Source organism: Dama dama, chromosome 19, assembly GCF_033118175.1.
Source record: "Dama dama isolate Ldn47 chromosome 19, ASM3311817v1, whole genome shotgun sequence".
NCBI classification, from domain to species: domain Eukaryota; kingdom Metazoa; phylum Chordata; class Mammalia; order Artiodactyla; family Cervidae; genus Dama; species Dama dama.
This window is the reverse complement of record NC_083699.1, coordinates 19,075,069-19,219,247: the sequence shown is the minus strand read 5'-3', so window position 1 is coordinate 19,219,247 and position 144,179 is coordinate 19,075,069. Positions and strand designations below refer to the sequence as shown.

Genomic DNA, 144,179 nt, shown 5'->3' with positions numbered 1-144,179 from the left:
TCCAGTATTCTTGCCTGGAGAATCCCATGGGCAGAGGAGCTTTGTGGGCTACAGTCCATAGGTTTGCAAAGAGTTGGACAGGAGTGAAGTGAAAGCATGCCACAGCACACCTATGAAATATCTCAATATAATAAAGGTGTTCACTCCATATTTTACTTCATATTGTGATAACATATTATAAGATTGTAAGATGAGGAGGCAAGTACTTTTCAAATATTTGATAAGTTTTTGCAAAGAAATAAATCACTAATTCTCTGTTTCTAAATAAATAATGATTTTATTTTTTTCCTTTCTCTCTATACTTATAACCAACAAGTAAGTTTTTAGCATTATGCCAAATATTTTAAAGGGCAAGAAACAATGTTATTTTTCCATTAAATATTAAGTATACTTTGTTGTTTCAGCTTGCACAGTCATTTTTATGATCCTACTACATATATGTATGTATATATGCATATATATGGGAGAAAGGAATGGCAACCCACTCCAGTATTCTTGCTTGGAGAATCCTGTGGACAGAGGAGCCTGGAGGGCTGCTGTCCATAGGGTCGCACAGAGTCGGACACCACTGAAACAACTTAGCATGCATGCATTCATTGGAGAAGGAAATGGCAACCCACTCCAGCATTCTTGCCTGGACAATTCCGGGGACAGAGAAGGCTGGTGGGCTGCCATCTATGGGGTCGCACAGAGTTGGACATGACCAAAGCGACTTAGCAGTAGCAGCTTGCATATATACATGTAACTGTGACACGCTAACCTAGCTTGCAAGTAGGGTAAAATCTGAGACCATGAACATTTCTTGACAGTTTTAGTCAAGATTGGGTGTTAGATAAATGATTTTCTGGAAGAGAAACATGAAGGTCTCATAAGCCAATTGGCATTATTTGAGCGGAGGCAATCTAATCAGCAATGAAAATAATGACCAAACTGTACGGTCTTCTGAACAACACATTTTCCTTATTTCTTGCTAATGAGGAGGTGCTTGTAGGTTGAGTCCTAGGATAGGTTCGAAAATAGTCTACTTGGTTTGTGTTCACTCTTTCTGGGCAGCAGAACTTCCTTGTCAATCCAGCAGTCAACCTTAGTTTGCTCCATTATATTAATCAGTCCTCAGATTTGTCCTCAGTTGACAGAGAATTCTATCTTTTTCGGATAAGAGATGTATTTCTACACTGCATGTAAAAGAAGGATGAGTGACAAATGCTATAGGCAGAAATCAGAAGAATGGTTAGATAATGTTTGATTCAATTGAGAGATAAGGTGGCAAAATGCTCAAGGCTCCCTAAGAAAGACTTCAATAGCTGGACAGTCTCACAGCACAGTCATTCCAGAGTCTATTGTTCCAACGTTAGATTCCTTTGGCCACAACAATGAAGTATCTCCTTGTTTTTTAGGTTTTTGCAATGATTCCTGGCTATTATGAAGGGGCTGTCTATGGGAAAACAAAAGAAGACAAAAAAAAAGAAGCAAACAAAAACTCCTGTGGTAAACCAAGCATAAAGCATTGACTTGAATTTGCGTTCTTATTTCCCAGATTGCTTCCTTTTTTTTTTTTTCTTTTTCTTTTTCTTTATGTTGATGCAGACAGCCTATTGGAGAAACTGACTCAAAAAGATCTGTATAATTTTTCGGTCAGCCTTGCCACCCTTGGAAAATTCCCTTAGCACTTATAGTAAGCCAGGCCAAAAAGCAGCAAATGCCCCCAGATTAAAATGGATTGTACAAGGCATTTTCCTGCTGTACAAGTCAGCCTGACTCAGACGGAGGGCTCAAACCCCACAGTCCCACCCAGAAAAGAAAGCAACTAAGGCTGCTGAGCCAAGGGCTGAAATAAAAGATAACATCAGAGGCGAAATGGAGTATCGGACTGGCTGAAAGTATTCAGTTCAGTTCAGTCGCTCAGTCGTGTCCGACTCTTTGCGACCCCATGAACTGCAGCACGCCAGACCTCCCAGTCCATCACCAGCTCCCAGAGTCCACCCAAACCCATGTCCATCAAGTCTATGATGCCATCCAACCATCTCATCTTCTGTCATCCCCTTCTCCTCCTGCCCCCAATCCCTCCCAGCATCAGGGTCTTTTCCATTGAGTCAGCTCTTCACATCAGGTGGCCAAAGTACTGGAGTTTCAGCTTCAACATCAGTCCTTCCAATGAATACCCAGGACTGATATCCTTTAGGATGGACTGGTTGGATCTCCTTGCAGTCCAAGGGACTCTCAAGAGTCTTTTCCAACACCACAGTTCAAAAGCATCAATTCTTCTGTGCTCAGCTTTCTTTATAGTCCAACTCTCACATCCATACATGACCACCGGAAAAACTGTAGCCTTGACTAGATGGACCTTTGTTGGCAAAGTAATGTCTCTGCTTTTTAATGTGCTATTTAGGTTGGTCATAACTTTCCTTCCAAGGAGTAAGCACCTTTTAATTTCATGGCTGCAATCACCATCAGCAGTGATTTTGGAGTCCAGAAAAATAAAGTCAGCCACTGTTTCCCCATCTATCTGCAATGAAGTGATGGGACCTGAAAGTATTAGAAGTTCGTTTGGTTGAGTCATCAGGCATCACAATGGAACCTGCAGCAGAAAATAAAAGTGAAGCTTTTCTTTAATGGCTTGGAGCTCCTTTCTTCATCCATGCCCCAGGCCCTGCCCTATAGCTCTCTTCCCTAATCACAATTACTTTGAGGAGAAGGAAAATTGGAGGTGGAGCCAAGGTATTCCACCCCCAAGGGAAACTGAAGGCCATACTTACCTCTGAAAATGTCCAGAAACTTAGGGGAAAGAGACTTGAAACTTATTGTTCTGTTCAAAAAGCTGTCTGAGTTATTATCCTACATAATAGGATAATTATTACCCTCCTGTGGAAGGAAAGGTGTTGGTTTCAGTTAACACAGTCAGGCAGTATTTGCATTTATGGAGGAAATGGGTGGCTAATCTGGTGTTGTAGGTGGGAACCTTTGCATTAAATAGATATACTGATTTTTTTCTACATCTGAATTAATGGTATTTACTTTTCCCTTCTACAAGTGCCAGAGAAGAGACTCTCCCAATTAGGAACAATTGAATATCGAATAGAGTTACTGGGACACAAAAATCTCTACCTAAAATTTATCACACGATCCCTGGGTTGAGAAGCTCCCCTAGAGAAGGGAACATTACCCATTCTAGTATTCTGGCTTGAAGAATTCTGTGGACAGAGGTCCCTGGCGGGCTATAGTCCATGGGATCACAAAGAGTTGACACCACTGAGTGACATTCACTTTCACAATGACACTTTTTGAGTTTTAAATTTCTATGGCTGATGATTAATTCAAAGTCTCAGGGTTTTGAAACTTACCTTTCCTCCTACCTGGAATATTTTTCTTCAAGATTTTCATACAGGTTCTTGTTAAGTTGATCTTAGCTCAAATATCACTCTTTCAAATCCTGGCCAGGATCTCCAACAAATAGTAGCTCTCCATTTCCCCCGTCTGTGATGCCAGCCATTTTCTATTAAAGCTTGGGGAATTATTTTTATGGAATACTATTGACTCATAAACAATGAAATCCCATTATGTGCAACAATATGGATGGACCTAGGGAGTATTATGCTTCGTGAAATAAGTCAGACAGAGAAGGACAATGCTCTATTTTATCATTTATACTTGGAATCTAAAAAAAAAAAAAAGAAAGAAAAAGAAACAAAACAAAACTAATGCATAGAACAAAATAGAAACAAGCTCACAGGTACAGAAAACAAGCTAGTGGTGACCAGTGAGGAAAGGGAAATGGAGGGGGAGCAAGAAAGGGGTATGGGATTAAGGGACACAAACTACTATGTGTAAAGTAAATAAGCAACTAAGATATATTGTACAGCACAGAATATAGCCATTAAATTGTAATAACTTTAGATAGAGTGTAATCTATAAAAGCATGTTTAAAGATAGCTAGCAAAAAGGTATTGGTATAATAGTTTATAGGTTTTTCTATAAAGTCTAGTCATTCAATTACTGAATAATAGTGTTTAAATTTTGATGACTTATTTTTCCACTGCCTTTAATTGCTATCCTTTTTGTTTTCTTTGGGGAATAAAGTAAAATAATAAAACGTATATTCCAAGAGGAAGGTTTGGAGATACAGAAGTCTTCAGAGTCCTTTTGCTTATTGGCTTTATTTAAACCAAACTCATGAGATTTAATTTTGTGTCTATCATAAATATTTACCTATTTCTTTTTTTTTTTTTTTTTTAATTTTTATTATTATTATTTTTTTTTTTTTTTTTCCAGTGGGTTTTGTCATACATTGCTATGAATCAGCCATGGGATTCCCAGGTGGTTCAGTGGTAAAGGATCTGCCTGCCAATGTGAGAGATGAAAGAGATGTGGGTTTAATCTCTGAGTTGGGGAGATACCCTGGAGTAAGAAATGGCAACCCATTCCAATATTCTTGCCTGGAAAATTTCATGGAGAGAGGAGCCTGGCATGCTACAGTCTATGGGGATCACAAAAGAGCCAGTCACAACTGAGCACCCATGCATTTCATATATGAGTGCAAAACCCCTCTAAAACATAGGAAGAATTATGGATCTCCACAGAAAAGTATTTTGAATATTGTCAAAGAAAAATTGCACTGGGTGAAATTAAATAGTGGAGGAGGAATTTGTCTAGGACTATTGCTGCAGATGGTGACTGCAGCCACGAAATTAAAAGGCGCTTACTCCTTGGAAGGAAAGTTATGACCAACCTAGATAGCATATTAAAAAGTAGAGACATTACTTTGCCAACAAAGTTTTGTCTGGTCAAGGCTATGGTTTTCCCAGGGTCATGTATGGATGTGAGAGTTGGACTGTGAAGAAAGCTGAGTGCCGAAAAATTGATGCTTTTGAACTGTGGTGTTGGAGAAGACTCTTGAGAGTCCCTTGGACTGCAAGGAGATCCAACCAGTCCATCCTGTAAGGAGATAAGTCCTGGGTGTTCATTGGAAGGACTGATGCTGAGGCTGAAAATTCAATACTTTGGCCACCTCATGCAAAGAGTTGACTCATTGGAAAAGACCCTGATGCTTGGAGGGATTGAGGGCAGGAGGAGAAGGGGACGACAGAGGATGAGATGGCTGGATGGCATCACCGAGTTGATGGGCATGAGTTTGAGTAAACTCCAGGAGTTTGTGATGGACAGGGAGGCCTGGCATGCTGCGATTCATGGGGTTGCAAAGAATCAGACACGACTGAGCGACTGAACTGAATTACGGTAGAGAAGGCTTCCCTGGTAGCTCAGCTGGTGAAGAATCTGTCTACAATGCAGGAGACTCTGGTTCAATCCTGGATCAGGAAGATGACCTGGAGAAGTGATAGGCTACCCACTATTCTTGGGCTTCCCTGAGGGCTCAGACAGTAAAGAATCCACCTGCAATGCGGGAGACCTGGATTTGATCCCTGGATTGGGAAGATCCCCTGGAGGAGGGCATGGAAACCCACTCTAGTATTCCTGCCTGGAGAATCCCCACTGATAGAGGATCCTGGAGGGCTACAATCCATGGGGTCGCAAAGAGTTGGACACGACTGAGCGACTAGGCACATACCGCACATTGCCGTAGAGAACACTACTCTTCAACTCCAGGCAAACAAAGGTCTGGGGAGTCTTAGCAGCTGAGATGGAAGAAAGGAAAGTTTAGGCCACCGTGTGTTTGCTGATTGGCCTTACACAACTGAAAATTAAACTTTCTCATATCCTCAGGACAGGAAGTACAAGTTGTACCCAGCAAAATTAGGTTTCTACCTTCCACAGAGATCAAGAGGTAAGAGTACTACCTTCCTGATTATATTTCAAAAAAGATGGCTCTCAGGTCCTTGAGAAAGACATTCCCTGGGTCATAAAACTGTCAAGAGAATTTTAAGAGGATTTATGTACATTTCAAAAGGTGCAGAGAGAGAATTTGTAGTTACAAGTTTTCTAAAGTAAATGCATTAAGAAAAGGGAGGTGGTGGTACTACAGACAAGAATAAATCTATCTAAAGTTTAGTCAAACTGAGGGGACTAGTAAGGCCACTCTGACAGTGATATACTGATTTTATAATTTTTGTAACAGAAAACTAAATTATCTCTTGTTGTCTTTCATAAATTAAATATCTGTGTGCCTGTGCCCTATTTGCGTGAAATGCCAAAATTATAAGCAGGGGACTTCACCGACTTAAAGAGTTTGCAGCTATAACCAGGCTTGATTTTAATTAAGGACCATCTGTATTTGGAATACAAGTCCATTGGAAACTTAACTGCTGTGACAATGGTACATATACTCTGAAAGTTTTGAATCCTTTAAGAGCAATAAAAACTCATTTTTGTTGGTCAGTGAGCTGATGGATTATAATACAGAAATTTTAAAGTCCTTTTATGTAGTTGAAAGTACATTTAATGCCAACTCATAATGACTATGGCTTTCCTTTTGGATTTTTTTTTTTTTTTTTGGCTTTAAAAAGACAATTCTTAATGCCAGTGAGTTCTCCAGAACCTCGACTGCTCCGTTCTGTGCACTCATAATTCTGAATAAAATGTTCCTTTTTAATGGCTAATTAGGTCTATTATCTATTGAATCCAGGGGAGGGCAAGGGACAAGTCAGTACTTTAATCCCTACTAAACCTGCTGCTGCTGCTGCTAAGGCGCTTCAGTCGTGTCCGACTCTGTGCGACCCCATAGACGGCAGCCCACCAGGCTCCCCCGTCCCTGGGATTCTCCAGGCAAGAACACTGGAGTGGGTTGCCATTTCCTTCCCCAGTGCACGATTGTGAAAAGTGAAAGTGAAGTCGCTCAAGCAAGTCCATGGACTGCAGCCTACCAGGCTCCTCCGTCCGTGGGATTTTCCAGGCAAGAGTACTGGAGTGGGTTGCCATTGCCTTCTCCAACTAAACCTTTTACTAGATCTGTAAACAAAATTTCTTTAATTAATTGAGTTCTTTTTTATCTCTTGCTGATAAAAGTGTTAAAGGACAGAAACTTGGGTGAAAAAGTGAGTAGAGGTATACGACAGAATAAATGCAGAAAGAAAAATTATTTTAAAATACCTATATTTCAATCTAAATTTTGTAAAGAGTTGTCAGTAAGTAAGAGCTTCAGTTTTCTTTCAATGTACTGGGATTTGATTTCTCAGAATAACTGTTAAAACATAAAATTACTTATATTTTCATTTCCGTCTACTTCCTTTTTAATACCCTCCAAACCATCCAGTCTGCATTTGAAATATTTTTATTTATCTTTGATATCACCTAAAATTGAACAATCTTTTTAAAGGAAGTGTTCAAATAATTTTTCCATTGATTTTCCTTTCCTCTCTTGAGCAAATTTGTATACTCACCCTATATAATGTTACAGCTTTGCAGTCTGTAAAGTGTTCTTTGTAATATGAATATATCAAAAGATATATTTAGAAAGGTATTCTTGTATTATGATTAAGAACAAAAAACTGAAGAGGAAAAAGCCAGTAGTTGTCACTTCAAAACTTACTCTTTGTGTCACCTTTGTATATTCATTGACCTCCCTGAGAAAGTCAGTTTCCTTATCTGCTAAAATGGTAAAAACTCTAGAACCTTTTCCTATGGAGCCATTGTGAAGATTATGGTTGATAATTCAAACCATTTGTTTCAGAGTCTAACTCATACTATATGTGTATAGTAAATGATTAGCTATTATAACTGAAAAAACTCAGTATTTAAAATAGCAGATAAATTTCAGCTTATTTTAAAATTAGTGTATTAAACTATATCTGTCTTTTTGTCAAACTACTTTCCCTATTTGTTTTTTTTATAGCATTTTCTTTTAGAAATTAGGTTTTATAAAAGTAAATATATATTTCAAGATATTCTAAATAAATTTTTCCCTACCAATGATAAATTCTTGTTCCTGTGTTCTTATCATACATTATTTAGTATATAACTGGCACAACTGCAGTCTGAAAGTAATGTAATAGTATAAGATCAGTAAAAGTAAAATAAAAGAAATATACCCTCCTTAAAAATCATCCTAAAATATATAGTTTGTGTAAATATAATCATAATATTATATAATTTTGTATTTTCAACCAATAGTATTATCAGAATCCCTCTCCATATTGTTTTTATAAAACTGAATTTTTAGTAAAATCTTTTAGCATAAAACGAATTATGGGTTTAGCAATTTAATATGATGCATGCATAAAAATGTGGAATACCTAAAATTTGGTTTCATAAATTCTTTACATTTTCTAATAATAAATAATCACAAGGGCCAACTTAAGATAATAGTCATTTATTTTTCTTTTACTTTTTTGTAATCACTCATGTGTTTTGTTCTTCTATGCTATTTTTTTTTGTTCAACAAAGTAATACAATGCAAACGTTCCATGAGTCAAAAATGGTACAAAATGGAATCATCACCCATTTCATTGCTCCTCTCTTCTGATACCACCAAAGGAATTACTCTTTCCTTGTTCCAATTTTAGTTCTTCTGATGATTACATTGCAATAGACTGAATTATTGACTCCAAAACTGTGTCTTCATCTTTAACAGATACGTTTCCATTTCTTACCATGTTGGCTTGACCATTAGGCTTATTCTGGCCAATGAGATGTGTATTAGTGTTTTTGCGCTATTTTCAAATCTGGACCTAAGAGTTTTTGTGTGTTTTCCCCATGTCCTCTGTTTTTACCTTCACCACAAAAAGAATTTGTCCCAGTGAGTGTGCTGGTCCAAGGATGAGGAGAGACTTAGGAGCAGACATAGTCAAACCCACAGCAAGAGCCCAGCCCAAGCAAATGAGCAGCCTGAAACAGCTGTCCAGAGCATCTTAGGGTAGATCAGATGACCTGCAGACACATGAGTGAAAAATATATGATTGCTTTAAGTCACTGAAGTTTGAAAAGGTTTATTTCACAGCAACAGCTGACTGACACTCTTCCACATAGATTTCACTGCCTCCTTTCAAACAGTTCCTATGATATTAATACTTTTTAAAATTTCCTATAGCTTGTATCTGTAACTTTTAAAATATAACGTTATAACTTTTAGGCTTAGTCTATCCCTTCAATGGGCTTCCCTAGTGGCTCAGCTGGTAAAGAATCTGTCTGCAATGCAGGAGACCTGGGTTTGATCCTTGGGTTGGGAAGATCCCCTGGAGAAAGGAAAGGCTCCCCACTCCAGTATTCTGTCCTAGAGAATTCCATGGACTGTAAAGGTCATGAGATCGCAAAGAGTCGGACACGACTGAGCGACTTAACTTCACATCACTTCAATAATATTGCGTTTATACTTTGCAAGATGAATATAGTAATAGTATTGCTGTTTTCCATTTTTCTCTCTGCACCGAAGATTTTTTCCTATCTTAGTCTTTTTTCCTATCTTAATCATTCCCAGGTTTGCTATATTTTTGACAAGTAAGTTTTATAAAGCTAAAAGCAAAACAAATAGGACTGGAAATAAAAATAAAATTAAACAATAACAGAAAACAATAACAGTAAGGAATGCCAAGTAGTATTTCTTAGTAGTAGTTAAGGTTGCATTTCCCTTGTATCCATGCAATGCTAGGATGTTTAGGTCACTCTAAATACAACTGTGTTATAAATGCATATATCAATAGTGTGTAGAACATTAGTATCAGTACTAATAATTGGCTAATAGTAGTTCATCTTAAAATACTTCCTTTAAAAAGAAGAGTGGTAGAAATGTGCATCCCCCCCTGTTTTTAAATTCTCTATCATATAAAAGTGTTGTTAAATTTGGAAATCCACTTCTGTGTGGATCTTGACGGAAGCCTAAGATCTGATTAGGACTATATATATATAGAGAGAGGTTTCACGAGGTTTCATTCTCCTAGAGCCCTGGAAGCAAATGGACCAACTTCAATCATTCAGGAAGGCCTTAAGAATTTAAGCTTGGAAGAAGATGTAACACAAGGAAAAAGAGCAGTTGAGGTCAACTTCTGTGCATCTCATGAATTCAATGTTCATTACAGTTAGCACCAGCAAAATATTCAACTAGATTTCTCATGAGATGGGCTGATTTACTGTTTACTTATCTTTTGATAAGTCCAATTTCTATTACATTAAAGAGAACTGGTTTCTTATTCTGGCAACTAAATTCCTTGACCAGTATATTATTCTTCAAATATTTTATTTCTAAAATCATGGTTGTTCAGTCTCTCATAGGAAATAAATATGATCATGCAATCTCTGTATGTTAATTCCTTCCTTAAGCATGGTTTAAAGTATTCAACTAGAATAATTCTGATTATTATTACTTTTCAATAAGAAAATTGTTGGCTCATTTTAGCATTTAGATAAATACATTCAATTTTGATACAATTAGAAGCATATTTATTTATTTATTGGGCTGCAACAGGTCTTAGTTAAGGTACACAAGACCTTCAGGATCTTCATTCATCATAAGCATTACTTCTTTGCAGTGCACAGGCTCTGTAGTTGTGGAGCGCAAGCTCAGTAGTTAACTGTGTGTGTTCAATTGCCCACAGCATATGGGATCTTAGTTTCCTGCCCAGGATTCAAATATCTGTCCTCTGCATTACAAGGCAGATTCTTAGCCACTGGACCACCAAGGAAGTCCCAAAACATAAATATTATTTTTGTTTTTATTATTGTATCATACATTTATTATTATTTATTAATTTAAAATTTTAAGGGACAATTAAATGATGCAACACTTAAATGTGACTGTACTCACATTTATATTGCCTTCCAATGCTCTGTCAACAATTTTCAATTTTATTCTCTTTAGTTTGCAAAGATATATTGTAACCTCCCAGTAAATACACTCAGATTTTATGGAAGCATACAAATAATGGCTTTAGAAGTTTCAAATAAATTAGCAAGGTAGCTTAAATATCAAATCTGAAAGACTCACAGACATGGAAAAATAAGTTATGGTTACCAAAGAGGAAGCAGGAGGAGAGACAAATTAGGAATGTGGAATTAAGAGATACACACTATATATAAAATAAACAGCAAAGATTTACTATATAGCACAAGAACTACATTCAATACCTTATCATTTATAATGGAAAGAATTTTTTAAAATTATGTATATGCACATAAGAATGTCTATATATATGTGTATGTGTGTGTGTATTAGTTTCTCAGTCATTTCCAACTCTTTGTGACCCCATGGACTGTAGCTCACCAGGTCCTCTGTCCATAGAATTCTCCACACAAGAGTACTGGAGTGGGTTGCCATTTCCTTCTCCAGGGAATCTTCCCGACCCAGGGATTGAACCCAGGTCTTCTGCATTGTAGGCAGATTCTTTATCATCTGAGCTACCAACGAAACCCACATATTCATATACAAATCACTGTGCTGTACAGCTGAATCTAACACAACGTTGTAAATCAGCTAGACTTCAACACCACCAAAGTATCAACAGGGGAAAGTTTGTTTTAGACAGACCTATTAGAACTTTATGTGTTACATTTATGAGAGAATAAAGTCATTTCAATATTTTGCTATTTTTCTGAAAACCATTGTAATTTTCTTGGGATTTAGTTCAAGGTCTGTTTTGTGAGCTGACCATGAAATTTAGTCTTATTTATTCAGTTATAGTGCTTTTCTTTGATTTTAAACAGAATCTTCCAACTTAATCACTCTCTTATTCAACAAATTTGGCTCCAAATTGGTAGCGTGATTTCCAAAAAAAGAAACCACCTTTTTTTTTTTTTCAAGAAACCACCTTTAAATGATAAACAGTTTCCTTGACAGAGAATGTATGAAGGAATGTGCTGTAGCCTCTAAGAACCATCCCAAGAGAAGATCCCAAAATAGTATGAGCATCAGCATATTTCAGAAAAATGTATGGCCTTGCATTATCACTATTCTCTATTCTCTCTACTAGGTGTGTCTGATTATTTTAAGAATAAATTTTATAGTACATCCTTCACAATTACTACCTAGAAAGGCAAATAATTTAGGCATATATTATACTATATATTAATCTTTAAAGAAATTTTGGTGGCTTTTAATAAAATTGCTAAGAAAGGTGAAGACACTGTGAGAGACAAAAATAATTTGTTTTGCTTTGAACCTGTTAGGTTTTTAGCAATTAATATCTTAACATATAGACAGATATGCATATCAGTATCAATATGGATACAGATATTGATATATATTTTATGTGGGTACCAGTGTGTGCACAGTTTGTATAGATGTATAGATACAAAGACACATGTATATGCATACATCCCAATGAATAACAGAATCTAAAAATATTTATTTGAAAAAAAATTCAATAGTAAAATCACAATATTCTAGCATATATCACTTACCTTGATGAAACTATAAAATCAATTACAACTTAGCATACAGATAATTGAATAATTTTATTTGATGCTGTATACTTTCCATATGGAGATCTTAACAATTCCCCATTCAACTCTTCATTATGTGTTTCGTTCCAATTCATATCTTGCATGGCATCTTTTTGAGACAAATAAGGAAAAAAAATCAATAGCGCATTCCTCTATAACAAGTCCATATAGGTCTCTTACAGGTAAGTAAAACTTTAAATGTCTCCCTAAAATATATATTAATACTTATTTTTTCTTCAAATTTCAACTCTGTCCATGAAAAACAGAAGGAATTTATTTAATTTTTTAAATATGAAGGAATAAAGAACCCAATAAATATTTTAAGATTAATTTTCATTGAATTTCTAAACTGATATCATTGCTATCATCTTATAAAAAATTGCATTCAATCCAACAATTCCTCTACTAGGAATATGTATTTATACAAAGGGAATGAAAGCATACATCCACAGAAAAATTTGTACATAAGTATTCACAGCAGTATTATTCATATATCAAAAAAATGAAAATAACTAGTGTCCATTAATAGATAAATGGATGAGCAAAACTTGATATAGCCAGAGTATTATTCAGCCAAAAAAGTAATACTAAAGCAGTGAGAACAGTCCATTCACATGATAAACTTTCTGGAACCAAGATAGACTGAGCAAAACTGCATCAGACATTCACCAGACAAACTGAAACACCAACTTGACATTTTTCTGTTATCCTCCTCATCCCCTTTCCTCTGCATGTACATTTATGTCTTTCATAACACAGATGTCACATGTTTTAAAACAGCATTTGATGAGAGAAAGCAGGAAATTCTAAAATAGAAAATATGACTCCAGAGCCAGTGTTTTAGCAATTACTCTATTCTCTCTTCTTTGTTTCTAGCACTTATATTTCACTCTCTAGTCAAAATTTGTTGTTGAAATGTCAAGAGTCATGTTAAATAATATGGAGTCAGAGTGTTACAGCCCTGTTCTTGTTGTGAATGTCTTCAGTGCTTCTTCATTGTGGATGATGTTGGCTGCTAACTTGAATTGATAGAGATATACAATGATTGGTATATAGATATTGGGCTTCCCCAGCTCTATGGTAAAGAATCTGCCTGCAATGCAGGAGACCCAGGTTTTACCCTTGGGTCAGGAAGATCCCTCAGAGAGGGCAATGGCAACCCTCTTTGTTATTCTTGCCTGGGGAATCCCATGGATAGAGGAACCTGGAGGGCTTCAATCCTTAGGGACACAAAAAGTCGAACATGATTAAAGTGACTGAGCCTGCATGCACTCACACATATAGATATTATCATAGAAACAAATATTGATTGTTTTCTTAGACATTTAGAGAAGGTTTATAAAAATTCAGCATTTATATTTATCTGTCATTTAATCTTTTATTATATAGATTGTAAGCTTGCTCTCCCATGGATCTATTGCATATAGTAATTTTCTAAATGTACTGTGAGATATCCTTGAATTTCCAGTGTAAAGCTTACTTGGTAATGGTGAAAAGTGAAGTCGCTCAGTCGTGTCCAACTTTTTGCGACCCCATGAACTGTAGACTACCAGGCTCCTCTGTCCATAGGATTTTCCAGGCAAGAATACTGGAGTGGGTTGCCATTTCCTTCTCCAGGAGATCGTCCCAACCCAGGGACTGAACCTGGGTCTCCCGCATTGTAGGCAGACGCTTTACTGTCTGAGCTACCAGGGAAGTCGGGTAATGGTACATTGCAAGTCAAATTTAATAATACTTTATAATTTGTGCACTAATAATAAATGAGTTTGTTCATTTATGTTTGTTCATTTATGATGTTCATTCATCATCTTTTTTGTCATGGTTTTGCTTGCTTTGTTCATTTTGCTCTTTCCTTTCCCTATGTAGTAGAACATTTTGAATAGCACATATGTTTATTATTCTTTCCATCTAAAATAAGCTCATTTTACCTAGACATTATTGGGTTCTTCAGGTTTCCTAAACCTTCTAAAGTTCATTTTGGAAGTTTACATTTTCCTAGAAAACTAGCATTTCATCTAAACATACAAATTTATTTTATAATATTGTATAAAATTATACCTGAGTTCTTTTATTTCCTTTTCATGCATTTGAATTTTAATCCTTTAATAACTTGCCTGAGATATAATTCATATAGCATACAGTTCTTCCATTTAAAGCATAATTGAATGCTTTCTAGAATTTTCACGAAGTTGTACAAGTACCACAATCTAATTTTGCAACATTTTTATCACCCCAAAAGAAAACCCAATACAAATTAGCAGTCACTCTTTATTTTTCCCCCACTAGGCTTCAGGCTATGCAGTAAGTCCTTATGTATAGTAGTGTGTATAAGTTAGTCTTAACCTCTTAATTTATTTCTCCCACACCATTTCCCTTGGAAACTATATTTTTCTTTAAATATCAGAAATGGTGGGGAGGATGTGGAGGCTATAGTCCCTAATGCATCAAATATCAAATTAGAATTCCTGAGATTCTCTTCCTATTAACTCTTTTTCTTTTCTTTCTTTTATAAGAAAACCTCCCTCTCAGGTACATTTTGTAATATAAAATTATAAGTGATATGAAACCTTTGGGCATATTTTGCTAATATAAGCTATGCCAAAGCAAAATTTTATAAGGGTTATGTTAAAATAATCAAAGAGAACCATCTAATTGATAGAGGCAAATTTTATTTTACATTTCCTGAAGCAGACAGTCTCCACCTTCAAAAGTGCAGAAAACTGCAAAGCAAATAACTGGGCTGTGAGCTTTTATAGAAGAAGACAACTGGGGGATACAAAAAGTGTGTTTAATTTAAGTTGATTGACTGGGGTTGCATATCCAATCCTATTTAGAACAAGGAAATCATTACAGTTTCTTGGCCTTTGGGGACTGGGTATACAATGTTTCCAGTCAAGCAGAACATTTATAGGAACAAGAAAGTTATCTTAGTTTCAACTTGCTGAGGTGGTACCCCAGAGAGGAGCTGCTCCATCTTGGGCCTAAAAGTTTATTTCAACAGCCATTTGAATTTTCCTAACACTCTTCATTTGACATTTATATCAAAGGCAACTGGTATTTCCAATGCAGGAGGTGAGGATGGCAGGTGTGCTAAGCTGCTTCAGTTGTGTCCAACTCTGCAATCCTATGGACGGTAGCCTGCCAGGCTGCTTTGTTCATGAAATTTCCCAGGCAAAAATATTGGAGTGGGTTGCCATGCAGCCCATTGGGAACATCTCCAAGAGATCTTCCTGACTTAGGGATTGAACCCATGTTTTCTGTTGCTCCTGTATTGCAGGCAGATTCTTTACAGCTGAACCACCAGGAAAGACTGAGGTGGCACCAGTGGGGAACAAATATCATAGTCCATTAAATGTGTCCAGTAGGGAAAACTCACTTTACGCCATAATATGTAGGGTACAAAATGCAGTACGCAATTTATCCACAGATGCTTCTGTTCCAGAAGGCTATATTACTTTCAGTCATATGTAACAACTGAAAAAAGTAGAAAAATTCCATATGAGTAGACTTTATAAGTTCAAATATACTTCTTCAGAGTTATCTTTGATAGTGTTGTGTTAATGAAAAGGGATACTTATCAAGTTCAATTATTCAGTCTTTTATGTTGAACTGTATATGAGAAAAATATCATCTGCTAGTGTTAATGATACACAATAGGATCACAGCTTTACCTAAAGCACGTATATGCAGTTAAGAGGTGCAGCCACATGTTGCAGATGAAGTCATATGTTCAGTTTAAGAGAAGATAAATTGCCAAATGAAGCAACTGAAGGAAGGGTAGATAGTGGATGCTCAGAGCAAAGCAACAAATATAACATAATGCCAAAAGAATAGCTATAAAAATCCCTTTACTGCCTTTTGTCATTGAAACGGTCTTTTCAATTAATGTTCAATCTCTCTTGAAAAAAAATGCTACATCTCTCAAGTAGCCTTTGTTGTTTTCCTCCTAAGATGATATCCGATGGTGCTGTTTCAGGTTGTGCCGAGTTGCTTCATCATGTCTGACTCTTTGCAAACCAATGTGCTATAGCGCACCAGGCTCCTCTGTCCATGGGATTTTCCAGGCAAGCATACTGGAGCGGGTTGCCATTTCCTTACAGAAGCTGGCAGGAAGAGCTGGAAACGTTAGGTACTTTGTCTATTAGGTGCTCTGGTATCTATCAGCTTACAACTCACCTCCAAGGTTTGTTTCTACACCCAATCCTTTTTATCATCCCCTAATATCATCCACGCTTCCCCCACAGTGAAGCAAACCTTGTCTCAAGAACTGGGAATAAGAAGCATCTTCACTATTATACCACAGAGAGAAACCTATGTTGTGACTCCTTTAATAATAATAATAACACTCATAAAGCACTATGTGTCAAACATAGTTATAACCACTTTATGATTCTTAACTAGGGTAATTACGTTAATCACCCTACTCAATCATGATCTCACCTTCCTTTCATTCTATAAGGAATGCTAGGCTACACCCTGGTTGATGTGTTCTTCAGGCCAACTAGGATAAAGATCTTGCAACCAAAAAATAACTTTAAAAATTCCCTCAAAGTTTTTCCTTTATTACTTTATATGTGTCTCTGCTGTAGAAATATAATCACATGGTCATTTTAGTTACAGAATATTCACATGAGCCTTAATAATGCATGTTGTAGAATATAGCAATATCAACTCTGCTTTGGCTGAACTTCTTCTTAGGATCTAGGAACATGATCTCAGAGCAGAGAAAATTAAAAAAAAAAAAAAAAATAGTGAGAGAGAGAAGCCTGAAAAGGCTGGCAGACAAAATTAGAGTCAGAAATAATGCAACAATAACAATATACCTAAATCCATCATTTTCAAACAGAACTGTGGATTTATTTTGATCTACATCCTTTTCCTCACCATGATCACACAAATTTGCAACGTAAACCCAACTGTTCTCTTGTTCTAGAGCAAGAGGAGAAGCAAGGATTTTGAAGGGAAGGGGGCAGAAATGGGGAAGAGATGGACTATTGGCCTATGTATGGTAAATGAGAAGGAACCTAGTGTAAATGGTGTTTGTTGGATCACTGTGTGATATACAGGAGGCTCAAAGGACCGTGTGTATCCAATTTAATTGGTTTGAAGCTGCCTGTAATGGGAAGCTGTACTGCATTATGAAAAGATCAAGAAAAAGTAACTGAAAGGCTTGACTTCTGATTCCAGCTGTCACTAGCTTTTGATCCTTGAGTGTGTCACATTTCTTTGAGCTTTATTTTCTTCTTTATGGTTTTGAGACCTAAATATTAATCATAATCACACAACATCCTTCAAAATATGATTACTTCTATGCCTCACTTCAGATCTGTAAAATAAGAATGTCTAGAAAATCTATTTACACAGGAAGCTCTTCATTACAATAATTAGCCAGTTGGGAAACCACTGTGCCAAAATATATCTTAATTCTATTCCAATTTAAATGTTCTGATTTTAATTATTTTTTTCAAAAAATCTAATCCACCTAGCATAAAACTCACTATATTAAAGTGTGCAATTTAGTGGATATTAGTATACTTACGTTATACACTCATTACAACTATTTAATCCAGAATGTTTTCATCATCCCAGAAAAATTCTTTACCTATTGTCAGTTACCACTCCTTTTTCTCACAGAGATAAAATATTCAAAATATGAGAAATGTATCCCACTTCTGGAACAATTAAATTAAAAGAGACATAATAGAGGCATCATATACCACCCCTGTAGCTGAAATGGTAAAGAATTTGCCTGCAGTGCAGGAGACCAGGGTTCTCTCCCTGGGTTGGGAAGTTCTTCTGGAGAAGGGAATGGCAATCCACTCCAGTGTTCTTGCCTGGAGAACTCCATGGACAGGGAAGCCTGGTGGGTTACAGTCCATGGGGTCACAAAGAGTCGGACACGACTGAGCAACTAACACACACACAGAGGCATCAGTCTAATGAAATTTATAAAACTCTTAGGAATCTGATTATTCAAACAACCACACAAAAGAAAACTAAGTTACATTTTCAATCTCTTTGAAGATACACCCATTTCAGTATTACAGGAAAACACTTTATGTCTAGTATTTACTTTAGAATAATCTACTGGGGGCGGGGGGGGGGGCAGGCTTCCCCTATGCCTCAGCTGTAAAGAACTCAGCTGCAATGCAGAGATGCAGAAGAAAACTTGGGTTCAATCTCAGGGTTGGGAAGATCCCCTGGAGGAGGAAATGGTAGCCCATTTCAGTATTGTGCTGAGATAACCCCGAGGACAGAGAAGCCTGGCCAGCTGCAGTCCATGGTGCTGCTAAGAATCAGACACGACTGAGCAACTAAACACACACACACACACACACACACACACACACACATATGATCTATTATGGAGATGAGTCAAAAAGATATGGAGGGAATAAGATTGGACATATATCAATAATTTTTAAATCTGTTTGATGGATGCATGGTAATTTGCTGTTTATCCAAACTCTTAAATTTGCTTGATAATTTCTACCCTACAAAATGAAAACATCTTCTTTTCATGATGCCATCTACCAAAGAAGTATCAAAGCTTCTTTAATTATTTTATATACATCTTGGTAATATTGAGAGATATGACATTTTCCCTTTATAGGATTAAACTAGTAATGTTTACTTGAGTCTCTAGTTCCCAATTTAGAGTTACATTCCTACTGACATCAGAAAAAAATGTTATTTTTAAGCTAAGACTCTTTGAAAATTTTGAAGGCTGTCTACAATTTCCACATAGTGGAAAAATTGTCATATGAAGCACTGAACAGAATAAAAATAGATGGCTCTAAACACTGATGAAACTCTTGAAAGGTTTAGTTTGTCTGATTTTAAAACAAGTAGTTTGTCTGATTTTAAAGCACTGTGTACTAATAGTATTCTTTTCTCTATAGCATCCATTAGCATTAAAACTTATTTCAACACACTGTGGGTTATATCAATGAAAACATTTTCCCAGTTGTCCCTGTAATTCTGTTGGTGCAATATCCTATTCATATTGCTATTCTGGAAGCTTCTAAGTTATTGACCTTAAACATTTGACATACTGCGTTGTATAGAATTAATCTGAAGGAGGCTGCACTAGTGAGTCTTTGGAAACTGAGATTCTAGATAAATTGTTTCTCTGTAGAAGTTGTAATATTTAAAATCTTAGAGATATCAACATTTATGTTTCCTGGAACATAGAAAAATAAAATTAAGGGGAAAGAGCATGACTAATATACTGAGAAAGCAGATACTAGAACTAGACAGTGGGATTTCACTGGCGGTCCTGTGGCTAAGACGTCATGTTCCCAGTGCAAGGAGCCCAGGTTCAATTCCTGGTCAGGGAGCTCTGCCCCACATGTCGAAACTAAAGATGCTGTATGCTGCAACTAGGACCCAGCTCAGTCAAATAAACAAATAAAAATTTAAAAAAAAAAAAAAAAAAAGAAAGAACTGAAGAGTCCTTGTGGGTTTTTTAATTCTTATTGTTAGTAGTGACTGAGATTTCTGTCCAGCTACATTTCCGTCCTTGCAATTTGATTATTTAAATTATCTTTGGATTCGATAACCTCCAAATTCCATTCTACTGGTTTTCATTTTATTTTGGTTATTTGGAGACAAACAAGTGTAGTTGACTCATGCTATGAATAGTATCAATTTCATTGGAGCAAGAGCTTTAGATTAGCACTTTGATGAAGAAATAGGGAGAGAATATGAAATTTAGTGCACCAAGAATACTGAATGAAGGCTTTTCTATGGTGAGAACTCAAGTGTTTGATTCAGATATTGGTAGAAGTTTCGCTGTTATCATAGATAGAAAAAAACCACTCTCAGAACTGTTGAACAAGAAAGAGCTCAATAAAACTTGGAAAATATTTTTTTTTGTATTACAGAAAAGTGAATCTTCAGCATTTTCCAGTCACCAAAATGAAAGTAAAAGTGAAAGTCTCTCAATTAAGTCTGACTCTTTGAAACTCCATGGACGGTAGCCTGCCAGGCTTCTCCGTCCGTGGAATTCTCCAGACAAGAATACTGGAGTGGGTTGCCATTCCTTTCTTCAGGGGATAATCTTAACCCAGGGATCAAACCTGGGTCTCCCACATGGTAGGCAGATTCTTTATCATCTGAGTCACCAGGGAAAAGAGGTTGCTTAAAAATTTCATTTTTCCTTAGACCAGAACCTTGAAATGATACCAGAACCATAGATCACAGGCATGCAGCTATGAAAAACTTTTTGGTACTGAATGAATAGATTTTCCAGGTTGGAATAAAAAAATCACAAACCTTGTTTTCTTTAACGGAAACCAAAACTTACATACTTAGGTACTTTTTTGAACCATACTTTTGTTAAACTGGCCTTAAAATTGAAATCAGGTTCATTTTTACCAGAACGTAATCCATAATTCAGCCTAAGCCAGGTGTTATTTCATTAACTTGGGAAAAAAAGAGATCAATATGCATTCAAACACAAAAATCCTTTTAGAATCTTTAGTGACTCTTACAACCAGAAGGCTATGGATATCTGGAAAAATGAATGGTAGGAATTCACACTGATTCTGGTACTGTGAGTAACTGACTTCAAGATCGTGTTCCCATACCAATGCTATTATTTTCTATGTATCCTATGCCAAGAAGAAGATTGAGATACACTACCTTTGAGCATCCTGCCAAAGTGATAACATCCTTTGAGGAAAACAAAAAAGGCATTTAAAAAATTTTGTTAGCCATACTTACTTATATCTTCTCTAAATTCTGTGCTGAAAACCAGAATTTTCCTCATAAACACCCCAGGGAATTCTAAATTCAGAAAACATTCTGACAATTTAATAATGAGTCTATTCAGGCTACCATACTATCTACAACCATACTTTTTTTTTTTTTTTTTTTTGCATTTTAAGATGCATTTCTATGGTTAGAAGGCACAGAGCGGTGGAATTTAGGAAATACACAGTGTATCAGCATGTCTTCTGTGTTCTCACAAATTATTGATTTCAAAAAGCACAGTTTTCCCCTAAAGGGTTAAACACCTCGCAGCCTTATTTTATGCCCCGAGCACAAACTGAGACACAATAAAGCCTTCTGCAACCTCTCTCTTCAGGGTATATTGGAAATAAAATTTCTCTGAATTGGGGACTTTGGGGATTGTTCATTTGGTAGAAACCTGGGTGAAGAGTGGAGATAGTGTCATTTTTCTTGTTGCATTTTAACTTTCTGGCACGTTCTATCCATAGAATGTAGATGAAAATGACCTCAGTGATTCAGTATCTGTGAGCTGCCTGAAGTCCTTGGACATTAGGTCTTAAAAGGTGGAGCATGTTCTCATCATGTGTAGCATTCTCTGCATGAGCCCTTTTTCTGGACATAATAACAGCAGGAACTGACTCCTCAGATCCAACAGGGAACTGAGGTGAGGATACAGTTCACAGTTCGAGTGTCGTAAGAATGATCCAGTCAACTTCTAACTTGGAGAATATTAGCCATAAAATAATTTGAACATAAGGCCACCTGCCACCCACTCCTCATCATCACCATATTCCCTGGTGCCTTTGTGTGTATCACTTCTATCATTTTGACCTCCTCAACTCTAGGATATTAGGATCTCTGGTGTAAATTTAGAAGATGTTTACCCAGGTGAGACCCAGGAGCAAAGCATGAGTCAGGACCTCTCAGGACCTCTCTGAGTCATTTGTAACTCTCCTTTAAGACAGGCTCCAACACCCAAATATCTTCGATTATCTGCATTTATGCCTGTAAATAATGACTAGCATTGCCATTAAATGATGCAAGCATTATTTATAATGTAGCCAAATGTCAAAATAAAACACTCCCAAGGGGTTATAGAATAGTGCCACTGCTTCCTTCCTGATTGCTTAAACTCAGCTTTCAACTGTAATTATAGGTGCCTTTTCTATGATGACTGCTGATATCTTGGAAGGAGTAGCTCTTGTGGCTCATACAGTCTCCAAAGTGACTACTACTCTTTCCTCTGCTTTCTTTCATACAAACTTCAGAATGAGGCACAAACTAAAAAAAAAAAAAAAAAACAAAAAAAAACCCTGTATTTAATAAATAAACACTTCAAATGAACCCATGGCTAAAAGGAAAATCCATTCCTCAGTATGGTTGAAAAAGAAATAAAAAAAGAGGAAACATAGGTATGATCTCTCGGAAGGCATTTCTCTCTGTACACTTCTTAACACTTTTTTCCTAGATGACACCTAGAAACCAGAACTGCCTCTTGTGCTCCTTTTTCATCCAAGAAACAAATTGTCAAATCCTTACCTTTCTGTCTTTATGGCTCACTGATCTATTGATCCAAGGAGACCACTCATTCTGGTGCTTAGTCCTGAAAGTTTATTAGGGTGGAAAAAAAGCCGTTGAACCAGTGTTTGTTAAGGTGAAGACTATAAGCAAGCATACACTTTTAAGCTCAGAATGTCTATTCTACAGAATGGTTGTGGGGTGAAAACATAAGTCAGTATAGAGAACAAAACATTGATCACTACTACAAGATGTGGCCAATGACGCTGCATGGCATATTCAATGTGTTATCTCTTATCAATGCATAATACAACACACAGTGTAAAAGTGCTGCAAACACAGTGCATTAACACTAATTCCCCTCAGTCCCTGGGTTCCCTCAGATGATTTGTGTCTCTGATTTTCATTTTTAATAATTGTATATTTTTAGTACACCACTGGAGGAATTTGATCTGTAAATAACAAAACACAAATGATAGCTATATATGCAGGCTTTGTGTGTGTATGTGTGTGAGTGTGTGTGTTTAGTTGCTCAGTCATGTCTGACCCCATGGAATATAGCTTGCCAGCCTCCTCTGTCCATGAGATTTTCCAGCCAAGAACAAGCAAGAATCCTGGAGTGTGTTGCCATTCCCTTCTCCAGGGGATCTTCCCAGTCCAAGGATTGAACTTTTGTCTCCTGCATTAGCAAGCAGATTCTTAACCATTGAACCAGCAGGGAAGCCATTAGGCTTTATGACTAGCTGTATAATTAATTCTATAAAGCTTGAATTGATTAAAACTTATCCTAAGCACTGAAATGCAGCTAGAATAGGTTAGAGAGGGTGACTGTCTTCATGGAGCAGATTATCTAGACAGAATAAATGTATGTGTGGTGTACATAGAGGAACATTGTGATATAAGAGCATATATTGGGGGGAATTTAACCTAGTTTATGAATTTAGGGAAGATTTTCTGATAAAGTGACATTATGCTCATGTTATAAGAAAAAGTAGATTACTGAAGTTAAACTACAGAACTGAAAGGGCCAGCTCAATCTAAACAGAGAATACGGTATATGAAAAACCCTGGACTTAGAATGTGGCATATTTGAAGCACTGTTAAAAAAAAAGTCCATTATACCTGGATGCAGAGTATGATAAAATGTGTCTGGGAAGTTAAGACTACATGTGGAGATACTTATAAATTCTGTTAAATGTTTCAGGTTCTATGACAAGAGCAATAGTAATTCATTAAAAAATTTTAAGCAGAACTGACACAGTTGGATTTTTATTTGAAAATAAAGATTTAGCAGGACAAGAGAAAGCATGGAAACCAACAGAATTTTGCAGTAGTAAGGACCAAGATGCAGTGAACCATGCTAGTGGCAGGATGCTGAGATATTAGTATATGCTTTAATTCTATCTTGAAGAGGTAGAATCAATCAACTGGATTTATTGATTGACAAATGTAGTGGGGACCAAAAGGAAAAATCAAAGACATTTTCAAGGTTGAGTAATTGTAGGTTACTTAATAAGATAGGTAAACCTGGAGAAGAGAAAAAAATTGTGAGATAAAATTGATACATCCTCATTCTGAACTTGAGGTTTATGAGATGTCCATTAGGCATATGGACAGGATAGGATTAGGAAATTACCTGTTTACAGATGGTAATTGAGACTTTGGATTGGCTTCATGCTTGGATTCAATGTTTTATTGCTTATTTTATACTTTAAAATGAAAGCAGTTTAAGCATGCTTAAATGTGACTAGGATAGAACCAATGTGGGGGGAAACTTTAGTTCAGGTCTGAAAAGGAATTATTTTGTAGCTGAACAATCTTTTGGATGTCCTTCTAAGGAGGGGGTTTTGGTAAGTGGAGGGTCTTTTTGAGTACAAGTTGTTATGGTCAATAGAATGGTTTTTCAGATAGGTGAGTAGAGTTTTAAGAGATGAAGCAAGTATGCATTTAAGAGAAATCTGACAGCTCAATTTACCCACATGAAATAAAAGGGGGAGATATAAATTGACACCCAATATGAAATATATGGAAGTGTGAAATGTAGGACTGAGCTCTATTTGTGAAAATGAAGGAAGAAGAACACAATGCTAGCAACAACCTGAAGAGACCAAGGAACAAACAATAAACACTTTAAATTGGGTCTTTGAGTGAAATTCTACCCAAAATTTGACGTAGAGCTATTCTTCAATTCCCATAAAAATCCACAATAAAATCATCATTTCTTACATAGTGAAAGTTTATTTCTTATATTAAATGTAAAGAACCATGTCAGATACTACTTAGCAACTAAACAACAACAACGAAGAACCACTTGTCCTCTGTCAAAGACATCCTTGGGCCAGCCAACACGTACGTCAGCCTTTGTTACACAAGGTCTTTTATGTGACGATAGAGAAGATGGGAGTTTATATACAGAGGTAAGAATAGGTGAACCACACCTTTCCACTATAACAGGAGGAAAATACAAAAAAAGGATAGGTGAGTACAAGGAAGTCAATCTCATAGCAAAGTCCATTGCTGAAAAGGATGGGTCAGATGCAGTTACTGCCAGTTTAAGAATAATTCTGAATTTCTCAAAAAGCTAAAAACAGAACTACCATATGACCCAACAAAATTCCACTCCTGAATATATATCCAAAAACAAAATAAAAACAATAATTAGAAAAGATACATGCATACCAGTGTTCATAGCAGCATTATTTACAATTGCCAAGATATGGAAAACTGTTCATCAACAGAGGAGTGAATAAAGAAGATGTGGTTAAATATATTCAATAGAATACTAATCATTCATAAAAAAGAACACAATTTTTTGTCACTTGCAGCAACATAATGGACTTGGAGGGCATTACGCTAAGTGAAATAAGTCAGAGAAAGACAAATACTGTATGATATCACTGATATATGAAATCTGAAAATTAAAACAAACTAGTGAATACATTAAAAAAAAAAAAAAACAGACTCACAAAGAGAACAAACTAGTGGTTACCAGTTTGGGGGCAATATAGGGTTGGGGGAGTGGGACTATTGGGCATAAGATATGCTCAAGAATATATTGTATATCATGAGGAATGTAGACAATATTTTGTAATGACTACAAATGGAAATTAACTTTTAAAAATGGGCTTCCCTGGTAGCTCAGCTGGTAAAGAATCTGCCTGCAATGCAGGAGACCCCAGTTCAAAACCTGAGTTGGGAAGATCCATTGGAGAAGGGACAGGCTACTCACTCTAGTATTCTCGGGCTTCCCTGGAGGCTCAGCTGGTAAAGAATCTGCCTGCAGTGCAGGAAACCTAAGTTCGATCCCGGTTGGGAAGATCCCACAGAGAAGGGAATGGCTAACCACTCCAGTATTCTGGCCTGGAATTCTTCATGGAATTCTTTGTGACCATGGGGTCACAAAGAGGTGGACACGAGTGGGCAACTTTCACTCACAACCTTGTAATTGTATAAAAATATTAAGAAAACATTTTAAAAACTCACAAATAAAGAATAATGGGGAAACATTGAACTACTTGTAAAGGTTGAGCATGTGAGCTTACAATGAGATATCAAATGTAAAATTGACAAAAAGCACTGAGAATACCAATGAGTCCTAGTCTGCTCACTTCTGAGACAGGAGCTATAAAAGAAGGCACAGTTGTGAATCAGGAGGTTGGTTGAATCCCACCTAAAAACTGCTATTTTTCCATGATGGTGTGATGAAAGGGCAAGGAAATAAGAGCACTCACCTACTGATTTGACAGTTTTTATTTCTAAGGGTACATCCCCCAGAAGATGAAATTTTTTAAGCTGTTTCATCTCAGGTATGCTTTAAAGTACTGTTTTCATTATGCAGAAAAGCAAATTTAAAAAACACTAGCTTTCTAATTCCTATTTTATGTGGCATCAAAACCGAACACGTATAGATGGATCCCTATGAACATCACATATAACTCACGAAATGTACTCTTATTTACCCAGCATAACTAGCAAAAACATTAGCTTTCCAGATTCATTTATTTGAAACAAAACAAAGCAAAACATTTTCTTGCTTTATTTTCTGATGCAATAGATGGTAGTCCTAAACTTGGGACAACAATTTGTTTGATCATATATTACCCATCTAAGTGTGCTATCTACAAAAGCTAGTGAATTTCAAATACAATTTGGAAACAATGGCCTGTGGAAGGAACCATATACAGGTTGCAATGTCTTAAGTGTTTGTAGGTTTTTACAAAGGTCTGTTAGCAGTATAATGTTAACATTTAAATTACAATTCAAAAACCCAAGTGAACACTCTTTAGAAGGAACCTGTCCAAGAACACTCATGTCCTTTTGGGCTTTCCCTTTGTCTATTTATTTAACAGGATAAGTAATAACATTTTGAGAAGCCTAGAAGGAGCACATAAAATTATAAAGCCATCTTAGAAAATGCAATCCAAACATGACACTTCCATAGTTATAAATCATGATAACAAAGGCCTATTTCCCTCAGGCCTCTCACCTATTAACAAATAGGCTAGCCAGATACAATGTAATCAGTGTTGCCCATTTGGAAAGTTGTGATCTGGAAAGATTGCAAATCTACTGGCACTAAGAACAAAGCAAAATTTAAAAATAGATACTTGTGGAATGAAAACACATATTATTTAAGTGACAGTTCTGTCTATAGCCTCCACAAAAAATATTCATGCTTATGTTGTTATTGTATGACTCCAGAGCTTTCTTCTGGATTAAGTAAGAAATTCTCATGTTCTAAAATGCCTAACATGGCTACTGTCCAATGAAGAATTCATTCCTAACTTAATAATGTACTGTACCAGCAATAAATATTGTGGCCAGGCAGGGAGAAGCATTATTTTCTCACTTTTAATATGGTTCTTATTAAAATAAAATTTAATAAATAAATTTTTTATTACATATGCAAAGATGTGCAATTATATATGTATATAAATGACGGGATGTTCTATAATTTTAATGTTTCACGTTGACCAAATATGTGTATTCTCATTGACTTCCTTGTTAAAATATCTAACCAGTTAATGCTTCACTAAGAATTTTAGTTTTAAAGTGTCCATGTTATGTAAAGATATGCACTTTATGAGCTTTTCTTGTAGAAGATAAGAATCTATCCCTAATTAAGTTTACATTTTGTCTTATTGTCATATTTCTTTTAGACTAATCCAACATGTGAAACACTGTAGAAAGCTACATGATAACATTGATATAAATATGACATTTTTATCCTATGTTCTTAATTCACTTTCTATGAAGTCCATTATCTATTACTTTCAATTTCACTAGCAAATAACTGAGAAGATTTGCCTAGACAAAGAATATAGCATTCAATTCTAGTTTAATTTATATGTTTAAATATGTTTTATTAATAAAAGAGAAGCAGACTCCAGGATAAATTAAGATTTATTCTTTGCCATGGTAAATTTTATGGAACACGCTGGAGAAAACTAGCCTGCTTTACAATAGACATGCTTTATATTTATGTATAACAAAATGTAGATTTTTGTCTACCAAATCACATTTCTTTCCCCAGAAAAGTAGCATTATTTCACATAAAGCACTCAAATTATGACTGTCTTATTATGGAAGTGTTTAGTAGTTATGTTTTTCTATTATTGTTTAATCAAGAATGTGACTTTCCTCTTGTAGAACTCAAATGCCAGTATTGAAAGCTGCATTTTATAATATTATCCATACCATTCACTTCTTTCTTGGCAGGAAATTCTTCCCAAAAGGGATTTAGTTACCTTGTTATGAATATTTCATTTTTTTCAGTATTATGCTGTCATTTCATAAATAATTAATTAGAATATATTAGATGACTCTTTTTTTTAATGCATAGAGACTGGAAATATTTCATCAGCTTTAAAGTGAACTGGATGAGGCACTAATTTCCATAATATATCTTCAAGTAGGGGGTAAGCAGGGCAGGAAGTGAAATCAATAGTGCTCTCACTACTGCACATGAAACACTATTTTTTTTTTTAATGTGATTGGTCCCATCATGAACTTCCTTCTAGCTATCATTTAAGCAATAAGAATAAATAGGCCATGCAAAAGCAAAGCTAGAGAGCAAAAAGCATTCTGAAAATAAGATATGGTGAGTCATTCTGGAGCAAATTTTTCTCCAAGTTCCTTTGTTCCTTTTTTTCAGGTACCAGATACATGGATAAGGACTCAAAGTGAGAAACTGATAATAAGTAATAAAGATGGACCATAGACTTGGAACATCCTCTTGATTACTCCCTTCAGCTTCAGTGTTGACGCCCATGCTCACTGGTCACTCATCCCATAAACATATAGGCATCATGCACTGAGTCTCTGTGCTTACAGCTTACTGGGCACTTTTCCTTAAGGAGTGATTATTTTAGTAAATTAGCAAAATGTTCAACCACCTAAAGTCTAAATCTTGAGTTTCAATAAAATTGCTTGTGTACTTTGTCAAGATTAATCCAGTATTCTTGCCTGGAGAATCCCAAGGACAGAGAAGCCTGGGGGTCTATAGTCCATGGGGTCATAAATAGTTGGATACCACTGAGTGACTGAGCACGCATGCACAAACTTGACTCTAGAAGATAATTTTGTATTCAACATCCAGATTTATGTTAACAGCCATACCAGTCATTTGGAAAGGAGATACCTAATGCAAGATGATTCTATCATTTAAATTTTAAAGAGATGTTTTTCAATGTGACTAAAAGCTTGAATACATTTTTTTCACTCTAGCTTTTTTGGGGTATATTGCTGTAACTCATGGTGAATAAATACGTCTACAATAAAAATACTTTAAAATAGTCCAAAACATGACTCAACCTTTATTGGGAAAATTGCCTAATTCACCACTTGAGTCACAGTGACTTTTCCCTAATGTAACCCTGCTGATTAATCCAAGATTAAGAGAATTAGGAGGTTTTGTTTAGTTCATTCTAAGGCTCTATATCTGGATAAAGAGAAAGTTAAATTCAATTTCTTTTTATAGGTGGCTATTTTATTTCTGAATTCTTTGAAAATTGAGGATCTTTTCAGATAATGACAATATTCAAGGCATGAGAATATTTTCTCTCTCACACTTGTCCTCACACTTGCCAACTATTGGGAATTCATTTGATTAGTGTTAACAATGGAGAAGGCAATGGCACCCCACTCCAGTACTCTTGCCTGGAAAATCCCATGGACAGAGGAGCCTGGTAGGTTGCAGTCCATGAGGTCACTAAGAGTCGGACACGACTGAGCGACTTCACTTTCACTTTTCACTTTCATGCGCTGGAGAAGGAAATGGCAACCCACTCCAGTGTTCTTGCCTGGAGAATCCCAGGGACGGGGGAGCCTGGTGGGCTGCCGTTTACGGGGTCGAGCAGAGTCGGACACGACTGAAGTGACTTAGCAGCAGCAGCAGCAGCAGTGTTAACAATTATATAGTCTCTGTGAGCCAAAAATAAGTTATGTAGGAAATATGAGGGAATAAGACAGATCTTCAAGTCTGACTTTTATATGCTATATTGATGATTATATTTAGGTACTAATATTGACAGGAAAAGGGGGCATATGAGGATCACAGTATCACAGTAAAAGGCAGAAAGTATTAAAGTGTTGACTGCACTAAATGGGAAGGAAAAATAAGATGAATCATAGTTAAGATGTATGAGAAACTTTAACTATGATTATTTTATTTAGCAATTCCATAGTAGGACTCTCTTGTACTCAGAAAGAACATATGTATATGCTAACTGATGGAGAAAACTACAGTATAAATGAGGTGAATGCTCACTTAAGAATCAGCATTAGAAAAATCCTCTAAATTTTTCTCTTAATAAAAGAAATAATCCATGCTTTTCTCTCTGGAAACATTATCTTAAAATAGAATTTTTCTTTGTTATTTCATTGAACATATTTCTAAATTATATCAAACTCTATTTACATCTTTGTACCCAAAAGTTAATAAAATTTATTTTAACATTATAATTTATGTTATATAAGTATCTTAGGGTCACATTTTTGAACAGCTGTTAAGGGTCACACTCTGTTATGTTTGACAGTGAAAATGTTAGTCCCTCAGTCATGTTCAGCTTTTTACCACCCCATGAATGATAGCTGCCAGGCTGGAGTCCATGGAATTCTCCAGGCAAAAATATTGGATTGTGTAGCCATTCCCTTCTCCAGAGGATCTTCCTGATCCAGGGATCAAATCCAGGTCTCTTGCATTTAAGTCAAATTATTTATCATCTGAGCCACCAGGATAGAGTGGTTAAATGCAAAAATATTCTGTAAATTGGAATTAAAAATTAGTTAGTTTCCTTGACAGCTTCTTTTGAGTGAAAAAAAAGAAAAGAAAAATTCCATATGACTAAATGATCTAGCTGTTGGGGTTTAATAAATCAAAATATTAATGCCAACACAAATGTAAGATATAATTTAATTCACAATTTTTAATTAATATAAGAAGATATTATTTGTGTTATCAATTATTTTCATAGAGGTATAATTTGCAATCACTAATATATAAAGTCAGTTTTATTTGGGTTTGATAAGTGAACTAACAAAGTTTAATACCATTTGAAGATTTGTAGTTAATTTTGGTGATTTACTGAGTCCATCTTTGTAGTCTATATTTTTTGTCTCTGACCTAGATTTAGGGATTTGAATCCTCCCCAGATTTCCTGACTTTGGCTTCGTAACCTGATTCCAGACACGGAGAAGCAGGGTCAGGTGCAATATCAGAAACTTTACTACATGAACTTCCTTTCACTTCCCATTCCACATAACCTCAACATCAACATTAGTACTGTATCATAAAACCTCCGCTATGAGATTCCTAATTTTAAAAAATCCCATTCAGTCTTTCTTTGAAAATGTTCTAGAAAGAGAGCTGACTTCACAGCAAAACGCATGACCCACAATCTTATGTTAACAATACACTTTCACACGATGTATTTAGAACTCTGTGTTATAGCAGAAGTCTAGCACTGCCCTGAGCGTACACAGAATGAGGTCTAATATTCCTGGACTCCACCTCTTCCTCCTTCTACTCTAAATTGCAATGCTTCCTTCCTACTTGGTAACCTAAGACTGAATCCTGTTTGCTGTAGTTCTGGAATGTTTACTCAGCAAGGCTTGTGGAGATCTGATGGGGACTTATATTTCCTTCTCAAGTTTCTTCTCCTTCTCTTAATTAATAATTATGTTAAATTATTGTGACAATGTATTGGAAAGAAGAAATTTGGAAAATCTTATTGCAGTTATATCCACACGGAAAAATGCTTTAAAATATCTTTCTGTCATTGAGATGACTGTTTATGACAACTATAATAGCCTAGTTCTGTGACAAAGGCTTATAGAAACCACAGGGCCTCGCCCTCCCATGGTTTATATCAAGGAAATGGAATACCTGTTTTGATAACCTCTTTACTTAGGTTTTCATGGGAAGACCAGACACAGGAAAGCACAATTTTTTTTACTCAAATCTATCGTTGTCAAGTCTCCATGCTACAAGTGGGGACACAAAGAAGAACACCATGACTCTACCTTCAAAGAGCTTATAGTTCAGTAGGATTGATAAAAGATGCTTGCAGAGAGCTGCAATACAGACAAAATTTCAAGAGGCAATAAACTGTATAAAAATTACAAAGGAAATGATGGTTTCTGACACTCTATTGTGACAATTTTGCACTCCCGTGGATATGTAGAGCTATGATTATAGAGACATGTGTACAGTGTATCCATTTGCAATAAATTCTCTTTTGCAAATTCAAAACATGTTTGAAATTTGGTAAGAAGAAATAGTTTTTTTCTTCTATATCACTATTTTCTTTAGATAAAAAAGAACAGTCATTATATCAATGATGTATTGATGAACACATAAAGCTCAACTTCCTAAGTAATGGCTCAGTCTTCCTTCATAATTATGTTTCTTTAACATGTGGATCATTACTGATTTCATCTTGATAAGATAATTTCCTATACACTTTGTAGTAACATTTGGCATTGTGATTTTATTCAGAATGAATAGCTCAAATAGCTGACATTCTAATTTGGGGACATCTGTCAGTCTAAACTAGATCTGATCATTGATTTTTTAGCATCAAAATATTTAGAACTTAGAGCAATGAAATGTAAAGTAGTCTCAGAAATAATTGAATCATTTTCTGAAAACTAAAGAGCCAGACATGACTGAGCGACTAAGCACAGCACATATCAAAAAGAACATTGTGTGTCAACATGGGCAATATACTATAAATCCCTTTTGCTCATAAATATCAACTATAAAATAAAATGTATTAATCAAAATGTTGTGTGGAAAGAATATGTGTCTCCCCCTCATTGAATAGCAATTTTTAATTCCCCCTTTAATAAAACAAGATTAAAAGAACCCTCCTTTGGCTAGTTTCTGAAAGTTTTGTGGTTCAGTTACTATAATATTAATATGTGATATTTGATCTACAAATATTTTGTGAATATTGCCAGTATTTTATTCCATGATTTTTTTACCAAGATTCAAAATAGCACATTATTGAGATTTGCTGTAGAAGTGGTTTACAAAAATGGCATCAAGAATTCTGAAATAAACTAGAGGTTATAGCTTCCAGTCATAAAATTAAGTATGTAACATACAGCATAAGATTATAATCAACAGTATTGTAAGAATTTTGTATGAGACAGCTGCCAGACTTATTATGGTGCTTATTTCCTAATGTGTGTAAATGTTGAGCCACTAAATTGTCCACCTAAAACCAATATTGTATGTCAACTATATTTGACAGAAAGTAAAAAAATAAAATAATAGGAGCTATAACAGAATGATCTGGAGAAATCATACTCCCCTACCAAAAGTGTTTTGCTTTGTTTTTTCACACACACTCTATTCATTCTTCCTTTTCAAACACTTTAGCCCCCACTCTTAGTGACAAGAGCACATTTGACTACTTAGGTATATGAAGGGACAGCCAAATATTTGAGAACCATTTGCATATAATACATTAAAAGTATTTCCTGTTTAGCAAAAAAGAAAAAAATCATCCTTTTTGATGTTGTGATATTTAGGCAATTTTCATAGACAAAAAAAGTAGACAAAAACAGTTTCTACCTCATTCCAAGACTTGATTTTATAGATAAAGTGTATTTATCTTGTATTTATTTATTAAAGTGTATTCTTGTATTTATCCTTTGTCTTTGCAGATATACTGACTGTTAGAAGACATGCACTGAAATTGTTTTAAGAATTACTGTGAGCTTGGTCAGTTTTAATTATTATCATTAGACATAAACTTAGGAGCATTTGTGTGAAGTCAAAGACCTGGAATTTTCCACTGACACTGATGTAAATGTTTCGTAGCTCATACTTGGAGAAACATTGCCACGGGAGTTGAGTTCAAGGTTTTCAGAGTCAGACCATTTAATTTTGACCCTTGGATTTGCCACTTTTCAGTTAGGCCACCTCAGACATTGCTGATTTAATGCAGCTAAGTCTCCATTTACTTGCCTGCAAATGAGGGATAATAGTGATGTCTGTTTCTTGGAACTGTGGTGAAGATGTAAGGCGACATGATAGCTCAGAGGCTGACACTAGGAGAGAGCAATTAAGCTCTGTAATCACCTTCATCATCATCATCTCACAGACACAGTGTAGCACTCTGTATTAAAAACTTAGAGGAAGTTTCCTTTACTATTTCCTTTGATAATATATAATTTAAATGCCATTTTATTTACTTTCTTGTCATTTAACTTTTATTTTGGTTTGATTGGTTTGCAAAGTCACAAGATATTTAGAGATGTTTTGCTAAAGTAATTTGTATCTTTTAAAATCTTTCTTATTTTTTTTTTCCCAAAAATGAAGTTGCTAAGCCATTTCAGGTGGGCAAAAATTAAAATACGAAATTAAACCTAGCTGGAAAAATCCAGCTGATGTCTAAGAGTAATTTGTTAATTTTAAGGAGTAAATTTTTATTTAGTTTCTTATGATAAAAGCAAGCATTTCAACATTAGATTAAATGACAAATCAGGAAAAGACAAATACTATGTGATATCACTTATATATGGTGTCTAAGGAAACACTAAGGATTAGATCTGATAGAGTGCCTGAAGAATTAGGGATGGAAGTTTGTAACATTGTAGAGAAGGCAGTGATCAAGACCATCCCCAAGAAAAACAAATGCAAAAAGGCAAAATGGTTGTCTGATGAGACTTTACAAATAACTGTGAAAAGAAGAGAAGAGAAATGCGAAGGAGAAAAGGAAAGATATACCCATTTGAAAGTGGACTCCCAAAGAACAGCAAGGAGAGATAAGAAAGCCTTCCTCAGTGATCAATGCAAAGAAATAGAGGAAAACAACAGAATAGGAAAGACTAGAGATCTCTTCCTGAAAAGTAGAGATACCAAGGGAATATTTCATGCAAAGAAGGGCACAATAAAGGATAGAAATGGTATGGACCTAACAGAAGCAGAAAATATTAAGAAGAGGTGGCAAGAATACACAGAAGAACTACACAGAAAAGATCTTCATGACCCAGATAATCACGACGGAGTGACCACTCACTTAGAGTCAGACATCCTGGAATGCAAAGTCAAGTGGGCCTTAGGAACCATCACTATGAACAAGCTAGTGGAGGTGATGGAATTCCAGTTGAGCTATTTCAAATCCTGAAAGATGATGCCATGAAAGTGCTGCACTCGATAAGTCAGCAAATTTGGAAAACTCAACAGTGGCCACAGAACTGGAAAAGGTCAGTTTTCATTCCAATCCCAAAGAAAGGCAATGCCAAAGAATGCTCAAACTACCACACAATCACACTCATCTCACATGCTAGGAAAAGGATGCTCAAAATTCTCCAAGCCAACCAAAGTCCATCTAGTCAAAGTTGTGGTTTTTCCGGTAGTCATGTATGGATGTGAGAGCTAGACTATAAAGAAAGCTGAGGGTCGAAGAATTGATGCTTTTGAACTGTGGTGTTGGAGAAGACTCTTGAGAGTTCCTTGGACTGCAAGGAGATCCAAACAATCCATCCTAAAGGAACTTGGTCCTGAATATTCATTGGAAGTTCTGATGCTGAAGCTGAAGCTCCGATACTTTGGTCACCTGTTATGAAGAACTGACTAATTGGAAAAGACTCTGCTGTGGGAAAGATTGAAGGTGGGAGCAGAAGGGGATGACAGAGGATGAGATGGTTGGATGGCATCACTGACTAAATGGACATGAGTTTGAGTAAGCTCCGGGTATTGGTGATAGACAGGGAATCCTGGCATACTACAGTCCATGGGGTCACAAAGAGTCAGATACGACTGAGTGGCTGAGGTGAACTAAATTGAGGGAAACAAACTCTCTTTCTATGAGAGTAAAATAATAGTTGCCAGGGGTTAGGGATGAAAAAAATGGGGTGATGCTGGTCAAAAACTATAAATTTCTAGTTCTAAGATGAATAAATTCCAGGATTTAAGGTACACTATGGTGACTATAATTAACCATACTGTATGATATACTTGAAAGTTGCTAAGAAAATAGAACTTAGCTGTTCTCACCACACATACATAGGGCTTCCCAGTGGTAAAGAATCCGGCTACCAATGCAAGAAATGCAGGAGACTCCAGTCCAATCTCTGGGTCAGGAAGATCCCCTGGAGAAGGATATGGCAACCTACTCCATTACTCTTGCCTGGGAAATCCCATGGACGGGGACACCTGGAGGCTACAGTCCACTGTGTCGTGAAAGAGTCAGATACAACTTAGCGACTAAACAGTAACACACACATAAACATGGTGATTATGTGAGATGATGGAATGTGTTAACTAATTTTGTGGTAATCATTTCACAGTATATACTTGTATCAAATAATCAAGTTGTATGTCTTTAACTTACGTAATGTATCTCAGTTATTAGAAAAAAGCAAACATCCCATGCATTCCAAAGGTAGTGGAGGCTCTTCCACAGAGAGGACCCACATAGATGGGTTTTTACTCACTTATGATACCACACCTGAGAGACAGCTGGTAATATGAGGAGACACCTTGATCACCTGGCTAAACTGTATCTGCCACCAGTTTGGTTAAGAGTAAGGCTAAAGGTCCCGAGGAAGCTGTCTACCTTCTAGTCAAGAATAGGTGAAGCTGTGTTTAAGATTAATGCTTCAACAAAGGGATATTGATTGAGAAACATTTGAAGTCTTCCAAGGGCTTATTTCCTGAAGCATTCCAGTCTTTTCACCCTTTTTTTTTCTTTTTTTTCTTCACCCTGAAAGCTTTCGCTTGTACAACACTCTTGTAAGTAACACTTTTTGGGCAGAGATAGACACACACTTCCACCCCCTGCCTTGGAATTTGTGGAAAATGATGCTTTTTGAACCATGTTTATCCCTGGATATTCTGTTATTTCTAAATTGGATCTTTTCCCACTTTTGCCTCCACCCACTCCATTCTCTTAAGAATCATACTCTGTGAAAGTGATCTGAAACTTCCTAAAGTGATGAAAGTGTCCTCTGTCTCAATTAAGGTGTTGCCTTACGTGGACATATGCATTGGACACAATTAATTACATATATGATATCTATGCATAAGCTCCCTACACATAAATTTTCCTCAGTAAAAAATAGAATGATCTATGTTCAGTATTTTGCTTGTAGTATGAGATAGATAATTTTACATTGGTCTTATTTTGTTGTTTTTAAAAAAGAGACAAAAATTATATACCAATTCTTCTAGCTCAGTCAAATGGAACTAAGCCTTTAAGACTGGAATGTGTGGCAATTTTGTTCACCAAGTAGCAACCCATTACCATTGAAAGAATGAGATTTACAAGTAAAATTACAATACAAAGTTGAAAACAAATGTGCTGAGTTTGATATCAATGTAGAATTTTATGTATGAAGAATATCTAGGATTTGAAATACCTCTCACCACTCTCAACATCCCTAACAAATTGAGGAAAAGATAAAGTAGGCCAAAATGTCGGCCTTCCATGACTACCTTGGTGGACACAGCTTAAATAAGAGTCAAATGGAGTGACTTCCAGCCAAGCCTGCAAAAGCACAACTGGGGAAGGGTTTAAGTCTGTAGAGCAAAAACTCATTTGTTTTCGGTCTTACACTAGATTGAAATGGAAATGAAGGAAGAGACAAAATCCCATTGTTTAGATCTTTTGGTAGATTAGCTCAGTTAGATGGGAAAAAATGCATAACAATGGCTTTTACTCAGCAACCAAATAATTGGCTACCCTTGTGAGAGTAAAAGCAAGGGGTGAAGGAAGAGGAAAGAAGTGTTTAGGGAATATTAAAATCCGAAGTGTGAAGGAGGGTCATTACCTATTTAACAGAGTCTGAAGACATATACAGAACACATGAGAAATCAGAACATGAACTGTAGGCATTATAGGCCTCAGTCCTGGATCCAATGTAACACAGACCACTCATCGGAATTTGGTGGTTCATAAATTCATCAAAAGAATTCTTTGCAGATGTAGACAGATTTTTTAATGTTATTACAATACCAAAACATCAACATGAAAAATAAAATTATAAAGCACATCCATCAGGTACTGTTTTATTGAAAGGGTATTTGTCAACCCCTATATATTATTTCCCAAACCACGTTAAAATAACATAAGTGGCTACCTCTGGCTGAAAGTAAGGGCAAATACAAGATCTGGAGACTTTGGTAAGTCTGAGAGGATTATTAGTACTTGGAGATACAGAAAAGTAGAGATAAAAATCAGCCACAGGTGAGGACAGGAAAGCCTCCTTGCAGGTATAACATGGGGCTAATGAAACCTCAGGGTTTTCTGGAGTCTGTCAATACTTGCCAATGGCTTCTCATTTCACTCAGGGTAAAACTCAGACCCTGTTAAAGTCCTATACAGTTCTATGTGAGTCGCTCAGTTGTGTTTGACTCTTTGCAACCCCATGAACCGCAGCACACCAGACTTCCCTGTCCATCACCAACTGCTGGAGTTTACCCAAACCCATGTCCATTGAGTTGGTGATGGCATCCAACCATCTCAACTTCTGTCGTCCCCTTCTCCTCTTGCCCTCAATCTTTCCCAGCATCAGGGTCTTTGCCAATGAGTCAAATCTTTGCATCAGGTGGCCAAAGGATTGGAGTTTCAGCTTCAGCATCAGGCCTTCCAATGAACACCCAGAACTGATCTCCTTTAGGATGGACTGGTTGGATCTTCTTCCAGTCCAAGGGACTCTCAAGAGTCTTCTCCAATGCCACAGTTCAAAAGCATCAGTTCTTCAGAGCTCAGCTTTCTTCACCACCCAACTCTCACATCCATACATGACTAATGGAGAAACCATAGTTTTGACTAGATGGACCTTTGTTGACAAAGTAATGTCTCTGCTTTTTAATATGCTGTCTAGGTTGGTCATAACTTTCCTTCCAACGAGTAAGAGTCTTTTAATTTCATGGCTTCAATCACCATCTGCACTGATTTTGGAGCCCCAAAATATAAAGTCTGACACTGTTTCCACTGTTTCCCTATCTACTTGCCATGAAGTGGTGGGACTGGCTGTCATGATCTTAGTTTTCTGAATGTTGAGCTTTAAGCCAACTTTTTCCACTCTTCTCTTTCACTTTCATCAAGAGGCTCTTTAGTTCCTCTTCACTTTCTGCCATAAGGGTGGTGTCATCTGCATATCTGAGATTATTGATATTTCTCCCAGCAATCTTGATTCCAGCTTGTACTTCATCCAGCCCAGTGTTTCTCATGATATACTCTGCATATAAGTTAAATAAGCAGGGTGACAATAGACAGCCTTGACGTACTCCTTTTTCTATTTGGAACCAGTCTGTTTTTCCATGTCCAGTTCTAACTGTTGCTTACCGACCTGCATTCAGGTTTCTCTAGAGGCAGGTCAGGTGGTCTGGTATTCCCATCTCCTTCAGAATTCTCCACAGTTTATTGTGATTCACACAGACAAAGGCTTTGGCATAGTCAATAAAGCAGAATCAGACCATTTAGCTTATACTTTTACCTCCTTCAAGAGCTTTTAAAATGTTACCTTGTCTCAGTTATGACTATTCAATAATTAACTCTTCTGGACCCCTTGCTTGCTTTTCATTTTCCAAAGTCCTTTTCACTTGTCACTGTATAATATGAATGTTTATTATGTTAGAGTTTGATTCCCCTGACTGGAATATAAAGTGTATGAGAGAGGGTATTTTTGTGTCTGTTAGCCTCTGCTGTAGATGATGAATGAATGAATAGCCTTACAGAAGATGACTAAAGCAAAGAACATTCAAGATTTTCTGATGTTGCAAGATATATACCTCTTTCTGTCACAGTCTGCTATCCTCCTGACACAGGCATCCAGCTAGATGAGCAGCAAGGAATTATCCTTAAGTGCAACCTAGTTGTTAGGTGTTTTCCCAGAATAACATTCCAAAGGTCTTCCTGCTTAGCTGTCTCTCTGATCCTGTCTCTCTGGTCCCTGTCTTTATACCTCAAGCCTCTACCTCAGATTCTGGTCCCTTCATGTTGATGAGTGCTTTGGGCTTTGTTGAACTTCTTGCCTTTCCATCCAAGTCTCTGTATTACATTCTTGCTAACTCTCCATTCAGGGTCAGTTCTGTCATCCTGCCCAAAAGAGAGGAAATAGCTGCCTGCTTCACTTTTACATTATTAAAATATGCAGCACTCAGGATAGTAATTTGTCACCTACAATTTTTATGTATAGCTATGTCTGCAATTTAAAAAATTCCAGATATAACATGCAAAGTGGAAGAAAGAGAGGGTGTTTTTATTTTTTTTTTTCATTTTTCTTCATTTCAATCAAATTATTTCCTTTGTTCTTCAGTCCATTTTTCCTCTAGTCTTTATTGAGTTATTTTATTTTCTGCTTGCCTTGGGGTGTCTCTTTCTTGACTACATGTTAGGGCCCTATTTCTCCTGCCTGGCCTCTGTGCATGTTAAATTTCAGAAGAGAGTGTGAAGTTAGGCATCTAAAACACATCATCTTCCAACAAGGGCCATGGTGAATACTGAGGGGAGGCACAGAGAAAAAAGAAAAGAAAAGAAAAAAGATATAAACATTTCATCATATTGAGGTTTTAATTCTGAGAATAAGAAGGATTTATTTTTAAGTCTTAGCATCATCATTTTGCTAGTGGTGACCTGAGAGAAAGTTTTGTTTCTGCAGTTTTCATCTGGGACTGATAAAACCTGTCTAGGGGTTGTTTTTCTGGGCTCCAAAATCACTGCAGATGGTGATTGCAGCCATGAAATTAAAAGATGCTTACTCCTTGGAAGGAAAGTTTTGACCAACCTAGACAGCATATTAAAAAGCAGAGACATTACTTTGCCAGCAAAGGTCCGTCTGGTCAAGGCTATGGTTTTTCCAGTGGTCATGTATGGTTGTGAGAGTTGGACTGTGAAGAAAGCTGAATGCCGAAGAATTGATGCTTTTGAACTGTGATGTTGGAGAAGACTCTTAAGAGTCCCTTGGACAGCAAGGAGATCCAACCAGTCCATCTTAAAGGAGATCAGTCCTGGGTGTTCATTGGAAGGACTGATGCTGAAGCTGAAACTCCAATCCTTTGGCCACCTGATATGAAGAGCTGACCCATTTGAAAAGACTCTGATGCTGGGAAAGATTGAGGGCTGGAGGAGAAGGGAACAACAGAAGATGAGATGGTTGGATGCCATCACCGACTCAATGGACATGGGTTTGAGTGGACTCCAGGAGTTGGTGATGTCCAGGGAAGTCTGGCATGCTGTGGTTCTTGGGGTCACAAAGAGTCGGACATGACTGAGCGACTGAACTGAACTGAACTGAACTGAATAGGGCTGATAGACTCTAAGGTTCCTCTGCTGCTGTGCAGTGATCCCAGAAAATGGAGGTTAACACTTTTGTGTAGGACCCTCCTACGTTTGTGGATAGGACCAGTGACTGGCTTCTAATCAATAGAATTTGGCAAAGGTGATGAATGTCACTCCTGTGGTTCTGTTACATTGAATAAATCTCCATCTTGCTGGCAGACTTGCTCTAGAGATGCTTTGCAGGCTTTGTCATAATGAAGTATAGAGACATGTTGGGACAGCTAACCCCTACTATGAGGTACAACAGCCTCCAGGAACTTAGGCAGCCTCTAAGAGCTGAGAATAACCCTGGATTTCAAGTCAATCAGAATCTGGGGCACTTGATCCTCCAGCTACAAAGAAACAAACTCTGCCAAAAGTCCAAGCAGACTTGAAAGCAAATTGTTTCTCAATCAAGCTACCACATAAGAGCCCCAACTCACTTTTACTGTAGCTTTCAGTTCAGTTAAGTTGCTCAGTCAAGTTCGACTGTTTGTGACCCCATGGACTGTAGCACACCAGGCTTCCCTGTCCATCACAAACTCCCAGAGCTTACTCAAGTTCTTGTCCATTGAGTCAGTGATATCATCCAACCATCTCATCCTCTGTCATCCCCTTCTCCTCCCACCTTTAATCTTTTCCAGCATCAGGGTCTTTTCCAATGAGTCAGTTCTTCGCATCAGGTGGCCAAAGTATTGGAGTTTCAGCTTCAGCATCAGTCCTTCCAATGAATATTCAGGACTAATTTCCTTTAAGATGGACTGGTTGGATCTCCTTGCAGTCCAAGGGACTCTCAGGAGTCTTCTCCAACACCACAGTTCAAAAGCATCAATTCATCTGCACTCAGCTTTCTTTATAGTCCAACTCACATCCATACCTGACTACTGGGAAAGCCATAGCTTTGACTAGACGGACCTTTGTTGGCAAAGTAATATCTCTGCTTTTTAATATGCTGTCTAGGTTGGTCATAACTCTCCTCCAAGGAGCAAGTGTGTTTTACTTTCATGGCTGTAGTCACCATCTGCAGTGATTTTCGAGGTCCCCAAAATAAAGTCTGTCACTGTTTCCATTGTTTACCCATCTATTTGCCATGAACTGATGGGACTGGATGCCATGATCTTAGTTTTCTGAATATTGAATTTTAAGCCAACTTTTTCACTCTCCTCTTTCATCAAGAGTCTCTTTAGTTCTGCGCTTTCTGCCATAAGCGTGGTGTCATGTGCACATCTGAGGTTATTTATATTTCTCCAGGTAATCTTGATTCCAGCTTGTGCTCCTTCCAGCCCAGTATTTCTCATGAAGTACTCTGCATATAAGTTAAAGAAGCAAGGAGACATTATACAGCCTTGACATACTCCTGTCCCGATTTGGAACCAGTCCGTTTTTCCATGTCCAGTATTAACTGTAGTTTATTGAATTGTAAAGAGATTTCTCAGGAGGCAGGTCAAGTGGTCTGGTATTCTCACCTCTTTATGAATAACCCACAGTTTGTTGTGATTCACACAGTCAAAGGCTTTGGCGTAGTCAATAAAGAAAATTAGAATATTTTCTGGAACTCTCTTGTTTTTTTTTTTTTTTGATGATTTATCAGATGGTGGCAAATTGATCTCTAGTTCCTCTGCCTTTTCTAAATCCAGCTTAAACATATGAAGTTCACGGTTCATATACTGTTGAAACCTGGGTTAGAGAGTTTTGATTGTTACTTTGCTAGCATGTGAGATGAGTGCAACTGTGTGGTAGTTTGAACATTATTTGGGATACCCTTTCCTGGGATTGGAATGAAAACTGACGTTTTCCAAGCCTGTGGCTACTGCTGAGTTTTGCATTTTACTGGCATATTGAGTGCAGCACTTTCACAGCATCATCTTTTAGAATCTGAAATAGCTTAACTGGATTTCCATCCCCTCCACTAGCTTTGTTCATAGTGATTATTCCTAAGGTCCACTTGACTTTGCATTCCAGGATGTCTGGCTCTAAGTGAGTGATCACACCATCATGGTTATCTGGGTCATGAAGTTTTTTTTTTTTTTTTTTTTTTTGTATAGTTCTGTGTATTCTTGCCACCTCTTCTTAATATCTTCTGCCTCTTTTAGGTCCATACCATTTCTGTCCTTTATTGAGCCCATCTTTGTATGAAATATTCCCTTGGTATGTCTAATTTTCTTGAAGAGAACTCTAGTCATTCCCATTCTATTGTTGTCCTCTATTTCTTTGCATTGATCACTGATGGAGGCTTTGTTATCTCTCCTTGTTATTCTTTGGAACTCTGCATTCAAATGGGAATATCTTTCCTTTTCCCTTTGCCTTAAACATCTCTTCTTTTCACAGTATTTGTAAAGTCTCATCAGACAATCATTTTGCCATTTTGCATTTCTTTTTTTTGAAGATGGTCTCGATCACATCCTCCTGTACAATGTCATGCACCTCTGTCCATAGTTCTTCAGGCACTTTGTCTATCATATCTAATCCCTTGAGTTTACTTGTCACTTCTACTGTATAATCCTAAGGGATTTGATTTTGGTCATACCTGAATCATCTATTGGTTTTCCCTACTTTCTTCAATTTAAGTCTGAATTTTCCAATAAGGAGTTCATGATCTGAGCCATCAGCTCCCAGTCTTGTTTTTGCTGACTGTATAGAGCTTCTTCATCTTTGGCTGCAAAGGATATAATCAATGTGATTTCGGTGTTGACCATCTGGTGATGTCCGTGTGTAGAGTATTCTCTTGTGTTGTTGGAAGAGGGTGTTTGCTATAACTAGTGCATTCTCTTGGCAAAACTCTGTTAGCCTTGACCTTCTTCATTTTGTACTCCAAGGCCAAATTTGTCTGTTATTCCAGGTGTTTCTTAACTTCTTACTTTTGCATTCCAGTCCTCTATAATGAAAAGGGCATCTCTTTTGGGTGTTAGTTCTAGAAGGTCTTGTGGGTCTTCATAGAACCGTTCAACTTCAGCCTCTTTAGCATCATCGTTTGGGGCATAGACTTGGATTACTGTGGTATTGAATGGTTTGCTTTGGAAACGAACAGAGATCATTCTGTCATTTTTGAGATTGCATCCAAGTACTGCATTTTGGACTCTCTTGTTGACTATGATGGCTACTCCATTTCTTCTAAGGGATTCCTGCCCACAGTAGTAGATATAATGGTCATCTGAGTTAAATTCACCCATTCCAGTCCATTTTAGCTCACTGATTCCTAAAATATCGATGTTCACTCTTGCCATTTCTTTTTTGACCACTTCCAATTTACGACATTCTCTAGTGTAAGATATTTTAATCAGAACTGTTTCTAATGGGAAGAAATAAAGACAGCATAAGTTTCCTGAATTTGTTGAAGCATTAAAAATGTGTTAATAGCAAATAAATGTTTGCAAATTGTGTTAAAGGCATAGAAAAATAATGTACAATTTTATGATTATAATCCTAGGTAGAAATCCAAAATCAAGTTTCCATAATATGAGTCACATAGTCATGTTTTTAAAATAACAACTATTGGGTAATACCTCTATTAGATGACATGTACTGCTGATATAGAGGTAAATAAGACACATTAATATCTTTTATCAAACATTTCATAACTGGAGGAAAAATGTTATATAGCCCAAATGTATTTTATTCATTCTTGATAAAAATTAATATTGAAATCAGTAGCTACATCCTTCAACTATTAAAGTGAGAAAACTTTAAAAGAATTTTTTACATTACATCTTAAAATGTAACATTGAGCAGACATAACTTTTTTTAATAAAGAAAGGAAATATTGACAAATTGTCATATTGAAATCTATACTTATTCTCATCAGAAAATTGAATTCCATTTCTTTCAATTAGTGAAATTTTCAAGGATTGTCCTAAAGGGTTGAAAGGTTTTCTTTCATAGTTTCAGTTAGAATTCCAGTTAGAATATTTGTTGTAGAAAATAAATATTGATTCACTTAAACTTGCAAACTGTGCCACAGGAGATAGACAAGATTGAAACACACATTTTTTTTTCTGCTGTGCGAATCAAGGAAGGAACTGCCAGAAAATAATTAGAAGAGCCAGAGATGGTTAAGTTTTGTTTTGGAGAATAAGCATCAGTTGGAAATCAGAAAAGGGTTGGAAGAAATAAAGCCACCTGAATACAAAAGAGTAGGAGATTTGCATCTCCAAAATCACACAAGCTCAGTTCTTATAATAAATCGCACCCCCCCCCCATTTCTTTCTCCATATATGTGCATATCTTCTAATGGTCCTATGTCTCTGGAAAACCTTGATGTAACAACTCTCTCTTACCCACGAATACTTATCCATTCTGAATAATAATTTTTCCAGGCACAAAATAAAGGAACTGGATCAACTGACTTTAAATTCCTTTGTAGCCAGAATTTCTGTGAGTTACAATTTAAGGTCATTTTCTCAGACATATAAGAGCTTGAAAGAGCTGCATTCTATTTCCATTGTTGATCACTTATGATATAATCTTTAGTAAGTGCTAAGAGGAAATAGTTGTAATTATATAGTAAGTAATAACTGTGTAAACACAGTCTGTTTACAAGGAAATAGGTTTTAAGCCCATATTTTACTAGCAAAATTGGTGGAGAGAAAAAAATCTAGAAGCACAGATTTGCCCTCTCAAATGACCACTTTGTTATATTTTTCGTGAACTGACTGAAACACCTAATACTTTGCTAACATTTTAGTTGAGCTATTGTTTTACTTGAAATTATATTTATTTCCAATGGTTAGTCCATCTTTGCAATGTTATTTTGCCTTTAAAAGCTAATGATCTATGCAGAATTCACATGCATATATCATCAAAAGCATTTACATAAAGACACAAAATAATTTATTTTCTTGATAATCCATCCATGTTGGCAACTATGTTTCTTAAACAGATGGCACTATGATAAATTATCCAATACCTAGAACTTATGGTATGAATCTGGAAACTTCACACAGATGCTTACAATGAGACATTCATGATCACATACCACTTGCACATTCAGAGAATGACAAAGCTTTCTGTTGTAAAGACATTTACACGGTGAGGTTTCCTTTAGTAAAGTTTAGGGATGCTGCTTTGCTTTAAGGGTGATGTATTCCCTAGGAAATAAATTTATTTATATTTACTTAAGGTAAAATATTTCTAAGAAAAATTTGGATGGGAAAGATTGAGTTAATACACTCTAATAAAAAGAGTTGAAAATAATCTGGGCTTAAAGGTGTTTGCAAAACTAGGTTTCCAGATCTCAATAAGATTTTAAGTTTCAACCACAAATCTGTCCAAGCTGTCAGGAGAAAATCTTCATCTTATTATATAAAGATAATATTGTTTAAAGTAAAAAAACAAAATGCTGATATCTAGATATAGGAGTCATACTGCTATGTTAATTCTCCAAATGCAGGCTACTGAGCAGCAGGTAAAATGGACCATTCAGGAAAAATCTTTTCTTCCAAAGGCACAAAGCTAATCAACTTGAGTTGCAAAGGACTTCAAGATGATATTAATATGGAACTAGTGATTTGAAATGTTGAGCAATGATTCCCAAGGAAGGCAGATAAATCACTTGCCTTAACTGGAAAATCCCATGGAGAGAGGAACCTGGTGAGCTACAGTGCATGCATGGGGTCACAAAAGAGTGAGACATGACTGAAGTGACTAAACAACAACAAAAAAGAGAAAGATCAGTTTTTCCCTGTATTTTCTTAATTTTTTTCTGTGCACTCTTTACTTTTATTTATTTATTTTTTAAAGTTGAGGTGCTGTAACAGCTATAACAAAACAAGGAAGCTATCAAGAAACATTCATGTCAACAGTTTTCAAAATATGGATTAGGGATCGCTGAATTTCTATGAAATCCTTTAGGGGATCAGTAAAGTGAACACTATCTTCATAACACAGATACCGCATTTGTATTTTTCACACTCATTATCTCACGAGCATACAGTGGAGTTTTCCAGAGGCTGCATGACATGTGATATCACAGTGGATTGAATGTGCAAGTGGTTGTGAGAATCCAACTGTCTGTAATTGACAAACATTAAATCTTTTTTTTTAATGTTAATGTCCCTCTTCTGACTAAAATTGTTTTGTGATTTCAAAAGTCAAGTTATTTTGCTTAAAAATGTTTTTAACTTAACATGTAGTAGATTACTATTTTGGGCTTCTCTGGTAGCTCAGTTGGCAAAGAATATGCCTGCAGTTCAGGAGACCCAGTTTCGATCCTTGGGTCAGGAAGATCCCCTGAAGAAGGAAATGGCAACCCATTCTAGTATTCTTGCTAGGAAAATCTTATGGACAGAGAAGCCTGGTGGGCTACAGTGCATGGGGTCACAAGAGTTGGACATGACTTAGTGACTAAACCACAACCACAGATTACTATTTTAAATAAGTTTTAAAAAATTTTAAAAAATTCTGCTGTAAGTTCTAACACTGTAAATAATAATATATATACAGCTCATTAAAAAGTTATTTGAACCTTCAATAATTTTTAAGTGTATAAAGAATTCAAAGTTTCTTAACTTTAAGATGTTCTGCCATAAATTAGGGTTTCACTGGTGGTTCAGATGGTAACCAATAGCTGCGATTATTGCCATTTTCCATATAAATATAAAAACCTAAACTTACTAGGATGCCCTAATATGTACATCTCCCTCTTCTGTTATTTAGGGGATGAGAATGCCTGCATCCCTCTTGAATTAGATGCAGCTGTGATTCCACTGGAGAATGATGCACAACTGCTCAAAGAAAGCCTTGCCTATGCTAGCGGCAAGGCTACCAATGGAAGGCACGGACATTCTTGGACCCACTGCAGACCTTCTGAATTGAAAACTCTGGATACAGAGATTTAACAAGCTCCTCTGGTGATTTTGATGCACAGGTATTTTGAGAATCACCATTATAGGTTGGAGAAGGAAATGGCAATCCACTCTAGTATTCTTGCCTGGAAAATCCCTTGGACAGAGGAGCCTGACAGGTTATAGTTCATGGGGTTGCAAAGAGTTGGACACAACTGATCAACTGAGCACTTTCTGGGTTAAGAGGCTCCTAGGTGGAGCTGAAGAAGTGACGTGTTAGTCTCTCAGGCCCATCCCACCCGCCAATGCAGAAGACATAAGAGACTCAGGTTCTAGCCCTAGGTTGGGAAGATCCCTGGGAAGAGGGCATAGCAATCTACTCCAGTATTCTTGCTTGGAGAATCCCCACAGACAGAAAAGCCTGGCCACAGGGTCACAAAGAGTGAGACATGACTGCATTCTAGCATGCAAACATTAAGATATAGTATCCTCTAGTACTCAATTTCTGGAGAGATGGCAAGTCATAGAAAAATCAAGTTTGAGAATATTTGGCTTTCAACTCTAGGACAAAATGGCATCCTTGCCTAAGAGTAAGTGTCTTTTTCAGGAAACAGTGGTGTACTTGGATAGAATGAAATTAAGGTAATATTTTCCAGATGAAAGTAATGGAATTTTATTTCTGATAATCTCAGCTATTTGCTGGCTTCCACACCCATTAAAATAATGGCATACATTGTATCAGAGGAAGTTCAAATATAGCCTAAATATTTATTGATCAATTTTGAGTTTCAAATTAAATAATCTTTTAATCTAAGGAACATAATTGACTTTGGTATTACTTTCCCCCCACATTTTAGAAGCTTCTTTTCAAATATCAAGATAAAATGAGAAGTCTGAGCACAGTTTTTTTGCCAAAGCCAAGTGTAGGGTGAATATAGTATATAAATGACATAAGAACAGTTTTACTGTGACTTATAAAAGATATAAACATGTGAGTAGTGACTGGAACATAAATATAAAGAATAGAAGACTTGGTAAGATATTGATTAAGGCTTCAATAGGACTTTCCCATTGGCTCAGCGGTAAAGAATCCATCTGCCTTGCAGGAGACATAGGAGATGTGGTTCAATCCCTGGGTTGGAAAGAACCCCTGGAGGAGAGCATGCAACCCACTTCAGTATTCTTGCCTGGGAGAATTTCATGGACTGAGGAGCCTGGCATACAGTCCATTGGGTCACAAAGAGTCGTGCATGACCGAGGTAACTGAGCATACACGCAGGGCTCTGATAGGGGACAAAAGCCACTCCACCACCACTCAGGATGGGGGAAGAGGAAATAACTATGAGACAGGGCAAAGAGCAAACTGAAAGAAAAGACTTGCTCTCTGCGGCACATTATCATCATGGAAGAGGAGAAGTAGCAGTGGGACATTCATGGACATTTCTGCTCAGAAGAAGAGCTGGAGATGGTGCACAGGGATCTAACCGAGAGCTTGCCTGAAGCAGGCATGAGCTACAGAGGATCCTCTTCACTCCTAGAGTGTGTGGCCAGGCTGAGGATCTGAGATCTGCAAGGGACCCCAAGTTGGAATAAGGGAGCAGAAGAATCCAGGAATCTTGTGATCTAAGTCAGTTATATAATGAATGAGGACCATGCTGATAGTCTAAAACCAGGAAGGACCAGGTGTTCCTGAGAGGATCAGTTTAGGAGTGACTGCCAGGGCAGTGTTTAGTGAGGACAAGAAGATGCTCATGGATGAGGCCTTCCTCAGAGATTAGAAAACTTCACTTTGAATCAAGAGATCAAACTGGAAAGTCATGGTAAGACTATTTGAAGCATAAAGTAGCCCTGATAATGTGCTCAAACTTTATATTGATAGGATATTTAAGTGAAAGGAACTATTGTCAACCAGAAGAAATCAAATCTAATAAACAAATGCAGAGGCCACTCCTCTGTCTCTACCATCAGCAGGTATGTGTGCTCCAAGAGGCAATGAGGTCAGCTATAGATAGTCAAGTTATATTGTCAGAGTTAAAATACATATCTGTCTTCATTGCAGGAGACCCAGGTTTGATTTCTGGGTTAGGAGTTCCCCTGGAGAAGGGATGAGCTACCCACTCCAGTATTCTTGGGCTTCCCTGGTGGCTCAGATGGTAAAGAATTTGTCTGCAATTAGGGAGACCTGGATTTGATCCCTGGGTTGGGACAATCCCCTGGAAGAAGGCACAGCAACCCACTCCAGTATTCTTGCCTGGAGAATTCCCACGGACAGAGGAGCCTGGGGACAATAGTCCATGGGGTCGCAAGGAGTCAGACAGGACTGAACAACTAAACACAAAATATATAACCAAACATAGAAGGAGTCAGAATCCATGGGCTTTTCTTTTCCAGAAATCTCAAATCTTCCAAGTAAAGCTGCCTCTCACAGCAAGTGAGGCACTTTTGCAACATCTTAGATAAGTAGGACAATTTTGTGTCCAAAGAGACATTATACTGGCACTTAAGTAAATGCAGACTATCTGAACTAACATTTACAGGCAATCCACGTGTATATAAAAGCAGCAATAAACAGCATTTGTTGAAGTAGGATTTTCACTATCCAACTAGCATCTCTTCAGATAAATTTGAGAGGAAGGCTACAGCAGTCAAGAAGTTTCCCAGGAAATTTTTTGAAAAATCAGTACAACTTATTTACCAAAACTAAGCTGAGTAACCTGGTTGTGTGTTTTTCAAATAGTGGCATCTACTTCCAAGGCCAGTGCAGCATGTAGCCAAGGTTTGAGTGCAAACAGTTCAAGATATGCTACATAAAATTATGCCAAAGGAAATAATAAATGACTTATATAAAAACAAACTTACTCATAAAAGACGTTCTTTGTGAACAGATAACTCATGCTGACAGCTTGTGAATTCCAGAATTCTTCAGGCAGTTCTATTGGCCATTCTCTCTGGCCCTAGTTTAAAATGTTCACTGATTATCACAAAAAGGTGGCTAAGGATGCATTTTAAAAAGAGAGCTTGGATAATTTTGGATTTGCAATGGCAGACAGCAGAAAGCCTTAATATGTTATATATTATCTTTCTAGATGTGTAAACCAGTACAAAGGATAAAGCAGCAAAGAAAAGACCCTGGCAAAACATGCATGGTTATATAATTAAGATTGTAGTCTTATCCTACAAAGACAAGCTTCCAAATTGCACACATTTTTAAAATGCAGCCATAAATCTATTTAAAGTGTTTCTTCATTCAGGCCTGCAAGCATAGCACTGTCTTTGTCAATTTGTCTGTAGCCTGTTCTGGTAGGTGACATTGTTCTTGAGCGCTAATCAATTGATGTCTCCGTGCCATCTGGCATTCTGTTGCTAAACACAGCAGCAACACTGTAAAGTGAAGTGTGAGTGGCAAGAAGCAGGGTTTGTGTTCATCACGATGTCACCATCCCGACTACACAGTCAATAAATCCTTCACATACCAGTCTTATCCTAATGGTGAAGAAATGCCTTGGCAATGCATGGGAAAAAATAGGATGAAAAGAAATCACTCCAATGAGACTTTGAAGATCTTGCTTTATTTATAGAGTGACCTCATAAAAAAAAAGGATACTGTTCTTTACTTGGATGGAATATATCTGTCATTACTAGCTATGTCATTACATAAAATGACATTACTGAAAACTCTGAGCTCATATTTGTTCTTTCTCACTTAGATATATGTGCAACGTTTCTTATGGGCTCACTTTCATTTCTCAGTGGAGCCCTCTATAACTTGTCTTCAAATTTCTGAGCATAAAAGGCAGCACTGTTAATAGTTATGCAAAGAAAGCAAGCTGATACCAAGAGTGTCCCAGGTAAAGTACAAGTCTGCAATTTAAGAAAGCTGCCCCATTAAATATTGTAAAATTCAAGAAAAAAAAAGCTTCTTACTAAAATGTTCTCAAAGTACTGCTAACAGTTTACTTGCAAAATATCACAGATAATTGGCTGTTGTTAAGCTTGGATGTAGTGAAATTGTACACAATTTTCCTTGATGCAAGAATAGTAGGGTGTTGATTTCAATTATAATCATTAAAACATATGAACTGTACTCATTTTGTACAGCCCAGGAAGTCTCTATTATTGTGTTTCATGGTTACCACAATCAGCATAATCCGATGTGGGAATGTGTGCGATTAGGTCAAGTCACTAATATGACATTCCAGATTTTCTATTCCTTAGGCAAAAGATATATGCCTAACTTTCAAATAAATCGCTTCATTGGCTATATCTGACTGGAAAACAACTGATTCAGAATATACGATGGGGAAAGGTACTGGCAAATCCCTGTAGAAGGTACCATCAGTAATCGATGAATGGCTTCAAAAGTTATTCCCAAATGTACGAAACATGTCTTCTTTTTAAAGCAGTGTACTTTCTGATTGTAACAATGAAACTTTTAGAGTAATATGCACACTGTACATCTAAAATGTTTTTTGAGAAGAAACAGTTTACATGTTTTGTACATTTATACATTTAGTTATACATTCAAACAACTTCCAAATTTTTATAAAGTATATAATAATAATACTATGTGCCAAGGAATTTACAAAGTACTACCAATACAAACATATACAAATGACTATCCATTTTAGAAACAAATATAGGAAGAGAGTGACACAAGAAAATTAACACTGAAAGAACAAGAGTAAGATATTTACTCTAAAAGCACTCCCTCTCTTTTTGCTCTGACCACTTGCTACCTTGGCCTATTCAGATGAATTTAACTGAAATAATCATTGAGTATAATAGTCACTTTAAAATGACTATTTGAATGATATAGATCAAAAGAAAGAGGAATAGGAAGAGGACTAATCATCCATCCTTCTATACACATTGTCACTTCAAAAGTAATAGATTCTTGGAATACAGCCAACCTTCCTCATGACTGTTGTGACTGCCCATAAATGTACTTATGTTTGCTTTTATAGTTTGATATTGTTATTGAATATCCTCCATCGATAGGCTATGATAACAGACATTGGGGCATTTCTTATTTCTCTAAGACCAAGTAAGAAGATCCAGACTCTGATCACTGTCGGTGATACAATGCTATTGAGATTTGGGAAACAAAGAATGAGTAAAACAGAAATCAAAATGTTTTCTGGTTATTTATATTTATAAACTATAAAATAGAGCTACGCAATGATATAATTTATTATGTGATTTTCCATACATTTCTTTGTGATTTTTCCCCAAATTTAATGAAATACACAAGACAGTAATATATAGTCTCTCTTGAAAGTTCTTACTGTCTTTACTGTATCCACCTATATGGCTTATAAAAGCTTATCAGTTCAATTCAGTCACTTCGTCATGTCCAACTCTTTGTGATCCCATGGGCTGCATCACACCAGGCTTCCCTGTCCATCACCAACTCCTGGAGCCTGCCCAGACTCATGTCCATTGAGTTGGTGATGCCATCCAAACATCTCATCCTCTGGTATAAAAGATTATACATACATAATTTTAACAATTACTGGATAATAATAATTTAGATGTGTGTATATATTTGTAAAAGAATACCCTGTAAGGGCTACAAACAGGTTGTCCTTTCAAGTCATGTTTCGACTTGTGTCATGTTGATTGTTTAAACAGAGTCAGAAATTTGACATTAGAATAGTTATACAGAGGACTAAAGTGCTGTCTGATGGATTTAAGGAGGATGTCAAAGTTAGAACCACTACTTGGAGGCAACAAATTATTTTAATATAAGCTTTCTATTGGCCAGCAAAACAACATTCTCTATACTTTGGCATATACTCTGAATAAAATTCCTTTGTATGATAAAATCATTCTGTGAAGGTAATCACCAAATATGAACAGACCAAAAAGCAATATTAAGATACAGATTGTACTGATGTAGCAAGATTTATTACTAGTTGCCTGATTATATTTAGTAACTGTAGCAATGCACTGGCAATTCAGTGCTTTGCTAATTAGTCAGACAATTGGCACTACATTCGTTGAAAAACAGAGGTGAATGTCAGCAGTTGAAAAACAGAGGAGGATCTTAGCCGTCCAGAGAGTCTGCCTTCTGGCTTTTGATTCTATTTCTCTGTAAAGACAAAATGAATTTTGGCATTTGCAAAGTCATCTTAGAGAAATAAGTTTCAAAGAAAAAGCAGAAAAGGAGGTATCATAGAAGACAGAAGATCTTCAGAAAAAATACAAGACTGAGGAGAGATTACCTTGGAGATGAAGGCAAGACCATTCTGGGGAAGATGACACTCATTTCTCTTTTTTTAACTCTTGTTGCAGAGGTCTCACTTGGCTCCAAAATGTGCTAGTAGAAATGACCAAAATGGTTTAATTAAAAGCTTATTTTTATTTAAGCATGTTACATGCAAATTAGGAAGCTTTTCAGGCTATAGGAATAGAGAAAGAGAGCAAAGTATCACAATTTCCAACTTCACAAATACCACAGCATAACTATTTTATATACTATATAAATCTCTCTCTTTTTTCCTGTCTAAAGTCCAGCTCTGCATAATCTTGTAGCCAGTGTTTCTCTTATTCTATACACACATACATTTGCTCCAGAATTGTTAAGAAAATCAACATTAGTCCCTACTAACAATTTGAGGATTCTCAGGAGGGATTTACACTTCACAAATATCTACTTTCCTAAAAGTCTTTCCTATGTGCATAACTCCCCCACCTTTCTACTCTTTAGGGTGACTCCCCAAATCACTCCCTTTTCTTTACCTTTCTTCTGCCTCTCATCTTATTTAACCCACCCCAACATAAATCTCTTTGCTCCAGCTTCTTCAGACTACAACTTATCTTTTTTTAAATTGCCCTTAACTTGTTTTTCATAAAGTTTATATCTTTTCAATATTTCAGTATCACACAGCTGGCTTTGCCTCTTCCCAATACTCTAAAACAATTAGCACAAAATAAATTCTCTTGTTAGATCAACTGAAAATGAGGTGCAAAGTGAACACTTTGACTGCTATTTATTTAAATTTGACTTTTTATTTATATATATACATGATGATGATAGGAACAGTACATTTGCATTATTGAAAACTGGAAAATAGAGCAATGAAATGTGTAGAAATATTCTATACATTCACTAGGCAGTAATAACCACCATTAATATTCTAATGCTTACCCTTCCAAATCTTTCTCTCTGCGTATATTTGTGTGTACACACACCACAATGGAATTGATTTTTTCATAGTGTCCTACTACCTACTTCTTTTAATCAAGACCTTTTACCACAGTTATTCCCATTTAATCTAACAGCCAGAATTATTTAGATATCCAAAATTGACCCCCCAACTATTCTTCCTGATATTCAAACCCATTCCTAGCCTGAACTACACTCTCTGCATCTGATAATGTCCCTTATGTGTGGTCCAGTCTTGCATAGAAATTTCTTTATTATTTTGTTGAAATAACCAGGATAGAATGTCCCACTTTCAGGAGTTCCTGGATTATTTATTATGATATAATTAATTTTGCTAATTTATTTTCTTTATTTCATACAAAGTTTGTCAGATCTTCAAGCTTAATGATAAAAAATGCAATTCAATTTAAAAAATTGTAGATGGACTAGGTCCTGTTGTGTTCCCAATATTCCTTAAATTTGCCCCTCTGTTTAGGTCATGAAATTCTAAATGTAATATATGTGATTTCTAAGGAATATTAAATATGTAGTTCTCCATCAATCATATACTTAATAATTTTAATACCAGTTGTTAATTCTTGGCTGACCCAATTTCACCAAAGTTTGTTTAATCTTTGTTTCTAACATATTATTCCTTCTACATATATTAGTTGTCCTTCTCTAAATTGGATTCATCCCTCAATAGCAGGGCTATTTAGTTTTGTATTATATTTATCATACTGCTGATTGAATTCACTTGTATCTGCAGCAGGTGAATTTCCATATATCTTAAAGGAGTATTCAAAGATAAAGGATCGTTATGCCTGCAAATAACACTGAAATAACTTAGGAAAAATAATAGTCAATATATGCACATACATATATATTTCACATGAAGAAAGAGAGCATGATATTGAAAATATGTCAAAATAGTAGCTGGAGACTTCCCACCTGGCTTTAGTGATAAAGAACCTGCCTGCCAATTCAGCAGATGTAAGAGACAAGGATTAGATCCTGCAGTCAGGAAGATCCCCTGGAGGAGGGCATGGCAATTCACTCCATTTTTCTTGCCTGTAGAATCCCGTGGACGGAGGAGCCTGGCAGGCTACAGTTCATAAAATCGCAGGGTGTCGGACGTGACTGAAGCGACTTAGTACGCATGCATGTGGATCTGGGTAAATGTATATGAGAGTTCTTCACAGTGTTCTGAAATTATGTCTAAATTAAAATACTATATTTCAGGAAACTGATAAACACATGGTTGATCACAGTAACAGCGAAATAGTTAAATATAAAGTCGTAGTTTATCAAGTGAAATGGAGAAACAGGAAAATACCTAATAATCAGTTGTCTTTTAAGCATAAAGCAGACACATTAGATAGTCAATTTATATTGGAAATATAAATTGATAATATTTTATAGACATAGCTGGTGATATGTGTCTTAACTATACAAGTCTATGTACCTTTTGAAAATTCTGATTTAATTATTCCATGAAAAATAAGAAATGTATAAAAATATCTACAATTGTATTTTTATGTTACTATTCCCATGATAAGTTTAAAGAAATCTACCTTTACAAGAACAAAAAAAAAAATGAGTTAGGTAAATTATAGTACATTGTAAAAACAATACACAGGCAATGAAATGAAGGTGAAGAGTATTTATTTGATAGAATTAGTCATTTGAAAGTAGACTATACAATATTACATTTGATGCTTTTCCAAATTAGCTAAAGTAAAAGGTGTAATTACCTATGAGTAGATAGAAAAAGATAAACCATCAATATGAGAAGATAACAATTTCCTGAGGAGTCAGGACCCAGGCCTCTGCCACTGGGTGTGGTCTTTGAACTTCCTGACTCTGTCTCACAAAGGAGGCTAGTTTTGAACCCAGGATTTTTAAAGAGCACCAAGATTGATTCTGTGGCATCCTAATGTACAATTTTTTTTTTTTTGTCTGAGCACAGAACCAAGATTAATCAAGGGCTTGGTAAGACTAGATTGAGGCCTATTCAATAAATAAGATTATAAGCCAAGGAAGATACTGCTTTTCTCTCTCTTTTCATGTTTAAAAAATTAATTTCTCCTTTCTTTGCTCAAGCCTTATGTAATTTAGTTTTAGAGCTTATTTCTTTACTTTGATCCTTTTTGTTGGCAAATTCCATGAATTTGGGCTTGGTATTTCCTCAGAAGCTGTGGCTTATTATTGATCTTAATTATCTTCTAAGAGTCTAGCCTTCTGGACTGTAACCAAACTGTTGGGGCTTATAAGCCTCTTTCCATAACATTTTACACAAACTACCTGTATTCTGGTCTAAATAGCATAGAGCTAGTTCAGACTTCCCATTATTCACCCTCCCTTAATTCCAAGAGATCTTTGCTTTATCATGCAGGATAAAACAGGAACTGCCTGCAGGAGCTTCCAATATTAGGTGTCACCAAACTCTTAAAGAATTCTTTTGCTTGTAGGACTGGACACTTTTAAAAGCTGTCAGGAAATTTACTTTTAAATACCTCACCTTGTCACATCCAGAGATGAATGTCTAGTCTCTTAACTCCAGAGACTTGTTCAGATTTATTTCTTTTTTTTTTTTTTCTATGTCTTTTTTTTTTTATTTTTATTTTATTTTATTTTATTTTTTTATTTATTTTTTTATTATTATTATTTTTTTTTCCCAGTGGGTTTTGTCATACATTGATATGAATCAGCCATGGATTTACATGTATTCCCAATCCCAATCCCCCCTCCCACCTCCCTCTCCACCCGATTCCTCTGGGTCTTCCCAGTGCACCAGGCCCGAGCACTTGTCTCGTGCATCCCACCTGGGCTGGTGATCTGTTTCACCATAGATAATATACATGCTGTTCTTTTGAAATATCCCACCCTCACATTCTCCCACAAAGTTCAAAAGTCTGTTCTGTATTTCTGTGTCTCTTTTTCTGTTTTGCATATAGGGTTATCGTTATCACCTTTCTAAATTCCATATATATGTGTTAGTATGCTGTAATGTTCTTTATCTTTCTGGCTTACTTCACTCTGTATAATGGGCTCCAGCTTCATCCATCTCATTAGGACTGGTTCAAATGAATTCTTTTTAATGGCTGAGTAATATTCCATGGTGTATATGTACCACAGCTTCCTTATCCATTCATCTGCTGATGGGCATCTAGGTTGCTTCCATGTCCTGGCTATTATAAACAGTGCTGCGATGAACATTGGGGTGCACGTGTCTCTTTCAGATCTGGTTTCCTCAGTGTGTATGCCCAGAAGTGGGATTGCTGGGTCATATGGCAGTTCTATTTCCAGTTTTTTAAGAAATCTCCACACTGTTTTCCATAGCGGCTGTACTAGTTTGCATTCCCACCAACAGTGTAAGAGGGTTCCCTTTTCTCCACACCCTCTCCAGCATTTATTGCTTGTAGACTTTTGGATAGCAGCTATCCTGACTGGCGTGTAATGGTACCTCATTGTGGTTTTGATTTGCATTTCTCTAATAATGAGTGATGTTGAGCATCTTTTCATGTGTTTGTTAGCCATCTGTATGTCTTCTTTGGAGAAATGTCTGTTTAGTTCTTTGCCCCATTTTTTGATTTCAGATTTTTTTTTTTTGATTTTTTGATTTCAGATTTATTTCTATCAAGAATATTTCTCCTTTTCCCAGAATTGTTGGAAGCCTATGCTTATTCAACAGTCTATTGAGGACCTCAGAAAATTCCAAAAACAAAATAAAACAAAAAAAACAAAAAACACCTAAATGCATTCTACTAGTTATGTTCACTTATTCCACTTCTGGGAAAATAGATTAAGAAAATAGACAAAAGTTGCAAAAATGGCAATTGTGAGTGTTTACATTTAAAATATTAGAAAATACTTTCATTACCTGTATGATGTTTGGTAAGTTACTAAAATGCTTTCTGACTAAATTTCTTCAACCAAAAATTAGGGATAATAATAGTACTTACTTAAAAGGTGGTTTTGAGTTTTGAATGAGTTAATATATTCAAAGTCCTTAGAACAATGTCTGTAAGTAGTAGTGCTTGCAAATTATTTTATCATCATATAAGAAACAAATGGTGCAACAAATTGTAGTACAATCATTGATAATGCATCACTAGGTCATTAAAACATTTTAATAAAAATTAATATTATGAAATAAATTTTAAAAATAAGGAAAATTTTAATAACCTAATTGAATATTATTTTATATATGTCTGATTATAACTATGTACGTAGATTTTTTTAAAAAGTAGAATGAAATACATCAAATGACCTTTTCCATCTCTGTGATACATAAAACTTTGGATATTTTTTGGTAACCCATATTTTTTTAGAGAAGGCATTGTTCTTGTAAAAAAGAAAGTATTAATGAAAGATTAGGGCATTTTCATAGCATAAGTAAGCCTAATGAAGACTAATACATAATGTGGTATTATTATTTCCCACACTGACTCAAATCTCCTTCAGAGCTGCTATCTAGAAAACAACCAGATCAGTGGTAATTAAGTAACATTAAAAACTTAAAACTAAAAAGTCTGTGTGATAGACTAACTGGAAATGTTCAGTCAAGACCATAATGGTTGCCTTGCCAGACCTTCAGCGTACATGGTTGCAAAACCTGAGTGGTATTAATACCATTTCAACGCTCTTGTGGTATTTGAGCAGCATTACTTAGAAGGCAGTCTCAACATTCAACAGTATGATCATGAACCCTCAAGGGTTCTGTCAGGTAATAGAACAACCCTTGCCAAATAACCTTGAAACAAAATTCATTTTGTGTGACCAAGTCCTCTTGCTGTAAGTGTGAAAAAATATTGGCATCACAGAAGTAAAGTAGCTGCTATATGTTGAGCCACAAATGAAGAAAACCTCCAATAAGACAGGAAAAAGAAATGCACTGAATAATGCATTAAATAGGATGGCATGTCTGAGGAACGGTGAGGGTAAATGAAATAAAAAGAAAAAATTGCCAGATTTTGTTATCAGTTGATATTGCTAGTCAGCCAGCTTAAACACGTGTTAAAGATATAAGGATAAAAGATTGCATTGTTTACTTTCCTGTTTAAAGATGAAAATGAAATATATTAATATCTGATATATTTTCATTGTGTGTGGATATTATATGCAGAATGTTCTCCTGTATTTGCTAACATCAAAAACATCACTCAATAATTGCAGGAGAATAAGATCAACCACATCCTAACCCAGAACAATGCAGTGCAGCTGTTGGAGAGAAGATATTTGGCATTTCAATGAAAAAAAGGCACATATATTAAACTAATGAACTGTGTTCCACATGGATTACTAGAATGACTATATTTTAAACAGAAATGCCATCACGTTACTCTTCACTGTGTTATTGTCAGTGTGCTGTTTTTGAAAAAAATCTTTATTCCTTTAGATAAATCATTTACTCTGTAACTTTTGTGTTACTAGATTGTCATTACACAAACTATGTTCTAAATACAATATAAATCATTGTGACTGTGAAATTCATTGTCTAATAAATACCTTCTAAGGAGCAAATTTCCCAGAAAAGATTGTTTTAAAAGACCAAAGTGGTTAGTATCTTGGAAACAGTTGACATGGAATGACATCAGAAAAATCTAGGTTAAAATTCTGATGCCAGCTCCTACTAGTGGTAAAATATGTATATAGCCAAGTTTCTGATCTTTAAGAGCCTTACTGTCCTCATCTGAAAATGCAATTAGTAATATTTAACTCATATATTTGTTGAAATAAAGTAAAACAAGTTATGTAAGCTGTCAATTATAATGACTGACACAAGACAGTATTAATAACAAATGACAGTTCTTATATTTGCATATTTGAATTCTTAAGCATTTTGTTTTAAAAACAAAAAATAGACTTATCCACAATTACATGCCTACTGGTTAGTCCATGACAAGCCCCATAGCGAGAGATTTAAAAATGAAAGTGATCTTTTGTGGGAGATAATATAACTGCATTGAGAAGTGAGGCATTAAATGGTTCATAAAAAAAAAAATTTATGTGTTTTTTTCATTTGCCCAAAAAGCTAAGTCAGGGAAGATAAGGTTGAAAGATGCATATATATCCTTGAGAGTTCACACAGTTTCAGCTGACAGATGTGTTTTTCTATAAAGTATAGTGATGAATGTTCGTTATATTTTATTTTCTCTGTCTCAAGCAGAAAATTTGTGACTTCTTAGAACACTTGACTGCCTGCAGGGTCCCCAATTAGGAAATTATCAAAGCTGAGATCTGTATGATTTACATGGATGTTGGGATGTAGGGGTTGGAAGGACATACATATCACATTCATTCATTGATAAAACTAGTCTTTTGATCTTCATAGTTTTATCTACAGAATAATTAGTTTCCTACTTAATTTTTTACACTCCTTTATAACTATATGTGAAGACGGAAATGGCAACCAACTCCAGAACTCTTGCCTGGAGAATCCCACAGACAGACCGGCCTGGCAGCCCACAGTCCATGGGGTGGTAAAAGTGAGTAGGACACAGCTGAGGGACTAAACAACAATAACATAGCCACATGCCTGACACAGATTGAAGGGAGCAATTTCAACAACATTTCTTAAAGCAATATATATATATATATATAAATCAAAATCAGCATGAGAAAAAAGGTAGCAATTTCAACAACATTTCTTAAAGCAATATATATATATATATATATATATATATATATATATATATAAATCAAAATCAGCATGAGAAAAATGTAGATTCCATAAAGGAGAATAAAACCTTAAAAGTTCTGGTGGTGTTTGAAAAGAAAATGAAAACAAACAAACGATTAAAAAAAAAAGAAAAAGAAAAACCCTGTGTATTTTCTGTTCAATTTCAGCATCTGCTCTGTGGCTTTCTTTGTCTTCACCCTAGATGAGTGCCTGCCATCGTAAAACACGACTCCGGCAATACTTTTGTAAATGAATCACTACAGCATTCGTACAGTTAGCCTCTGAGCAGATGTCAGAAAGTAAAGATTGGCTGCTTCCAGAGCAAGTTGCCGCTGCCAACTCTCGCGAGCTTTGTCAGTAACTGTTGATTGTAATGTCAGTGCCGTCCAATTTACAGGCTGGAGCGGCAGCTGCATCCTGCATTTCCCTGAAGTATTATATGATTGCCACCTCTTGCAAACTTTATCTTCTTTGTTGCAGTGAGTCGGGTAAGTTGCTCTGAATTTACGCCTTCCTGTAGAGATGGAAGTTACCCTGAAGCTCATTCTGTAGGAGGAATGTGATCCCTTCACGTGTTTACTGTGCCCCCTTGGTGCTCTGTGGGAGGCAGTCACTGGAAATGGGACAGATGAAGGGAGCAGCCACATGCATCAAATCTTCTGATCATTCAGGGAACACAGACTGAGTCCATTTAACTGTTAAGGAAACAATGAATTTGTTCAACTTTGTGTAAAGGACCGTAGCACTTAATGGGATCACTGTATTGTATGTTCCTAATGCACCCTCTAAGGGAAAAACATTTTATGCTGTGTTTTACCCTTAAATGCTCTGTTTGGTGAATGTCTCCTTAAAAGAGTAACAAAAGTGTTTCTTGACCAATCTTACTCTCTTTATTTTTTTCTTTTTTTAAAGTGGTTTGAAATGAATAGTTCTCTTATTGTCTGGTTTTACAGAGTACTTAACATTTTGCCATCTGAAACTTTACCAAAATAAATTTGCAAAGGAAAGGTCTAAGTTTGTTCTGTGTAAAAGGAAAGATCTATTTCTTGATTTGATTTACAAACTTTTGCCTAGTTTGCCCTGTTTATTCTCTTTTTTAAATATGTGTATTTATAGAAAAGTATTTTACATATGCTGTTATTTTTATTATTACAGAAATAATAGCAAATACTTTCTGCTCATCCTATAATTTTGTAAATCTACCTTTATTTTGATATCAATTCTTGTTTAACCAGAGGATTAAGCATTGAGTTTTTATAAAACCATATGAATGATTAAAAGTGAACTGAAATGTGAACAAAATTATTTCACTATTTATGATTTCTATTAGTAATTAAAAAAAAATTAAGTTATCCCTTCCAACTTTTTATGACTACATTGCATAATAATAAACTCGGTTAGGAGTTACTGTTACTAGTCTGTATAATGCCTTCCATAATATATCTCATAGCTATGATAAATATAATTATATGTCATTTATGTGGTTATTAAGGATAAGCATGAGGTTTTAAAGAATGATTTTTACTTTAAATGACAACCTTTAGAATTCTGTGTGTTTGAAATAGAGTGGTCTTTTGGATGCAAATTAAATTTCTAATTGAATTTGCAAAGTTCTGTTTTGTTCTCCCAGACATTATTGTCCTTAGTTTTTTAATCATAAGAAAACATTTGGTGAAACTCCAACTAAAAATCTTAATATATTTATTTGAAACAGAAATTTGTAATATATAGTGGAACTATACATAACTTTGTTCTGTAATTTCCAAGTCTCCTGTAAATGTGTTAGCATAGTTTCAGGATTTAAAAAAATAAAAAAGAAAGCTAAAAAAAGAAAGTATAGGGATATACTCCATATTTCAGCTTTTAAAATATAAGCAAATGACATCTTATTTACAAATTTAATTTCTGCTTTGATTTATTTCTTGGTAACAATGAATAATGCATGCTTAAATTATATGTTGTCTTCATTTTAATGCTTTCATGCCAAAATCTGCTCATTCTTATCAAAATTGAACTGTTCCAAATGGAAAATTATAAATGAATAGATGTCAACCTAAGAACAGATTGAACTTTGCAAGAAGACCCAAGATATCTAATATTAAATATTCAAATTATTCACACAATAAAAATTTGTGAATTTTTTTCCTAATTGAGGAAAGTTATAGATCTGTGTTTCATACCTAACATAGTGTCTTCTATCTATACATCCTTTTAGTGTCTATTGGGTATCTGAAGGATTGCTGAAAGACAGTGGTATAGTTTATAAACAGACTTCCTCAATTCCCCGCTTCACTTAGCCTACAACAAAACAAGCTTTTTAGGTTTGATATAAAGACTCAGTTGTTTTAATTGGACTATCTGCATTTTAGTGGCCCTTGTTCTAGATCATATTATCTAGATGGTTCTTTTCCTACCATTTTAACAGTCTTTATTTTTATATAGAAGTATGCATAATACTAAAACTTTTTTAAAAAGACAAGAAGACTGCATTCAGCGAAAACTATTAACAGGTTTTGCTTGACCATCCTTTAATAAGTCCTTGACTGCCCAATTATTTTGAAAATTTGGTTGATATCCAATTATGAAAATATATGACAAATAAACAGCTTTTTATATCAATAATTTTATTATACCCATATCTTATAGCATAGCATATTTTTAAAACTAGTCAAGGAATTTTGATACTACTTTCAAAATTGAATTAAAAATGCAAAAAGAAGAAAATACATTTTTACATTTTTAATTTTGAAAGTTTTTTTTTTTTTTAAGTTTAGAATAATTTCCCCAAATTGCCAGTAGATTTTGATATTCTGGAGCATTTGATAAACTTGGAACACTGTAGTATTCATTATTTTCCAGGTTTGTCTCCCTCCCCACTCCCATCAATTTTCTTTTGCAATTCAAAACAAAACTTCTGCCTTTAATCAAGTATTAAAGATTATTACAATAAATTAGTTGATCTAAACTGAGTATTTCTAAATTGCCCTTGGTATGAAAATTTACCCCATTCTTTGTGATAAACATGTTATGTGTTCTCAGAATTTAAATTGTTTAATGTGCCAGTAGTCAATTTGCCACAGAATTTAGAGGATGAAATGAATGAAATTTTATTGAATACTTTAATTATTAATAAACAGAGATACAGAGCAATAACATTTGTTTAATCTCCTTTGTCTACCTTTTGATTGCTTAATCATGTGATAATGTATATTAAAAACATAAGCATCTCTTAATGGTAAAACTGCAGTGCAACATGTTAGACTAGAGAATACTACCTTATGAAAAAAAAAATTATTCTTACTTAAATAAAGTACTGCAGTGGCTCAGCAGTAAAGAATCCTCCTGCAATGCAGGAGCCACAGGAGACCCAGAGTTCAATCCCTGGGCTGGGAAGATCCCCTGGAGGAGGGCATGGCAACCCACTCTAGTATTCTTGCCTGGAGAACCCTATGGACTGAGGAGCCTGGTAGGCTACAGTCCATAGGGTCACAAAGAATTGGACATGACTGAAGTGACTTAGCATGCATGCAAATAAATATAAACATATTAGTTTACACTAATAATGAGTATGCAAATAGAAGCATATTTTCATGTTAAAACCTAGATTTAATAATATAGTGTTTAAAATGTACTCCATCAGGTTAACACCAAGGTGAATTAGAATTATATTGCCATTCTTGCTATAAACACAGGCTTATATGATTGAATGTTACTAATTACATTATTTACAATTGCAAGGTGTAAGTACTTATACTAATACCAAGGTGATGACTCATAGATATCACTGTTGTAAAAGAAAAATAATTCATATAAATCATATTATATAACATTAAGTTCTACTTGGCACAGAATATAAATAAAAGCATACAAGTACTTATATAAATAAATTAAGTGACATGGAATGTTATTACAACCTTTTAATACATGTAATGAAAATAATTATATTTATTAATTACATACAAAAATATGTTGATAGTAATTTTATATTCTCTATGGAATAAAATTAAAATTAAAATAAAATTAAAAACCAATAGAATGAAAGTTTGAAAACTGTCAGAAATCAAAAATTATCAGGATCTGTTATATGGTTTATATAAAATGAAACAAAAAGAATACAATCTTTATTAGACTCAGGAGAGATTGATTGAACTAGGCCAAATGCCTACCTCCAATTATTTAGAAGAAATGTCTTAGGATTTATCAGAAGGGGGAAAAATAAAACTGTAGTATGTGGTAGCAGTATCTCTAAAACTCCTAACTCTCTGAAATATAAAATTTTATTAGTGTCAACTTTGCTACTGATGCTGCTATTTAGTCACTAAGTTGTGTCCACCTCTTTGTACCCAATGGACTGTAGCCTCCCAGATTCTTCTCTCCATGGGATTTCACAGGTGAGAATACTGGAGTAGGTTGCCATTTCCTTCTACAAGGGATCTTCCTGACCCAAGGATCGAACCAGGGCTCCTGAATTGGCAGGCAGATTCTTTACCACAGAGCCATCAGGGAAGCCTCAAGTGTCAAGTTTACAGGAATCTTTATATTACCATGCTGCTGCTGCTAAGTCGCTTCAGTCGTGTCGGACTCTGTGCGACCCCACAGACGGCAGCCCACCAGGCTCCCCCGTCCCTGGGATTCTCCAGGCAAGAACGCTGGAGTGGGTTGCCATTTCCTTCTCCAGCGCATGAAAGGGAAAAGTGAAAGTGAAGTTGCTCAGTCATGTCTGACTCTTAGCGACCCCATGGACTGTAGCCTATCAGGTTCCTCTGTCCATGGGATTTTCCATGCAAGAGTATATTACCATGACATTATATTTATTATTTTTAGAAAAAAATTATATTTAATTTGACTATAATATCTAAATTTCATAATAGTATATATATAGTGTTAAAATATTATATACTTCAATAGTATGTTTTATTGGTAATAACACAGTCATTAATTTCAAAATTGAGAGCATAAAAAATCTCATGGCTTTTTTATAGCAATCATTGTGTATAAATGTATATGTGTATATATGCATAAACATGCAGATATAAATAGAATTAGATAAATATATATAAGTATAGACATAGCCATAATCATAGACAAAGAAACAGAGATAGAGGTAGAAATGGATATACATCTATAAGTACTGTACACTGAACAAAATAGTGTACACAATGGATTAGTGGGGATCAAAAATTACCTGTTGGTTACTGGCTGTCCTGTGAACAATGGTGAATGAGGCTCATTAACTGTGAGGATCACAGATCTAAGACAGTTATCTTAATAGGTAGTGCCTAAATCACTGCCTTCTAAGACAATCTAAAATTTAAGAAAAAGAATAAAAAATCTAATACAAATTCTTAGTGCTCACAGGATTAGTTTCTTGGACACATAGTTTGGATTTATTATTATACTCTCAAAACATAATGAAGAAAATATTTAGTACATGTGTGGAAATTTGCTCTTGTTTTATGGATGAGAATCAGTGTTTGTATTTGACAATTTTAATCAGATTTTCTTTTTTTCCTCAGTTGTATAAGGATATTAGTTCTTTCAGATGATATCTGCATTACATTTTTCTATCCTTTGTCACATAGAGTTTCAGAATGTGATTTAAATGTCTTTATTGAAAAGAAACTCAACTGTGCATTATGAATTTTTAATAAAACTTTGATTTCCCCAAATGTTCTTTTCATATTATTAAATAAATATTATTTCATGAAATGTCAAGTAGTGATGATTTGGTAGGTATCAAAGATTACTTTTGCTTCCCCTGCTTTTCCCAGTAATTCCTCAATTTTAATCCTCTGATTTCACTGTCCACTACCAGAATATAAACAAATCTGACCATGCTAACACATTTAACCTCCCTAGTTGCATATGCTTTAATAAATTAACAGATTAAGACATGTGTTGAGTCATCTCTGAGTGTAAAATTTCTTCCAAATTGATTTCTTCATCCACACATTACATTATCAGTCAATCTCTTCATTGACAACATAATTTAGATAGAAAAACCCTTCATGGTTATTTGGTTCCAAAGGACTGGTATATATCTGGTCTTCTCTGTCTAATTTTTCTGATAGACCTTTATAATGGTAGTAGATTTGTTTGTTTTCACAATTTGTAGGATAAATGGCAGCTACTGTGTTTTTTTGTTACTTAACATTTTATGAATTGCTTGTCCAAATTCTCTTCTGACCTTACACTATGCTTATGCTTATACAGAGGAAAAAACCACTAAGGCAAAAAGGACCACAGATGGGACTGTGAAAATGGAAAAAGACAGTAATACAAGTCTGAAGATCCTTAGAGTTTCTTAACCCACTTCATAGTTCTGTCAAGAGCCAGTCAGCCATGATTAGAACTGTATATATTCTAGAGAATAAGTGAGCTTGCATTTCTTCCTCTAACCATGGTAGAAATTTAATCTACTATATCTATCATAAATAGACTGCCACTTGATACCTGGTAACGTCATATATATATGTACACACACACACACACACACACACACACACACACTCATGCCTTGGACAAATTTTCTCCTTAAAGTACTAAATCTCTCTTTCTTACAGAGGTTTGTAAATGAATCTCTTCAAATTGAAATCATTTCTTTTTCCCCATTTCACTCATTTCTTTCCTAAATTGATAACTGAAATATGCCCATCCATTTTCTATTCTTTGTAGCAGTAGCAGATAATTAGTTTTCATAATTTATAGAATTAATAAGAACTGCTAAATTTTAGTTAATTATCATCAATAAAATGTAACATTAGATGCATGAAGCTGTTAAAACTTCCTACTTACCTCTCTTGCAGAAACCAATATGCAGAGCCGGAGTACAGTCATATACATGAGATTTATCTTGCGGTTCCTTCTGCTCTGGGTCCTCTTTGAGAAGTCACACACTGAAGAAGACATCATAATTACCACCAAGAATGGAAAAGTCAGGGGGATGCACTTGCCAGTACTTGGTGGCACAGTAACAGCCTTTCTTGGAATCCCGTATGCACAGCCACCTCTTGGTAGACTACGATTCAAAAAGCCACAATCCTTGACCAAGTGGCCTGATATTTGGAATGCCACAAAATATGCAAATTCTTGTTATCAGAACACAGATCAAAGTTTCCCAGGCTTCCTTGGATCAGAGATGTGGAACCCAAACACTGACCTCAGTGAAGACTGTTTATATCTGAATGTGTGGATTCCAACACCTAAACCAAAAAATGCTACTGTAATGATATGGATCTACGGTGGTAGTTTTCAGACTGGAACATCATCTTTGCATGTTTATGATGGCAAGTTTCTGGCACGGGTTGAAAGAGTTATTGTGGTTTCAATGAACTATAGAGTAGGTGCCCTTGGATTCTTAGCTTTACCAGGAAATCCTGAAGCACCAGGGAATGTGGGTCTATTTGATCAACAGTTAGCTCTTCAGTGGGTTCAAGAAAATATAGCAGCCTTTGGTGGAAATCCTAAAAGTGTAACTCTCTTTGGAGAAAGTGCAGGAGCAGCTTCAGTTAGCCTTCATTTACTTTCTCCTAAAAGCCACCCATTGTTTACCAGAGCTATTCTGCAAAGTGGATCCTCTAATGCTCCTTGGGCAGTGACATCTCTTTATGAAGCTAGGAACCGAACATTGACTTTAGCTAAATTTATTGGTTGTTCTAGAGAAAATGACACTGAGATAATCAAATGTCTTCGACATAAAGATCCCCAGGAGATTCTTCTTCATGAAGTGTTTGTTGTCCCCTCTGGTACGCTCTTATCAGTAAATTTTGGTCCCACTGTGGATGGTGATTTTCTCACTGACATGCCAGACACACTACTCCAACTTGGACAGTTCAAAAAAACCCAGATCTTGGTGGGTGTTAATAAAGATGAAGGGACAGCATTTTTAGTATATGGTGCTCCTGGCTTCAGCAAAGATAACAACAGTATTATAACTAGAAAAGAATTTCAAGAAGGTTTGAAAATATTTTTTCCAGGAGTGAGTGAGCTTGGAAAGGAATCGATCCTTTTCCACTACATGGACTGGTTAGATGATCAGAGAGCTGAAAACTACCGTGAGGCCTTGGATGATGTTGTTGGGGATTATAATATCATATGTCCTGCTTTGGAGTTCACCAAAAAGTTCTCAGATATGGGAAACAATGCCTTTTTCTACTATTTTGAGCACCGATCCTCCAAACTCCCTTGGCCAGAATGGATGGGAGTGATGCATGGTTATGAGATCGAATTTGTCTTTGGTTTACCACTGGAAAGAAGAGTTAATTACACAAAAGCTGAGGAAATTTTTAGTAGATCCATTATGAAACGCTGGGCAAATTTTGCAAAATATGGGTAAGTGCCAATTTTTGTAATTACTCTTGTTTGTTTTGTTTTGCTTAGTTTTTCATGGTCCCCAGTGTAGACTTCATTCAAGGTACAGAAACATTTTGATTATTTATTCTCTTCACACCTTAAGCTGGTTTTGTTTTTCATTATGTAGTACATTTCAGTTCCTTACATTGGAGTGCTTAAAAGAAATAATCAAAGAACTTTTATGAAAAATATTTTCTGATTTCATTTCCAAAGCACGATAAAGTACTTTAACAATGTTCGCCAAAGTTTGTATGGAACTAGATGTCCACCTTGTGAAGAAGATATCCACCTTGTCAAGTATTTTTCAGCCTAAAAGTTCACAGCATTCACAGGTTTAAGAAGGAGCAGGAATATCTGTTTTGCTCATGCTCTTCAGCAGTGATACACTGTTATCTGGTACACGAAGAAAGACATGCCATCACAGGAAAATCAAAGGGCAGGATGGTGTTAGGGTTGGCCCTCACATTACTCAGAATAGAGAACTTGACATTTTATCAACGTTTTTTATTCCCTAATATGTTTTTTCAGAGGTTTTAGGTAACCTTTGTTGAGCAAGAGCTGCAAGGCTCATCTTGTTTAGCTAAGCTGTTTTCCACTTGAGTAGTCACAAAGGTGACATTACATAATAAGAGATGCTACAAAAGAACATATTTTCCCTCATATGTTATAAATATTCTGATGTTATGTCTTCAATAGTCAGAGAAAAAAAGCTCTTTTAATATCAATATATTTTCTATTTTTTAATACTTCATGTATATAAAAAATAAGGATTTTGTAATAGTATGTAACCTCAAATTGAATTTTATACACTGAAACAGTTTGTATCAGTGAGAATAACCAAAAGAATAAAAATTGGGGCATCTCTTTTTTTGAAAAATGCTTACAGAAACTCACAAACTGATTGATGCATTAATCCGATCTGTCATCCTATCTTTATAATCAAAAAGCATTTTGGGAATGATTTTCTTTCTGGTTTTCTTTTACATCCTCCATTTGGAATTCATTGTGTAGCTGCTTCATGTTATTGTAGGTATCTTTCTACAAAGTACCTGTATGATATAATTCCTCTCAAAATGTTTTGACACTTATTCACTGTATATAAGGCTAAAACTCTTCCATCTGGCATTAAGATGCTTCTGTAACCTTGCTACAACCCATTCTCCCCAGTACCTATTTCCTTGGTAGAGGAGTTATCTCATGAATATCAAAGATTTCAAGTTTAACTACACCTTAGAGCCTGTTCTTGCAGTGTGCCCTGTTTAGAAAATTTACCTCTCTCCTTTTTAATGACACAAGTCCTCATATTTCGTTAAGTTTTGGCTCATTACATGTTTCATACAGAGTATCTTTAATTCTAAGAGTTGTAATTGTTTCAGACCTGTTTTACACTCTCAGAGAAACTATTGACAGTCATGTATCTAATGATATCTTTCATTGTATTCTGAGCCTCCTAAACTAGACTAAGAACTAACTTCTTGAAAGAGAAGTTATGGTTTTATTGGACACTCACTGAAGTACTGAGATTGGTATATGTCCCACTTAACAAATATTTGGATTCAGTAAGAACAAGTGAAACTTTTTTTAAAGATATGTAGGCTATTATCTGTAGCTGTACAATATATCACACCTTCTCAACATCAACCTAAATTTCTGCTTAACAAGGAACATCTTATTTCTAGAGCTGCTTTAGAATGATGTATATTTCATTCTGTTCTCTCCCTCTAGGCTTTAATCCACATTAAATCACTTGAATATGTTTTTAATTCTGTCTGACAATTCTAGAGATTATAAATAATTTAAGGGGACTATTAAGGGAATTTAAGGGAAACATCAATATTTCTTCAAATTATTGATGCTTATAATTTTTAAAAGGCTTATATCTTGCATGTTTAAATCATCAAGAAATGTATATTTTCTTATTTCACAATGGAGAACACTGAGAACCAGATGAAGTAATGGTCATATTTATGGCAAAATGGTCATATTTAAGGTCAAAGAAGAGAATATTTGATACTTAATGGAATAAAAGATTGTTTAATCCTAATTTTCTTCTATGATTAGCATATTTTAATAGGAAATAAATGAATGTTGACAGATTTTTATTATAATAGTAAATTCACATGAACAAGATTAAAACCATAAAGATTAAAGTAAACTTTTTTAATGTAGTTCAGCCATAGATACCATTCAGCAAGATACCATTTCAACCAGTGAGTTTCTTTATAGTCCATGCTTGCACAGTTGGACAGAGATAATAATATGTCACATGCATTGAGATTTGACTTGATGGCAAACATAATGTTAATCTCCTGGTGTGCACTCTATTTTTTCAAAGTATACCTATGTAATAAATATAGAAGCTTAGAATGATTAAATAAACTCCATGGTAACAAAGTTGGTTTAAGTGTCAGGTTTGGAAATCCACTCACATTCATTTGCCCACAAACATGATGTTTGATGCTCTCTTCCCAGGGAGATGCTCCCCCTTGGTTTGCCTCCACTCCCCATATCAAGGACATTTAACAATATCTGGAGTTATTTTTGAGTATCACTGCTGGAACTGGGGGGGAGGGGAGGCTACTAGCTATATAGAGGCCAGGGATGCTGCCAAACTTCTTACAATGCTCAGGATAGTCCCCCAGCAACAAATTATTCATTCTAAATGCCAGTAACGCCTAGATTGGGACACTGCAGATTTTTACTCCCATATAACCCCAAAATCACACATAAAGAAAGTAAAAAGTAGAAGTAAGGGTTGTAATTATCATTCAGGAAAGTGAATTTTCAAGTACATGGTTCATAAAATGTTTTAATGCCTTTTTCTCCTTAAATAATGTTTAGTATATGTTATATTGCTTATTAGGACTAAGTTCAAAATAATTTTGAACTTTTCTTTGCGATATTTTATTTTCCCAATGGGTTGTTTAGTAGTCTTTTATTTAACTTCCAGCTATTTGGATAATTTCTAGATAGTTTGTTGTGACTTTCTAATTTAATTCAGTTCTAGTTAGAAATTCTACTCAAGATTTTCCCGTTTGAAATATATTGAGGATTATTTTATGACCCAGAATATGATTCATATGGGTGATTATTGTATTGTATTCTTGAAAAGAATGCATGTTCTTACTTGGTATGATATGTTCTGTAAAGTAATTAGTCCATGGTTTCTCAGGTCTTTAATATTTTTGTCTACGTATTTTAAATACTGAGAGAAGGGTATTAACATCTTTCACTATAATTGTGATTCTGTTTATTTCTCAACTTAACTCTACTAATTTTCCTTTTACTATTTTAAATTTATACTATTAATTCTGTATACATTTAGGATTATGTATTCCTGATTAGTTGACTTTTATCATTTTGAAATGTCTCCATCCTGAAATTGACTTTGCCTAATATTAAAAGAGATACATCAAGTTTCTCATGCTCTGGTTGCACAATATATTTTGTTCCATCCTCTTACTGTAACTCATCTAATTAAAAAAATAAAAAAGCTTTCTTAGATTTAGCATGGTTAACCCATTTGGCATTTAGTATAATTATCAATGTGTTTTGTTTACATCTACCATCTTGCTATTTTTAATCCATCCTTCTTATTGCTCCTTTGCAACTCTTTGTTCTTTAATCTAATGTTTATTCTATTGTATTTTTTTATGGATGCTTAGTTTGTCTTTTATTTTTTCCCTAGTGTTTGTTTTAACACTAAAATTGTTTTACTTATAACTATGTACTTAGAGTTAATACTGACCCACTTTGCTGACATTTCCCACTTTCTAAACAATTCATGCTTCCTATTTTCCATTTCACTCTTAACTGCTTCACAACTATAAGAAATTAACAATAAAGTTTCATGTATTCTCCTCATTTTTTATATTGTCCTATGTTTATGCAATGTATAATATAAAATATCTCTTAAAATTGTATTTGTTTTTTACAATCAAGTTATATTAATGTAAATTCATAAAATAAAAAACATAGTCTTTTATGTTTACCTGTATATTTAGTGGGCTTTCCCTGGTGGCTCAGATGGTAAAGAATCTACCTGCAATTTAGGAGACCTGTATTCTATCACTGGGTTGGGAAGATCTGGAGAATGAAATGGCAGTCCACTTCAGTGTTCTTGACTCTTCCTATAGATTCTAATTGTCATCTGGAATTGTCTTCCTTTGTGCTAAAAAACATCCTTTAGAATTTCTCACTGGTAGTTTGAATAGTTACAAATTCTCTCAGCATTTTTTTAAATCTGAAGATACCTTTATTTTCCTTCAATTGAATGATTTTTTTAAAGATATATTTCTGGTTTAATCTTTTTTTCTTTTTCTTTCATCAGTTTAAAGATATGTTCCATTGTCTTCTTATCTCTTCAGTTCTGATGTAAAGTGAACCTTTATTTGTATGATTGTCCTCTCTATACAATGTAAAAATTTTTTTCCTCTGGTTGACTTCAAACTTTTCTGTTTATCTTTGGTTTCAATTGTTTATCCATGGTATTTCCAAGAATGATTTGTCTAGGGATTTTTGTCTTGTTTTGTTTTTGTCTGATGTTTGCTAAGCTTTTTCTCAGTAATTTTTAATATCACATTTGAGAAAATTTGTGTCAGTATTCCATCAAATATTATTTCTGTCCATTCTCACTCTCATCTCCTTCTAGAACTCCAATTATACATGCACTAGACTATTAAATTTTGTCCCACAGGTCACTAAGCTTCTGTTGCCTTTTCTTCAGATTTGCAAATTAGATACATTTTAAAATTTTCTCTACAAGCTCAATGACTCTTTTTCTATCATCTCCAATCTGTGATTGAAGTTAACCAATGAATTTTTTATTTCACTTATTTTAGTTTTCAGATTGAATTTTTTCAGTAGTTTCACTACTTTGCTGAGTTCCTCCCTGTTTTCTTTTTAAAAATACTATTCTTTAAGTTCCTGAACATATTTAAAATAGCTGCTGTAAGTTGCTCATTCAATATCTGGTTGATAGGTTCATGTACTGTTTTCCTATTTCTTTGCATGTCTAGAAATTTTCACATTTATAATAGACTTTGTGGATGATACAGCAGAAATTCTATATTATTTTAGCCTTCTCTGAAGAATATATGCTTCCACTGAATGATGATTGTTTGTTTTTAATTTTACCAGACAGTTCAATTAAGGGATGTGTATATACTTCAATTTGTCTGAAGTATGTATAGACTTGGTTTTATATTTTGAGTGAATCCATGAAAGGTCCAAAATATTATATAGACTCTTTAAGATGGCAGAACTTAAACTAATGTCTGTTTTCACTGAGGATGTTACAGTTACTTGTTTTGTGTGTATTAAGAGTGGAGAGAGTGCTTCCCATGTGGTACAGTGGTAAAGAAAATGCCTGCCAATGCAGGACATGCAAATTCAATCTTCCTGGGTCGGGAAGATCCCCTGGAATAAGAAATGGCAACCCATTTCAGTATTGTTGCCTGGAGAATCCCATGGACAGAGAAGCCTGGCAGGCTACAGTCCATGGGGTCGCAAAGAGCCGGACAAGACACGAGTATACACACACCATGGTAGAGATAGACTGAGTCTCCTGACTCTGAAGTTATGGCCTTCCACTCAGCTGGCCTGCATATTAATGAGATGAAAGCAAAGTGTTGACAACATTATATTAGTTATTCACTCCCCAGCTGTCCCATCTCTTCTGCTGTCAGCCATGCAGTATCTTCTCTCTATTCCCAGCCTCTCATGTTCTTGCTTTGAATATATTCAGCCCAGGCCTCAGCCAAAGATGTGCAGGGAGACCTGTCCCACAGATTCTAGCTACTTCAATACCCCAGAATTCTTATTTCTGTTTTTTAGCCCCAGTGAAGCTACTGTACTCTGCTTAGGTTCAAGCTCCCTGCATCTTGGATAGCCAATTATCTTCATGTGAGTAACCACAGTAAATATGGCCTCACCTTGAAATTCCTCTTCTCTCAAATAACATAGACTTGTGTTGCCTGTTAACCAGTTCCTGAAACTCATCATTTTATTGTTTTGTTTTTTGCTTTTGGTCCGGTATATACTTGTTTATGGTGGGACAGTTAATCCAATTTCAATTATTCCATCATGGATGACAATGAAAGCCCAACCCCATTTTTATTTTAAGAGAATCTTAACCTTTATGTATTTCTTTCAGTTCCATGAAATTCATTTTTTCAGTTACTTTAAAAACACTTGTCAATTTCTAAGATGTAGGTTAAAAAAAAAAAAAAACTTGTAAAATTTGATTTCTTTGCAAAAATAAAGGAAACATTATCCTGTGAGAGCACTAAATAGTATTTGAATTTGCTGTCTTTAGTTGCATGGTTTGAAATTCCTTATAAAATATATACAATATAACTTAAGCCTTATCTAATTGAAATTACTATCTATATGCATTTTTCTTGCTTTTGCTTTTCCCTCAATCTCATTTCTAAAAATGAATTTAAATCTAGATCCAAATAGCAGGCATGTCCCCATGTGCATCACACCCAGTATCCTATAATAGATATTAAAATATCAATATAACATATATATATATATCCATAAGTTATTCATCTGGTCACTACCTTGATGACCAATAGATTAGATTAACCAGCACTTAATGATGTATCTTCAGCACTACCTCAGTGATACAGGAAATTAGTGAAATCAAACTTGATTTGTCAAACAGACCAGAACAGCTAAAAGAGGAAAACAAGCCAAAATACAATTAGTAGTATAACGTCAGATAGAGGATCGTTATTCTTGGACCCCTCCAATTGCCTCCTGCTGCTGCAGAGCATCATTTGTTTACTGTGTTCTCGCTGGGTGCTATATTCAGAATTCCTCCAGGGCACAGCCTCAAGTAGAGCTATTCACAGTGCAGTTACATAGCCTTCTCCATCATGAGTGATAGCCCTGTGTGTCCAGTGTTAATCTTCCTAGGGATCCTTTGTATATAATCTCAGTCAAGTTACTTAACATCCCTTACCGTGTTTTCCTATCTGAAAAAATGAGGCTATAAATATACCTCCCTTATTGACATGTTGAAATAAACCTTATCATTGACAGGAAACTGCATTCCTCTATTTCATTAAAAAAATTCTGTTTTTCCCCTACCAAACATAAACTACTTCAATCTATTCTTATTTAAGTTTAAACTTGGCTTCCTCCCCAAAATGTACAATTGTTTAACTTCCTGGCTCAGCATTAATCAAGTTTTCAAACAAACAAAGGTAAACTACAAATTTGAGGCAATTAACTTTCTTCTGTTTCTTTGGTGAGAATTCGTTTATTCAGGATCCTCTAAATTGGTTAATGTCTCCTAATACTTTTTTTTTTTTTTTTGCCAGAAATAAATGGTATGACACAAATACTTTTTGTACTATTTTGATATCATGAAACCAAGTTACTTAGCAAAGTATTTTTAGTAATCGCACAGCAGTATACCTGCTGATATCCTCATGTGTCTTATTTATTTAGTATTCATTCCCTTGGAGTGTGAGGAACAACTTTTTACATAGGAACAAAAATATATTTCTAAACTTTCAGTCCCCTGGTTTACTGATCTGTATAAAATAAATAAGAACAGTTCATGACATTTGTCCTGGAAAGTAGGTGAGAATGAATGCTGAGTCATAATTTCTTAGTGCACAAGATTATTTTGAATAATTGTTGGAATTTAAATTAGGCTTGCTTCTGTGTACTAAATTATAATTACAACCATCAGAAATTTACAGATTTGCCAGATTTATAAAATGATGAACTTCATAGCTATATTCCAGCTATATATAAGATGGGTATTACACATGTGCTTCCATAACTTCATTATACTAGTAGGAATATGCTTATTTTCTAATATTTATGTAAACTTGATTTAATAATATTTAGTGTTTAGTATTGGAGAAGGAAATGGCAACCCACTCCAGTATTCTTGCCTGGAGAATCCCAGGGACAGAGGAGCCTGGTGGGCTGCTCTCTATGGGGTCACACAGAGTCGGACATGACTGAAGCGACTTAGCAGCAGTGTTTAATAGGTATATTTCTCTTGTATTTACGTGTATATGACACAAGAAATAAAGTGATTGAAATAGCATTTCAATTCCAGTTATTTTTCAAACAAATCTGTTTTCTTTGTATGTTTTCTTTTTCATCTCCTGGAATCATTTTATATTTTTAAAAGGTAATAGAAAAACTGAAGAAAAGTTAAAAAGAAAATGTTAGTGGAGAACTGGTGCCCCTTTATTCTAACTCTCTGTACTGGTACTTAGCATGTATCTGTTCTCATTTGATAGAATTCATATCCTGTCACCTAGAAATTAATTTTAAAATTACACTTGAGTTTATTTTTATTATATTTTTCAACTTGAAATAAATATTCTAGGACTTAATTACAATATACCTCTTAAGAGATTTCTTAAATATACTAAAAAAGGGTAGCAGTTGAAGAGAGTTTTAAAGTGGACAGTACGATTAAACTGACAAGGTATAAAATATATGTATGCTATTATTAGAATGAAAATTTGCTGAAATGATGACGCTATCTAACAGTTTCTGATGAGAAGAGTGTGGTTCATAGAAGAATAGTGAATTGGAGCTAATAGGTGACAGAACAAAGATTAACTATGACTCAAGACTATTAACTTTCATTTCCTTCTATTATCCATTCACCAGACTGCCTTCACCATGAATTATTGAAAGCAGTCATTAAATATGCTTACGAAATGCATTTGGTTACAAACTTATAATTTTAACATGTTAGCATGCTGATACTTGCCTGGATAATGTTACGGAGGTAAGGACAGAGAAGAAACTAAAATTAGACATCATGACATACAGAGACAAGTTTAAGTTTGTGAAAGACTCATCTGACCATCTCGTCTAGTTATTATCAGGCTTGTAATTAGAGTTTTTGACAGATAATAGTTCATGTGGTTTCCAGAGTGAAAGAAAAAGTTCTTGCCCTCCGATTCTATAATTATTTGTGGTGTCTTATCGTAATTAACTTAACTGAAACATTTTGATGACTTTACAAAGAGGTCAGGGTTCAGATCCTCTGGGATTTATTTTATTGTTATCATGAATGCATCAATGTTGTATCACTTCAAATACTTTCCTCTCCCTTAAGAGTTAGTTGAGGATTTAGTTGGGAATAAAACAATAAATGTTGTCTGCAATATTCCTAAAAATACCTTAGTTAAACAAATATATTATATATGTAGGTGAAATGTATATACATACATATATATATGCATTAGGTGAAGGTCGCTCAGTCCTGTCTGACTCTTTGTGACTCCATTGACTCTACAGTCCATGGACTGTAGAGTCCATGGAGTTCTCCAAGCCAGAATACTAGAGTGGGTAGCCTTTCCCTTCTCCAGGGGATCTTACCAACCCAGGGATCAAACCCTGGTCTCCCAAATTGCAGGCGGATTCTTTACCAGCCGAGCCACAAGGGAAGCCCATTTTTGCCTTTTCTATTTGAAAAGGAAGAATTATATTACATGACGACTTAAAATGTATGTAAGGTGACTTGCAAACCATTTCAAAGTGCAGTTATATTTTACCATCAGTGACAGTGGAATGAAAAGGAGAAATCAGATTCCCCAAAGAGCTACTACATCTACAAAAATGTTTGACTAAGTGTTTTGAAGTACTGTGGTATTAAGGGAGCTCATTAAAACATGGAAAATCATATTTATATTATAGGATCAATTTAGTTAGAAATAGATTAATGTGATTTGTTCTCTGAGTTAGCCCAACATTTTTGTTTTTTTGGAAAAATTATAACATTCAGTCTGCCTGTAAATCTTAAATTCAATCTGAAATTAGAATTAATCATTTTTTAAAAATCAAAGTCATATTTTCAGGAATGTACATATAAATGCAGTACTTCAAAGGATGTGACAGATACAAAATAACTTCAAAAAAACCCAAAATGTGGCTTTAAATATTTTGCTGTTTAAAATACTATATTTTTCTGACTGTTCCAAAATCAGAAATTATTAAAATGTGTTTGGTTAGATTGATAAGTTCCAAGAAATTATTCTTGCTGCAATTTTTCTCCCAAGTCAATAACATTCAAGATCAGAGTTAACAAGCGTAACTCCACTCTCTTAAATTTTCTGTGTGTTAATTTCTCTCCTGGACACCTTCACATTAGCATGATAAATACTATTAACCTGATGGGATAGTCTGTAGAATGTTTTATACATGAAATGTTAATATTAACTTTTCCACAGACCTCTGTTATGTAAAAGCAATTGAATCTTTATCTTATGCAAATTAAATTTAATTACTTTTGATGTATCATTCTTTATGGACTGATACATAATAACATCTGTCTTATGACTAGATTTAAAAATATTAGTTATAAGTTATATTTTACATGATAAACCATTATAAAACAATAATCCAATTATATCAAAAGTGTTAGAATTTCATATTTTTCTTAAAAACCATAATGCCAAACATGCTTTTGCTGGTTTGATATTTATGGAAATAGGAAAAATTACGCATTTTATGAAACTCCTTATAATAAAAGTTTACATCTTTTATAGATCTACTAATCACAAGTTACTATTGTTTGTTTAGATGGGTCATTATGTTGATTGGTTTATTCATTCTTCCACTTAGTCATTCAACAAATATTAACATATCTGAAAGCTTATATGAATCAAGTATTACTTAGGTGATATGAATACAGTAGTCATCAAAACATACCCAAGGAAAGAAAGAAAGGAAAAGCAAAGGATTGGAGGGAAAAAATAAAACAAAACAAAACATCTCAGAGAAAGTTTATACCTTCAGGGGCCATACAATTTAATAGAAGGAAAAAGACAACTAACAAATACATAATAAAATTTTATAGTGACCAGAGTTCTGAAAAAATATTAAACATAATTAGGGACCTAGAGCCTGAAGTGAGTGGAATGTGATGATATTTATAGGAGTGCCATGAAAAGTCTCTCACAAAGTTATATTAGAGTGAAATGACAGAGTTAATCATGTGGATTTCCAGGAGAAAAATATGATGTCAGTATCTTGGGAATAAGTTTTCTCCAGAGAAAAAGCAGCAAGGACATGCCCTGAGACTGAAATATTTAGGATGTTGCAGTTCCCAGGTGGCACAGTAATGAATCTGCTGGCCCAATGCAGGAGATGCCAGAGACCCAGGTTCAGTCTCTGGGTTGGGAAGGTCCCCTAGAGCAGGAAATGGCAACCCACTCCATATTCTTGCCTAGAAAATTCCACAGACAAAGGAGCCTGGCGGGCTTCATGGGGTCACAAAGAGTCGAACACAACTGAGTGACTGAACACACACATGTGCTAACATAGGAGAAGCCAGAAAGCAAGTGAAGGTAAGTGGTGAAAGGCAAAGTCTGAGAAGTAGAGAGGGTCAAACATATAAGATTTGGAGCTTAGATGGGTTTTCTGGAATCTACTCTGAATGAAATGATAAGCCATGGGACATTTGGGGCAATTGAGTGGCATAATTTGACTCAAACTTCATAAGTGTCTCTCTGACTAGTAGGTAAATAAGGGTGAAGTGGGGAGAGGAGCTAGGAGACTCCTATTATAACAATCCAGGTGATGTCTTGAATTAAGTATAACTGGAAAGGACTTTCAGGACATATTTTGAAAGAAGATCTGATAGGATTTGCTGACTGGATGTGCATATGAGAGAACAAGTGGAGAAGAGGATGAACCAAGGTTTTTGACCTGAGTCATCAGAAGAACAGAGGTGCTGTTTTGTGAGATAGGGATGACTGTGTAGGATAGCAGTTGAGATTGTGTGATCAAAAGTGCTGATTTAAACATTTTAAATTTAAGATGCCTATTCTGTAGACACCTGGAGCAAAAAAAAAAAACTATTCTGACACTGAAGTCTGAAATTCAAGGGAGCGGTAGAAGTTAGAGATCTAAACTTTGTATATAATAACATGAAAATTGTATTTAGAGCCACAGAATTATATCATTTATGGAGGCAGATATCTGAGCTCATCAGAGATTTGGAGGAAAAGAGTAACCAGCAAAGGGAATGAGTAGCCAGTGAGTCAGACGGATAACTAGGAGAACAAGATATCTCCCAAGACCAATAAAGAAAGAATTTCAAGGAGGGTGTAGATATCTGCATCAAATATAGTATATGTATAAGGGAAACTATATGAAACTCTATACATAGGTTTGTGGGTTTGGAATTATGGAGGTTATTGGTGAGTGACAAAAATACCTGATGTTTTGATGAAAACATAGAAACTAAAATCCTAGTGGAAAGCCAAAAAACAATGAGAGGAAAATGATTAGAAATCGCAACTCGAATCATCTTTTTTAAGAGCTTTACTCTTAAGGGGAATTGAGTCTGGGGATATGAAAATAAGAGAGAACAGGAGGGTTTTTGATTGTTTTTGCTTTTTTGTGATTTTGAAACATGTTTGTGTGCTGATGGCAATGGTATAGTGATTAATGTGACTAATTTTGTTTTATGTCAGCATCATAACCATCTGCCTAATTTTACTCTTTTATTTATTTTCTTTTGAGAAAACAATGCAATTAAATACAACGTGCACCCTTTGGTTAGAAATCAGGCTGTCAGTAACTTGGATTTTGCAGAACACAAATTAAGGCACTCAAGAGATGGGGAGCAAAGGGAAAATTAAACCACAACCCAAATATTCCGAACATCCAAAAAAAGGCTGTCATGAAACACTTCTTTGATATTTATTCCACAGAAAAGATTGTATTTCATTCTTTTAGAACCTATGGATTTGTAGGTTTTGTGCCCTAAATTCTGGAAGAATTATTTCTTCATCTTTTAAGATGAGAGACAAATCAAAAGCAGCAGATTTCTGAGAGCTAAAGCAGGAAGCAAGCAACTTTACAACAAAACTAGGAGGTCACAGACTAAGTCAGACCAACAGCTATTGGGGTGGGGAGCCTATAACCTCTGGTACGTAAGTGCCTGTACGTAGTGACAAAATATTAGCCTTTAGGCAAAAAAAAAAAAAAAAAAAAATTGTGTAATGTTTTCATTAATGTGTCCTTTAACATTCAGGGAAGAATTATACAATATCTATTAGGAAAATTTCTTTGTTAAAATTAATGTGGTTACAATAAAAGTAACTGAGCCCTTAAGGAATATGCCTCACACATGACCTATACATAGTAATCATTTAGCCTACTGTTGTCGTCTGGATATTCTTAAGAAGGTACTGACCAGGTAGTATTTGGATTAACAAATTTAAGTCTATTGTAATATTCATGTTAATAATAACATTAGTTAAGAATCTATTAACTGCTAATGATAAGGACAGAGAGAAGGGACAAAGTAAGTGATTAAATAGTTAATACCACCAGACTATTGTAAATAGAAAATATATGGGAGACCTCTGAAAGTTAATGATTACTTAAGAAAGTGGATTTGCTCAACCACAAAACCAAGCAAGCATGGTTAAAAACAAAACCATTCAACAGAAGCATGAGACATGCGCCCAAACAGTAAAACAAGGTGACATGAGACCCACATTGTGCCCAGTGAACTCAGGTCAGTTCAGTTCAGTCACTCTGTCGTGTCCAACGCTTTGAGACCACAAGGTGTGCAGCATGCAAGGCCTCCCTATCTGTCACCAACCACCAGAGTTTAACCAAACTCATGTCCATTGAGTCGGTGATGCCATCCAACCATCTCTGTCATCCCCTTCTCCTCCCACCTTCAATCTTTCCCAGCATCAGGGTCTTTTCAAATGAGTCAGTTCTTTGCACCAGGTGGCCAAAGTATTGGAGTTTCAGCTTCAGCATCAGTCCTTCCAATGAATATTTAGGACTGATCTCCTTTAGGATGGACTGGTTGGAACTCCTTGCAGTCCAAGGGACTCTCAAGAGTCTTCTCAAACACCACAGTTCAAAAGCATCAATTCTATGGCACTCAGCTTTCTTTATAGTCCAACTCTCACATCCATATATGACTACAGGAAAAACCATATCTTTGATTACACAGACCTTTGTTGGCAAAGTAATGTCTCTGCTTTTCAATATGCTGTCTAGGTTGGTCATAACTTTTCTTCCAAGGAGCAAATGTCTTTTAATTTCATGGCTGCAGTCACCATCTGCAGTGATTTTGGAGACCTCCAAAATAAAGTCTGTCACTGTTTCCATTGTTTCCCCATCTATTTGCCATGAAGTGATGGGACCAGATGCCATGATCATAGTTTTCTGAATGTTGGGTTTTATGCCACCTTTTTCACTCTCCTCTTTCACTTTCAGTAAGAGACTGTTTACTTCTTCTGCCATAAGGGTGGTGTCATCTGCATATCTGAGGTATTGATATTTCTCCCAGCAATCTTGATTCCAGCTTGTGCTTCTTCCAGCCCAGTGTTTCTCATGATGCACTCTGCATATAAGTTAAATAAGCAGGGTGACAACATACAGCCTTGACGTACTCCTTTCCCTATTTGGAACCAGTCTGTTGTTCCATGTCCAGTTCTAACTGTTGCTTCCTGACCTGCACACAGATTTCTCCAGAGGCAGGTGAAGTGGTCTGTTATTCCCATCTCTTGAAGAATTTTCCACAGTTTGTTGTGATTCACAGTCAAAGTCTTTGGCATAGTCATAAGGCAGAAGTAGATGTTTTTCTGGAACTCTCTTGTTTTTTTGTTGATCCAACAGATTTTGGCAATTTGAGCTCTGGTTCTTCTGCCATATCTAAATCCAGTTTGAACATCTGGAAGTTCATAGTTCATATACTGTTGAAGCCTGGCTTGGAAAATTTTCAGCATTGCTTCATTAGCATGTGAGATGAGTGCAATTATGCAGTAGTCTGAGCATTCTTTGGCATTGCCTTTCTTTGGGATTGGAATGAAAACTGACCTTTCCCAGTCCTGTGGCCACTGCTGAGTTTTCCAAATTTGCTGGCATGTTGAGTGCAGCACTTTCACAGCATCATCTTTTAGAATTTGAAATAGTTCAACTGGCATTCCATCATCTCACTAGCTTTGTTTATAGTGATGCTTCCTAAAGCCCACTAGACTTCGCACTCCAGGATGTCTGGCTCTAGGTGAGTGATCACACCATCGTGGTTATCTGGGTCATGAAGATCTTTTTTGTATGGGTCTTCTGTGTATTTTTGCCACCTCTTCTTAATATCTTCTGCTTCTATACCATTTCTGTCCTTTATTGTGCCCATCTTTGCATTAAATTTTCCCGTGGTATCTCTACTTTCTTGAAGAGAACTCTAGTCTTTCCCTTTCTACTGTTTTCCTCTAGTTCTCTGCATTGATCGCTGAGGAACGCTTTCTTATCCTTGATATTTTTTGGAACTTTGCATTCAAATGGGTGTATCTTTCCTTTTCTCCTTTGCCTTTTGCTTCTCTTCTTTTCTTAGCTATTTGTAAGGCCTCCTCAGACAACCATTTTGCCTTTTTGCATTTCTTTTTCTTGGGGATGATCTCAATCCCTGCCTCCTGTACAATGTCACAAACCTTTGTCCATAGTTCTTCAGGCACTCTGTCTATCAAATCTAATCCCTTGAATCTATTTCTCACTTCCATGTATAATCATAAGGGATTTGATTTAGGTCATACTTAATTTGATTTAGGTCATTCCTTAAATGGTCTAGTGGTTTTCCCTACTTTCTTCTATTTAACTCTGAATTTGGCAGTAAGGAGTTCATGATCTGAGCCACAGTCAGCTCGCAGTCTTGTTTTTGCTAACTATGTAGCGTTTCTCCATCTTTGGCTGCAAAGAATATAATCAATCTGATTTCGGTGTGGAGCATATTGTGATGTCCATGTGTAGCGTCTTCTATTGTTTTGTTGGAAGAGGGTGTTTGCTATGACCGGTGCGTTCTCTTGTCAGAACTATATTAGCCTCTGCTTCATTCCGTACTCCAAGGCCAAATTTTCCTGTTACTCCAGGTGTTTCTTGACTTCCTACTTTTGCATTCCAGTCCCCTATAACGAAAAGGACATCTTTTTTGGGTGTTAGTTCTAAAAGGTCTTATTGGTCTTCATAGAACCATTCAACTTCAGCTTCTTCAGCATTACTCGCCAGGGCATAGACTTGGATTGCTGTGTTATTGAATGGTTTGCCTTGGAAATGAATGGCGATCATTTTGTTGTTTTTGAGATTGCATCCAAGTACTGCATTTTGGACTGTTTTATTTACTATGATGGCTACTCCATTTCTTCTAAGGGATTCTTGCCCACAATAGTAGATATAACGGTCATTTAGTTAAATTCACCCATTTCAGTCCATTTTAGTTTGCTGATTCCTAAAATGACCTCAGTGAACTCAGTAAGTTAATAATCCCTAAAACACATTAAAAAAACATAATCTATAAACTTAGCTTGACCACGCAGAAACAGGAAAACTCCCCAGCTCATCCTGGAGGAGTAACTGATGATGGAAACATCACATCTACTTAAGACAGACAAATAAGTTCTTTTCCCCCCACCTTACTTTTCCATTGATTTTAAAACTTTTACCTCTAAGTTCTGTAGTATGGCATTTCTAGCCCACTTACTTATAAGCCTCACAAACATCCTATTCTAATAAATCACTTCTTACCTATCACTTTGCTCTTACTGAATTCTCTGCATTGAGACATAAAGTACTTGGTGCTGGAGCTGTCCAGAACCCCGGAAATGACACCAAATTGTTTCACTGACACATGTCTGTTCTCTGCATGGGACTTCACTTTCATTAGGATGGACAGCTTTTCTAAGAATGTATGGTCATCATCAACAGGTGGTGACAAGGATACTGAGAGTATTTAAAGAACTTAAGCTGCTCAAAATTCCATAGGTATTAGTGAAAACCAGAGCTCTAGTTTGAGCCCTGTGGTCTGATGGAAGAACCCAGGTCCATCTTTTCCACACTTCGCTTCTTTTGTATTAGAATTTTTATGGATCAGTGGGAAAGGGAAAGAGAAAATAACTGAATCTTTTCTGCCCTTAGTTTCCTTATCTTTAATATGGGAGTGCTGATAACTATCTCCTGGCTGTCATGGAAATCTGAGAAACTATAAATAAAATACCTAACATATTTCTAGACACATAATGCAAATAGGATTAAAGGATAAGAAACAGGATACCCAGTTAAATTAGTACATATTGTTTTGGTCAGCTAAACAAGAAATATTGTTTTTTAATATAAGATGTCTCATAAATCCACATGGGGCATACTTATGCTAAAATAAAGTGATTACTTGTTTAGCTAAAATTCACAATTAATTTGGTGTTCTGTTTTGTTTAGTTTGTGCTGAATCTGGTAATCCTAATAAGAAGTCAGATAGCTTACAGAGAATGCAAAGTAACCCCAAGGAGCAAAATTTTGTAAAGCTGAGAGAGGTGTCAGAAATTCAGTGAAAGTTCTGAAGCCAAATCTAGCCTCTGTATCCTGACACCAAACTGATTCTCAGAAACAAGAGTTTTGGGTCAAGTGGAAAAGAATAGCTTTATTGCTTTGCCAAGCAAAGGGGGACACAATAGACTCTAGCCCTCAAAACTGTGTATCCTAACCTGGAGGGGTAGTGAGAAGTTTTATAGTAATGGTTCAAAGAGAGTATTATCAGTTTGTGGACATTCTTCTGGTTGGTTGGTGGTGAGGCAAGTGGGAGTTAGCATCATCAGCTTCCTGGTTCAGACAGGTCTGGGGTCTACATCCTGGTGGGCGATATACTTTAACTTCTCCCACCTACGGGGATTTCAGCATCTCCAAAACAGCTCAAAGATACTGCTATGTGTATCCCTTGAGGGGGAACCAGAACCCTGCCCCAAAGCTGCTATATTGTTTCTTTTGACTGTTCCTCCTTTGTTACCACATCCCTTCCCTTAGGTAGTTAGCAACTGTTTCAACCTGCTCATTGGAACCCAGGGAAGGCCAAGGAGGCTGAATGAAGCCTAGTTCCTATAACCAAGAAATGGGGGGAAGCAGGAAGGTGCCCCACAGAGCGATTTACTTGCTATCAGGCCCACAGGTTGGTAAGTAGATGAACAAAATAAAAAGCCAGACACTAGATTCTGTTGTGAGAATTCATTCTCACTACTGGATCAGACCAGCAGGATTAGAGAAGCTGAGCTCTAAAGGGACTCACTGTATTTCTGTCCTGGCTGTATTTCTCCAGGTTGGCTCTGGGGTTAGGGAGGGCTCAGTCTGCATGTTTAGGGTTTCCATTATAAGTGAGCTGAGGAAAGTGAAGATCAACTTCATAAAGGAAAAAGTTGGTCTAAATATTAACTTTATAATAGAAGTAAGATTTTCTTTTCCCTTAACCTAAATCTCTAAAGTTCTGAATGTGCATTTACTTGTGTTTATTTCATTGTTTATTTTTGGATTTTTGTTTTGTTTTCTTTTCTACTTTAAGAAAAGATAACCTCTGGGAAATGAATGTTTCATAAAATATATTTGTAAAGACTTTTGAATAGTATTAATGAAGCCTGTAATAAAGAAAAAGGGGGAAATGGCATAAACTAGAAAATATGTTATTTGTAGATTCTTCAAACTAATCCTATTTATAACACTAGACTGCAGTCTCAGATTTCATTTTTATTACCTCCAGAAATTATTTACAGTGCTCTATCTGCTCATAAATTTGTGTTATTAAAAAATAAACTATTCAGATCTTATAAGAGATTTTCTTACAAAGTAATCATTGTGGAAGTTAAAGAAATCTAATAATTATAAAAATAATTGAAATTCAAGGATATAGAAGTCCAAATCTTATCTCCTCCATCAACTTGGGAGTAGAGATATTCTATTAGTTATCTGGGCTTCTACTATGTATAATGTAAGTAGATTTTTTAATCTCTACCTAAATTATAGAGCCACACTGGATGGTTTATACCTTTCTCTAATTACATTCTTTTTCTACCATTAGTACAATGGAGATCATTATTTATATGTGCCTGCATGCTCAGTCACTCAGTTGTGTCTGACTCTTTGTGACACCATGGACAGAAGCCCACCAGGTTACTTGGTCCATGGGATTTTCCAGGCAAGCATATTGGAGTAGGTTGCCATTTCCTCCTCCGTGGGTTTCTCCTGCGTTGGCAGGCGGATTCTTTACCGCTGAGCTACCTGGGAAGCCCTATTTATATGTGATGACTAAGCAATTTTAAAATGAGAAAAGTTAACTTCTAAATTTGAAATTGAACCCTCATCTTTGTGGTTGCCCTTTCTTAGGTGGAAACATTTACATAACTTTTGCTTAAAACCTGTTTATATTCGTTTTTGTCAAATGACAAAAATAAAACAATTTAGTAATGAGTTTGGTGTTCAAGGGGAAATAATATATAGACTATATATAGATTCAAGGGGAAATAATCTATAGACTGGGGGATTACAGTGCCTTACAAACAGTGGAGCCTTCTTTCCAAGGGATGTTTGGACAGGAGCAAGGTTTATAGACTCTAGAAGCAGTAAGGAGGGGACAGAACATGACTGACTGGGGCTACATATATGAACTTAGAAAAATCAAGGATCAAGGAAATAAGTATGGAGCCCAGAACTGACTTGATGTTTGGAGATTGGCTACCTGGATGTACAGTTGATGCTGAACAATGCTGGGCTTACTGGGACTCAACTTCCTGTGAAATTGAAAATCCAGTATAATTTATAGGTATCCTCTGTATACCTGGCTCTACAGCCTTGGATTCAAATAATGGATGATCTTATAGCACTATTGTATTTATTATTAGGAAAAATTATTCCCATAAGTGGAGCTGTGCAATTCAAACCCATGTTGTTTAAAGGTCTAAGAAATCTTTGAACAAGGATATTAAGTATATTTTTGTCTCTTCAAACTATTTATTGATAAAATTGTGTATTCCAGAGTTAGTACCAAAATGTTACGAGTGTATAAAGACTAAAAATATTTACTTATATGAATTTGTTTGTTCCTGATAGAATGATGTGGTCCTTTATCTGTTCTTGAAAGTCTCTATTCATAGAATCTTCGGGATCCACCTTGCAGATATTTTGAACTCTTGAACTGAGCTTCAATTAAAAAAAAATCTCTAGAGAATGATAGGTGAGAATAAGAGAGAAGAAAGAAAGAAAAAAATAGGAAACTTAAATTTATCCAGTTTCTATCTTTGGACTAATGTGTTCATGTATATTAACACATTTAATTTAATTGTCATAACAAATTCATTTAGAAGGTATTTTCTCTCCTAGTTAGATGAAGAGAGAGGGTGAATTAAACTGGGCAAAATCAAATGCCAGATATGGTATGAAGTGGGCTTCTGAAAAAATTATTTCTGAAACCAAAGCCTTTTATTCCCACCTAGTCACATGGCCAACTTGCCACTCTGTATTTTACTATGTTTACTATTATTTTTTAATCCCTACTGCCTATAGTGTTCAGTACTTACAATCTGTGTTTAGGCTGAAATTCCATGCACTGGGAAGGTACCAATAGTTATTAATGTACCCTACTATATTGTAGGAATAAGAAATCTAAATTATCAGATTGAATTGTCTATATTTCAAATTTAGAAATTAAATTTTTAATACTGAAAAGAGTAATCCAAACAGAGAATTTTTGAAGAGCAAATCAAAATGATTTTGTCATTTGAGTTTTGTGTTTCTTGGTAGATGCAGATAATTTGTTTATCCCCAGAACATTACCATTGTCTTTCCATTTTATTTTAAACCCCTCTTGTTTTTAAAATGATGTTATTGCTTTTCAATTTATCCTTTATTCATGAATTCCCTCTCCACATTTACACTCCTCTATTTACACACACACGTGGGGCATTTATTCATGAATATATAGGTAGGTATTGTTGCTGGCCAAAAGCTTGGCTTTCTCTGCCCACTGAAGTCGAATAGATATTATGGAGACAGAGTATGGAGGAGAGAGAAAGATGGCTTTAATTCTCAGTCTGCAGAGAGGGGAACATAGCAGGCTCATGCCTCAATAACTGTGCCTGCCCCCCACCCCCCATAAGGGGGGTGATGTTTGTAACTGCCTCTTAAATGGAGAGATCTAAATCCCTCCTCTTTAGATTCTTTAGCAGTTTGAGTCTTTGAGCCAGATTGTTTCATTTCTCAGTGGCTATATTATACTAATTATACTAATTAAATTCAACATAGCTGCTGTTTTCATGTGTGTGCTAAGTCGCTTCAGTCCTGTCTGGCTCTTTGCAACCCCATAGACGGTAGCCCACCAGGCTCCTCTGTCTGTGGGCTTCTCCAGGCATTCTCCAGGCCGTTTTCTTACTCCAGGGGATCTTCCCGACCCAGGGATTGAACCTGTGTCTCTTATGTCTCCTGCGCTGGGAGGCGAGTTCTTTACCACTAATGCCACTTGGGAAGCTATATTGGCCCACATTGGGCTTAAATTCAAAGTATTTTCAAGGCTGCATCCCTTCTGGAGGCCCTAAGGAAGAATCCATTTCTTGCCTTTTCCAGATTCCAGAAGCCACACACATTTCTTGGCTTGTGGGCCTTACTCTATCTTAAAAGCCAGCAACATTGGGTTGAGTCTTTCTTAAAATGCCATCTCTCCAGTTCCCCACAGCCAGGATTTTGTTATTATTCAGTCACTAAGTCATGTCTAACTCTTTGTGACCTCATGAACTGTAGCCCACTAGGCTCCTCTGTCCATGGAATTCTCTAGGCAACAATACTGGAGGGGGTTGCCATGCCCTCCTCCAGGGCATCTTCCCAACCCAGGGATTGAACCTGTGTTTCCTATAATGGCAGGCAGGTTCTTTACCACTAGCATCATTCACGGATGATTTTAAAAATTAAATATTTATTATATCTACTTTGGCTATCAATTTTGTTCAGTTAAGTTCAGTTCAGTCACTCAACTGTGTCTGACTCTTTGTGGCCCCATGGACTGCAGCACACCAGGCCTCCCTGTCCATCACATCTCCCAGAGTTTACTCAAACTTATGTCCATTGAGTTGGTGATGCCATCCAGCTATCTCATCCTCTGTCATCCCCTTCTCCTCCTGCCTTCAATCTTTCCTAGCATCAGGGTCTTTTCAAATGAGTCAGTTCTTTGCATCATTTGGCCAAAGTATTAAAGTTTCAGCTTCAGCATCAGTCCTTCCAATGAATATTCAGGACTAATTTCCTTTAGGATGGACTGGGTGGATCTGCTTGCAGTCCAAGGAACTCTCAAGAGTCTTCTCCAACACCACAGTTCAAAACCATCCATTCTTTGGCACTCAACTTTCTTTATAGTCCAACTCTCATATCCATACATGACTACTGGAAAAACTGTAGCTTTGATTAGATAGATCTTTGTTGGCAAAGTAATGTGTCTGCTTTTTAATATGCTATCTAGGTTGGTCATAGCTTTTTTCAAGTGTCTTTTAATTTCATGGCTGCAGTCACCATCTGCAGTGATTTTGGAGACCTCCAAAATAAAGTCTGTCACTGTTCCCATTGTTTCTCCATCTGTTTGCTCTGAAGTGATGGGACCAGATGCCATGATCTTAGTTTTCTGAATGTTGAGATTTAAGACAACTTTTTCATTCTCCTCTTTCACTTTCATCAAGGGGTTCTCTAGTTCTTCTTTCCTTTCTGCCATAAGGGTGTTGTCATCTGCATATCTGAGGTTATTGATATTTCTCCTGGCAATCTTGATTCCAGCTTGTGCTTCCTCCAGTCCAGCATTTCTCATGATGTACTCTGCATATAAGTTAAATAAGCAGGGTGACAATATACAACCTTGACGTACTCCTTTCCCAATTTGGAACCAGTCTGTTGTTCCATGTCCAGTTCTAACTGTTGCTTCTTGACCAGCATACAGATTTCTCCAGAGGAAGGTGAAGTGGCCTGGTATTCCCATCTCTTGAAGAATTTTCCACAGTTTGTTGTGATTCACACAGTCAAAGGCTTTGGCATAGCCATAAAGCAGAAGTAGATGTTTTTCTGGAATTTTCTTTCTTTTTCGATGATCCAGCAGATGTTGGCAGTTTGATTTCTGGTTCCTCTGCCTTTTCTAAATTCTGCTTGGTCATCTGGAAATTCATGGTTCACATACTGTTGAAGCCTGGCTTGGAGAATTTTGAGCATTACTTTACTAGCACGTGAGATGAGTACAATTGTGCAGTAGTTTGAACATTCCTTGGTATTGCCTTTCTTTGGGATTGGGATGAAAACTGACCTTTTCCAGTACTACAGCTTATTTTTATCAATGCTGTGAAATAAATTTCAGTCAATTTAACTTATAACTCTCGAGTAAAATGTAAAACAAAAAATGCAGTTAATTCAACTGGTGTTTTAGTCAGAGGTTGAATATTAATCATGAACCCGATGTTTCTGCTTGTCCAAAAGTTTCCGAGAGTCTTATTTGTTGATCTTGCACAGGTTACCCTTTGAGATGAAAGCACAACACAAGTTCTTCATTTAATGTTATAATGAAGAACAAAAAAATTTGAAAGAGATAACAGCTTACATCAAAATCTGCTAAGAAAGCCAATGTCTAATAACTTGCTATTAATTTCAAGTGGAGAAACTTGATTCTCCAAATGGCCACCAAAGCAGAGCTGATGAACATAATGCATCCTTATTCCCAATGGCATTATGACTAGTCCTGTTTGTCCCAGTATCATGGCCTAGCTTCTAAGCCATAAACTGATAACAAAATAATAATACCCCAAGAACAAAATGGGAACAAATGTTATGAAGTGATAAAGCTATGCAAATATTCAGCAAATCCCTTAAAATACAAAATGAGCACACAAATGAAGAAGTATATATCCTGGAAAATCCACACTCTTCCAGGAATAACTATATAGTGTATATCAATATATTTTGATGTGATTTTTCCTGTAGTCAGGTACAGATGTGACAGCTGGACCATAAAGAAGGCTGAGCATTGCAGAATTGATGCTTTTGAATTGTGGGGCTGGAGAAGACTCTTGAGAATCTCTTGGACTTCAAGGAGATCAAATCAGTCTATCCTAAAGGAAATTAACCCTGAGTATTCATTGAAAGGATTGATTCTGAAGCTGAATCTCCAGTACTCTGGACACCTGATGCGAAGAGTTGACTTATTGGAAAAGACTCTGATGCTGGGGAAGATTGAGGGCAGGATTAGAAGTGGATGATAGAGGATAAGATTGTTTGATAGCATCACCAACTCAATAGGCATGAGTTTGCACAAACTCTGGGAGATAGTGAAGGCCTGGGAAGCCTGGCATACTGCAGTCTATGGGGTTGCAAAGAGTTGGATATGACTTAGTGGCTGAACAAACAACTGAAAAGATATTTGGCATGAGCATAATCCTCCTAGTAGAGACAATATGGAAAAAATTTCATAAACATTTTGCCCATGAATTTGAACTTGCTGCTAGAAAATCACAAATTGAACATAAAAAAATGTTATCTGTAGCTCATATCGAGTATAACAGTAGATAAAAAACAATTCTTTTTCCCCAGTTTTATTGAGGAAAATTGACATATATTGCAGTATAAGTTTAAGGTGCACAGCGTGATGGTGTTATTTATATATTTTGTGAAATTTTTACCACAGTAGGTTTAGTCAACTTCCATCATCTCACATAGATACAATAAAAAGAAAAGGAAATACCTCCTTGTAATGAGGACTCTTGGGATCTATTCTGTTAACTTTCCTATGTGTAATATCATACAGCAGTCGTAATGTTTTACTAATATATCTTATAACTAGAAATTTGTTCCTTTTAACCACATTGTTCCAATTCTTCCTCCCCGTTCTCTGCCTCTGATAACCACAAATCTGATCTCTTTTTATCTGAGTTTGGTATGTTTTTGTTTTTGGATTCCAAGTATAAGTGACGTATTACAGTATTTTTCTTTCTCTAACTTATCTTATTTTGTATAATGCCTTCAAAGTCCATCCATATCATTGCATATGGTAAGATTTTCTCTTATGTTATGACTGACTGAAATCCTATTGTGTATATATATGTGTGTGTGTGTGTATGTGTGTGTGTGTGTGTGTATGCATATATGTGATGGTGGTGGTTTAATTGCTAAACCATGCTTGACTCATAACCCCATAGCAAAGTAGCCCACAGGGCTCCTCTGTCAATGAGATTTTCCAGGCAAGAATACTGGAGTGGGTTGCTATTTCCTTCTCCAAGGGATCTTGCTGACCCAGGGATCGAACCTGTGTCTCCTGCATTGCAGGCAGATTCTTCTACCTACTGAGTCACCAGTGAAGCCCATGTGTGTGTGTGTGTGTGTGTGTGTGTGTGTATACACATATGTATATATACTTCTTTATCCATACATCCATTAATGGATATATGTTTTTAAAAATTTAGTTAGCAAGAATACAGCCTACCTAAAACTCATTATTTTTGTCTCCAAAATAAATCTCAATTTCTACAATGAGTGTAAAAGCACTTAGACTGCTATGAATATTCTTCCAAAATGCCATTTATATCTACAAAATAGACATGTATACTGCAGAAAAATCTTGACTATAATCTTATCCGTGATTAAGTTAAGAAAGTAAAATGTAGGAAAAAAAGAAAACTATCATCAATTATGGAGAGGTGAATTACAGTTATTTATTCCTCTTGACTTTACATGTATTATTTATTATTTCATCACTAAGAAAGCTAAAGACTACTTTTACCTTTAATATTTAAAGAATAGACAATTCACAAGTATTTCTCAAGTTGATGTGAAATCATCCGTTATTTTGATAAATGGGTGTCCATAATATTATTTAGTATTTAGCTTTTAGAAGACAAAACTGTTATGAACTTTCATTTTTCTGTATTATAAAAACATTTATCCTTTATAAATCTGTGTACTATTTTGGAGGTTGGATGGATAAAACTGTCAATCAATTAAAATATTGAAGTTCAGGTTAAAAATTCCTTGACCAATTTCCATGTGGTTTCAATTTAAAAATTTTATGAGAAGTTTTCAACTTTTATGTCAAGACATCAAACTATCATCAAATTTGAATGTTTGTAGGTCTCTTGTGTGGCGTAACAACTTAAATATATGGTACTTTTATTTTATTGTTATATAAAAAGAATTTGGTCTTTCGTGGCTCAGGCAGTAAAAAATTTACCTGCAATGCAGGAGACCAGATTTTGACCCCTGGGTTGGGAGGATTCCTTGGAGAAGGGAATAGTAACCCACTCCAGTATTCTTGCCTGGAAAATGCCATGGACAAGAGGAGCCTGGTGGGCTACAGTCCATGGAGTTGCAAAGAGTCGGACTGGGTGATTAACACTTTCACTTCTTCAATAAGAAATCAGGATGAATGAGTAGATTTTAAAGATTTTTTTGACATTCAAGGTGTGTTAAAATATGTCACATGCCATTTTATATATATCTATACAATTGCAAATGCATAACTGTTTAAATCCATTGCTCATATTTAGCATAAGTTTATCAGTGATACCTTAAGACAATTATGTATTAAATAAATTCCCCTCTAACTAATTTCACTTATATAGCTGCAATTTTATAATCTAAGAGTAGCATATTTTCATGGAGAAGGAAATGGCAACCCACTCCAGTGTTTTGAAAATGGCCTTCTTGAGTTGTAGCAGAAATAAACTACAATATAGTCATAGTCTTTAAAATTAAATATTTATTATGTTTATAAAATAAGAAAGAATGATATTTGTTTAAAATAGAAAATATTTCCTAATGACAGTCTTGCCATAATGGATTGATTACATAGCATTTGTTCACAAAATATCACTGGTATATTAGAAATTCAACATACCAAAAATTACTTTAAAAATTACAAATGTCTTTCATTGTTTCCTTACACTGTATGTAACTAGAATAGAAAGATTAGGTATATATTTGACAGTCCAAAAAAATCTTGAAATCGATTTTTCATCAGTGTTTATGAATTCTTAAAGGGCACCTGACATATCTATCATTCCTTTTCCAATAGTTGGTGTCAGAATACTTAATGTTGTTTAAAATAGGCAGGACTATACTACTTGGTAGTCAGTTTTTCTTAATGAAATATGACTCAAAAAAAATCTTAAATCATAAAACTTTTTCTGTAGCAACATACCATTAAAAATCTAATCAAATTTCATTTTGATCAAAGTCATTTTTAAAATGAATATCTCAGTGTCTTCTGCAGTGATAATTGGTTATTGAAAACAATTGTAGCTATTTTATGAAAATATTATAATGTTCCAGTCAGGGAGAATTTCAACTCTATTTCCTAAGGAAGCTTATTGGCCAAATAAGCTTCTAAAAAATATTACTTTGCTTTAAAGGTGGCCTTTATCATGAGAATTAGAACAAAAACGTTTTTAAAGGTCTTAAATGATGTCAGAAAGATAGACAAACACTGTAATTCGGCAATAATTTACCTTAATCCATAGGATTTTTGTTCTGATTTTATTTGTAAAAAAAAAAACAATTGCTGGAAATTTTTAATAAATTACTGTGAGGAACCTAATGAAACATTTTAGTTCCACTGTAGTATTTACCTCAAAAAATAAGTAGAAATGAAAATTACATGCTATTTGAGTTTCTATATCCATAACACCAACCAAAAAATAGTAATGATTTCTTCAGGAAATATTATAGATGATAGCTGCTTAAAGCTTTGATAATATCTATTCAGAGACATAGGATCATTCTTTATTTATAGTTGTTCCCCAAAGATTACAGTATTCTATCAAGCTATTTTTTTCTAAAAACTGAATTTTTCAGAGTCAACCAACACAACCATGGAAAGCACTCAATTTGGTCATTAAAATAATCAGAACAATATTTCTTGCACTTTGACTACTAGTTAGGCAGATTAAAATAAATTACATACTCATTATGCTAAAGATATGATTATACCATTATTTCAGCATCTGGTTCTGGTCCCTTTTTGTTGTATCCAATGTTATGAACTTACGTGATGATTATAAAAAAAAATCAAATGCTTTATGTTAAATTGTATCTCACTTCTCTTTTAATATTCTATACTCTCATTCACTGAACAAGTATTTATTGAGCTACAGTTACAAACCAGGCAATATGCTAAAGACTGTGGAGTCAGTAGGAATATAGTGTAGAAGAAAAAGGAGACCTACTAGCAGGGGGTTACCACCTTCTGCCGGAAGACAGCTGCAAATAAGTAACATACTATAAGGACTGTACCATGCTTAACTACAGACTTCTCAGACCTCCTAGAAACCTTCCTGAAGGAGACAAACAAGCCTTTGGGAAGGTTAGTGGTTTTTTGTTTGTTTGTTTGTTTTCCCTTTAAGGCTGCGCTGTATGATGTGTGGACTATCACCAACCAGGGATTGATCTTGTGCTGATTGAACCTTGCACTGGGAGCACAGACCTTTAACCACTGGGCTTCCAGGGAAGTCCCTGGGAATGTTAGTTTGTATTTGCAAAGACCCAGAGGTGGTGGAGGGCTTGCCTAGTGGCTCCGTGGTAAAGGATCACCTGCCATGCAGGAGACACAGGTTTGATCCTGGGTGAGGAAGATACCCTAGAGAAAGACATGGCAGCCCACTCCAGTATTCTTGTCTGGGCAGTCACATGGACAGAGGAGTCTAGTGGGCTACAGAGTCCATGGGCTCGCAAGGAGTCAGACACGACTGAGCGACTAAACAAGTGATAGGGTTAGAGAAAGTAAGAAAGTGGGAGGGTAACAGGCCGGAAGGCCAGGCATCTCCAAATGGAGGAAATAGACTGCAAGTGTCAGACATTTTTTTGTCTCTCCCTTAAGCGGCAGGAGGAAACAAACTCTCTATGGAAATGTTTTTCTTAAGCTATGTTCATGAAACCATGTATTTGCTTTGGAATTTGCCTTCCTTCGAAATGGTTCCACCTAAGGCTAACTTTTTTTTTTTTCTCAAACCTTGGGTTGATAGTAACTCAACAAAACAGTATTCATATCAATTGTTTTATGGCTGGGGGATGACACACCTCATGCCATCCTATCTCAAAAATGCATATTGTGGGAGAGGGGCCTGGTGAAAGTCCTTCAGCCTTGAGGTGTCTCTTTTATCTGATTAACAGCTTTCCAACAGACATAAAACAGCTTCCTATAACTAGCAAAAGCAGGACACTCTCTGTCCCCCTTCTGGTGTCTCTGTCAGAAGCTTCTCTGTCGCTTTTCTTACTTAAATAAAACTCTGCTACACAAAAGCTCTTGAGTGATCAAGCCTGGTCCGTGATCCCGAAGCTAAATCTTCTTCAGAGATCACGAATCCGACATCGTTCACAGTAAGCTATCAAAAGGAGGTGCAGAAAGATATGACTCTAGAGAGGTATGGAGGAACCAGGCTATACTTTTGCAAATTCCACCAGTTATGGATTATATTCTAAGGTTACCATGTGGAAACATTTTGTTTGTTTAAGTCAGGGAATAATGCTTATCAACTTTGAATTTTAGTAAGATCATTTTGTCTGCAGAGGAGAGAATGACCTAATGAGCCAGAAAGGTGAAAGGGAGAATAATTTGGAAACATGTCACAATCACTCAGAGCAGAGGCAGCATATTAATGGTCTCAATTAGCAGGGTTTCATTGGAAATGAAAAGACTAGGTAGAAGATGGCTGTGAGGGTTTCAGTGGACATCAGTCAAATTGTCTGGTGACTACTTAGGTATGGAGACAGAAGTAAGACCCTGGCTAGTCACCTCAGAAAACCAGGTGGCAGTCCTTGGTTTCCTTTACTTCTGTCTCCATATCTAAGTAGTCACCAGACAATTTGACTGATGTCCACTGGGGACAGGAGGAGGAGGTGATGACAAAGGATGAGATGGCTGGATGGCATCACCGACTCGATGGGCATGAGTTTGAGTAAACTCCGGGAGTTGGTGATGGACAGGGAGGCCTGGCGTGCTGCAATTCATGGGGTTGCTAGGGTCGGACATGACTGAGCGACTGAACTGAACTGAACTGAACTGAACTGAACACCTAATAGGCTTCTCATCCTACATAAAATATCTTAGTGATCACATCCAGTTTGATTAATTAAATTATCATTTATATCCAAGTGCCTACTCAACATATCCCCATAGACGTGTCCTGAGCACTACGAATGACTGAACTTACCAATCTAACCCTGTCCTCCACAAGCACCAAATTCAGTAAAAGACCCTGGCTAGTCATGTCAGAAAACCAGGTGGCAGTCCTTGGTTTCCTTTGCTTCTGTCTCCATACCTAAGTACTCAATGTTTCTCGTTATCAAGAATCAAAACTTTATGTCTAAATATATAACTGTGGGCTTCTCTGCTGGCTCAGTGGTAAAGAATCTGCCTGCAATGCAGGAGACACGGGTTTGATCCCTTGGTCTGGAAGAGTCCCCTGGAGGAGGAAATGACAACCCACTCCAGTATTCTTGCCAGGGAAAATCTCATGGACAGATGAATCTAGAGGACTATAGTCCATGTGATCGCAAAGAGCCAGACTTGACTGAGAGCCTGAATGCACAAAGACACACATATAGTTGTAATCAAACAGCTTAAAGCTTAAATGTGTACACACACACACCCCTTGCTAATAAATTAACCTCAAAGTTTTTAATGTTGCCCACTGTTAAGTGTTCCCAGATAACATTTACATCTTCTTTCTCTTCAAAGCTTAAAAATGCCTCCTCCAGACACACTTTCAGTTATAAACTTTCATTTTACACTGAAGTATAAAAAACCCAGACTCAATCAGCCCACCGTTCAACCTATCAAAATCCATACCAAAGTATTTTACCTTCCTCCTTCCATAGTGGATATTCTGTCTCTCCTCTCTATGTGTGAGTGGGATTCTGCAGAGTCCACGCTTGACTGTGAAAGAACTTAGCTCTTAAATTTATTTTTTCTTTCTCCTTCATCATCATCTTTTCCTTTCTACAGAATCATTCCCATCAGTTTACTAGTAAGTAATGGTATAAGCTTTAAAAAAGACCTCACATTGGAGCTTTCCTGGTGATCCAGTGGTTAAGACTGCCCTTGCAGTGTAGGAGAGGTGGTTTTGATCCCTATTTGGGGAACTAAGATCCCATATGCCAGGCAGCTCAGTCAAAAGATGGGGGAAAAAAAGGACTTGTATTGTTCAATAACTATTTCCTCACTTTCCTATTCTCTTTGACCACAAAACCCTCTAAATGGAATGATCACTACCAATTGCTTACTTTTCTCCTTTTATTCTATATTTACACTATTTCACTATCCCATTTACTTCATTTTCTCTCATGATAATTTGCAGTTACTTCTGCACTGTCAAATCATATAGTCATTTCTCCATTTCTTTATTTAACCTGTCATCAATATTCGATTCCTTTTGAATTCTCTCTTCCTTGAAACACCTTCTTCAGTTAGGTCTTGGGAATCCAGCAGTCACATGATTTTTGGCATACCTTTCCAAACCTGCTATTTTAGTCTCCTTTGGTATTCCATCCTCCCATCTGTAGGGGCTTCCTTGGTGGCTCAGACAGTTAAAGAGTCTGCCTGCAATGAGAGAGACCCGTGTTCATTCCTTGGGTCAGGAAGATCCCTTGGAGAAGGGAATGACAACCCACTCCAATATTCTTGCCTGGGAAATATCAGAGAGAGAGGAGCCTTGTGGGCTACAGTTCATGGGGTCTCAAAGAGTAGAACATGGCCAAGCAACTAAGAACATGGCCTTTCACTTTCCTCTCATCTCTAAATGTTAGTGTTTCAAAACTCAGCTCTTGGACATGTTGTCTTTTCTCTATGTATTTATCCCATAGATGATACCACCCCAGTTTCATACTCACCATCTACATGTGGATGGCTTCCAAAGTTATATCTGCATCCCAGATCTTTGCCTGAACCCCTGGACATAATGTATATATCCACTTAAATATCTAGTATCACAAACTTGGTATAGCCATAGTTTTCTTTTAATATTTTCCTCCCAGGCTTTCCCATTTCAGTTAAAAACCACTCCATTCTACTTGCCTATGCCCCAAACTTCAAGAACTATGTTGCTGTCTCCCTCATCGTTCCCCACATCCAGTTCAGTAAATTCTGTTAACTTGACCTTTAAAAAATTAACCAATCACGCATTTCTCTGGTAGCCCAGGAATTAAGAATCCACCTTGCAATGCAAAGGATACCAGTTCGATCCCTGGTCTGGGAAAATTCCACGTGCTGTGGAGCAACTAAACCTGTGTGCCCCAACTACTGAACCCTCACTCTAGAGCTCATGCAACAAGAGAATTCACAGCAATGGGAAAACCTTGCACCTCAAGAAGAGTAGCCCTCACTCACTCCAACTAGAGAAAGCCTATGCACAGCAACAAGGACCCACCACAGTCAAAAAATAAAAATAAATAAATCTTTTTTAAAAAAATGTAGCCAATCAGAATTCTCATCAAGAGCACACACTGTTTACAATTGCTAATGTCCATTACATATCTTTTAATCTAAGATAGTCTTAAATATAGTCTGGCCATTGTGTGTGTTAGTCGCTCAGTCGTGTCCAACTCTTTGTGACCTCCTGGACTGTGGCCCACCAGTCTCTTCTGTCTATGGGATTTCCCAGGCAAGAACACTGGAGTGGGTTGTCATTTCCTTCTCCTGGGGATCTTCCCAACCCAGGGATGGAACCCAGGTCTACTTCTTTGCAGGCAGATGCTCTAATGTCTGAGCTATGAGGAATAGCAGTCTGGTCATTAGTTGATTAAAAAATCATTGTTAAATTTATTCGGTATGACATTGTTTTTGATAAATAGAAACAATGTCTTTTTTGAGAGGAGGAAGATGCATCCTGAATTGATTAGGTAAAGAATGTGATGTCTGTACTATAGCATAAAACAAGCAAATAAATAGAATGAGTTAGAAAATAGGTTGAGTTTAACCAGTCTTGGCTACTTCCACTGCTACTACTTAGGTTCAAACCAACATCATCTCCCACATGTATTTTTGCACTAGTCTCCTGTCTGGTATCTATTTTCTGTTTGTTAACTCCTATCTGTTCTCAACGTAGCAGCCAAAAGAAGCTATTAAATTTGTCAGGACATGTTAAGTCTTTTGTTCAAAGTCCTTTATTTATGTTCATATTACTCAGAGTAAAATGAAGTCTTTTACAATGATTTATAGGTCCCTGGAATAATCTCTTCTCCGACTTCATCTCCTCTACCTTTACCACCTCCATTCCGCAAGAGCCACACTGGTTTCCCTTCTGTTTTGAACTTCCTGGGCAAACTCCCATGCTAGCTATAGTCAGAACATTTGCACGGAGTTTCCTTCCGTGGTCTCTTTGTCTCCTTCTCTAGAGAAGCATGTGAATATAGCTTTCATTTTCTTCAGTTCAATCCAAAATCACCTTCTCGATCGAGACTTTCCTGGTCGCCTTACCCCATTTTCAACTTTCTGCATACTAAATATCTCCTTCTTGTTTTTTTTGTCCCCTTAGTTTGTATTAACTGATTGATCTTATATACCCTCTCTTTCTCTCACCAAAATACAAGCTCCAGAAGAAAAAGGAGTTTTATTTATTTTGTTCAGAACCGTATAATCCAGTACATGGAACATACTTATGCACATAATAAGCAATAAATAATTGCTCAATAAGTGAATAATTGAATAATTAAGTGGATTCTTTTTATCTTCCCTATATTTATAGCTTTCCAGAACTTTAAATCTCTTCCCTCCTCTTTCCCTATGTGTTTCTCAAAGTAAGATTATCTTATTTCTATGATACTAAACATCATATATACACTCTTGTGAATTTTGTTTATATCTCTGTAAATATCTCCTATATTTACAAAACTTACTCAAAACCAAAACCTTTGCTCACTAGAAATCCTTACATTTTCCATTCCATATCAGCGAATTCTACAAGCTCAACCTTCAAAATATATCAAAAGCTAACTCAGATAATACTATTCTCAGTTAAAAACCTAATCTATGTCAGGAGTGTGACTGGGTTTCCTACAATAGCCAGCCTCCCTGGTTCCACTGCTGTCTCTCTGTAGTTTATTCTCCTCAATGTGGTTTCAATTATCTTTCCAAGATGTAAGCTAGATTTTATCACTGCCTAGATGATAACTCTCCAGTGTCTTCTTACTTTATGTAGAATAAGATCCAAATTTCTTATCATTGTCTAAAAGAGCCTATATGACATGTTCTTTGTCTACCTTGGTTAAAATTCTCTCCCTGCTGACTATACTCGTCAATGCAGTCTCCTTGATAAAATTTATTGAAAATGTACAGATAACTAGTCTCTGAGAAGTTGAAGAATTCCATGTAAGTTTAACCCATTTTAGTAGTAGATTCTGGTCACAAAACCTGTGGTTACAAATCAAATATCATGTGTTCCTTTGGATTATAATGCGACAGTGGGACCAGGTTGAGGACATCCACTGAATTAGATAAAACAAAAAGTGTGCACTTTTGTGGAGGTTAAACATAGTGTGACCTCACTGAGTTGAAGGGAGAGGTAGAATGCTAAATATAGGTTTATACACAGTGGCTGAGATTTCATCACTAGGGTCAAGCAAAGTGCTGTGGATGAAGAATGTGGAGAGAGGCAGGTGAGTTCACTACATACAAGAGCAATTCAAGCTGAGAGTGGGTAAATTTGTTAAAGGAGTGATTAGAGGCAGAAAGGAAATTTAAGCTTGGGACTATGAACCTTATAAAAGGCTATACCTGGGGAAGCTAGAATCTGAATGGCAATTTGATATTTTACTTATTACAAACCTTTGAGTAGCAAGGTCTTATTTGCCTTTGGAATACTGAGTCACAATGATAGTGCTTTTAACGAGAGAGAATAGAACGTCCATCTTCATCAAAGCTTCTAGATAGGCACATGCAATTTTAAAAAGTCCTGCGAATAAGTCTGCATGATCCCAGATGAATGTGTCTCCTAATTACCACCATTTCCTTCCACTCTTATTTCCCTTTCCATTGAGAATCGCTGATTTATGGTATAAGAAGCAGAAATACCTTAAATTATTTTTCAAACTACATCAATAAGGAAAGGTTAAAATATAACAGAAAATGATGGTAGTAGCTAAAGAGACACAGAGTAAAAATAAATATATATTTAAATTAAAACCTATTTCATGGATAATAGTCATCATTGCACAGATGATGTAAATTACTGGTATGTGAGTGTCTGAAAGTAAGAATGTACTTTCCAAAAAAGAGTTGTGATGATAATATTTAAAAGTACAAATATGTTTAAAAGATGCAATACTTTTATTTTAATTACTTTTCAATCCTGAACATATTGAAATAAATGATGCTGAAAATCTAAACACATACTTTAGTATGAACTTATTTTACCACCACAAAAAGTTTTTCTAAAGGCCTTTTTTTTTAGGCCTCTAGCAAACAATGATGCATCAGAAATAGCATGCCCTTTAGACAAACACATAGTTGAATTTTGAAAACCATGTTTACCACAGTGTTGCCAAGGTAATTAATTCTGTGTCTCTGTTTCTTGAATAAAACCTATCTCACATCTTTATTGGCAAATCTTGTCCAATAACTTGTGGATCGTACCGTGAGAAGTTGCAAACAGCAGCCAGAATGGCTCCGGTGGTTACAGGATAGTGTGGGATTTGCCTTCGCCACGGCTGCCATCTTCCTCTTCATCATCTGAGATTCAATTTGTTAAATATTTTATTCAGATTCAAGCATTTCTGTGAAATTCTGTATAAATATTTCATATTTAACTTACAACTACCCTACATAAAATGCATTAATATCCCTATATTACAAATCAACTAACAATTGGAGAGTTTAGGCAAATTGCTCAAGATCATCAGCTTCCCAGATGGCACTACTAGTAAAGAATCTGCCTGCCAAAGCAGGGGACATAAGAGACCCAGGTTAGATCCCTGGGTCCTGAAGGCCCCCAGAAGAGGGAATGGTAATCCATTCTAGCATTCTTGCCTGGAGAATCCCATGGACAGAGGAGCCTGGTGGGCTACAGTCCATAGGGCTGCAAAGAGTCAGACAATGAAGCCACTTATGATTCATGCATGCTCATGATCACACAACCAGTAACATTTTAAACAAATACTTTTCCACCTCATTTTATGATATTAAAATTGTCTAAATTATGACACCTGCAATAACACTTTAATACTAGTATCAAAACAAAAACAAATAACACCTTTGAAACATAAGATTATATTGTTGGCAGAAATATTTATTTTCTTAAAAATCTACCATTTTCTTTGAAGAGAATAAACATTTATCTCACCTTTCAGATTAAGGATATTTTAATAACTCTAATTTCAAAAATCATATTTATATAATATTATAAATATTTCATAATTTATATTTCAGGCTTCATAGTTCTATAGTCATGTAAACTGTTGACAGTATATCTCATCATAACAAGATAAAGACATCTGTAGCTCTAATCATAATACAGAATACAATTTAATAAGAAGGGTATTTTTAATCTTTCATCATCTTAATATTTTTGCATAAAACTCATGAAATAGTGTCCAAGGAAACCTATCTTAAATTAACAAATTATTACATCATACTTCCTTAGTAAGATAATTATCTTTGTAGTTTTTGTTATTGTCCATCTGTCTCGGACATAAGAAGTAGAATCTTGTGACTGACTTAACTGTAATTCTCAAGTCATTCAGAAGTCATATGCATCACTGTCACTGAAGAAGAGTCTAGAAGGTATTGCCTGGGCTATAGTTAGCATCTATGAGAATTGCACAGTCCACTGCTTCTCATGTTTCTCTTTCTAGGTAAAAGCCAGAAGGCTGTAGCCAAGAACCAGTGCTGAAAGGAAGGTTCGCTTTCGTTACCCTTCCTCAGTTTGTCTCACTTTTCCCTTCCATGACTCAGTAACCAGTTCTGAATTATTGCATGCTCTTTAAAGACATTTGGCCATACTGCTTTTCTTTTCTTCATAGTAAATATAAGTACCTGAATTCTTATTTTATTTTGGTACCTGAATTTTTTAGTAATGTTACTTTACTTCTAGTCCATCTTCACTCATTAAATTGATCAATCTCTGTGATCAGGGACTTTATCAGTCCTGTCACTGCTATATCCATCGCCCATGGAGTTCCTGCTGTACACTGGGCAATAAAATTCAGTAAGTGAATCACAAACAACTTCCTGAAAAAAATAAGTTTGATATTTTATTGTGGATTAAGGAAAATTCAACAGAATACTGGCTATCATGTGACACATCTCCAGATAAGAAAACCTTGTCTCATGAAGGAAGAGATTATCTTTAGTCTGGAGGACAAAAAGAGGTGTTTGGGTGAAGAGATGAATGTATCTGGCTTCAAGTAAAACAAAAATGTGTCAAATGTGTCATAAAAAGAGTTTGGATATATTCTTTGTGGACATAGAGCAGGGAACCTTTGGGTAAAATTCATAGATACATCAATTTAGCTTAGTATTAAAAAAAAAAAAGAAAAAAAACAGCAAACTATTTCTCTTTGAGAAAAAGTGAAAAATAGCTGCAGTGCCTGGAATTCTAGGAGGGCTCTAATACAAATATGTTTTATCAACTAGAGTAAATAATGAATAAAGTTGTCAGGGTTTGGAATGAACTTGTCCAGAATCTTACACACACCCCTGATGTAAAATGAACAAACAAGCTAGAAGAATGAAACACTGAATAAGAGATGAGACAACATTACCTCAAGGAAATTTCAACTTTATTTATAGATCATAATATTTATCTCTGAGTAAAAAAAGTTAAAATTATTTAATTAATAGAAAAGCTAGGACAAGTATCCAGAAGAGAGCCAAAACAATTTAAGAATAGAAAATCTTTGATTATAAAATATGTCCAACTTCATGCCAATAAAAATACAAGGCTTTCAAGAGAAATAATTGAGATAAGGATATCATAAAGAGCTTTCCTTTTGGCTCAGACAGTAAAGAATCTGCCTTCAATGTGGGAGACTCAGGTTCGATCCCTGGGTCAGGAAGATACCCTGGAGAAGGGAATGGCTACCCACTCCAGTATTCTTGCCTGGAGAGTTCCATAGACAGAGGAGCCTGTCAGGCTATAGTTCATGGTGTTGCAAAGAGTCAGATACAACTGAAGTGACTTTAACATGCATGCTTGAATAGGACATCATAAAAGTTTTAAATAATTGAAAATTATGAAAATGATTATTTTAATTTACTAATTATTAGTCAAATAATTAATATGATAGAAGAATTATTAAAACAACAGCATTGTTTTTTATATGATAGATAGCAAACATATAGATTTAATATCAGTTGGATCAAAGGACTTTACCAATTAGTTGAATTATACAAAATTGATCTTAAATAAGATCATTTTATTTATATAATCATATTAATAATTAGAAATTCAGTATGCTTTGGTGTTCACTTTGAAAACTTCATTAATCATGATTTGGGTCTATTCTGTACATATGTGTATTGCAATAAAGCTTACTTAAAATATTTATTTCTCTAAAAATAATGTCATTACTATCTCTGCAGCTTAACTTCACATATTTTTTCCTTCATCTTACTTTCCTTAGAATCAATGTCCTATAAATAAAATCAAATATACATGGATATTTGTATAATTTTAGTTTGCAATGTATCATTCATCATATTGCCTAAATCTTTTTGTGTATATGTGCTTTTGTGCTTGGTATTCAAAATTATATTGGGTTTTGGTACAATCAGTCTAATGGTTTACTTACTTAAGCAAGCCCTCTGGTAGGAAAAATCTTCAGCAAGCAGTTTTATTGAGTACAGACTGTGCTAGGCTATAGGAATGAAAAAAACAGGCATGTTTATCTACTCTCATGGAGTTTTCCAGCCTAGTGGAGTTGATTATTCAAACAAAGGAACCTCAAGTGAATGGTGGTACGATGAAAAATGTTTGAATTCAAGAAGAAGTATTTTATATACCCAAACTCTCCCATAAATTAAAAAAAATTTCAATTAAGTTTTTATGTAATTTTCTTAGAGCATTTGAGTTCCCAAGTCCCTTCTAATGTTCAAGTGTTCCCTTAAAATCAACCTATTTTAAGAATCACATATGCTACTACAAAACTAAGTTTGCAGGACTTTTTCTTGGCATTTCCTAGGCTTAATCTTGAAACTGTGGGCTTGCTGCCATCAACTTTATGGCACAGATTAGAGCAAACCGACATGAAGAACAAAACTGGCAAAATTTGGAAGACTCAAAAGAGAAGCCAATGTGTTTCAAATTTGGGGTTTTTTTCTTATCCATAATTAATACTAAGTCTGAACTCATTAAAATAAATGCTCTGTTGTTGCCACTATGTAAAAGTGCATTTGAACTTATACAGACTATTGCCTTGTAGCCCTTCTGGGGTTGATTGATTGCATCCAAATGATAGCATTGCTCTGATGTCACTGGAAGACAGATATAGGTACAAATACAATGCGTTTTCACATTAGAAATTAGGCAGATTATGTGGATGCACTTGCAAAGCTAATAAAGAAAAGAAAGAAAGCAGGAGGAAGGGAGAGAGGAAACATTTCTGCTTCTCTTTAAATCAATCTAGTATTCAGTCCAGTTCATTTTTCCAGAGAGCTGGAGGAGGCTAAACATTGCCTGGTGTTTCTCTGTAACTCTCTAGCTAATTAAGCCAACCCTTCTGTCCAAACAATGCAGAGGAAAGAAGAAAGAATAATCTTCCAAACCATGAAAGCTTTGTTCATCCATCATATCAACCGTCTAGTGAGGATCTTAGAGATCTTTTGTCTGGCAACCTTTTGCCCTTTCAACTGATGAACAGCTGAAGCTGCGCTGTGCAACCTAATTGCTAAATGCAAACTGTGTTCTGGGAATCAATTTGTTTGCATGATTCTATCCAAGTACTTTTAGTCAAGCATTTAGGAGACTGGGTTAACTATAAAAACCTCTCTTAAATACTAATTACAATATTCCTATAAAATAATAGAAAATGTGCTTTAAAATGGGCACCTGACTTTTAGTTATATATTTAGAGGAAAAATAAAAAAAAGAAACGATGTCTCAGCAAAGATGACAATGTGTTGGAACATACAGATTTGGATTAAGAGGAGAAGTATGTTTGTGTGTTTTTAAGATATTTTGAACTCTTTATTCTCCCCTTAAATATGATTGAGTTCAACAACACTGATTGAAAACCTGTGGCAATTTCTTTATTAAGTGCTACTAAAAAATAAAAATGAAAAGATCAGGCAAGGTTCTGACAGTCAAGAAGTCTCACCTTTTATGAAATGTTCATCTTTTAGACTGAATGTTTTTTCTTACTTCCCAGGCATCCGTTTTCATAACACCAATCTATCTATATTATATAATAATTGGCCTCTGTTTATTGCTAGAGCTGAAACCTCATCCCATATTCTGAATGCCTCCAGTTACTACAGTTACTAATTATTTTTAAAGTTAGAAGATGATGTGCAGCTAAATATATCTCATCTTCCTAATGGCATTTATTTAACTGAAATGTAATTTACTCCTTTTTATTAGTGCTTAGTGAAAATAAATCTTCCTCTTTTTTTCATTCCTCAGAAAGTTTAGATCATTGGTATGTTTTGCCTTTTGATCATATTTGGTAACAGGATTATTTAATTTATATATTTATATGGGACTCTTCTCTGTAGTTCCCTCTTTTCTCTTGCCTTCTCTTTTCTCTTCTCTTTCTCTCCATCAAAATTCTGTATTCCTATTTCTCTGTGAAGTTGAGAATATATCCCAATCCACTAGTTAAGAATAATGAGATAAAAATTTAATAACCAACTTGATCATGGTTCCTGCTTACATAGTATATTTAGATGGAAGAAACAATTTTTAGAGAATTGCTGAATTATTGCAACCTTTTACAGTGTGCTAGTACAATTCTGCCACCCTGGGTACCCATATTCCTGCCATGAAAAATAAACCTGTCAAAGTAAGGAGGAAACTTAAACTCATGAAGCTAGGGAATGGTTCTTCAATAATTACTTATCTCATTTCCACAGTTTTCAATGAAAATGTCAGGAGATGGGGGAAACAAGTACCAGAAGTGAACTAGATTAAAGCATTTGCATTAAAATATAATCTAAATTGCAAATGATCCACTTATAAAAAATTCTCTATGCACAAGTAAATTGTTATAAACTCCATATTGCTTTAGTAATATATATATTTTTTTTTTTGGCACTTATTACCTCCAGGGAGAAAACAGTAGAGTCATAAAAACCTTTCTAATAATGTACAGTGCATCTGGATGGAAGAAATAAGACTTGGAAAAGAGTTGAGATTCAGTCTGTGAACAGGCATAAGAGTAACTCATACACATTGTGACCTTCCATGAGCTCATGTAGGACTTTGAAGTGAAATGTATTATTGCTTTAGGCACTTGAAGAATCAATGTGCGTTTTTAGGTTTTTAATCTTAAAAGAGTAATGTTTACCAGACATTTTTATTCATCTTAACCCAAAAGAGTAAAGTGAATTTCTCTCTTCATATAGTACTGTGAAAAATACTTTATAGCTCATATTGAATTAATTCAAAATATATCCAAAGTAATGAAGGTTATTCACTTAGTTCTCATTTAAACAAGCATTTATTGAGCACATACATTTTGCTCAGGATTATTTTAGGTACAGAGCATACAAAAAATAAATAAGATATGATTTATTTCAGAGCTCAATGTATAGTTCTTATTATGTAATTTGGCACTGGTGCAGTGAATTGCAATAATATGCTACTATGATATATTTTAATCTTTATGTAAATGATATTTGCTCAATTGTTTTTGGTTTCCTTAATATTTGGACTTTCCAAGTGGCTCAGCAGTAAAGAATCTGCCTGCAGGACACGAGACCTGGGTTCCATCCATGGGTCAGGAAGATCCGCTGGAGAAGGACATGGCAACTTGCCTGGAGAATCCCACGGACAGAGGAGCCTGATTGGCTACAGTCCATAGGGTCACAAAGAGTTGGACATGACTGAAGCGCCTTCGCATACACACACGCACATCCTAAATATTTAAGTTGTGTAATACCCACACACACACACATATGTAGTATACAGTAATCAGGAGCCAGATTAATGAGGATGCATACATTTGCATGTATATTTTTGAAGAAAATTTGTTTAAATGATTTCATTAATCATTGAAGCTTCATCATGGACACTTGTAGAAAATCATGAGATTAAGGATAAGAAGTTTTATAAAACTAATTAGCCTAGGCTATAACCTTATAAATTAAAATGGAATCAGTATCATTGAATTACTGAAATGCATTTATGAATTAGTACTCAGTTGTTTTAATAGAATTCAGAGGTTATTAAACTAATTTTATTTGGTTATATAATTAAGAATAAGTGTTATGATTTATTTAATTTAAGAAAACTATCTTTGGATCAGTTTTTAAATCGTTCATATTTTCAAACACTTAACTAAACACAATTAGTAGTGGAACCTGATCAATTTTACAAATACTACAGTCACAGAAGTTCTTCTGGAAGGAATCAAAAACTACTTCAAAATATATTTAATTTTTATTTTTATCCTAAGAGGTTTACTATATGCAAGATAATATGGAGAGTATGACTTTGCAAGAAACAAGATGGTATTTACCAATTTCTGTTTATTATCTTTTTCTGTTTCACCTGTGTCTCCATATTTACTTAAAAAAATAGATTCTATAGAAATACACATTCCTCTTTATATGCTTAAATATGAAGCGTAAATTTGTTTACTATATGAAAATTGCTCTGTCCTTTATATAAATTTGTCAGTATAACAGAAGCAACATGTGAAATGTTTCAAGTACTGCTCCCACTACTAATCATGATACTCACTGAGTCTCCTTTTTTGAGTTCTATTTTGCTCAGTTGCTTCCTGATTTTTTTCTAAGGGTACTAAATCTTAACATCTCACTTTTAAAATGTGGATCGTTTAGGCACAGGCTATATGCTATATTATCAATTGTTTTTATTAAATGCTGAATAACTATAGTAAAAAAAGAATAGTGTACATGTAAGGGACACGTAAAATCTGTTGCATGGTGTCTTATAGCCATAGTGAAAATTTATTTGATGCAAAGTTTCACATTATTTAGCTCAACATGTAGGACACTCAGCTGGTGTCAGAGACTTGCTTATTGTTGTGAAAGGGTGGGGCAGTCTTGTGGGACTGAGTCTTTTTCTGTTGGATCTGATGCTCTGTCCAGGTAGTGTCAGAATTGAATTGTAGGACACTTAGCTGGTGTCAAAGAATAGCTTATTGTCGTGAGAATAGTGTTCACATAGTTAATGTCCAAAAGGGTCAGTAGTGAAGTGTTCTATGTGATAGAAAAGGAGACACACAGGAAAGAAATATACAGTAAGGAAAAGCTGCATTTTTTTCCCTTTCACAGGAAGGGAAAAATCTGACATCCTTCCTAAAGACCTGGGAAGAATTGAACTCATGCTATTTTCTCCAAGTATGCTCTTCAAGATGAGTTATAATCTGGAATCAAGATAGGCATGAGAAACATCAACAATCTCAGATACGCAGATGATACCACTCTAATGGCAGAAAGCGAAGAGGAACTAAAGACCCTCTTGATAAGGGCGAAGGAGGAGAGTGAAAGAGCTGGCATAAGACTAAATATTAAAAAACCAAAATCATGGCATACCAGCCCCGTTCCTCCATGGTAAATAGAAGGGGAAAAGGTGGAAGTAGTGACAGATTTCTTTCTCGGGCTCCAAAATCACTGTGGACGGTGACTGCAGCCATGAAATCAGAAAACGATTCCTTCTTGGCAGGAAAGCGGTGACAAACCTGTTTAGAAGCAGAGACATTATCTTCTGACAAAGGTCTATTGTCAAGGCTATGGTCTTCCCAGTGGTCATGTACGGTTGTGAGAGGTGGACTATAAAGAAGGCAGAATGCCAAGGAATTGATGCCTTTGGACTGTGGTGCTGGAGAAGACTCTTAGAAGTCCCTTGGTCAGCAAGGAGATCAAACCAGTCTATCTTAAGGGAGATCAACCCTGACTATTCCCTGGAAGGACTGATGCTGATGCTGAAGCTGAAGCTTAAGCTCAGTTATTCTGGCCATCTGATGCAAACAGATGACTCATTGGAAAAGTCCCTGGTTCTGGGAAAGACAGAGCAGAAGGAGAAGAGGGTGTCAGAGGATGAGATGGCTGGACGGCATCGCCAATGCAATGAACATGAACTTGGGAAAGCTTCAGGAGTTGGTGAAGGACAGGGAGGCCGGGTGTGCTACAGTCCAAGGGGTCACAAAGAGTCCGACACAGCTGGGCGACTGAAGAGCAATAGCATCAACATGCTCTTCTTATGGCATTTCCTATCTGAATGATGGCAGCTCTGTTAATCCTCCCAATTCCTCAGGCCAGAATTCTTGGAGTCATCTTTGACTGTTCTCATTTCTCTTCACTTCTAATTCATGGGCCAGTTATAAGGACAGAGGAGACTGGTGAGCTACAAGCCACAGGGTCACAAAGAGTTAGACACAACTGAGCGACTAACACACACACGATATAGCAAGAGCATATAGTTCAGAACCAAAGGAAAAGATACAGAGAGCAAGATCTACAACTAACAAGCTTCCAAACAGAAATCTTCAACATCCTCACAGACGCTTTGTCTTCATGGCATCAATTGTGGTAAGGTGGGCTCACATGGAGAACTGCCAACCCAGAAAGCTCACCTGGCCTTGAGGTTTAGTTTTATTTGGGTTGCATTAGATAGGCATGGTACAATCAATTATTAACCAAGTGGTTCAATTCAATCTTTAGGCCCCTCCTCTTCCCAGAGCTCAGGTTGGTATCAGTTGGCTCAAAGTCCCAACCCTCTAATCACGGGTTAGTTTTTCAGGGGAAGTCAGTTCCTTCCCTAAGATTATCAGTGTGGGCAGCCCCACCCTGAGTCATGGCATTAGCAAAAGCCATCATATGCACAACACAAATCACCCTGTTAGTATAAACTATCAGGTATGGTGCAAAGTTCCAAGACTTAGAGGTTATCTCACAAGGAAATTTGGACAAAAGTCAATCAAATTCATTATTATACACTCCCTATCCCCTGCCCTCCACACACACACATATACTTACATACTCATCATTTCCTATCATCCCCACTTTCAGCTTTATTATTTCTAGGAGCTATTACTATTCAACATACTACATTTTTTTCTTTTATTATTATCATTATTGTCTATCTTTCTCATAGAGTGAAAACTGTATGAGGTAGGAATTTTTTTCTGTTTTTGTTGTTGTTGAATCTTCTGTGATTCAAACAAGTTTGACAGAGTATGCTCTCAATTGATATTTGTTTAATGAAAAAATAGGTTTAATCTCTTTTATAACCCTTCTATTCTTTAAATTAAAATACAGTTTTATTTAAGCATGACATGACAGAATATAAATCCATGAATATTTGCATATAAGAAATTATCCACTATATACTATATCCTCGTGGCCTGCTTATGATTGTGGGGTATTTCAGGTGGCCTTTCAGTTTACAACTACTAATCATGACTTCATTTTACTAGATTGTAAAGCACACTAAAATATATTCACTTTAAAATAACTGTATAGCACATGGAATTCTGCTCAGTGTTATGTGGCGGCCTGGATGGGTTTGAGGGAGAATGGAGGCATGAATATGTATGGCTGAGTCCATTCAGTGTTCACCTGAAACTGTCACAACATTGTTAATTGGTTACACTCCAATATAAAATAAAACGCTTAGAAAGTAACCATATATCTTAGTTAGAAATAACCATCTCTGAATTCTTAAAGGAATCCTAATTCCTGTGTTAGGATTGGTTAAGCAATAATGGAATTTGTATTTCTAAGAAAATTCGATGCATGAAGTTGAGTATTTCCTAGTCCTTCATACCAGGCACCCTGAGTCAATTAATTTCTTTTTAAAGATTCTATTCATAAAATGAATAGAAAATGTTCAAATATCAATGACAAGCAAGCGATTTTCTGTAATACAATTATTCAAATGGTATTCTGCATTTTTGGTTAAATAAACCATGTCTTAAAACTTTTCAATCCTACATTAGAGAGGAAAAGTGCAATGAATGATCTTTAGACTACTTTTGTATAACACAAATTAAAAAAAAAAAAACCTGATAACAAAAAGAGAAGAGATTTCTTTATTTCATGGAAAGTATTGCATATTTTCACTTTGAGGTATTTATTTTATAATCAGAATATAAATTATTTTTTTAAAAATTGCAAAGTCAGGATGTTTAAATTTATAATTTTGAAATTAAAATTATATAGTGTTTCAAAAGGTTTCCAGGTGGCTCAGTAGTAAAAACATCTGCCTGCCAATGCAGGAGATGCAAGAGATGTGGATTCAGTCTCTGGGTTGGGAAGATGGAGGAGGAAATGGCAACCCACTCCATTATTCTGGCTGGGAAAATTCCTTGGACAAAGGAGTCTGGTGTGCTAGGGGTCACAGGGTCACATGGTCAGACACAGCTGAGGGATTGAACACGCACAACAACACAGTGTTTCAGAATTTTGTATCTGGAAAATGTATTGCATTTTACAAAGTTTTTAACTGATACAAATAAGAAGAGAATTATGTCTCTGGTTAAGTTTTAGTCTTTGGAGGTTTTTTCAAATTATAAAATAAAATGCTTCCTCACTTCAATAGCTATTTCAATCACTTTTTGAAAACAATATCTGCATCCATAGGCAAAGGAGTTTTATTATCTCTGAACTACAATTTGGAATGTCATGAGTTATTTCATAGGACAAAGTTTGTTAAATGAACACTGGCAGTGCCATTAGTGCTTCGCTCTTGAACTCAAGTACAAGTCAACTCTGTTTAAGTCACCATTTGCAGAAGCCAGAAACGAATGTGCAGTTAAAATGGTGCCATAAGTTAATTAGAATGGAATTAGAAGGAAAGTGGGCAATTTAGGAACATAAGAATTGCTGTACCGAATCAGACCAATGGTTCTCCTGGTTTAATATCCAGCCTCCAGCAGCTGTACTTGTTAGTTTCTAAAGCTCTAAAATAAAAGAAAAAGACTACATAATTCACCTAGACAAGTGTGCCATCTGTGATCTGGAGAAATTTTCTTCCTGACCTCTTTCAAATAATACCCTAAAGCAAGAGGGTTCAATCCTGTTATGATATTGGTTTAGCTTGAATAGCTCTGCTTTTTAATAATTCTTATTAAATCATCCAGTTCCTACATAAAATCAACCAGTTCATCACGAAGCTATTTATCTCTATAGCTCTTGAATCATGGTTGAATATGTCTGCATCTGTGATAAAATAGGAACTTACGGTACTTGTTCAATACAAGTTCTTGCTGGCAAAATCTGCCTCAGATAACCATGCTGATGAATGCCTGCTTCTCTTTCCAAATCCTAGGGGTTCACAGGCTTTTGGCAAGAAAAATAAAGTGTGTGTTCCATCAGTTCTCCCAAGTTTCTGTCAATAATATATAGAAGGTATATTATAAATGATGAAGAATTTTGTGAGGTATACTTTTAGAAAAGTTCAACTGGAGATTTTCTTATGTGGTTTTGCTTAAGTTAGAAAGGGATAAATTGCATTTGCCTATCACTTTAATCTTTTTTTTTTTTTTTTATACAAGTCTCAGTGACTACTTTCTAGGTTTCTTGGTTATTCTAGATACCAGCTCTAGGTTAATAGTTCTAAACTATTATGTTTACAGTAAACCATCAGGCCAAGAATCCTTCAAGAATCGTAAAGGCCTACAAACTAAAGTCTAAACCATTTTACTAGATTTTCAGATCTTATTGCTATACCACTAAAATCCTAAAGCTATAATTCTAATAGAATCTCCTCTTAGAGTCCAAGAAAACTACTTTTTTTTTTTTTTTTTTTATTGCTATTTGAACTAGGAGGAACACAATTTTGTACCTATTTTAATTTTGTTCCCTTTCTTTAGTTTTCCAAAATTTTCTTTCTGGTTCAATTTCTTATTTTTTTCTCCTTACTTCAGGTAAAATTGCATTTCTTTAGCTAATTCCCTCTTCTGACAATTCGTGTTTATGCTTGATTTAGTTTCCTGTATATTGTTGGTTTTTTGTTTTCATGGATGTCCTTTCTTGTAATTCTCTGAGGAAAACTACATTCCCATATGTATTTGTATTTCTAAAGCCTAGACAAGTGTCAGACTCATAAAAGCAGCATACAAATATATTAAAGGGAAATCTTCAGAATCACCAGTAACTATCCAGATAGTCACTTCCATAATGTTTATTCTTTGAGTTTCTCTTTGTGTGACCTAGGCAATAATATATTATTGAATCCTATAAGGGGCAAGTGAACCAAAAATTATAAATATCTGAAAGACTGAGTCAAGCACTCTTGATATAAAAATCACAATTGAAAATATGGGAAGCATCAGCATGAAAACAGTAACTGAAGGTTCTGAATTGATTTTGACACCTGATGTTAGGAAATGAAGCAATTCCAGGCAGAAGTAATAGCTAGGCAAAGACAGGAGGTGAAATAAAGAAATGACTAAGAAAGTATCCCGAATTCCTGTTGGCTGGCCTGCAAAGAGAATACCTGAAAGTAAGCTTGGAAATGTGGGTGGCATGTTCACTAATCTTTATCTGATCTCACATGGGAATTACTGAAGGATTTTTAAACAGTGAACAAATTTATATGAATGAAAGAACAACTTAAAAGTTAGACCTAGAGTAATACAGTTATTACATACTAAGGAGATGAGCAATCATCCCCAAAATTAGATATATATGTTCAAGTGTAAAGAAAATATTAGCATTTTAAAATAGAATATATTTTTCTTCCTATATGTTAAGCAAAAATATGTGTAAAAATTTCTTCTTTAAATTTTAATTCCTACGATTTTAACTAACATAGTGCTTCAAGGTACTGAAAACATTCAACTAGTTCTTTTATGCTTGATTATCAAACAAATCAACATTTTTCTGACTTTTTTTAAGCTCTTATTGATTTCTGAGAACATATATATATATATATATATATAAATTTATCAGTGACTTCAATAGAACTATAATGCCTCTCAATTTTTTTAGAAATCCGAATGGGACCCAGAACAATAGTACAAGATGGCCTGTTTTCAAAAGCAATGAACAAAAATATTTCTCCTTAAATACCGAGTCACCAAAAGTAAATACCAAACTACGTGCTCAACAATGCCGATTCTGGACACTATTTTTTCCCAAAGTTTTGGAAATTACAGGTATGTGTTACTTTTGTGTTCTGTTAGTATTTGGTTAAATAATTGGTTGTGGGCTATGTAAAAGAGGAAAATGTTACACTATCCAGGGAAGGATGATAATGTTCATTTGCAACTTTATAATTAATTGATTCCACTGTGTACATTATTTAAAGAAAGTAAAACCAGACATTTTCTCTAGAAGAAAATAGAACCTAATAGTGGAACTAAGATAGGGTGATCTTGCTATTCAGCAAATTTTTGTGGAATTATTTAATGCAAATTGAAAAAGTAAATATATAAAATAAACAACTTATAGAACTAAAAAATTAAACTGATGTAAGTCTAAACACAATTGATAATCCAAAAAAGGCAAAAACAAATTTAGTGATAAATTGATTGATTTTTAAGGGGGAAAAAATCTTTAAAATTTATATATTTAAAAACATTATCCAAATATTTCTAAATATTCTGAGCTTGGAAATATTTAAGGCCAGAGACATACATAATAAACAAGTAGTAGTTTAGTTAGCTATGCTTCAGAAAGTGATTACTTAGATTTACATAAGGAAATATTAGGAAAATGGTTCAGATCATTGTATTATTTCAAAATTCACTAGTATGAGAATATTTAACTAAGCTTGAACAATCAACTTGAGTGATTGCATATTCTCTGAGAAAAATGACATACATATATGATTCATTGCCTGTTTTTTTTTTGTTTGTTTTGTCTTTTTTTTTTAAATGCCCAGCTCTTTATAACTGATGTAGCTCCTCAAGTCTATTTGGTATATTTTTCAAATAAAAGTAATTTACTTTCAACCTCTGGGCATACTGCTAACCAGTTCCTTTAGACTTTACCCTTCTGTTTCTCATAATATTCCACAATTTTCAAGCTATATTTTAGATATCACTATATAGTAGTTGTTTTAGTTTCTTCTTTAGAGAGGTTAAGGGTTAGTTTCAGGCAAATAAGGACACTTCAGAGTTGTACTTGATTGTTTAATATGCTCTTTGATTTACTTTTTGATATGCTTTTTTATTTACTTTCTCACCAAAATTATAATTATGGACTCCACCTGTTTGGGAAACATTACTTATAGACCAGTGCTCTGTGTACTCCCAAATGTTCTGTGACACAATATACAGCAGAGATGGGCTTCTGCATCCCTTGGCAGAGCTACAGAGCTACCCTTGTGTCCTCTGAGTGTGAATAGCAATGAGGTAACATGCATAATATGCCAGGAAACTAGAAGAGGTACCATTTAACATATAACAGACTATATATTCTCAATCTTTACATAAATTATCAGTATTTTGAAATGTTCTGTTCAGTTCAGCTCAGTTCAGTTGCTCAGTCATGTCCAACTCGTTGCGACCCCATGAACCGCAGCATGCCAGGCCTCCCTGTCCATCACTAACTCCCGGAGTCCACACAAATATATATCCATTGTGTCAGTGATGCCATCCAACCATCTCATCCCCTGTTGTTCCCTTCTCCTCCTGCCCTCAGTCTTTCTCAGCATCAGGGTTTTTTCAAATGAGTCAGCTCTCCACAACAGGTGGCCAAAGTATTGGAGTTTCAGCTTCAACATCAGTCCCTCCAATGAACACCCAGGACTGATCTCCTTTAGGATGGACTGGTTGGATCTCCTTGCTGTCCAAGGGACTCTCAAGAGTCTTCTCCAACACCACAGTTCAAAAGCATCAATTCTTCTGTACTGAGCTTACTTTATAGTCCAACTCTCACATCCATACATGACTACTGGAAAAACCATAGCCTTGACTAGACAGACCTTTGTTGGCAAAGTAATGTCTCTGTTTTTTAATATGCTGTCTAGGTTGGTCATAACTTTCCTTCCAAGGAGCAAGTGTCTTTTAATTTCATGGCTGCAATCACCATCTGCAGTGATTTTGGAGCCAAGAAAAATAAAGTCATCCATGGTTTCCACTGTTTCCCCATCTATTTCCCATGAAGTGATGGGACCAGATGCCATGATCTTAGTTTTCTGAATGTTGAGGTTTAAGCCAAATTTTTCACTCTCTTCTTTCACTTTCATCAAGAGGCTCTTTAGTTCAAGAAAATTAGAGATACCAAGGGAACATTTCATGAAAAGATGGGCTCAATAAAGGACAGAAATGGTATGGACCTATCAGAAGCAGAAGATATTAAAAAGAAGTGGCAAGAATACACAGAACTATACAAAAAAGATCTTCACAACCCAGATAATCATGAAGGTGTGACCACTCCCACTCACCTAAAGCCAGACATCCTGGAATGTGAAGTCAAGTGGGCCTTAGGAAGCATCACTATGAGCAAAGCTAGTGGAGGCGATGGCATTCTAGTTGAGCTATATCAAATTCTAAATGATGATACTGTGAAAGTGCTGCACTCAATATGTCAGCAAATTGGAAAACTCAGCAGTGGCCACAGGAAAAGGTCAGTTTTCATTCCAATCCCAAAGAAAGGTAATGCCAAAGAATGCTCAAACTACCGCACAATTGCACTCATCTCACATGCTAGTAAAGTAATGCTCAAAATTCTCCAAGCCAGGCTTCAGCAATATGTGAACCATGAACTTCCAGATGTTCAAGCTGGTTTTAGAAAAGGCAGAGGAACCAGAGATCAAATTGCCATCATCTGCTGGATCATCAAAAAAGCAAGAGAGTTCCAGAAAAACATCTATTTCTGCTTTATTGACTATTCCGAAGCCTTTGACTCTATGGATCACAATAAACTGTGGAAAATTCTGAAAGAGATGGGAATACCAGACCACCTGACCTGCCTCTTGAGAAACCTATATACAGGTCAGGAAGCAACATTCAGAACTGGACATGGAACAACAGACTGGTTCCAAATAGGGAAAGGAGTATGTCAAGGCTGTATATTGTCGCCTTGTTTATTTAACTTATACGCAGAGTACATCATGAGAAATGCTGGGCTGGAAGAAGCACAAGCTGGAGTCAAGATTGCTGGGAGAAATATCAATAACCTCATATTTTGAAATGGGAGGATCATAATTTGAAGCAAAATATGCTGAGAGTACGGGAAATGTTTAAATGACTAATTTATTATAAAATCAACTTAGTCGTTCTGGTTGAAGCACATGTGGTCTATTGCAGTGTGTGTGTGTGTGCATGCTAAGTCGTCTCAGTTGTGTCCAACTCTATGCAGCCCTATGGACTGTAGCTTGCCAAGCTCCTCTGTCCATGGGATTCTCCAGGCAAGAATACTGGAGTGGGTTGCCATGTCCTCCACCAGGGGATCTTCCCAACATACGTATGAGACCTGTGTCTCTTAAATCTCCAGCATCCGTTGGCTGGTGGGCTTTTTACCACTAGCATCACCTGGGAAGCCCCTACTGTAGTGTATTTGAGGATAAAATAAAATTTCAATATCAACAGGTTTTGAAGATGTACTTCAAAATCTCTATCTCTAAATATCCAACTTCTGTAAAGCAGTTGAATAAACCAACTCCTATGTTTTTGGCTAGATGCTGCCCTCTCCTACCCAGGGCTGAACAACTTCCTAATGTCAAGAACACTGTGCTGGATGGAAACATATATGTCACTCTGGGATACTCCCAATGTGTCTTGAAAACATATTTTATATTTATCACTATTTTTTCAGATAATTACCCCAAAGTAGTTTTATGAAATATATTTAGTAAATTTTAAAGTAAATGTATGACATAATTGTTATAATATCAACAATGTATTCATTAGTAATAATAATATTTACACTTAAATAAACAATTAGTTTGAAATGTCATGTCTTTAGGTTTTATAAAGAAATAATGTAGAGGGATTTAAATATTAAGAAGATATGTTATTAACATACCTTATATTTATCAAGTCATAAAACTTTCAACATTTTACTCTTCGATATTCTGAAAATTTGGTTCAGATGACCTGGGCTGAAGATTTTATGGAAATACTCCTTTTGGTTTTTTTAAAAGCAAGGTAACTTCACAAGCAAAGGAAAATTTCAAAAAATAAATACTGAACAGGACTTCTTAAAAGGAGAAATGTTTACCTCACTCACAATGGAAGTACAATAAGCATAAGTACCTTCTGAGCAGTTATTTCCATCTGAGTAGTAAATATGCTCAAAAAAATGATCCTTAAGATTTGTCTAACACTCAAATTCTAACTCTTAACTTCAGACTATATTTCAGCACACACCTGTGCTCTTATTGCAAGCACCTGCAAGAAATAAAATACACTGTTTCAACTGTTAACAAATTCAGATTTTTTGCTAAGAATATAACTACAATATTTCATAATCACAAGAAATGGAAGTAGAGAAATGACCCATTCAATGTTGATGAAATATCAATATTTTTCATTAAAATTGAGGAAGTAAATTCATATAAACGGAAAAAATTGACCTACACATCTTCTCAGATTACAAAAATATCAGATCCAATTGTTCCTCCTTTGGCCTTTGAATAAATCATGAAATACTGGTTGATACAACTAAAGAAGACTAATGTAAATTTAAGAGTTGACATATTATTCTGATTGATCACTTTGGAATCTCATATTCTGCTATTTGCTAATTAGGCATCAAGAATGCAAACAAAAATGGTATAGTGAAAAGGTAGTTTGAAGGAAAAATATCAAGCAGTTTTTCATATTTGACTTTTCCATGAGTTGTTAAAAGCAAAACAAAGCAAACAAATAAACAAAAGACTTTGAGTTACTTGGATCAAAGTAACTGATTTATTTATTTCACTGTAAAACATACGATGTCTTCACAAAGCCCAGTCTGAGTAATCATGAAAGTGAAAGTTGCTCAGTATGTCTGACTCTTAGTGACTCCAAGGACTATACAATCCACATGGAACTCTCCAGGCCAGAATAGCTTTCCCAACCCATGGATCGAACCCAGGTCTCCCCCACTGCAGACAGATTCTTTACCAGCTGAGCCACGAGGGATGTCCAAAAATACTGGAGTGGGTAACCTATCACTTCTCCAGCAGATCTTCCTGACAAGTTTATCGTAGTTCACACCATCTCATCACACACCTCAAATTATAACAGGGCAATTAGTAAGTTTATGATTTGCTTTATAAAGAATTATGAATCCCTTTGCAATTTTAATAACTGGTTGAAAAACAGGAATATAAGCAAGTAAAGGGGACAGATGATATTTTTATGATCTCTCAAAACACAGGAAATGTTACTTTTTATTGTAATATTCAGTACCATTCAGTATCAATGTAGTTAATGTCTTCTACTTTCATCTTGATTAACAATAACAATAACTTCTCTTATGTTCTGTCCTAACTCCTCAGACTTGGCTAGTTAGACTTAGTTCTGGTAAAATATTGCTCACCCTTTTTTAACTGACAAGACCAAAAAAAAAAAAAAAAAAAAATAGTTTAATTATATCCTTCTTTGTGTAGTGAAGACTGCTGACTTTCTCCCAAATGAAACACAATGTGGGCAAAACAAAGATCATCCAAGTCCTGAAAAAGTTGTATCAGTGTGTTTTTAAATTACTGATATTGATCTAGGTCTACACTGGTTCGATAAAGAACAAATTTAGGAATGAATTTTTGTTACAAAGGCAGTAAGTTCATTTCCAGAGCTCCCCATAGATGCATATAGTTTAATTAAATGTACACACCATCTCAATTATCCCTCATGGCAACACTGCAAAATAGGGATTACCAACTCCATTTACAGTTGGAAAATTAATTTGAAAAGTTAATTTTTTATACTAATATCATAATTGGTCAAGCTGGAATTTCAACCCATGTCACTCCAAAGCTTATATTGATGTTCTTTTCTTTATTCCACAGTGCAGCACCCTGTTAACTATAAAACAAATAGAGCTACATCTCACTGATGATGATAAATCTATAGCCACTTAAGTATAACAGTATTCTAGTTTGGGATGAAAAAGAAGTAGAGGAGGAGAAAAAAATTCTAATTTTGGTTATGATTTATGACATAGGACTAAGGTTTTTTTTTTTTATTGTCTTTTCATTACAGTGTATCCAGTTCCTTTAGATTCTGTTAGAAAATAATTAAATGTTTTGTACTGTATTGTCTCAATCAATATTCAGTAATTCTAAAGGGAAAATGTAATCAGATTTACAGAGCATTTTGACATTAGAAAGTAAACTTTTAGTAAGTAAATTGTATAGATATTTGATTATGACCCAAAAAGAAATAAATTTATGTTTACATGAATCAATGGATTTTATATAATTCCATGAAGAAAAGAAAATCAGATATAAGACCTTTTCTCTAAATATTAAAATTCATCATCTAAATGCTAAATTACCAATCACTTATTTGTTATACCAAAAGTTTTGTTGTTTCTAAACTTTAGAGTTCTTATTTTGTGTAAATAAATTTAAAACAGCATTTAATTATCATAAAAAAGAACAGAAGAGTGTATCATTTGGTAGGATGTTTAGTATCTTTCTTCCACATCTACTGTTTTTTGACTCTTTAGAAAAGTTCTTCTATTCACAAAAAAAGTATAGCCATTGACCTTTACAAAGGCATTTTACATAGAAATAGGACATTTTTTCCTATAAACTCAAATATAAACTCACAAAAATTTGTCCAATGTCCAAGCACTGTGAACATTTCAAACCTAACTATATCTTAAATTACAGGGGATCTCTTAATGGCATTAAATATTTTCACTGTCATTTAACAAAAAACAAATCACTGAATGTGCTCTGTTGTTAATAATATGAAGACATTTTTATGTATACATTATATTGTAGTATGAGATCACATGAACATTCTCCTAACTAACACCTTACAAAGTTATAATTAATTTCAAAATTCCTAACTGAAAAGTATATAATAAAAATTGTCAGTTTTTATTTTCATAATAGTTGAAATAACAAACTTTTGTTTTTAATTTAATGACTGTAGCTTAGCATTCTAAAGACTTAAAAATGAGAGAACTACAAATATATAAAATACCTATAGATTTAAATAAACCATCTTCTAGCTTTATTAAGTTCAGTTCAGTTCAGTCGCTCAGTCATGTCTGACTCTTTGTGAACCCTTGAACTGCAGCACGCGAGGCTTCTCTGTCCATCACCAACTGCTAGAGCTTGCTCAAACTCATGTCCATCAAGTCGGTGATGCCATCCAGCCATCTCATCCTCTGCCGTCCCCTTCTCCTCCTGCCTTCAATCTTTCCCAGCCTCAGGGTCTTTTCCAATGAGTCAATTCTTTTTATCAGGTGGCCAAAGTATTGGAGTTTAAGTTTCAGCATCAGCCCTTCCAATGAACACCCAGGACTGATCTCCTTTAGGATGGACTGGTTGGATCTCCTTGCAGTCCAAGGAACTCTCAAGAGTCTTCTCCAACACCACAGTTCAAAAGCATCAATTCTTTAGCACTCAGCTTTCTATATAGTCCAATTCTCACATCCATACATGACTACTGGAAAAACCATAGCTTTGACTGGATGGACCTTTGTCAGCAAAATAATGTCTCCTCTTTTTAACATGCTGTCTAGGTTGGTCACAGCTTTTCTTCTAAGGAGTAAGTGTCTTTTACTTTCATGGCTACAGTCACGATCTGCAGTGATTTTGGAGCCCAAGAAAATAAAGTCTGTCACTGTTTGCATTGTTTCTCCATCTATTTGCCATAGATCCAGATGTCATGATCTTAGTTTTCTGAATGTTGCATTTTAAGCCAACTTCTTCATTCTCCTCTTTCACTTTCATCAAGAGGCTCTTTAGTCACTGTTCATTTTCTGCTATAAGGGTAGTGTTATCTGCATTTCTGAGGTTATTGATATTTCTCCTGGCAGTCTTGATTCCAATTAGTGCTTCATCCAGCCTGGCATTTCCCATGATGTGCATATAAGTTAAATAGGCAGGGTGACAATATACAGCCTTGACGTACTCCTTTCCCTATTTGGAACCAGTCTGTTGCTCCATGTCCAGTTCTAACTGTTGCTTCTTGGCATGCATACACATATCTCAGGAGGCAGGTCAGGTGTTCTGGTATTCCCTTCTCTAAGAATTTTCCACAGTTTGTTGTGATCCACACAGTCAAAGGCTTTATTGTATTCAGTAAAACAGAAGTTGATGTTTTTCTGGAACTCTCTTGCTTTTTCAATGATCTGACAGATGTTGGCAATTTGATATTGGTTTCTCTGCCTTTGCTAAATTCAGCAAGAAAATCTGGAATATCTCAGTTCACTTACAGTTGTAGCCTGGCTTGGAGAACTTTGAGCATCACTTTGCTAGTGTGTGAGATGAGTGCAATTGTGCAGTAGTTAGAGCATTCTTTTGCATTGCCTACTTTGGGATTGGAATGAAACCTGACCTTTTCTAGTCCTGTGACTACTGCTGAGTTTTCCAATTTGTTGACATACTTAGTGCAGCCCTTTCACAGCATCATCTTTTAGGATTTGAAATAGTTCAACTGGAATTCCATCACCTTCACTAGCTTTGCTCGTAATGATGCTTCCTAAAGCCCACTTGACTTCACATTCCAGGATGTCTGGCTCTAGGTGAGTGATCATACCATCATGGTTATCTGAGTTATGAAGATCTGTTTTGTATAGTTCTTCTGTGTATTCTTGCCACCCTTTCTTAATATGTTCTGCTTCTGTTAGGTAACTACCATTTCTGTCCTTTTTTTGTGCCCATCTTTGCATGAAATATTCTATTGGTATCTCTCATTTTCTTGAAAAGATCTCCAGTCTTTCCCATTCTATTGTGTTCCTGTTTTTTTGCATTGATCACTGAGGAAGGCTTCCTTGTCTCTCCTTGCTATTCTTTGGAACTCTGCGTTCAAATGGGTGTACCTTTCCTTTTCTCTTTTGCTTTTCACTTCTCTTCTTTTCTCACCTAGTTATAAGCCCTCCTCAGACAACCATTTTGCCTTTTGCATTTCTTTTTCTTGGGGATGTTCTTGATCCCTGCCTCCTGTACAGTGTCACGAACCTCCATCCATAGTTCTTCAGGCACTCTGCCTATCAGATCTAATCCCTTGAATCTATTTGTCACTTCCACTGTATAATCATAAGATATTTGATTTAAGTCATACCTGAATGGTTTAGTGGTTTCCCCTACTTTCTTCAAGTTAAGTCTGAATTTGGTAATAAGGAGTTCATGGTCCAAGCCCCAGTCAGCTCACAGTCTTGTTTTTGCTGATTGTATGGAGCCTCTCCATTTATGGCTGCAAAGAAAATAATCAATCTGATTTTGGTATTGACCGTCTGGTGAAGTCCATTTGTAGACATGTCCATTTGTAGTCCATTTGTTGTTGGAAGAGGTTGTTTGCTGTGACCAGTGCTATCTCTTGGCAAAATCTCCTAAAAACTTAAAACATAAGAGTACTACAAATATATTAAATACCTATAGATTTGAATAAACCATCTTCTTGCTTTATTACATCTATTTATATTAGGAACTTAAATATATGATTTTAAAAGCTTATAATTTAAGAGCTTCTATTGTTTACAATCTTTATTCTTTAATATAATACACTTTTCAAATAAATCAAGATTTCAAGTTTTTTGTATTACAAAATCATTTTTGGTTCATTGTCTCATATTATTTCTGGCAGAAACAGTCCTCTCCCCTGACACATACATACACTTTGCAAACTGCTGAAAAACAGAGATTTTCTTGGTCATCATTCTAATTTTCAAAGCAGTTAATAAACTTCTATCTTGCACTATGTTTAATAAACTCTTTTCAATGACCAGGCTTTGTGTGTAATGAAAATATATTAATACAGAATGAATGTAAAATCTATGTAGAATGCCAATTATAAAGTTCTCCTAATGCATTAATAATAAATATTTATATATGAGCATTTTCATCAGAAATAATAATACTCTGCTATATAATTATATATGTAAAATAGATGCATTAAATGAGATTTTTACTATACTTAGGGGATTCTAGAAAATAATATTTATATATCTTCTCAGAAACTAAAGCAAAAATATGTAATATAATTTGACATAATATACAAGCTCATGTGTGTTACATTTTATGTTGAATACATCTTGTATGTATATATTATTTTCATTTTCATATAGTATATTTAAAAATTTATTAGTTTTTTCATGTAGTGAAAGAAGTTTATAATAAATAATAAATTAAAAGATCACTGTGCAGTGTGCTAGGAGAAAATGGCATCTGAAATCAAAATTATTTTTAATTAACATAAACAGAGATTGAAATGTAGATTAATGCAACTCACTCCGTGTTTTACAGGAAATATTGATGAAGCAGAACGAGAATGGAAAGCAGGATTCCATCGCTGGAACAATTACATGATGGATTGGAAAAATCAATTTAATGATTATACTAGCAAGAAAGAAAGCTGTGCAGGTCTCTAATTAATAGATTTACCTTTTATGGAATGTTCATTTTCCTGTAGATCAAGGCAAAACTATCATTGGCTCTCTTACACTCCTGGTAAGAAAGCTATTATGTATGAAACAAAAATGCCAAAAGGATAAAATCAATTCCTCTCTTCTTTCACTTAGTATCGTACCTAGCATTTCAAAACCCAAACGGCTAGAACTAGTTTAATTAAATTTCACATTATAAAGTATGACAATTAATTATATGCATATTAAAACAATCTGCAGCTTCAAACTCTCTCTTTCCTGAATAACTTTAAGAAAATTTTTCCCTAAAACATATCTGAGTTCTGTTTCCAATCTCTAATTTATTTTTATTACCACTGATAAAATATATTTTTAAAAAATGGATGGGAGGTCTTGAAACATTACATACTGTGATTTACAATATTATTTCCTTTTAACTAATTTATGCATTTAATGTTAACATGATACATTAAAACAAACAAAGTAATTGGCTGCTTTGGTTTTTCTTTTATATGAAGGCAAGAAAATTTATTTAAGAGAATCTTAAAATAAGAGGCTTGATCACTTGGAATCATCTAATGATAGAAACAAAATGTCACAACCAAAAGACAAAATGTAAAAGAATATAATTACTTATATTTTGAATTTTTTAAAGATGTGTATGCTTATAGTCCTCAAATTATATTCCTGTTCTTTCAACTTTTTTCTTTCTCACATCCTCACTCCTCAACTCTCCCCAAACATGTCCACATGTAAATTACTCTTCCTGTAATGCAAAAAGTATGTACTATCTGAAATATCCCTTGACTGCACCCACATATATCAGGATTTTAGTAAAGAAATTGTTCCGTTTCAAAAAAGAAATGATTATATTTTCCTCAGGAAAAGTATATTGTTTTAATAATTTTAAAAATTACAAATCTGCATTTACTAACTTTCATGACAAGGGAACACATCCCATGAATAAATTCACTGTCTTCCATTAAAGGGACGATGTCAGGAGATTTTAAATCCCAGGAGAGAGCAGCACTGTTTTTGTTTTGTTTTGCTGTTTTGCTTTGTCTTAAATGGCCATCACCTCTTTTTTTCTTTTTTTAAACAGTTTTATTGATTTTTTCAGGCTGTGTTGGGTCTTCGTTGTGTGGGCTTTCCTCTAGTTGTGGCAAATGAGAGCTACTATTCTTTGCAGTGCACAGGCTTCTCGCTGCGGTGGCTTCTTGTGTGGAGACAGGCTCTAGGGCACATGCCCTTCGGTAGTTGTGGCACATGGCCTCCGCAGTTGTGGTTCCCAGGCTCTGGGGCACAGGCTCAGGAGTCAGCGTGCACAGACTTAGTTGTTCTTAGGCATGTGAGATATTCCCTTATCAGACCCGTGTCTCCTGCCTTGGCAGGTGGATTCTTTACCACTGAACTACCAGAGAAGCCCAGGGCAGTATTGTTGATTATGCTAATTAAGCACTGAAAACTAGTGCTCAGTATAGATTAAAGACATGACTGAGTGACTAACACAGCAAACAGAATTTGCTTATTTGACACTAAGTAATAATGGTAATTCAGATGCAAGATGACTAATCAGACTTTTAATTTCTGTTTCCCATCACACTTTTCATTTTAAAAATATTGACTATTTGTGAACTCTCAAAAATATGGACAAGTAATCATTCTTGCCAGGCTCAGAAAGAGATGCTACTAGGATTAATTACATAATGATCATTAAACTAGGTAGGTGAATACAGCAACTTGCTTTTCTCCTCAGAAGCATTTGCAGAAGTCTTTTGCTTGAGGCGATTACTATATTACCTTGTTTTTCTGAGTTAGGCATTCTGTTCTAATTATTTTTGATTTCCTTCAGTGGTTAGGGGAGAAAAAACAGGAGCAGAGAGGATTTATCAAAGAAGCCTCTGGATAATAAACTATAAAAATGTATTTAACAGTGTTAAACACCATTCTAAAATCCTTGAAGTAACTATATCAAGAGAATGATCTAAAAATAAGAGAGATAGAATGATCTATCAATCTACCTTTTATCTATCTATCATCTATTAACGATAACTGCTCCCAATTTTAGTCAAAGGGAGGGATAAAAGCCAGAGGAATGCTACTATTATACATAATACAACCTGGAATATAAATTCGAAGTCATTGCCTTGACCAAGATAGCCTTACTGTTCCCCTCAGCTTGACTAAGTTTTAGACAGATTTCCTCCTGGCTATGGGCCTCTGACTTCCAGTTTCTTAGAGAATTTGCTTCAGAAATGTTGCCATTGTAAATTCTTTCTCTGCCCCTTTGAAATGTGTATAAATCTCTCAGCCTCTTGTCAGTTTTACTACCCATGAAATGTCTTTCTCAAGGACCTGGGAACTATTACTTTGAAATTAAACATTAAAAGAGATAGTGCCTCCATCACTCAGTCTCGATGGGAAGATAGGAGCCTAACTTCTTTGGGAGCCAATTACCAAACACTGATGGCTTAATCCCAGAAGAAAACATTGCAAACTCAAGAATAACTCTATGTGCTCAACATATCCCATTGGTCAGCCCTCCCCCAAAGTCTGCCAGTACTTTTCTACTAGCTCACCTCAACACATAAAAACCTTCACATCTTTTATTTCAGAGAAGTTGAGTTCAGTCTCTCTCCCCATTTGCAACTGTTGTTATTGTTGTTCAGTTGCTCAGTCATGTCTGAGTCTTTGCAACACCATAGACTGCAGCATGCCAGACTTCCTTCTCCATCACCATCTCCTGAAGTTTGCCCAAGCTCACATCCTTTGAGCTGATGATGCCATCCAACCATCTCATCCGCTGTTGCCCCATTTTCTTACCTTCAATCATTCCCAGCATCAGGGTCTTTTCCCGTGGTTCATCTCTTCGCATCAGGTAGCCAAAGTGTTGAAGCTTCAGCTTCAGCACCAGTCCTTCCAATGAACATTCAGGACTGATTTCCTTTAGGATGGACTGGTTGGATCTCCTTGCAGTCCAAGGGACTCTCAAGAGTCTTCTCTAACACCTCAGTTCAAATGCATTAATTCTTCAGTGCTCAGCTTTCTGTATAGTCCAACTCTCACATCCATACATGAATACTGGAAAAACCATAACTTTGCTTATATAGACCTTTGTTGACAAAATGATGTCTCTGCTTTTTAATATGCTGTCTAGGTTAGTTATAGCTTTTCTTCCAAGGAACAATCATCTTTTAATTTCAAGGCTGCAGTCATCGTCCACAGTGATTTTGAAGTCCAAGAAAATGAAATCTGTCACTGTATCCATTCTTTCCCCATCTGTTTGTCTGAAGTGATGGGACAAGATGTCATGATCTTTGTTTTTTGAACATTGAGTTTTAGGCCAGCTTTTCCACTCTCTTCTTTCACCTTCATCAAAACGCTCTTTAGTTCTTCTTCACTTTCAGCCATAAGGGTGTTGTCATCTCCATATCTGAGGTTATTGATATTTCTCCCAGTAATCTTAATTCCCCAATTGCAATAACCCTGAATGAAGTCTTTGTTGACTGTTAAACTTTGTTCAGTGCAGTTTACTTTCACAGCCTAAACCAAAATTCAACACTTCTTAAAGTGCCTAGGGCACATTCACATCTATATTAATATTCTACTACCGTATAGGGGACGACAGAGGATGAGATGGCTGGATGGCATCACCGACTCGATGGACATGAGTTTGAGTAAACTCTGGGAGTTGGTGATGGACAGGGAGGCCTGGTGTGCTGCGATTCATGGGGTTGCAAAGAGTCGGACATGACTGAGCAACTGAACTGGAACTGGACTGGACCATATTAGATAATACAAGTATTTTCTTGCAGCAGATATTCTTCAGAAAGGGTGATTCCCTAATGAAGAGGGGAGTAAAATTTGAATTTATGAGGTTTTGACTATCTACTTTTTAGTAAATTTTTTCTGATATCTTTTAGACCTTAGTCACATGTGATAATTTTCATTCTCATGTTAATCTTGATATTTTGGCATTTTTTGTTTTTAGCATTTCATAATATTTCATGATAGATTCTTTTTTCTACTTGACATCAAATTTAAGTTTTCTTGGTTATATTCTTCTCATAGAAAGGCTGAGGACAAATGGATTCACTCATTTTGCATGCGGGCTTTCTTTTTTCTTCTTTCCTCTCATCTTTTTTTTTTCTTTTCCATGAATGCAGAAAATAGATACAGATTCTTGTGTTGTGGTCTAGGAATCACAGGTGATATAAAGGACTGTGTATATATTTTTAATGCAAATTTTCACTATTATACTGTTAGGCCTTTGAGATGAAAAAATAACATTTTCTAAGAAAAAAGGTATCATGAAGAATAACAAACTTCAAGAATCATACTGCAAGGACCCCTTGGAAGGCACTGTGTGTAATTATATTTTTGCTAAAGACTTTCCAGAAGGGCAGGAGTTTCAGGAAGAGCAAAATTAGTTTAGTTTCTGTTTTTCAGTGCATCAGTGGAAATGCATCTTTAGTCTATAGCCTCAGGCACAAAAGATTTTTAGTCCAAGAGGACTCTGCCTCCCTCCACTGCCTTTAAAGACATTCCACCAATTTTCTTTAGTTGAAATGTGCTATCATTGTTTTACAACATTGTAATATGCTAATTTTGAAGTTACTATCTTTGTGCAAGGTAATAAGTGAGTAAAAACTCAAATGCTAACATCTGCTGTGGCATTTCAATTTTAAACCAAATGTGTGTATAATATTCTCTTTGGTAAGTGAATTAACATTTTCACATAACCATGAAAGATAAAATTTTAATAATCTCCCTTGGAGTTTTCTCTTTGAAGTCATGTGCAAAATATTAAGTGAGAAGAAGAACAGAACACTAGTTCTTTCTTATAAGATTATTGAACTTTTCAAAGATAGAGATGTCCTTCCTCTCAGCTCACCTGGAGTTACAGTCAGTTCTGAGAGGCAGCAATTTACTTAGAGTAGATTGAAGTCTACAAAAAATACCTTAAATTCCAGAGCACCTATGGTTCTTGATCAATGGTTGACACTGCTGTACAGAATTCTACTCTTTAATGCATATTTTTCAATGCCTGAAAAAACTTTTTCTAGGATGTCTTTCAATCATCTTTTCAACCTCTTTTTGATTATCACTATCCCTTGGAAGAATAAATATTCCAACTATTATATGCTAATATCTTAATGAAAAATATTTTATTTATCATATTACATTATCACTCCAAGGCATGTCAATTTCAGTAAAGTCTGTCTTGGGTCACATCTAAAGAAATGGAGTAATAGAATATTTGGGGACACTGTCCCATTGAAGTTCAGGCAGAGGGAACAAATGAGAAAGTCCTATGGAGATTTCCTCACTTACTCTGTTTAGGGAACAGGAGACAGCAATGGCACCCCACTCCAGTACTCTTGCTTGGAAAATCCCATGGATGGAGGAGCCTGGTAGGCTACAGTCCATGGGGTCGCTACGAGTCGGACACAACTGAACGATTTCACTTTCCCTTTTCACTTTCATGCATTGGAGAAGGAAATGGCAACCCACTCCAGTGTCCTTGCCTGGGGAATCCCAGGGACGCGGCAGCCTGGTGGGCTGCAGTCTCTGGGGTCGCACAGAGTCGGACACGACTGAAGCGACTTAGCAGCAGCAAGAGGTCTAAGCGGCTGGAAGAAATAAGGGAGGGTGATAGGAAATGAGGTGGAAACTGATGAGAAAGGCAGATGGCAAGTCATCACAGGGCATTGAGCAGATTAACACAATAATGATCATGCTTTTTTTTTTTTTTTTTTTTTAGAAGGAGCACTCTAATTCTTTGCAGGCTAAACTATAAAAAGGCAAGAGTGGGCATAAAGGAAGCTGTTTAATTATCCAGGTAAGAGAAAAGAATGGTGTGTAGTTAGTTAGTAGCTACTGAGAAGTAAGAGGTATTATATTTATAATATTTGTAAGCAATAGCCAACAGGATTCACTAAAAGACATAGAGGAGTAAACAATAAATATAAGATTTTCTGCTTAAGTAACTGGTAGAATGAATTTATCATATTCTGAGACAGGGAAAGCTGTAGATCCTGCAGGTCTAAATAGAGAAACAACAGTTCGTTTTAGGGCATGCTGGCTTTCAGATGCTTATGATGTATCTAAGAAAGAAAGAGAGAAAATACTTTGTTGAAGGAGAGTAGAGGGGAGATGTCTAGGTTAGAGATGTGAATAAAGTTGTTTCCAGCATAAAGATGGTATATAAAGCAATGGAACTCAAGATTACCTAGAAATTGAGTGCAAATATGAACTGAGCCAAGTCAGCACTCCAGCACTGAAACTTAATTTGATGTTCAAACCTGTCAATTTTATAAAGTTCTCTGCTTATTACCAGACCTTTCCCTATCCTTAAGTTTCTAACCTTGATTCATCTCCCATTCATCTGTAGTTCAACAAAATTTCTTCTTCAAGAGAAGTAAATCAAGCCTTTTTATAGATAAGAAAATCTTTTGGTGTCCTCAAAATTAAATGAATATTTGGTTTAATTTATAATATCACCACTTAAATATATTTTCTTCAACTCCATAGAATTCTCTACAAAATGAAAGTCTACGAGCAACTAGATTCTTATTTTAATGCTTATAATCTGTATCTTCTGTTTGTGTATTTTGCAAAACTTGCATGTGCATGCAAGCATACATCTAATTCATAGGCTAAATAATGGACATCCCCAAATGACAGCCACTTCCTAATTCCTGGCATTTGTAAAGGTTGCCTTATATTTCATAAAATAATTTTGTAGAAGTGATTAAGTTGAAGACCTTGAGAGGGGCAGATATTGTATTATCTAGGTAAGCACTAAATGCAATCACACGTATTCTTACAAGAGAGATGCCGAGGGAGACTTGACAGGCAGAAGAGAAGGCAATGTGACCACAGAGGCAGAGTCCTGAGTGACACAGTCACAAGCCAATGAATGAATGCCAGCCACCACCGGAAGTAGAAGAGAAAGAACAAATTCTTCCTTCATACCAATGGAGGGAAGTGTGGCTCTGCCAACTACTTGGTTTTGACACAATGAAACCAATATCAAATTTCTAACCTCCAGAACTGTGAAAAATTAATATCTATAATTTAAACCATCAAGTTTGTGTTAGTGTATTATGGCAGCCATAAGAAACTAATACATCAGATAAAATTTCACCAAGATGAACCTAAGTATTGTTTATCTAACATAACTTTCCCTAGATTTTCAAAGATATTTTCAAGCTGCAAGTTAATATGTATCTTAATTTGGTGAAAGTTCTCCTGTGTATCCGTTATTTCTCCTCTGTCTGCTGCTTTTCACCACCTGTAGTCCTACCATACACAAGTCATATTACCTGAATCTGTCTCACTTTAGCTTCATTTTAGTTTTACTTTATTCTTTTCCTTAGAAATACTATAATTTGGGAAAATTTCCAAGTGTTTGCTCCTCCTCCCAGATTCGTCTTCTATAACTGATCCATTATTTTTATTACCACAATTATTATTATTAAATGTTACAATTTTTTGCATCTCATAGATTTTTACTTATTTAAACTTATTCTCTCATCATTCATTGTTATGATTTCATAAGTGTAAAAATTCCTTTAATCTTTCAAAAATAATTTTATATATTCATAAATATTCTAAAAATTTCCTTTATTTTTTCACTAGCAGAATTTCAAAAGCAGAATAGATTTAGATAAAGTTATTCCTTTCAAATGAATCATCTTTCCATAGGTCTAATATAGTACTATGTGCTATAAATATTGAAATGAATTTTGACAGAAGTAGGTGGGGGATTCCTGGTCTAGTCCTTCAGATACAGGCCAAGGAAAAGGAGACATTATAGTTAATATTATTTTCATTTATCAGTGAGGAAATCCAATATCTGACACCATCTAAGAGGTAATTCTAGTGGATGGCCATGCCACAGAAGGAATATTTCTTGGGTGCTACTCCAAGATAAGTGTGGGAGAAACTTAACAGTGTCCTATCTCTTCATTTTTCTTGTTGGCTTTATTTCACATTTTTTTCAGCTTTGCTTGGTAATGGGAAACACCAGAATTCACCTTCTGAGGTCCGTTTGGTCAAATGTGATTAATTAAAATGTTAAGAGTCTAAATCCTACTGACTTGTATTTTTAAAGTTTTTTAAGATCCTAAAAGAGTAAAGGTGTATCGTGTGTGTTAGTCGTGCTCGGTCATGTCCAACTCTTTGTGACCCCATGAACTGTAGCTTACCATGCTCCTCTATGCATGGGATTCTCCAGCCAAGAATACTGGAGAGGACAGCCATTCCCTTCTCCAGGGGATCTTCCCAAAGCAGGGAATGAACCTAGATCTCCTGAATTGCTGGCAGAGATCCTTTACCATTTGAGCCACTAGGGAAGCCCGTAAAAGGGTATAGGCTGAAATTATGAGTGACATCTGTGTAGAAATTTGTATGCTAGAAAAAGAAGAAGAAGAAGAAAACTATATCTTTAAAATCTGTAGGTAAATCAGTATGTCAGAAATCTTTCATTAGAAACTCAAAGAGATATATTACTCAAGAACAAGTAACTCTGCTATAGTGATATCAACTGATGACCACAATATTGGGTATTAATTGTTCTGTACAAAAGACAACTGAAAATGTATCAAATAATAGTCACAAGAACTATAAAATTATTTTTACTGGATCAGAGTGCTACAGTTTTTTTGAGTAGCACTTCCACCAATAATTTTATTTGCTTGTAATAGAAGCTCAAAAACTGTCAGATATACCCTCTATAATATGCAGCGGCATTTGAAGACTCGTTTCATTTTTCACTGAGATATTTTCAATTAAGAGTCAAGAGGCATGGTACTGCTAACTCAGAGTTGGAATAAATCAACTCAGGACTCAGGTATAGTAAATTCACCAAATGCTTCCTCCTTTTATTGCTTTAACATAGCACTCAAGATGAACAAGTGGAGACCACTAAGCTAAGAGATTGTAGATGCCATAATTAAATATCAAAATGTATTTTAAGTATAATAATATTTGTCAATAATGTACTAAGAAAATAATGACCTAATTAGGAAAAAAATTAATGGAGCAGATAAAAATTGTAAGCAAATATATTGCTATTAAATAAAAAAACATATAATCAATAATTCAAAGCAGAGATAAAAGAATTCAGGAAAGAAATGGTAGGTAACAGAGATACAATACATGAGTCAGCAAAGGACAAAACAGAAGGAAGAAAAAAGATAAACTCTCAGGTATGATGCTTACACTAAGAATATCATAAAAGAGAATGATCCTGTTTGAGAAGACATTGATGATATGACAGGATTGAAAAATAAATAAAATAAGATAAAATAAAAGCAAGAGTAAAAGGAGAATAGAAGAGATTGCAAAAGGAAATACAATACAATCAGCTTGCTAAGAGTGAAAACTGAAGTAGGAGATCAAAAAAGAGTTGATGGTTTAACTCAGGGGAAAAAAACATGTTAAACACAACTTTTCTTCTGTAAATTGAAAAACGGCACTATTTCTCAGGGTGGAAAATATGTTAGAGTAGTACAAAATCTTAGGACTTCTCCAAGACTTTTAAAAAATTCTTTGCTAGAAAGATACATAAGTGTCCACTAATAGGGAGGTGTCAAAGCTAATTTGGTTTATTCAGAAGAGGGAATACCCTGTAGCTACTGCGTGAGGTCACTAACTCCTTATGAGCTGATATGGAAAGATCACCATGATTTTTTTTCCCACCAAATTTGAAAGAAAATAATGTGAATAATATTAAATATGTGCTATGATTTCTACTTAAAAAAGATTATGTTTGGTACCTATGCTTTAATGTATGTAGATGCTCTCTGAAAACTTACGTTTTAAAACTATAGCAGTGAATACCTCTGGGGAAGGAACTAGATGGCCTGTGATAGAAATGACAGACTAAAAGTTATTGCTCATGTTCTGTCTTTGAGTGCCTTTTATACTCTGTAGCATGGACATATATTACCTTTTCAAAACAAATAATAACATGTAAAAAGGCAGGCAAAACTGTTTAATTATTTGCAAGGAAAAATTATATAACAACAACAATAAGAACTGAATGCTCATACTATTGTTTTTGACAAGCATTGGTCTACAATACAATAGATGATGCTAAATAATTTCATCCAACGTGAATACTTTCAACTACTTAGAGTGGTATTTTGCTGCCAGTTCATCCTGGAAGATCCATGAAGGCAGTGCTATTCAAAATTATACATTTGGCAGGAGATTTCCTAAAGTCCTTCAATGTCTATGGATAACTGGGAACACCTGCCCTTAACATTTCCAGGACAAAATGCCTCTCCCACCCTCCGTGGTATGGAACTCTGGGATCTCAACCAAGGCATTGATTCTTTTACAGGAAAAAAAAAAAAGTCAATAGAACTCTTTAAACAAAAATACAATTTACAATCCTTAATTTCCACAATTAACTATTAAAATGAGTACTTACTGTTTGCTTCAATCAGTATAAAATGTATCTATTAATATAGCCTGGGTTTTTTGAACAGATGAAATGGATATGAGGACTTGCCCCAAACCCAGGCCATTTTGTGTTCTTATACAATAAAGGGGAATAAGCCCTTAGATATGAGTATCAACTACATCCACACAGAATTTCTTTGGATCTCCATGTTACCCATACTCATTCCCTTTGTCTCTTTGTCTGTTGTTAAGATCAAAGAGGAGGTTAACAAAAGGCAGAAAGTCATAATTCCATGCCCACATAGGTTCTTTGTCATATATCATGTCTGTTTTCTGATCAAGATAAAGGCAATTTTCCTTAGACTGTTCACCATACTGGTTTCTGTAGTTTCTGAAAAAAGCAATTATGATGCTTACACATAAAATACTATAGTTGACTTTTTTTTTTTTTTGCTACATAGCAAAAGTTTCTCAAGTAAAGAAAGCAGTGCATTAATTTACATTCTGTTGCAAGTTCTTTATTTACATTTCCAACAACTCAGAAGGTCTTATTTAAGAACGGTGATAGCATATGCCTGGGATATGGTCGCAAATGGTCCCCCAAGTCCATGTTGTAAATCTGAGGTGAAAATAACAAGAATGAGAACATTACATAGATGTCTGAGGAAAAGCATTCTGTATTAGTGCAAAGACCCCAACGTGAAAATAAGCTTTGTGTGTTTTTGAGGATTAGACTAGAATTTAGAAAAAAATAGCATGAGCCATAGGAAATAAAGTTGAATCATAAGAGCTTTAGGATTTTGCATTTTATTATAAATTCAATGGAGAGTTATTAGAAGGTTAATAAGCAAAGGAATGACATGATCCAATTTAGATATTGGAAGGTCACTCTGACATCTCTGTGGCAAAGATTCTTAGGATAGGTGGTCCAAGCAAAAGCAGGGAGATCAATAAGGAAGCTATTAAAATAGTGCAGATAAAGGCTTGAAAGGTTTGAATTTGGAATATGGAAGAGGTGGAATATGCTTTGAAGGTGAAATCATCAGAGCTTTTTAATGGATTGAGTAAAGGGGTGTGAAGGAAAGAAAGACTTGAGAGTGACTCCAAAATTTTTGTTTTGATTAACTCGGTGTGTTGTGGTGCAGTGAGGTGGGGTAGCTGAGATCAGGAAACTCAGGAAATGGAACAAGTTCATTAGCTGAAGGTGTAAATCAAGTATTCCTTCAAATAAGACACAAAATTCACATTGCCTATGCTTAGTAAATCCAATACTCCTTAGGAAAAATTATTATATCTTCATTTAAAAAATTTTTTTCTTTTCATTTTTTAAATTAGGGGAAGGTATGGTAACATATTTACAGGAGACTTGAAAAATACAGAACAAAGTTACATATAGTTACACTATATATTACAAATACTTTTAAGTATATAAATTAAGATTTTTCATTGGAGTTTCAATATCAAACTCTCAAAAATTAATAACATAAATAGAAAAGTAGAAGGATATAGTAGACCTGAAAAGCACTATGAACCAATTCAACATAATTAAGCTTTATACAATTTTCACACAACCGTAGAATATAAATTCTATTTAAGTTCCTATAGACGTTAAACTAGGAGACCCTGAAACATATCCAGGGATATAAGACAAGGTGCAAATTTTTCATGATTTAAAAGAACCAAAATCATGCAGAGTCTGTTCTCTTATCACCGTGGAATTACATTAGAAATCAATATCCAAAGATATTTGAAAATAACCCACATATTTTCAAACTCAATGTGACATTTACCAAGAGAGGTCCTTGATTTAGCTTTTTAAAGCCTCAATAAAGTTAAAAGACTGAAAAAACACAGAGGGTGATTGCAGAGAAGAAAGCATTTAAATGAAAAATTTATATCAAAATGAGAGATCAACATCAAACATATTTTAAAAACCCCATGTATTTGGAAATTAAATGTCCACTTTTAAATGATGGGTGGATATAAGAAGCCGTAACAAGGAAAAGAAGAAAATACTTGTAGCAAAGCTTCATTTCTGATCCAAAACGATCTCTCCAACCACATCTCTAGTTGACCCTAGCAAACATATGTAAATTCCACTTTCCAAAACAAACGTACTCTTCCATATATCTTTGTCCAAACTACCTATGTCCAGATACTTTCCTAATGAAATATTACACATCCTATAAATCTCAAGTGTATGTCAATTTCTTTCTATTGTTTTCCTTGATCCTCATCAGGCACACTGCCTCCCCCCTCCAATACTATCACTTCATTTTATTTGTACCTTTTAAGAGAAGGGATCACATTGACATTTCCATCAACTCTACTATGAGTTCCTCAATGGTAAATCTATCTCTAATTCATATTAAGATTCCTGGAAACTTGCCCAGTGCATAAATTCTTACTCCAGACAGATTTTCTTACACACTTTATGCTGAAAAATAGCTCACAATATTTTGGACCCACCCACATATCTAACTTTAGTCTTCTTGGACTTCTGTGGTGGCTCAGACTGTAAAGCATCTGCCTGCAATGTGGGAGACCTGAGTTCAATCCCTGGGTTGGGAAGATCCCCTGGAGGAGGGCATGGCAACCCACTCCAGTATTCTTGCCTGGAGAATCCCCATGGACAGAGGGGCCCGGTGGGCTACTGTCCATGAGATCTCAAATAGTCAGACACAACTAACCAACGAGGCACAGCACATATCTAAATAGAAATCCCTCTCTCTACATACATCTTCAAGTGTGTAAGTATGTTTGGAACATCAAAGGTTTAACTTAGAAACTAATAGCAGATATAAGATCTTTTTTTTATTAAAGAAAACCTCATCTTAAACAGTTTTATTTTTATTGCAGAAACATTCTATTCTGTACTAGGAAGAAAAAATACTATTTTCAAGTTTCTCAGTTCCCACTCCTTCATTGGTAGTAAATATTACATGAAGGAACACATTATTTTCATATTAAATTTGTGCATTTGTAATTAACCCAAAATGGGTTCCTTGCAAGTCACAGATTTGGGTCAAGAATCTGACAGTGATTCAGGGGCTGAGAGGCAATGAAAGCAGTGAGTCTGGCCCAACTTTGGGCCCCAGTGCAGAAAAGGATGAGTGCCAGCTGAATGAGTATGTGCTGTCCCTCTGCTGCTTTTTACAATTGTGGGGGCACTGCCAAAAATCTGTAGATTGCTGGCGGGCAAGCAGAGCCAGTCCAAGCACCTGTGTTGCAAAACTCAGCAATTGTGTGATTGCCATTACCAATCCATCTGTGAGGATGGTCATTTGCCACATGTCAGTTGACTCATATGAGGCGAGTTGGAAGGGAAATTCCATTAGACATAGAGGACAGCAAAATTAATAGATCATTTATTCTTTTTGATTGAAAAAATATAGTGAACACTGATGGAAAGTGAGAATTATATAAATGGTTGGAAGAGATTAGTAATGGCTACTACTGCTGCTGCTGCTAAGTCACTTCAGTCGTGTCTGACTCTGTGCGACCCCATAGATGGCAGCCCACCAGGCTCCCCCGTCCCTGGGATTCTCCAGGCAAGAACACTGGAGTGGGTTGCCATTTCCTTCTCCAATTAGTAATGGCTATTTCGGGGCAAATGGAAAAACTTCAATTTGAAAGGCAAAAATAAATAATATTGTATCATTTGAGGAACAAAGCTTTTATTTATGTGTTAGGTACCTCACATCGCACACCTGCTGACACAGATGGTGGAGAATCCACCTGCAATGCAGGAGACCCGTGTTCACTCCCTGGGTCAGGAGGAGCCCCTGGGGAAGGGAATGGCAGCCCACTCCAGTATTCTTGCTGGAGAGATCCATGGACAGAGGAGCCTGGCAGGCCCCAGTCCACGGGGTCACAAAACAGTTGAATACAACTGAGTGACTAACGCAGACACACTAATGAGGACTTCGCAGGTGGCTCCGTGGCAAAGAATCAGCCTGCCAATGCAGGAGATGGGTGTTCCATCCCTAAATCAGGAAGATCTCCTAGGGGAGGAAATAGCAACTCACTCCAGTATTCTTGCCTGGGAATTCTCATGGACAGAGGAGTTTGG

General features: G+C 35.6%; 1 protein-coding gene across 1 annotated transcript; it reads left to right on the top strand.

Annotated features, from left to right (window-relative positions):
* Positions 1-62,277: 62,277 nt before the first annotated feature.
* On the top strand, positions 62,278-130,407 carry BCHE (butyrylcholinesterase). Its single transcript, XM_061168261.1, has 4 exons — positions 62,278-62,453; positions 68,772-70,296; positions 119,204-119,370; positions 129,573-130,407. Exons 1-4 carry the CDS (start codon positions 62,339-62,341, stop codon positions 129,695-129,697), a joined length of 1,932 nt encoding a protein of 643 aa, XP_061024244.1. The 5' UTR covers positions 62,278-62,338; the 3' UTR covers positions 129,698-130,407.
* Positions 130,408-144,179: the final 13,772 nt, after the last annotated feature.

What these genes read in the sequence shown, in the direction of transcription:
- BCHE (XM_061168261.1), top strand. Translation starts at nt 62,339, where the DNA reads ATGTCAGTGCCGTCCAATTTACAGGCTGGAGCGGCAGCTGCATCCTGC. An exon ending in GCAAATTTTGCAAAATATGG is followed by an intron (nt 70,297 to 119,203) that starts GTAAGTGCCAAT and finishes CAATTTTTTTAG; the next exon opens with AAATCCGAATGGGACCCAGA. An exon ending in CAAAGTTTTGGAAATTACAG is followed by an intron (nt 119,371 to 129,572) that starts GTATGTGTTACT and finishes CGTGTTTTACAG; the next exon opens with GAAATATTGATGAAGCAGAA.